Raw genomic sequence first — 144,179 nt, 5'->3', positions numbered from 1 at the left:
CAGGCCCCAGCGCCATGCCCCATTATACAGAAGAATAGCGCGATCTCCATAGTTCTTACACAGGACACAGAGATCAGACAAGGTCTCATATTCAGGCCCCAGCACCATGCCCCATTATACAGAAGAATAGCGCGATCTCCATAGTTCTTACACAGGACACAGAGATCAGACAAGGTCTCATATTCAGGCCCCAGCGCCATGCCCCATTATACAGAAGAATAGCGCGATCTCCATAGTTCTTACACAGGACACAGAGATCAGACAAGGTCTCATATTCAGGCCCCAGCGCCATGCCCCATTATACAGAAGAATAGCGCGATCTCCATAGTTCTTACACAGGACACAGAGATCAGACAAGGTCTCATATTCAGGCCCCAACGCCATGCCCCATTATACAGAAGAATAGCGCTATGTCCATAGTTCTTACACAGGACACAGAGATCAGACAAGGTCTCATATTCAGGCCCCAGCACCATGCCCCATTATACAGAAGAATAGCGCTATCTCCATAGTTCTTACACAGGACACAGAGATCAGACAAGGTCTCATATTCAGGCCCCAGCACCATGCCCAGTTATACAGAAGAATAGTGCGATCTCCATAGTTCTTACACAGGACACAGAGATCAGACAAGGTCTCATATTCAGGCCCCAGCGCCATGCCCCATTATACAGAAGAATAGCCCGATCTCCATAGTTCTTACACAGGACACAGAGATCAGACAAGGTCTCATATTCAGGCCCCAGCGCCATGCCCCATTATACAGAAGAATAGCCCGATCTCCATAGTTCTTACACAGGACACAGAGATCAGACAAGGTCTCATATTCAGGCCCCAGCGCCATGCCCCATTATACAGAAGAATAGCCCGATCTCCATAGTTCTTACACAGGACACAGAGATCAGACAAGGTCTCATATTCAGGCCCCAGCGCCATGCCCCATTATACAGAAGAATAGCGCGATCTCCATAGCTCTTACACAGCACACAGAGATCAGACAAGGTCTCATATTCAGCCCCAGCGCCATGCCCAGTTATACAGAAGAATAGTGCGATCTCCATAGTTCTTACACAGGACACAGAGATCAGACAAGGTCTCATATTCCGGCCCCAGCACCATGCCCAGTTATACAGAAGAATAGTGCGATCTCCATAGTTCTTACACAGGACACAGAGATCAGACAAGGTCTCATATTCAGGCCCCAGCACCATGCCCCATTATACAGAAGAATAGCGCGATCTCCATAGTTCTTACACAGGACACAGAGATCAGACAAGGTCTCATATTCAGGCCCCAGCGCCATGCCCCATTATACAGAAGAATAGCGCTATCTCCATAGTTCTTACACAGGACACAGAGATCAGACAAGGTCTCATATTCAGGCCCCAGCGCCATGCCCCATTATACAGAAGAATAGCCCGATCTCCATAGTTCTTACACAGGACACAGAGATCAGACAAGGTCTCATATTCAGGCCCCAGCGCCATGCCCCATTATACAGAAGAATAGCCCGATCTCCATAGTTCTTACACAGGACACAGAGATCAGACAAGGTCTCATATTCAGGCCCCAGCGCCATGCCCCATTATACAGAAGAATAGCCCGATCTCCATAGTTCTTACACAGGACACAGAGATCAGACAAGGTCTCATATTCAGGCCCCAGCGCCATGCCCCATTATACAGAAGAATAGCGCGATCTCCATAGCTCTTACACAGCACACAGAGATCAGACAAGGTCTCATATTCAGCCCCAGCGCCATGCCCCATTATACAGAAGAATAGCGCGATCTCCATAGTTCTTACACAGGACACAGAGATCAGACAAGGTCTCATATTCAGATCCCAGCGCCATGCCCCATTATACAGAAGAATAGCGCTATCTCCATAGTTCTTACACAGGACACAGAGATCAGACAAGGTCTCATATTCGGGCCCTAGCGCCATGCCCCATTATACAGAAGAATAGTGCGATCTCCATAGTTCTTACACAGGACACAGAGATCAGACAAGGTCTCATATTCAGGCCCCAGCGCCATGCCCCATTATACAGAAGAATAGCCCGATCTCCATAGTTCTTACACAGGACACAGAGATCAGACAAGGTCTCATATTCAGGCCGCAGCACCATGCCCCATTATACAGAAGAATAGCGCGATCTCCATAGTTCTTACACAGGACACAGAGATCAGACAAGGTCTCATATTCAGATCCCAGCACCATGCCCCATTATACAGAAGAATAGCGCTATCTCCATAGTTCTTACACAGGACACAGAGATCAGACAAGGTCTCATATTCAGGCCCCAGCGCCATGCCCCATTATACAGAAGAATAGCGCTATCTCCATAGTTCTTACACAGGACACAGATCAGACAAGGTCTCATATCCAGGCCCCAGCACCATGCCCCATTATACAGGAGAATAGCGCTATCTCCATAGTTCTTACACAGGACACAGAGATCAGACAAGGTCTCATATTCAGGCCCCAGCACCATGCCCCATTATACAGAAGAATAGCCCGATCTCCATAGTTCTTACACAGGACACAGAGATCAGACAAGGTCTCATATTCAGACCCCAGCGCCATGCCCCATTATACAGAAGAATAGCGCGATCTCCATAGTTCTTACACAGGACACAGAGATCAGACAAGGTCTCATATTCAGGCCCCAGCGCCATGCCCCATTATACAGAAGAATAGCGCGATCTCCATAGTTCTTACACAGGACACAGAGATCAGACAAGGTCTCATATTCAGGCCCCAGCGCCATGCCCCATTATACAGAAGAATAGCCCGATCTCCATAGTTCTTACACAGGACACAGAGATCAGACAAGGTCTCATATTCAGGCCCCAGCACCATGCCCCATTATACAGAAGAATAGCGCTATCTCCATAGTTCTTACACAGGACACAGAGATCAGACAAGGTCTCATATTCAGGCCCCAGTGCCATGCCCCATTATACAGGAGAATAGCGCGATCTCCATAGTTCTTACACAGGACACAGAGATCAGACAAGGTCTCATATTCAGGCCCCAGCGCCATGCCCCATTATACAGAAGAATAGCGCTATCTCCATAGTTCTTACACAGGACACAGAGATCAGACAAGGTCTCATATTCAGGCCCCAGCGCCATGCCCCATTATACAGAAGAATAGCCCGATCTCCATAGTTCTTACACAGGACACAGAGATCAGACAAGGTCTCATATTCAGGCCCCAGCGCCATGCCCCATTATACAGAAGAATAGCCCGAACTCCATAGTTCTTACACAGGACACAGAGATCAGACAAGGTCTCATATTCAGGCCCCAGCGCCATGCCCCATTATACAGAAGAATAGCGCGATCTCCATAGCTCTTACACAGGACACAGAGATCAGACAAGGTCTCATATTCAGCCCCAGCGCCATGCCCCATTATACAGAAGAATAGCGCGATCTCCATAGTTCTTACACAGGACACAGAGATCAGACAAGGTCTCATATTCAGATCCCAGCGCCATGCCCCATTATACAGAAGAATAGCGCTATCTCCATAGTTCTTACACAGGACACAGAGATCAGACAAGGTCTCATATTCGGGCCCTAGCGCCATGCCCCATTATACAGAAGAATAGCCCGATCTCCATAGTTCTTACACAGGACACAGAGATCAGACAAGGTCTCATATTCAGGCCGCAGCACCATGCCCCATTATACAGAAGAATAGCGCGATCTCCATAGTTCTTACACAGGACACAGAGATCAGACAAGGTCTCATATTCAGATCCCAGCACCATGCCCCATTATACAGAAGAATAGCGCTATCTCCATAGTTCTTACACAGGACACAGAGATCAGACAAGGTCTCATATTCAGATCCCAGCACCATGCCCCATTATACAGAAGAATAGCGCTATCTCCATAGTTCTTACACAGGACACAGATCAGACAAGGTCTCATATTCAGGCCCCAGCGCCATGCCCCATTATACAGAAGAATAGTGCTATCTCCATAGTTCTTACACAGGACACAGAGATCAGACAAGGTCTCATATTCAGGCCCCAGCGCCATGCCCCATTATACAGAAGAATAGCCCGATCTCCATAGTTCTTACACAGGACACAGAGATCAGACAAGGTCTCATATTCAGACCCCAGCGCCATGCCCCATTATACAGAAGAATAGCGCGATCTCCATAGTTCTTACACAGGACACAGAGATCAGACAAGGTCTCATATTCAGGCCCCAGCGCCATGCCCCATTATACAGAAGAATAGCGCGATCTCCATAGTTCTTACACAGGACACAGAGATCAGACAAGGTCTCATATTCAGGCCCCAGCGCCATGCCCCATTATACAGAAGAATAGCATGATCTCCATAGTTCTTACACAGGACACAGAGATCAGACAAGGTCTCATATTCAGGCCCCAGCGCCATGCCCCATTATACAGAAGAATAGCCCGATCTCCATAGTTCTTACACAGGACACAGAGATCAGACAAGGTCTCATATTCAGGCCCCAGCGCCATGCCCCATTATACAGAAGAATAGCGCGATCTCCATAGTTCTTACACAGGACACAGAGATCAGACAAGGTCTCATATTCAGGCCCCAGCGCCATGCCCCATTATACAGAAGAATAGCGCTATCTCCATAGTTCTTACACAGGACACAGAGATCAGACAAGGTCTCATATTCAGGCCCCAGCGCCATGCCCCATTATACAGAAGAATAGCCCGATCTCCATAGTTCTTACACAGGACACAGAGATCAGACAAGGTCTCATATTCAGGCCCCAGCGCCATACCCCATTATACAGAAGAATAGCCCGATCTCCATAGTTCTTACACAGGACACAGAGATCAGACAAGGTCTCATATTCAGGCCCCAGCACCATGCCCCATTATACAGAAGAATAGCACTATCTCCATAGTTCTTACACAGGACACAGAGATCAGAGAAGGTCTCATATTCAGGCCCCAGCACCATGCCCCATTATACAGAAGAATAGCGCGATCTCCATAGCTCTTACACAGGACACAGAGATCAGACAAGGTCTCATATTCAGCCCCAGCGCCATGCCCCATTATACAGAAGAATAGCGCGATCTCCATAGTTCTTACACAGGACACAGAGATCAGACAAGGTCTCATATTCAGATCCCAGCGCCATGCCCCATTATACAGAAGAATAGCGCTATCTCCATAGTTCTTACACAGGACACAGAGATCAGACAAGGTCTCATATTCGGGCCCTAGCGCCATGCCCCATTATACAGAAGAATAGCCCGATCTCCATAGTTCTTACACAGGACACAGAGATCAGACAAGGTCTCATATTCAGGCCCCAGCGCCATGCCCCATTATACAGAAGAATAGCGCTATCTCCATAGTTCTTACACAGGACACAGAGATCAGACAAGGTCTCATATTCAGGCCCCAGCGCCATGCCCCATTATACAGAAGAAGAGCGCGATCTCCATAGTTCTTACACAGGACACAGAGATCAGACAAGGTCTCATATTCAGGCCCCAGCGCCATGTCCCATTATACAGAAGAATAGCGCGATCTCCATAGTTCTTACACAGGACACAGAGATCAGACAAGGTCTCATATTCAGGCCCCAGCGCCATGCCCCATTATACAGAAGAATAGCCCGATCTCCATAGTTCTTACACAGGACACAGAGATCAGACAAGGTCTCATATTCAGGCCCCAGCACCATGCCCCATTATACAGAAGAATAGCGCTATCTCCATAGTTCTTACACAGGACACAGAGATCAGACAAGGTCTCATATTCAGATCCCAGCGCCATGCCCCATTATACAGAAGAATAGCGCTATCTCCATAGTTCTTACACAGGACACAGAGATCAGACAAGGTCTCATATTCGGGCCCTAGCGCCATGCCCCATTATACAGAAGAATAGCCCGATCTCCATAGTTCTTACACAGGACACAGAGATCAGACAAGGTCTCATATTCAGGCCGCAGCACCATGCCCCATTATAAAGAAGAATAGCGCGATCTCCATAGTTCTTACACAGGACACAGAGATCAGACAAGGTCTCATATTCAGATCCCAGCACCATGCCCCATTATACAGAAGAATAGCGCTATCTCCATAGTTCTTACACAGGACACAGAGATCAGACAAGGTCTCATATTCAGATCCCAGCACCATGCCCCATTATACAGAAGAATAGCGCTATCTCCATAGTTCTTACACAGGACACAGATCAGACAAGGTCTCATATTCAGGCCCCAGCGCCATGCCCCATTATACAGAAGAATAGTGCTATCTCCATAGTTCTTACACAGGACACAGAGATCAGACAAGGTCTCATATTCAGGCCCCAGCGCCATGCCCCATTATACAGAAGAATAGCCCGATCTCCATAGTTCTTACACAGGACACAGAGATCAGACAAGGTCTCATATTCAGACCCCAGCGCCATGCCCCATTATACAGAAGAATAGCGCGATCTCCATAGTTCTTACACAGGACACAGAGATCAGACAAGGTCTCATATTCAGGCCCCAGCGCCATGCCCCATTATACAGAAGAATAGCGCGATCTCCATAGTTCTTACACAGGACACAGAGATCAGACAAGGTCTCATATTCAGGCCCCAGCGCCATGCCCCATTATACAGAAGAATAGCATGATCTCCATAGTTCTTACACAGGACACAGAGATCAGACAAGGTCTCATATTCAGGCCCCAGCGCCATGCCCCATTATACAGAAGAATAGCCCGATCTCCATAGTTCTTACACAGGACACAGAGATCAGACAAGGTCTCATATTCAGGCCCCAGCGCCATACCCCATTATACAGAAGAATAGCGCGATCTCCATAGCTCTTACACAGGACACAGAGATCAGACAAGGTCTCATATTCAGCCCCAGCGCCATGCCCCATTATACAGCAGAATAGCGCGATCTCCATAGTTCTTACACAGGACACAGAGATCAGACAAGGTCTCATATTCAGATCCCAGCGCCATGCCCCATTATACAGAAGAATAGCGCTATCTCCATAGTTCTTACACAGGACACAGAGATCAGACAAGGTCTCATATTCGGGCCCTAGCGCCATGCCCCATTATACAGAAGAATAGCCCGATCTCCATAGTTCTTACACAGGACACAGAGATCAGACAAGGTCTCATATTCAGGCCCCAGCGCCATGCCCCATTATACAGAAGAATAGCGCTATCTCCATAGTTCTTACACAGGACACAGAGATCAGACAAGGTCTCATATTCAGGCCCCAGCGCCATGCCCCATTATACAGAAGAAGAGCGCGATCTCCATAGTTCTTACACAGGACACAGAGATCAGACAAGGTCTCATATTCAGGCCCCAGCGCCATGCCCCATTATACAGAAGAATAGCCCGATCTCCATAGTTCTTACACAGGACACAGAGATCAGACAAGGTCTTATATTCAGGCCCCAGCGCCATGCCCCATTATACAGAAGAATAGCCCGATCTCCATAGTTCTTACACAGGACACAGAGATCAGACAAGGTCTCATATTCAGGCCCCAGCACCATGCCCCATTATACAGAAGAATAGCGCGATCTCCATAGTTCTTACACAGGACACAGAGATCAGACAAGGTCTCATATTCAGGCCCAAGCACCATGCCCCATTATACAGAAGAATAGCGCGATCTCCATAGTTCTTACACAGGACACACAGATCAGACAAGATCTCATATTCAGGCCCCAGCACCATGCCCCATTATACAGAAGAATAGCGCTATCTCCATAGTTCTTACACAGGACACAGAGATCAGACAAGGTCTCATATTCGGGCCCTAGCGCCATGCCCCATTATACAGAAGAATAGCCCGATCTCCATAGTTCTTACACAGGACACAGAGATCAGACAAGGTCTCATATTCAGGCCCCAGCGCCATGCCCCATTATACAGAAGAATAGCGCTATCTCCATAGTTCTTACACAGGACACAGAGATCAGACAAGGTCTCATATTCAGGCCCCAGCGCCATGCCCCATTATACAGAAGAAGAGCGCGATCTCCATAGTTCTTACACAGGACACAGAGATCAGACAAGGTCTCATATTCAGGCCCCAGCGCCATGCCCCATTATACAGAAGAATAGCCCGATCTCCATAGTTCTTACACAGGACACAGAGATCAGACAAGGTCTCATATTCAGGCCCCAGCGCCATGCCCCATTATACAGAAGAATAGCCCGATCTCCATAGTTCTTACACAGGACACAGAGATCAGACAAGGTCTCATATTCAGGCCCCAGCACCATGCCCCATTATACAGAAGAATAGCCCGATCTCCATAGTTCTTACACAGGACACAGAGATCAGACAAGGTCTCATATTCAGGCCCCAGCGCCATGCCCCATTATACAGAAGAATAGCGCTATCTCCATAGTTCTTACACAGGACACAGAGATCAGACAAGGTCTCATATTCAGGCCCCAGCGCCATGCCCCATTATACAGAAGAATAGCGTTATCTCCATAGTTCTTACACAGGACACAGAGATCAGACAAGGTCTCATATTCAGGACCCAGCACCATGCCCCATTATACAGAAGAATAGCGCTATCTCCATAGTTCTTACACAGGACACAGAGATCAGACAAGGTCTCATATTCAGGCCCCAGCGCCATGCCCCATTATACAGAAGAATAGCGCGATCTCCATAGTTCTTACACAGGACACAGAGATCAGACAAGGTCTCATATTCCGTCCCCAGCGCCATGCCCCATTATACAGAAGAATAGCGCGATCTCCATAGTTCTTACACAGGACACAGAGATCAGACAAGGTCTCATATTCAGGCCCCAGCGCCATGCCCCATTATACAGAATAATAGTGCGATCTCCATAGTTCTTACACAGGACACACAGATCAGACAAGGTCTCATATTCAGGCCCCAGCGCCATGCCCCATTATACAGAAGAATAGCGCGATCTCCATAGTTCTTACACAGGACACAGAGATCAGACAAGGTCTCATATTCAGGCCCCAGCGCCATGCCCCATTATACAGAAGAATAGCCCGATCTCCATAGTTCTTACACAGGACACAGAGATCAGACAAGGTCTCATATTCGGGCTCCAGCGCCATGCCCCATTATACAGAAGAATAGCCCGATCTCCATAGTTCTTACACAGGACACAGAGATCAGACAAGGTCTCATATTCAGGCCCCAGCGCCATGCCCCATTATACAGAAGAATAGCCCGATCTCCATAGTTCTTACACAGGACACAGAGATCAGACAAGGTCTCATATTCAGGCCCCAGCGCCATGCCCCATTATACAGAAGAATAGCGCTATCTCCATAGTTCTTACACAGGACACAGAGATCAGACAAGGTCTCATATTCAGGCCCCAGCGCCATGCCCCATTATACAGAAGAATAGCGCTACCTCCATAGTTCTTACACAGGACACAGAGATCAGACAAGGTCTCATATTCAGATCCCAGCGCCATGCCCCATTATACAGAAGAATAGCGCTATCTCCATAGTTCTTACACAGGACACAGAGATCAGACAAGGTCTCATATTCGGGCCCTAGCGCCATGCCCCATTATACAGAAGAATAGCCCGATCTCCATAGTTCTTACACAGGACACAGAGATCAGACAAGGTCTCATATTCAGGCCCCAGCGCCATGCCCCATTATACAGAAGAATAGCGCTATCTCCATAGTTCTTACACAGGACACAGAGATCAGACAAGGTCTCATATTCAGGCCCCAGCGCCATGCCCCATTATACAGAAGAAGAGCGCGATCTCCATAGTTCTTACACAGGACACAGAGATCAGACAAGGTCTCATATTCAGACCCCAGCGCCATGCCCCATTATACAGAAGAATAGCACGATCTCCATAGTTCTTACACAGGACACAGAGATCAGACAAGGTCTCATATTCAGGCCCCAGCACCATGCCCCATTATACAGAAGAATAGCCCGATCTCCATAGTTCTTACACAGGACACAGAGATCAGACAAGGTCTCATATTCAGGCCCCAGCGCCATGCCCCATTATACAGAAGAATAGCGCTATCTCCATAGTTCTTACACAGGACACAGAGATCAGACAAGGTCTCATATTCAGGCCCCAGCACCATGCCCCATTATACAGAAGAATAGCGCTATCTCCATAGTTCTTACACAGGACACAGAGATCAGACAAGGTCTCATATTCAGATCCCAGCGCCATTCCCCATTATACAGAAGAATAGCGCTATCTCCATAGTTCTTACACAGGACACAGAGATCAGACAAGGTCTCATATTCAGGCCCCAGCGCCATGCCCCATTATACAGAAGATTAGCACGATCTCCATAGTTCTTACACAGGACACAGAGATCAGACAAGGTCTCATATTCAGGCCCCAGCACCATACCCCATTATACAGAAGAATAGCCCGATCTCCATAGTTCTTACACAGGACACAGAGATCAGACAAGGTCTCATATTCAGGCCCCAGCGCCATGCCCCATTATACAGAAGAATAGCGCTATCTCCATAGTTCTTACACAGGACACAGAGATCAGACAAGGTCTCATATTCAGGCCCCAGCGCCATGCTCCATTATACAGAAGAATAGCGCGATCTCCATGGTTCTTACACAGGACACAGAGATCAGACAAGGTCTCATATTCCATCCCCAGCACCATGCCCCATTATACAGGAGAATAGCGCTATCTCCATAGTTCTTACACAGGACACAGAGATCAGACAAGGTCTCATATTCAGGCCCCAGCGCCATGCCCCATTATACAGAAGAAGAGCTCGATCTCCATAGTTCTTACACAGGACACAGAGATCAGACAAGGTCTCATATTCAGGCCCCAGCGCCATTCCCCATTATACAGAAGAATAGCGCGATCTCCATAGTTCTTACACAGGACACAGAGATCAGACAAGGTCTCATATTCAGATCCCAGCACCATGCCCCATTATACTGTAGAATAGCGCGATCTCCATAGTTCTTACACAGGACACAGAGATCAGACAAGGTCTCATATTCAGACCCCAGCACCATGTCCCATTATACAGAAGAATAGCGCAATCTCCATAGTTCTTACACAGGACACAGAGATCAGACAAGGTCTCATATTCAGACCCCAGCACCATGTCCCATTATACAGAAGAATAGCGCAATCTCCATAGTTCTTACACAGGACACAGAGATCAGACAAGGTCTCATATTCAGACCCCAGCACCATGTCCCATTATACAGAAGAATAGCGCAATCTCCATAGTTCTTACACAGGACACAGAGATCAGACAAGGTCTCATATTCAGGCCCCAGCACCATGCCCCATTATACAGAAGAATAGCGCGATCTCCATAGTTCTTACACAGGACACAGAGATAAGACAAGGTCTCATATTCAGGCCCCAGCACCATGCCCCATTATACAGGAGAATAGTGTGATCTCCATAGTTCTTACACAGGACACAGAGATCAGACAAGGTCTCATATTCAGACCCCAGCGCCATGCCCCATTATACAGAAGAATAGCGCGATCTCCATAGTTCTTACACAGGACACAGAGATCAGACAAGGTCTCATATTCAGACCCCAGCACCATGTCCCATTATACAGAAGAATAGCGCAATCTCCATAGTTCTTACACAGGACACAGAGATCAGACAAGGTCTCATATTCAGGCCCCAGCACCATGCCCCATTATACAGAAGAATAGCGCGATCTCCATAGTTCTTACACAGGACACAGAGATCAGACAAGGTCTCATATTCAGACCCCAGCACCATGTCCCATTATACAGAAGAATAGCGCGATCTCCATAGTTCTTACACAGGACACAGAGATCAGACAAGGTCTCATATTCAGGCCCCAGCACCATGCCCCATTATACAGAAGAATAGCGCTGTCTCCATAGTTCTTACACAGGACACAGAGATCAGACAAGGTCTCATATTCAGGCCCCAGCGCCATGCCCCATTATACAGGAGAATAGCGCGATCTCCATAGTTCTTACACAGGACACAGAGATCAGACAAGGTCTCATATTCAGCCCCAGCACCATGCCCCATTATACAGAAGAATAGTGCGATCTCCATAGTTCTTACACAGGACACAGATCAGTCATGGTCTCATATTCAGGCCCCAGCACCATGCCCCATTATACAGAAGAATAGTGCGATCTCCATAGTTCTTACACAGGACACAGATCAGTCATGGTCTCATATTCAGGCCCCAGCGCCATGCCCCATTATACAGAAGAATAGCGCGATCTCCATAGTTCTTACACAGGACACAGAGATCAGACAAGGTCTCATATTCAGGCCCCAGCGCCATGCCCCATTATACAGAAGAAGAGCGCGATCTCCATAGTTCTTACACAGGACACAGAGATCAGACAAGGTCTCATATTCAGGCCCCAGCGCCATGCCCCATTATACAGAAGAATAGCCCGATCTCCATAGTTCTTACACAGGACACAGAGATCAGACAAGGTCTCATATTCAGGCCCCAGCACCATGCCCCATTATACAGAAGAATAGCCCGATCTCCATAGTTCTTACACAGGACACAGAGATCAGACAAGGTCTCATATTCAGGCCCCAGCGCCATGCCCCATTATACAGAAGAATAGCGCTATCTCCATAGTTCTTACACAGGACACAGAGATCAGACAAGGTCTCATATTCAGGCCCCAGCGCCATGCCCCATTATACAGAAGAATAGCGTTATCTCCATAGTTCTTACACAGGACACAGAGATCAGACAAGGTCTCATATTCAGGACCCAGCACCATGCCCCATTATACAGAAGAATAGCGCTATCTCCATAGTTCTTACACAGGACACAGAGATCAGACAAGGTCTCATATTCAGGCCCCAGCGCCATGCCCCATTATACAGAAGAATAGCGCGATCTCCATAGTTCTTACACAGGACACAGAGATCAGACAAGGTCTCATATTCCGTCCCCAGCGCCATGCCCCATTATACAGAAGAATAGCGCGATCTCCATAGTTCTTACACAGGACACAGAGATCAGACAAGGTCTCATATTCAGGCCCCAGCGCCATGCCCCATTATACAGAATAATAGTGCGATCTCCATAGTTCTTACACAGGACACACAGATCAGACAAGGTCTCATATTCAGGCCCCAGCGCCATGCCCCATTATACAGAAGAATAGCGCAATCTCCATAGTTCTTACACAGGACACAGAGATCAGACAAGGTCTCATATTCAGGCCCCAGCGCCATGCCCCATTATACAGAAGAATAGCGCGATCTCCATAGTTCTTACACAGGACACAGAGATCAGACAAGGTCTCATATTCAGGCTCCAGCGCCATGCCCCATTATACAGAAGAATAGCCCGATCTCCATAGTTCTTACACAGGACACAGAGATCAGACAAGGTCTCATATTCAGGCCCCAGCGCCATGCCCCATTATACAGAAGAATAGCCCGATCTCCATAGTTCTTACACAGGACACAGAGATCAGACAAGGTCTCATATTCAGGCCCCAGCGCCATGCCCCATTATACAGAAGAATAGCGCTATCTCCATAGTTCTTACACAGGACACAGAGATCAGACAAGGTCTCATATTCAGGCCCCAGCGCCATGCCCCATTATACAGAAGAATAGCGCTATCTCCATAGTTCTTACACAGGACACAGAGATCAGACAAGGTCTCATATTCAGATCCCAGCGCCATGCCCCATTATACAGAAGAATAGCCCGATCTCCATAGTTCTTACACAGGACACAGAGATCAGACAAGGTCTCATATTCGGGCCCTAGCGCCATGCCCCATTATACAGAAGAATAGCCCAATCTCCATAGTTCTTACACAGGACACAGAGATCAGACAAGGTCTCATATTCAGGCCCCAGCGCCATGCCCCATTATACAGAAGAATAGCGCTATCTCCATAGTTCTTACACAGGACACAGAGATCAGACAAGGTCTCATATTCAGGCCCCAGCGCCATGCCCCATTATACAGAAGAAGAGCGCGATCTCCATAGTTCTTACACAGGACACAGAGATCAGACAAGGTCTCATATTCAGACCCCAGCGCCATGCCCCATTATACAGAAGAATAGCACGATCTCCATAGTTCTTACACAGGACACAGAGATCAGACAAGGTCTCATATTCAGGCCCCAGCACCATGCCCCATTATACAGAAGAATAGCGCTATCTCCATAGTTCTTACACAGGACACAGAGATCAGACAAGGTCTCATATTCAGATCCCAGCGCCATTCCCCATTATACAGAAGAATAGCGCTATCTCCATAGTTCTTACACAGGACACAGAGATCAGACAAGGTCTCATATTCAGGCCCCAGCGCCATGCCCCATTATACAGAAGATTAGCACGATCTCCATAGTTCTTACACAGGACACAGAGATCAGACAAGGTCTCATATTCAGGCCCCAGCGCCATGCCCCATTATACAGAAGAATAGCGCTATCTCCATAGTTCTTACACAGGACACAGAGATCAGACAAGGTCTCATATTCAGGCCCCAGCGCCATGCCCCATTATACAGAAGAAGAGCTCGATCTCCATAGTTCTTACACAGGACACAGAGATCAGACAAGGTCTCATATTCAGGCCCCAGCGCCATTCCCCATTATACAGAAGAATAGCGCGATCTCCATAGTTTTTACACAGGACACAGAGATCAGACAAGGTCTCATATTCAGGCCCCAGCGCCATGCCCCATTATACAGAAGAAGAGCTCGATCTCCATAGTTCTTACACAGGACACAGAGATCAGACAAGGTCTCATATTCAGGCCCCAGCGCCATTCCCCATTATACAGAAGAATAGCGCGATCTCCATAGTTCTTACACAGGACACAGAGATCAGACAAGGTCTCATATTCAGGCCCCAGCGCAATGCCCCATTATACAGAAGAATAGCGCGATCTCCATAGTTCTTACACAGGACACAGAGATCAGACAAGGTCTCATATTCAGATCCCAGCACCATGCCCCATTATACTGTAGAATAGCGCGATCTCCATAGTTCTTACACAGGACACAGAGATAAGACAAGGTCTCATATTCAGGCCCCAGCACCATGCCCCATTATACAGGAGAATAGTGTGATCTCCATAGTTCTTACACAGGACACAGAGATCAGACAAGGTCTCATTTTCAGACCCCAGCACCATGTCCCATTATACAGAAGAATAGCGCAATCTCCATAGTTCTTACACAGGACACAGAGATCAGACAAGGTCTCATATTCAGACCCCAGCACCATGTCCCATTATACAGAAGAATAGCGCAATCTCCATAGTTCTTACACAGGACACAGAGATCAGACAAGGTCTCATATTCAGGCCCCAGCACCATGCCCCATTATACAGAAGAATAGCGCGATCTCCATAGTTCTTACACAGGACACAGAGATAAGACAAGGTCTCATATTCAGGCCCCAGCACCATGCCCCATTATACAGGAGAATAGTGTGATCTCCATAGTTCTTACACAGGACACAGAGATCAGACAAGGTCTCATATTCAGACCCCAGCGCCATGCCCCATTATACAGAAGAATAGCGCGATCTCCATAGTTCTTACACAGGACACAGAGATCAGACAAGGTCTCATATTCAGGCCCCAGCACCATGCCCCATTATACAGGAGAATAGCGCGATCTCCATAGTTCTTACACAGGACACAGAGATCAGACAAGGTCTCATATTCAGGCCCCAGCGCCATGCCCCATTATACAGGAGAATAGCGCGATCTCCATAGTTCTTACACAGGACACAGAGATCAGACAAGGTCTCATATTCAGCCCCAGCGCCATGCCCCATGATACAGAAGAATAGTGTGATCTCCATAGTTCTTACACAGGACACAGAGATCAGACAAGGTCTCATATTCAGACCCCAGCGCCATGCCACATTATACAGAAGAATAGCGCGATCTCCATAGTTCTTACACAGGACACAGAGATCAGACAAGGTCTCATATTCAGGCCCCAGCACCATGCACCATTATACAGAAGAATAGCGCGATCTCCATAGTTCTTACACAGGACACAGAGATCAGACAAGGTCTCATATTCAGGCCCCAGCACCATGCACCATTATACAGAAGAATAGCGCGATCTCCATAGTTCTTACACAGGACACAGAGATCAGACAAGGTCTCATATTCAGGCCCCAGCGCCATGCCCCATTATACAGAAGAATAGCGCGATCTCCATAGTTCTTACACAGGACACAGAGATCAGACAAGGTCTCATATTCGGGCCCCAGCGCCATGCCCCATTATACAGAAGAATAGCGCTATCTCCATAGTTCTTACACAGGACACAGAGATCAGACAAGGTCTCATATTCAGGCCCCAGCGCCATGCCCCAATATAAAGAAGAATAGCCCAATCTCCATAGTTCTTACACAGGACACAGAGATCAGACAAGGTCTCATATTCAGGCCCCAGCGCCATGCCCCATTATACAGAAGAATAGCGCTATCTCCATGGTTCTTACACAGGACACAGATCAGACAAGGTCTCATATTCAGGCCCCAGCGCCATGCCCCATTATACAGAAGAATAGCGCTATCTTTATAGTTCTTACACAGGACACAGAGATCAGACAAGGTCTCATATTCAGGCCCCAGCGCCATGCCCCAATATAAAGAAGAATAGCCCAATCTCCATAGTTCTTACACAGGACACAGAGATCAGACAAGGTCTCATATTCAGGCCGCAGCACCATGCCCCATTATACAGAAGAATAGCGCGATCTCCATAGTTCTTACACAGGACACAGAGATCAGACAAGGTCTCATATTCAGATCCCAGCACCATGCCCCATTATACAGAAGAATAGCGCTATCTCCATAGTTCTTACACAGGACACAGAGATCAGACAAGGTCTCATATTCAGGCCCCAGCACCATGCCCCATTATACAGAAGAATAGCGCTATCTCCATAGTTCTTACACAGGACACAGAGATCAGACAAGGTCTCATATTCAGGCCCCAGCGCCATGCCCCATTATACAGAAGAAGAGCGCGATCTCCATAGTTCTTACACAGGACACAGAGATCAGACAAGGTCTCATATTCAGGCCCCAGCGCCATTCCCCATTATACAGAAGAATAGCGCGATCTCCATAGTTCTTACACAGGACACAGAGATCAGACAAGGTCTCATATTCAGGCCCCAGCGCCATTCCCCATTATACAGAAGAATAGCGCGATCTCCATAGTTCTTACACAGGACACAGAGATCAGACAAGGTCTCATATTCAGATCCCAGCGCCATGCCCCATTATACAGAAGAATAGCGCGATCTCCATAGTTCTTAAACAGGACACAGAGATCAGACAAGGTCTCATATTCAGGCCCCAGCGCCATGCCCCATTATACTGTAGAATAGCGCGATCTCCATAGTTCTTACACAGGACACAGATCAGACAAGGTCTCATATTCAGGCCCCAGCACCATGCCCCATTATACAGAAGAATAGCGCTATCTCCATAGTTCTTACACAGGACACAGAGATCAGACAAGGTCTCATATTCAGGCCCCAGCGCCATGCCCCATTATACAGAAGAATAGCGCTATCTCCATAGTTCTTACACAGGACACAGAGATCAGACAAGGTCTCATATTCAGGCCCCAGCACCATGCCCCATTATACAGAAGAATAGCGCGATCTCCATAGTTCTTACACAGGACACAGAGATCAGACAAGGTCTCATATTCAGGCCCCAGCGCCATGCCCCATTATACAGAAGAATAGCCCGATCTCCATAGTTCTTACACAGGACACAGAGATCAGACAAGGTCTCATATTCAGGCCGCAGCACCATGCCCCATTATACAGAAGAATAGCCCGATCTCCATAGTTCTTACACAGGACACAGAGATCAGACAAGGTCTCATATTCAGGCCCCAGCGCCATGCCCCATTATACAGAAGAATAGCCCGATCTCCATAGTTCTTACACAGGACACAGAGATCAGACAAGGTCTCATATTCAGACCCCAGCGCCATGCCCCATTATACAGAAGAATAGCGCGATCTCCATAGTTCTTACACAGGACACAGAGATCAGACAAGGTCTCATATTCAGGCCCCAGCGCCATGCCCCATTATACAGAAGAATAGCGCGATCTCCATAGTTCTTACACAGGACACAGAGATCAGACAAGGTCTCATATTCAGGCCCCAGCGCCATGCCCCATTATACAGAAGAATAGCCCGATCTCCATAGTTCTTACACAGGACACAGAGATCAGACAAGGTCTCATATTCAGGCCCCAGCGCCATGCCCCATTATACAGAAGAATAGCGCGATCTCCATAGTTCTTACACAGGACACAGAGATCAGACAAGGTCTCATATTCAGGCCCCAGCACCATGCCCCATTATACAGAAGAATAGCGCGATCTCCATAGTTCTTACACAGGACACAGAGATCAGACAAGGTCTCATATTCAGGCCCCAGCGCCATGCCCCATTATACAGAAGAATAGCGCGATCTCCATAGTTCTTACACAGGACACAGAGATCAGACAAGGTCTCATATTCAGGCCCCAGCGCCATGCCCCATTATACAGAAGAATAGCCCGATCTCCATAGTTCTTACACAGGACACAGAGATCAGACAAGGTCTCATATTCAGGCCCCAGCGCCATGCCCCATTATACAGAAGAATAGCCCGATCTCCATAGTTCTTACACAGGACACAGAGATCAGACAAGGTCTCATATTCAGGCCCCAGCGCCATGCCCCATTATACAGAAGAATAGCGCGATCTCCATAGTTCTTACACAGGACACAGAGATCAGACAAGGTCTCATATTCAGGCCCCAGCGCCATGCCCCATTATACAGAAGAATAGCGCGATCTCCATAGTTCTTACACAGGACACAGAGATCAGACAAGGTCTTATATTCAGATCCCAGCGCCATGCCCCATTATACAGAAGAATAGCGCTATCTCCATAGTTCTTACACAGGACACAGAGATCAGACAAGGTCTCATATTCGGGCCCTAGCGCCATGCCCCATTATACAGAAGAATAGCCCGATCTCCATAGTTCTTACACAGGACACAGAGATCAGACAAGGTCTCATATTCAGGCCGCAGCACCATGCCCCATTATACAGAAGAATAGCGCGATCTCCATAGTTCTTACACAGGACACAGAGATCAGACAAGGTCTCATATTCAGATCCCAGCACCATGCCCCATTATACAGAAGAATAGCGCTATCTCCATAGTTCTTACACAGGACACAGAGATCAGACAAGGTCTCATATTCAGGCCCCAGCGCCATGCCCCATTATACAGAAGAATAGCCCGATCTCCATAGTTCTTACACAGGACACAGAGATCAGACAAGGTCTCATATTCAGACCCCAGCGCCATGCCCCATTATACAGAAGAATAGCGCGATCTCCATAGTTCTTACACAGGACACAGAGATCAGACAAGGTCTCATATTCAGGCCCCAGCGCCACGCCCCATTATACAGAAGAATAGCGCGATCTCCATAGTTCTTACACAGGACACAGAGATCAGACAAGGTCTCATATTCAGGCCCCAGCGCCATGCCCCATTATACAGAAGAATAGCCCGATCTCCATAGTTCTTACACAGGACACAGAGATCAGACAAGGTCTCATATTCAGGCCCCAGCACCATGCCCCATTATACAGAAGAATAGCGCGATCTCCATAGTTCTTACACAGGACACAGAGATCAGACAAGGTCTCATATTCAGGCCCCAGCACCATGCCCCATTATACAGAAGAATAGCGCGATCTCCATAGTTCTTACACAGGACACAGAGATCAGACAAGGTCTCATATTCAGGCCCCAGCGCCATGCCCCATTATACAGAAGAATAGCGCGATCTCCATAGTTCTTACACAGGACACAGAGATCAGACAAGGTCTCATATTCAGGCCCCAGCGCCATGCCCCATTATACAGAAGAATAGCGTGATCTCCATAGTTCTTACACAGGACACAGAGATCAGACAAGGTCTCATATTCAGGCCCCAGCGCCATGCCCCATTATACAGAAGAATAGCCCGATCTCCATAGTTCTTACACAGGACACAGAGATCAGACAAGGTCTCATATTCAGGCCCCAGCGCCATGCCCCATTATACAGAAGAATAGCCCGATCTCCATAGTTCTTACACAGGACACAGAGATCAGACAAGGTCTCATATTCAGGCCCCAGCGCCATGCCCCATTATACAGAAGAATAGCCCGATCTCCATAGTTCTTACACAGGACACAGAGATCAGACAAGGTCTCATATTCAGGCCCCAGCGCCATGCCCCATTATACAGAAGAATAGCGCGATCTCCATAGTTCTTACACAGGACACAGAGATCAGACAAGGTCTCATATTCAGGCCCCAGCGCCATGCCCCATTATACAGAAGAATAGCGCGATCTCCATAGTTCTTACACAGGACACAGAGATCAGACAAGGTCTTATATTCAGATCCCAGCGCCATGCCCCATTATACAGAAGAATAGCGCTATCTCCATAGTTCTTACACAGGACACAGAGATCAGACAAGGTCTCATATTCGGGCCCTAGCGCCATGCCCCATTATACAGAAGAATAGCCCGATCTCCATAGTTCTTACACAGGACACAGAGATCAGACAAGGTCTCATATTCAGGCCGCAGCACCATGCCCCATTATACAGAAGAATAGCGCGATCTCCATAGTTCTTACACAGGACACAGAGATCAGACAAGGTCTCATATTCAGATCCCAGCACCATGCCCCATTATACAGAAGAATAGCGCTATCTCCATAGTTCTTACACAGGACACAGAGATCAGACAAGGTCTCATATTCAGGCCCCAGCGCCATGCCCCATTATACAGAAGAATAGCCCGATCTCCATAGTTCTTACACAGGACACAGAGATCAGACAAGGTCTCATATTCAGACCCCAGCGCCATGCCCCATTATACAGAAGAATAGCGCGATCTCCATAGTTCTTACACAGGACACAGAGATCAGACAAGGTCTCATATTCAGGCCCCAGCGCCATGCCCCATTATACAGAAGAATAGCGCGATCTCCATAGTTCTTACACAGGACACAGAGATCAGACAAGGTCTCATATTCAGGCCCCAGCGCCATGCCCCATTATACAGAAGAATAGCCCGATCTCCATAGTTCTTACACAGGACACAGAGATCAGACAAGGTCTCATATTCAGGCCCCAGCACCATGCCCCATTATACAGAAGAATAGCGCGATCTCCATAGTTCTTACACAGGACACAGAGATCAGACAAGGTCTCATATTCAGGCCCCAGCGCCATGCCCCATTATACAGAAGAATAGCGCGATCTCCATAGTTCTTACACAGGACACAGAGATCAGACAAGGTCTCATATTCAGGCCCCAGCGCCATGCCCCATTATACAGAAGAATAGCCCGATCTCCATAGTTCTTACACAGGACACAGAGATCAGACAAGGTCTCATATTCAGGCCCCAGCGCCATGCCCCATTATACAGAAGAATAGCCCGATCTCCATAGTTCTTACACAGGACACAGAGATCAGACAAGGTCTCATATTCAGGCCCCAGCGCCATGCCCCATTATACAGAAGAATAGCGCGATCTCCATAGCTCTTACACAGGACACAGAGATCAGACAAGGTCTCATATTCAGCCCCAGCGCCATGCCCCATTATACAGAAGAATAGCGCGATCTCCATAGTTCTTACACAGGACACAGAGATCAGACAAGGTCTCATATTCAGATCCCAGCGCCATGCCCCATTATACAGAAGAATAGCGCGATCTCCATAGTTCTTACACAGGACACAGAGATCAGACAAGGTCTCATATTCAGGCCCCAGCGCCATGCCCCATTATACAGAAGAATAGCGCGATCTCCATAGTTCTTACACAGGACACAGAGATCAGACAAGGTCTCATATTCAGGCCCCAGCGCCATGCCCCATTATACAGAAGAATAGCCCGATCTCCATAGTTCTTACACAGGACACAGAGATCAGACAAGGTCTCATATTCAGGCCCCAGCACCATGCCCCATTATACAGAAGAATAGCGCGATCTCCATAGTTCTTACACAGGACACAGAGATCAGACAAGGTCTCATATTCAGGCCCCAGCGCCATGCCCCATTATACAGAAGAATAGCGCGATCTCCATAGTTCTTACACAGGACACAGAGATCAGACAAGGTCTCATATTCAGGCCCCAGCGCCATGCCCCATTATACAGAAGAATAGCCCGATCTCCATAGTTCTTACACAGGACACAGAGATCAGACAAGGTCTCATATTCAGGCCCCAGCACCATGCCCCATTATACAGAAGAATAGCCCGATCTCCATAGTTCTTACACAGGACACAGAGATCAGACAAGGTCTCATATTCAGGCCCCAGCGCCATGCCCCATTATACAGAAGAATAGCCCGATCTCCATAGTTCTTACACAGGACACAGAGATCAGACAAGGTCTCATATTCAGGCCCCAGCACCATGCCCCATTATACAGAAGAATAGCGCTATCTCCATAGTTCTTACACAGGACACAGAGATCAGACAAGGTCTCATATTCAGGCCCCAGCACCATGCCCCATTATACAGAAGAATAGCGCGATCTCCATAGTTCTTACACAGGACACAGAGATCAGACAAGGTCTCATATTCAGGCCCCAGCGCCATGCCCCATTATACAGAAGAATAGCGCTATCTCCATAGTTCTTACAGAGGACACAGAGATCAGACAAGGTCTCATATTCAGGCCCCAGCACCATGCCCCATTATACAGAAGAATAGCGCTATCTCCATAGTTCTTACACAGGACACAGAGATCAGACAAGGTCTCATATTCAGGCCCCAGCACCATGCCCCATTATACAGAAGAATAGCGCGATCTCCATAGTTCTTACACAGGACACAGAGATCAGACAAGGTCTCATATTCAGGCCCCAGCGCCATGCCCCATTATACAGAAGAATAGCCCGATCTCCATAGTTCTTACACAGGACACAGAGATCAGACAAGGTCTCATATTCAGGCCCCAGCGCCATGCCCCATTATACAGAAGAATAGCCCGATCTCCATAGTTCTTACACAGGACACAGAGATCAGACAAGGTCTCATATTCAGGCCCCAGCACCATGCCCCATTATACAGAAGAATAGCGCGATCTCCATAGTTCTTACACAGGACACAGAGATCAGACAAGGTCTCATATTCAGGCCCCAGCGCCATGTCCCATTATACAGAAGAATAGCGCTATCTCCATAGTTCTTACACAGGACACAGAGATCAGACAAGGTCTCATATTCAGGCCCCAGCGCCATGCCCCATTATACAGAAGAAGAGCGCGATCTCCATAGTTCTTACACAGGACACAGAGATCAGACAAGGTCTCATATTCAGGCCCCAGCGCCATGCCCCATTATACAGAAGAATAGCCCGATCTCCATAGTTCTTACACAGGACACAGAGATCAGACAAGGTCTCATATTCAGGCCCCAGCGCCATGCCCCATTATACAGAAGAATAGCCCGATCTCCATAGTTCTTACACAGGACACAGAGATCAGACAAGGTCTCATATTCAGGCCCCAGCGCCATGCCCCATTATACAGAAGAAGAGCGCGATCTCCACAGTTCTTACACAGGACACAGAGATCAGACAAGGTCTCATATTCAGGCCCCAGCGCCATTCCCCATTATACAGAAGAATAGCGCTATCTCCATAGTTCTTACACAGGACACAGAGATCAGACAAGGTCTCATATTCAGGCCCCAGCGCCATGCCCCATTATACAGAAGAAGAGCGCGATCTCCATAGTTCTTACACAGGACACAGAGATCAGACAAGGTCTCATATTCAGGCCCCAGCGCCATTCCCCATTATACAGGAGAATAGCGCGATCTCCATAGTTCTTACACAGGACACAGAGATCAGACACGGTCTCATATTCAGGCCCCAGCACCATGCCCCATTATACAGAAGAATAGCGCTATCTCCATAGTTCTTACACAGGACACAGAGATCAGACAAGGTCTCATATTCAGATCCCAGCACCATGCCCCATTATACAGAAGAATAGCGCGATCTCCATAGTTCTTACACAGGACACAGAGATCAGACAAGGTCTCATGTTCAGGCTCCAGCGCCATGCCCCATTATACAGAAGAATAGCGCGATCTCCATAGTTCTTACACAGGACACAGAGATCAGACAAGGTCTCATATTCAGATCCCAGCACCATGCCCCATTATACTGTAGAATAGCGCGATCTCCATAGTTCTTACACAGGACACAGATCAGACAAGGTCTCATATTCAGGCCCCAGCACCATGCCCCATTATACAGAAGAATAGCGCTATCTCCATAGTTCTTACACAGGACACAGAGATCAGACAAGGTCTCATATTCAGATCCCAGCACCATGCCCCATTATACAGGAGAATAGCCCGATCTGCATAGTTCTTACACAGGACACAGAGATAAGACAAAGTCTCATATTCAGATCCCAGCGCCATGCCCCATTATACAGAAGAATAGCGCTATCTCCATAGTTCTTACACAGGACACAGAGATCAGACAAGGTCTCATATTCAGATCCCAGCACCATGCCCCATTATACAGGAGAATAGCCCGATCTGCATAGTTCTTACACAGGACACAGAGATCAGACAAGGTCTCATATTCAGGCCCCAGCACCATGCCCCATTATACAGAAGAATAGCCCGATCTCCATAGTTCTTACACAGGACACAGAGATCAGACAAGGTCTCATATTCAGGCCCCAGCGCCATGCCCCATTATACAGAAGAATAGCCCGATCTCCATAGTTCTTACACAGGACACAGAGATCAGACAAGGTCTCATATTCAGATCCCAGCGCCATGCCCCATTATACAGAAGAATAGCGCTATCTCCATAGTTCTTACACAGGACACAGAGATCAGACAAGGTCTCATATTCGGGCCCTAGCGCCATGCCCCATTATACAGAAGAATAGCCCGATCTCCATAGTTCTTACACAGGACACAGAGATCAGACAAGGTCTCATATTCAGGCCCCAGCGCCATGCCCCATTATACAGAAGAAGAGCGCGATCTCCATAGTTCTTACACAGGACACAGAGATCAGACAAGGTCTCATATTCAGGCTCCAGCGCCATGCCCCATTATACAGAAGAATAGTGCTATCTCCATAGTTCTTACACAGGACACAGAGATCAGACAAGGTCTCATATTCAGGCCCCAACGCCATGCCCCATTATACAGGAGAATAGTGTGATCTCCATAGTTCTTACACAGGACACAGAGATCAGACAAGGTCTCATATTCAGGCCCCAGCACCATGCCCCATTATACAGAAGAATAACCCGATCTCCATAGTTCTTACACAGGACACACAGATCAGACAAGGTCTCATATTCAGGCCCCAGCACCATGCCCCATTATACAGAAGAATAGCGCGATCTCCATAGTTCTTACACAGGACACAGAGATCAGACAAGGTCTCATATTCAGGCCCCAGCGCCATGCCCCATTATACAGAAGAATAGCGCGATCTCCATAGTTCTTACACAGGACACAGAGATCAGACAAGGTCTCATATTCAGGCCCCAGCGCCATGCCCCATTATACAGAAGAATAGCGCGATCTCCATAGTTCTTACACAGGACACAGAGATCAGACAAGGTCTCATATTCAGGCCCCAGCACCATGCCCCATTATACAGAAGAATAGCGCGGTCTCCATAGTTCTTACACAGGACACAGAGATCAGACAAGGTCTCATATTCAGGCCCCAGCACCATGCCCCATTATACAGAAGAATAGCGCGATCTCCATAGTTCTTACACAGGACACAGAGATCAGACAAGGTCTCATATTCAGGCCCCAACGCCATGCCCCATTATACAGGAGAATAGTGTGATCTCCATAGTTCTTACACAGGACACAGAGATCAGACAAGGTCTCATATCCAGGCCCCAGCACCATGCCCCATTATACAGAAGAATAGCGCGATCTCCATAGTTCTTACACAGGACACAGAGATCAGACAAGGTCTCATATTCAGGCCCCAGCACCATGCCCCATTATACAGAAGAATAGCCCGATCTCCATAGTTCTTACACAGGACACAGAGATCAGACAAGGTCTCATATTCAGACCCCAGCACCATGCCCCATTATATAGAAGAATAGCGCGATCTCCATAGTTCTTACACAGGACACAGAGATCAGACAAGGTCTCATATTCAGGCCCCAGCACCATGCCCCATTATACAGAAGAATAGCGCGACCTCCATAGTTCTTACACTGGACACAGAGATCAGACAAGGTCTCATATTCAGGCCCCAGCACCATGCCCCATTATACAGAAGAATAGCGCGATCTCCATAGTTCTTACACAGGACACAGAGATCAGACAAGGTCTCATATTCAGGCCCCAACGCCATGCCCCATTATACAGGAGAATAGCGCGATCTCCATAGTTCTTACACAGGACACAGAGATCAGACAAGGTCTCATATCCAGGCCCCAGCACCATGCCCCATTATACAGGAGAATAGCGCTATCTCCATAGTTCTTACACAGGACACAGAGATCAGACAAGGTCTCATATTCTGGCCCCAGCACCATGCCCCATTATACAGAAGAATAGCCCGATCTCCATAGTTCTTACACAGGACACAGAGATCAGACAAGGTCTCATATCCAGGCCCCAGCACCATGCCCCATTATACAGAAGAATAGCGCGATCTCCATAGTTCTTACACAGGACACAGAGATCAGACAAGGTCTCATATTCAGACCCCAGCACCATGTCCCATTATACAGAAGAATAGCGCTATCTCCATAGTTCTTACACAGGACACAGAGATCAGACAAGGTCTCATATTCAGACCCCAGCACCATGTCCCATTATACAGAAGAATAGCCCGATCTCCATAGTTCTTACACAGGACACAGAGATCAGACAAGGTCTCATATCCAGGCCCCAGCACCATGCCCCATTATACAGAAGAATAGCGCGATCTCCATAGTTCTTACACAGGACACAGAGATCAGACAAGGTCTCATATTCAGACCCCAGCACCATGTCCCATTATACAGAAGAATAGCGCTATCTCCATAGTTCTTACACAGGACACAGAGATCAGACAAGGTCTCATATTCAGACCCCAGCACCATGCCCCATTATACAGAAGAATAGCGCGATCTCCATAGTTCTTACACAGGACACAGAGATCAGACAAGGTCTCATATTCAGGCCCCAGCGCCATGCCCCATTATACAGAAGAATAGCGCGATCTCCATAGTTCTTACACAGGACACAGAGATCAGACAAGGTCTCATATTCAGACCCCAGCACCCTGCCCCATTATACAGAAGAATAGCGCGATCTCCATAGTTCTTACACAGGACACAGAGATCAGACAAGGTCTCATATTCAGACCCCAGCACCATGCCCCATTATATAGAAGAATAGCGCGATCTCCATAGTTCTTACACAGGACACAGAGATCAGACAAAGTCTCATATTCAGGCCCCAGCACCATGCCCCAATATACAGAAGAATAGCGCGATCTCCATAGTTCTTACACAGGACACAGAGATCAGACAAGGTCTCATATTCAGGCCCCAGCACCATGCCCCATTATACAGAAGAATAGCGCTATCTCCATAGTTCTTACACAGGACACAGAGATCAGACAAGGTCTCATATTCAGGCCCCAGCACCATGCCCCATTATACAGAAGAATAGCGCGATCTCCATAGTTCTTACACAGGACACAGAGATCAGACAAGGTCTCATATTCAGGCCCCAGCACCATGCTCCATTATACAGAAGAATAGCCCGATCTCCATAGTTCTTACACAGGACACAGAGATCAGACAAGGTCTCATATCCAGGCCCCAGCACCATGCCCCATTATACAGAAGAATAGCGCGATCTCCATAGTTCTTACACAGGACACAGAGATCAGACAAGGTCTCATATTAAGGCCCCAGCACCATGCCCCATTATACAGAAGAATAGCGCGATCTCCATAGTTCTTACACAGGACACAGAGATCAGACAAGGTCTCATATTCAGGCCCCAGCGCCATGCCCCATTATACAGAAGAATAGCGCGATCTCCATAGTTCTTACACAGGACACAGCGATCAGACAAGGTCTCATATTCAGGCCCCAGCGCCATGCCCCATTATATAGAAGAATAGCGCGATCTCCATAGTTCTTACACAGGACACAGAGATCAGACAAGGTCTCATATTCAGGCCCCAGCGCCATGCCCCATTATACAGAAGAATAGCGCGATCTCCATAGTTCTTACACAGGACACAGAGATCAGACAAGGTCTCATATTCAGGCCCCAGCACCATGCCCCATTATACAGAAGAATAGCGCGATCTCCATAGTTCTTACACAGGACACAGAGATCAGACAAGGTCTCATATTCGGGCCCCAGCGCCATGCCCCATTATACAGAAGAATAGCGCTATCTCCATAGTTCTTACACAGGACACAGAGATCAGACAAGGTCTCATATTCAGGCCCCAGCGCCATGCCCCATTATACAGAAGAATAGCGCGATCTCCATAGTTCTTACACAGGACACAGAGATCAGACAAGGTCTCATATTCAGACCCCAGCACCCTGCCCCATTATACAGAAGAATAGCGCGATCTCCATAGTTCTTACACAGGACACAGAGATCAGACAAGGTCTCATATTCAGACCCCAGCACCATGCCCCATTATATAGAAGAATAGCGCGATCTCCATAGTTCTTACACAGGACACAGAGATCAGACAAAGTCTCATATTCAGGCCCCAGCACCATGCCCCAATATACAGAAGAATAGCGCGATCTCCATAGTTCTTACACAGGACACAGAGATCAGACAAGGTCTCATATTCAGGCCCCAGCACCATGCCCCATTATACAGAAGAATAGCGCTATCTCCATAGTTCTTACACAGGACACAGAGATCAGACAAGGTCTCATATTCAGGCCCCAGCACCATGCCCCATTATACAGAAGAATAGCGCGATCTCCATAGTTCTTACACAGGACACAGAGATCAGACAAGGTCTCATATTCAGGCCCCAGCACCATGCTCCATTATACAGAAGAATAGCCCGATCTCCATAGTTCTTACACAGGACACAGAGATCAGACAAGGTCTCATATCCAGGCCCCAGCACCATGCCCCATTATACAGAAGAATAGCGCGATCTCCATAGTTCTTACACAGGACACAGAGATCAGACAAGGTCTCATATTAAGGCCCCAGCACCATGCCCCATTATACAGAAGAATAGCGCGATCTCCATAGTTCTTACACAGGACACAGAGATCAGACAAGGTCTCATATTCAGGCCCCAGCGCCATGCCCCATTATACAGAAGAATAGCGCGATCTCCATAGTTCTTACACAGGACACAGCGATCAGACAAGGTCTCATATTCAGGCCCCAGCGCCATGCCCCATTATATAGAAGAATAGCGCGATCTCCATAGTTCTTACACAGGACACAGAGATCAGACAAGGTCTCATATTCAGGCCCCAGCGCCATGCCCCATTATACAGAAGAATAGCGCGATCTCCATAGTTCTTACACAGGACACAGAGATCAGACAAGGTCTCATATTCAGGCCCCAGCACCATGCCCCATTATACAGAAGAATAGCGCGATCTCCATAGTTCTTACACAGGACACAGAGATCAGACAAGGTCTCATATTCGGGCCCCAGCGCCATGCCCCATTATACAGAAGAATAGCGCTATCTCCATAGTTCTTACACAGGACACAGAGATCAGACAAGGTCTCATATTCAGGCCCCAGCGCCATGCCCCAATATAAAGAAGAATAGCCCAATCTCCATAGTTCTTACACAGGACACAGAGATCAGACAAGGTCTCATATTCAGGCCCCAGCGCCATGCCCCATTATACAGAAGAATAGCGCTATCTCCATAGTTCTTACACAGGACACAGATCAGACAAGGTCTCATATTCAGGCCCCAGCGCCATGCCCCATTATACAGAAGAATAGCGCTATCTTTATAGTTCTTACACAGGACACAGAGATCAGACAAGGTCTCATATTCAGGCCCCAGCGCCATGCCCCAATATAAAGAAGAATAGCCCAATCTCCATAGTTCTTACACAGGACACAGAGATCAGACAAGGTCTCATATTCAGGCCCCAGCGCCATGCCCCATTATACAGAAGAATAGCGCTATCTCCATAGTTCTTACACAGGACACAGAGATCAGACAAGGTCTCATATTCAGGCCCAGCACCATGCCCCATTATACAGAAGAATAGCGCGATCTCCATAGTTCTTACACAGGACACAGAGATCAGACAAGGTCTCATATTCAGGCCCCAGCGCCATGTCCCATTATACAGAAGAATAGCGCGATCTCCATAGTTCTTACACAGGACACAGAGATCAGACAAGGTCTCATATTCAGGCCCCAGCGCCATGCCCCATTATACAGAAGAATAGCGCGATCTCCATAGCTCTTACACAGGACACAGATCAGACAAGGTCTCATATTCAGGCCCCAGCGCCATGCCCCATTATACAGAAGAATAGCGCTATCTTTATAGTTCTTACACAGGACACAGAGATCAGACAAGGTCTCATATTCAGGCCCCAGCACCATGCCCCATTATACTGAAGAATAGCCCGATCTCCATAGTTCTTACACAGGACACAGAGATCAGACAAGGTCTCATATTCAGGCCCCAGCGCCATGTCCCATTATACAGAAGAATAGCGCGATCTCCATAGTTCTTACACAGGACACAGAGATCAGACAAGGTCTCATATTCAGGCCCCAGCGCCATGCCCCATTATACAGAAGAATAGCGCGATCTCCATAGCTCTTACACAGGACACAGATCAGACAAGGTCTCATATTCAGGCCCCAGCGCCATGCCCCATTATACAGAAGAATAGCGCTATCTTTATAGTTCTTACACAGGACACAGAGATCAGACAAGGTCTCATATTCAGGCCCCAGCGCCATGCCCCATTATACAGAAGAATAGCCCGATCTCCATAGTTCTTACACAGGACACAGAGATCAGACAAGGTCTCATATTCAGGCCCCAGCGCCATGCCCCATTATACAGAAGAATAGCCCGATCTCCATAGTTCTTACACAGGACACAGAGATCAGACAAGGTCTCATATTCAGGCCCCAGCGCCATGCCCCATTATACAGAAGAATAGCCCGATCTCCATAGTTCTTACACAGGACACAGAGATCAGACAAGGTCTCATATTCAGGCCCCAGCGCCATGCCCCATTATACAGAAGAATAGCGCGATCTCCATAGTTCTTACACAGGACACAGAGATCAGACAAGGTCTCATATTCAGGCCCCAGCACCATGCCCCATTATACTGAAGAATAGCGCGATCTCCATAGTTCTTACACAGGACACAGAGATCAGACAAGGTCTCATATTCGGGCCCCAGCGCCATGCCCCATTATACAGAAGAATAGCCCGATCTCCATAGTTCTTACACAGGACACAGAGATCAGACAAGGTCTCATATTCAGGCCCCAGCGCCATGCCCCATTATACAGAAGAATAGCCCGATCTCCATAGTTCTTACACAGGACACAGAGATCAGACAAGGTCTCATATTCAGGCCCCAGCGCCATGCCCCATTATACAGAAGAATAGCCCGATCTCCATAGTTCTTACACAGGACACAGAGATCAGACAAGGTCTCATATTCAGGCCCCAGCGCCATGCCCCATTATACAGAAGAATAGCGCTATCTCCATAGTTCTTACACAGGACACAGAGATCAGACAAGGTCTCATATTCAGGCCCCAGCGCCATGCCCCATTATACAGAAGAATAGCGTGATCTCCATAGTTCTTTCACAGGACACAGAGATCAGACAAGGTCTCATATTCAGGCCCCAGCGCCATGCCCCATTATACAGAAGAATAGCCCGATCTCCATAGTTCTTACACAGGACACAGAGATCAGACAAGGTCTCATATTCAGGCCCCAGCGCCATGCCCCATTATACAGAAGAATAGCGTGATCTCCATAGTTCTTTCACAGGACACAGAGATCAGACAAGGTCTCATATTCAGGCCCCAGCACCATGCCCCATTATACAGAAGAATAGCCCGATCTCCATAGTTCTTACACAGGACACAGAGATCAGACAAGGTCTCATATTCAGGCCCCAGCGCCATGCCCCATTATACAGATGAATAGCGCTATCTCCATAGTTCTTACACAGGACACAGAGATCAGACAAGGTCTCATATTCAGGCCCCAGCACCATGCCCCATTATACAGAAGAATAGCGCGATCTCCATAGTTCTTACACAGGACACAGAGATCAGACAAGGTTTCATATTCAGGCCCCAGCGCCATGCCCCATTATACAGAAGAAGAGCGCGATCTCCATAGTTCTTACACAGGACACAGAGATCAGACAAGGTCTCATATTCAGGCCCCAGCGCCATTCCCCATTATACAGAAGAATAGCGCGATCTCCATAGTTCTTACACAGGACACAGAGATCAGACAAGGTCTCATATTCAGGCCCCAGCACCATGCCCCATTATACAGAAGAATAGCGCGATCTCCATAGTTCTTACACAGGACACAGAGATCAGACAAGGTCTCATATTCAGGCCCCAGCGCCATGCCCCATTATACAGAAGAATAATGCGATCTCCATAGTTCTTACACAGGACACAGAGATCAGACAAGGTCTCATATTCAGGCCGCAGCACCATGCCCCATTATACAGAAGAATAGCGCGATCTCCATAGTTCTTACACAGGACACAAAGATCAGACAAGGTCTCATATTCAGATCCCAGCACCATGCCCCATTATACAGAAGAATAGCGCTATCTCCATAGTTCTTACACAGGACACAGAGATCAGACAAGGTCTCATATTCAGGCCCCAGCGCCATGCCCCATTATACAGAAGAATAGCCCGATCTCCATAGTTCTTACACAGGACACAGAGATCAGACAAGGTCTCATATTCAGACCCCAGCGCCATGCCCCATTATACAGAAGAATAGCGCGATCTCCATAGTTCTTACACAGGACACAGAGATCAGACAAGGTCTCATATTCAGGCCCCAGCGCCATGCTCCATTATACAGAAGAATAGCGCTATCTCCATAGTTCTTACACAGGACACAGAGATCACACAAGGTCTCATATTCAGGCCCCTGCGCCATGCCCCATTATACAGAAGAATAGCGCGATCTCCATAGTTCTTACACAGGACACAGAGATCAGACAAGGTCTCATATTCAGGCCCCAGCGCCATGCCCCATTATACAGAAGAATAGCCCGATCTCCATAGTTCTTACACAGGACACAGAGATCAGACAAGGTCTCATATTCAGGCCCCAGCGCCATGCCCCATTATAGAGAAGAATAGTGCTGTCTCCATAGTTCTTACACAGGACACACAGATCAGACAAGGTCTCATATTCAGGCCCCAGCACCATGCCCCATTATACAGAAGAATAGCGCGATCTCCATAGTTCTTACACAGGACACAGAGATCAGACAAGGTCTCATATTCAGGCCCCAGCACCATGCCCCATTATACAGAAGAATAGCGCGATCTCCATAGTTCTTACACAGGACACAGAGATCAGACAAGGTCTCATATTCAGGCCCCAGCGCCATGCCCCATTATACAGAAGAATAGCGCGATCTCCATAGTTCTTACACAGGACACAGAGATCAGACAAGGTCTCATATTCAGGCCCCAGCGCCATGCCCCATTATACAGAAGAATAGCGCTATCTCCATAGTTCTTACACAGGACACAGAGATCAGACAAGGTCTCATATTCAGGCCCCAGCGCCATGCCCCATTATACAGAAGAATAGCCCGATCTCCATAGTTCTTACACAGGACACAGAGATCAGACAAGGTCTCATATTCAGGCCCCAGCGCCATGCCCCATTATACAGAAGAATAGCCCGATCTCCATAGTTCTTACACAGGACACAGAGATCAGACAAGGTCTCATATTCAGGCCCCAGCGCCATGCCCCATTATACAGAAGAATAGCCCGATCTCCATAGTTCTTACACAGGACACAGAGATCAGACAAGGTCTCATATTCAGGCCCCAGCGCCATGCCCCATTATACAGAAGAATAGCGCGATCTCCATAGTTCTTACACAGGACACAGAGATCAGACAAGGTCTTATATTCAGATCCCAGCGCCATGCCCCATTATACAGAAGAATAGCGCTATCTCCATAGTTCTTACACAGGACACAGAGATCAGACAAGGTCTCATATTCGGGCCCTAGCGCCATGCCCCATTATACAGAAGAATAGCCCGATCTCCATAGTTCTTACACAGGACACAGAGATCAGACAAGGTCTCATATTCAGGCCGCAGCACCATGCCCCATTATACAGAAGAATAGCGCGATCTCCATAGTTCTTACACAGGACACAGAGATCAGACAAGGTCTCATATTCAGATCCCAGCACCATGCCCCATTATACAGAAGAATAGCGCTATCTCCATAGTTCTTACACAGGACACAGCGATCAGACAAGGTCTCATATTCAGGCCCCAGCACCATGCCCCATTATACAGAAGAATAGCGCTATCTCCATAGTTCTTACACAGGACACAGAGATCAGACAAGGTCTCATATTCAGGCCCCAGCGCCATGCCCCATTATACAGAAGAAGAGCGCGATCTCCATAGTTCTTACACAGGACACAGAGATCAGACAAGGTCTCATATTCAGGCCCCAGCGCCATTCCCCATTATACAGAAGAATAGCGCGATCTCCATAGTTCTTACACAGGACACAGAGATCAGACAAGGTCTCATATTCAGGCCCCAGCGCCATTCCCCATTATACAGAAGAATAGCGCGATCTCCATAGTTCTTACACAGGACACAGAGATCAGACAAGGTCTCATATTCAGATCCCAGCGCCATGCCCCATTATACAGAAGAATAGCGCGATCTCCATAGTTCTTACACAGGACACAGAGATCAGACAAGGTCTCATATTCAGGCCCCAGCGCCATGCCCCATTATACTGTAGAATAGCGCGATCTCCATAGTTCTTACACAGGACACAGATCAGACAAGGTCTCATATTCAGGCCCCAGCACCATGCCCCATTATACAGAAGAATAGCGCTATCTCCATAGTTCTTACACAGGACACAGAGATCAGACAAGGTCTCATATTCAGGCCCCAGCGCCATGCCCCATTATACAGAAGAATAGCGCTATCTCCATAGTTCTTACACAGGACACAGAGATCAGACAAGGTCTCATATTCAGGCCCCAGCACCATGCCCCATTATACAGAAGAATAGCGCGATCTCCATAGTTCTTACACAGGACACAGAGATCAGACAAGGTCTCATATTCAGGCCCCAGCGCCATGCCCCATTATACAGAAGAATAATGCGATCTCCATAGTTCTTACACAGGACACAGAGATCAGACAAGGTCTCATATTCAGGCCGCAGCACCATGCCCCATTATACAGAAGAATAGCGCTATCTCCATAGTTCTTACACAGGACACAGAGATCAGACAAGGTCTCATATTCAGGCCCCAGCGCCATGCCCCATTATACAGAAGAATAGCCCGATCTCCATAGTTCTTACACAGGACACAGAGATCAGACAAGGTCTCATATTCAGACCCCAGCGCCATGCCCCATTATACAGAAGAATAGCGCGATCTCCATAGTTCTTACACAGGACACAGAGATCAGACAAGGTCTCATATTCAGGCCCCAGCGCCATGCCCCATTATACAGAAGAATAGCGCGATCTCCATAGTTCTTACACAGGACACAGAGATCAGACAAGGTCTCATATTCAGACCCCAGCGCCATGCCCCATTATACAGAAGAATAGCGCGATCTCCATAGTTCTTACACAGGACACAGAGATCAGACAAGGTCTCATATTCAGGCCCCAGCGCCATGCCCCATTATACAGAAGAATAGCGCGATCTCCATAGTTCTTACACAGGACACAGAGATCAGACAAGGTCTCATATTCAGGCCCCAGCGCCATGCCCCATTATACAGAAGAATAGCCCGATCTCCATAGTTCTTACACAGGACACAGAGATCAGACAAGGTCTCATATTCAGACCCCAGCGCCATGCCCCATTATACAGAAGAATAGCGCGATCTCCATAGTTCTTACACAGGACACAGAGATCAGACAAGGTCTCATATTCAGGCCCCAGCGCCATGCCCCATTATACAGAAGAATAGCGCGATCTCCATAGTTCTTACACAGGACACAGAGATCAGACAAGGTCTCATATTCAGGCCCCAGCGCCATGCCCCATTATACAGAAGAATAGCGCGATCTCCATAGTTCTTACACAGGACACAGAGATCAGACAAGGTCTCATATTCAGGCCGCAGCACCATGCCCCATTATACAGAAGAATAGCGCTATCTCCATAGTTCTTACACAGGACACAGAGATCAGACAAGGTCTCATATTCAGGCCCCAGCGCCATGCCCCATTATACAGAAGAATAGCCCGATCTCCATAGTTCTTACACAGGACACAGAGATCAGACAAGGTCTCATATTCAGACCCCAGCGCCATGCCCCATTATACAGAAGAATAGCGCGATCTCCATAGTTCTTACACAGGACACAGAGATCAGACAAGGTCTCATATTCAGGCCCCAGCGCCATGCCCCATTATACAGAAGAATAGCGCGATCTCCATAGTTCTTACACAGGACACAGAGATCAGACAAGGTCTCATATTCAGGCCCCAGCGCCATGCCCCATTATACAGAAGAATAGCCCGATCTCCATAGTTCTTACACAGGACACAGAGATCAGACAAGGTCTCATATTCAGGCCCCAGCGCCATGCCCCATTATACAGAAGAATAGCGCGATCTCCATAGTTCTTACACAGGACACAGAGATCAGACAAGGTCTCATATTCAGGCCCCAGCACCATGCCCCATTATACAGAAGAATAGCGCGATCTCCATAGTTCTTACACAGGACACAGAGATCAGACAAGGTCTCATATTCAGGCCCCAGCGCCATGCCCCATTATACAGAAGAATAGCGCGATCTCCATAGTTCTTACACAGGACACAGAGATCAGACAAGGTCTCATATTCAGGCCCCAGCGCCATGCCCCATTATACAGAAGAATAGCCCGATCTCCATAGTTCTTACACAGGACACAGAGATCAGACAAGGTCTCATATTCAGGCCCCAGCGCCATGCCCCATTATACAGAAGAATAGCGCGATCTCCATAGTTCTTACACAGGACACAGAGATCAGACAAGGTCTCATATTCAGGCCCCAGCGCCATGCCCCATTATACAGAAGAATAGCGCGATCTCCATAGTTCTTACACAGGACACAGAGATCAGACAAGGTCTCATATTCAGGCCCCAGCGCCATGCCCCATTATACAGAAGAATAGCGCGATCTCCATAGTTCTTACACAGGACACAGAGATCAGACAAGGTCTCATATTCAGGCCCCAGCGCCATGCCCCATTATACAGAAGAATAGCGCGATCTCCATAGTTCTTACACAGGACACAGAGATCAGACAAGGTCTTATATTCAGATCCCAGCGCCATGCCCCATTATACAGAGGAATAGCGCTATCTCCATAGTTCTTACACAGGACACAGAGATCAGACAAGGTCTCATATTCGGGCCCTAGCGCCATGCCCCATTATACAGAAGAATAGCCCGATCTCCATAGTTCTTACACAGGACACAGAGATCAGACAAGGTCTCATATTCAGGCCGCAGCACCATGCCCCATTATACAGAAGAATAGCGCGATCTCCATAGTTCTTACACAGGACACAGAGATCAGACAAGGTCTCATATTCAGATCCCAGCACCATGCCCCATTATACAGAAGAATAGCGCTATCTCCATAGTTCTTACACAGGACACAGAGATCAGACAAGGTCTCATATTCAGGCCCCAGCGCCATGCCCCATTATACAGAAGAATAGCCCGATCTCCATAGTTCTTACACAGGACACAGAGATCAGACAAGGTCTCATATTCAGACCCCAGCGCCATGCCCCATTATACAGAAGAATAGCGCGATCTCCATAGTTCTTACACAGGACACAGAGATCAGACAAGGTCTCATATTCAGGCCCCAGCGCCACGCCCCATTATACAGAAGAATAGCGCGATCTCCATAGTTCTTACACAGGACACAGAGATCAGACAAGGTCTCATATTCAGGCCCCAGCGCCATGCCCCATTATACAGAAGAATAGCCCGATCTCCATAGTTCTTACACAGGACACAGAGATCAGACAAGGTCTCATATTCAGGCCCCAGCACCATGCCCCATTATACAGAAGAATAGCGCGATCTCCATAGTTCTTACACAGGACACAGAGATCAGACAAGGTCTCATATTCAGGCCCCAGCGCCATGCCCCATTATACAGAAGAATAGCGCGATCTCCATAGTTCTTACACAGGACACAGAGATCAGACAAGGTCTCATATTCAGGCCCCAGCGCCATGCCCCATTATACAGAAGAATAGCCCGATCTCCATAGTTCTTACACAGGACACAGAGATCAGACAAGGTCTCATATTCAGGCCCCAGCGCCATGCCCCATTATACAGAAGAATAGCCCGATCTCCATAGTTCTTACACAGGACACAGAGATCAGACAAGGTCTCATATTCAGGCCCCAGCGCCATGCCCCATTATACAGAAGAATAGCCCGATCTCCATAGTTCTTACACAGGACACAGAGATCAGACAAGGTCTCATATTCAGGCCCCAGCACCATGCCCCATTATACAGAAGAATAGCGCGATCTCCATAGTTCTTACACAGAACACAGAGATCAGAGAAGGTCTCATATTCAGGCCCCAGCGCCATGCCCCATTATACAGAAGAATAGCCCGATCTCCATAGTTCTTACACAGGACACAGAGATCAGACAAGGTCTCATATTCAGGACCCAGCACCATGCCCAGTTATACAGAAGAATAGCGCGATCTCCATAGTTCTTACACAGGACACAGAGATCAGACAAGGTCTCATATTCAGGCCCCAGCGCCATGCCCCATTATACAGAAGAATAGCCCGATCTCCATAGTTCTTACACAGGACACAGAGATCAGACAAGGTCTCATATTCAGGCCCCAGCGCCATGCCCCATTATACAGAAGAATAGCGCGATCTCCATAGTTCTTACACAGGACACAGAGATCAGACAAGGTCTCATATTCAGGCCCCAGCGCCATGCCCCATTATACAGAAGAATAGCGCGATCTCCATAGTTCTTACACAGGACACAGAGATCAGACAAGGTCTTATATTCAGATCCCAGCGCCATGCCCCATTATACAGAAGAATAGCGCTATCTCCATAGTTCTTACACAGGACACAGAGATCAGACAAGGTCTCATATTCGGGCCCTAGCGCCATGCCCCATTATACAGAAGAATAGCCCGATCTCCATAGTTCTTACACAGGACACAGAGATCAGACAAGGTCTCATATTCAGGCCGCAGCACCATGCCCCATTATACAGAAGAATAGCGCGATCTCCATAGTTCTTACACAGGACACAGAGATCAGACAAGGTCTCATATTCAGATCCCAGCACCATGCCCCATTATACAGAAGAATAGCGCTATCTCCATAGTTCTTACACAGGACACAGAGATCAGACAAGGTCTCATATTCAGGCCCCAGCGCCATGCCCCATTATACAGAAGAATAGCCCGATCTCCATAGTTCTTACACAGGACACAGAGATCAGACAAGGTCTCATATTCAGACCCCAGCGCCATGCCCCATTATACAGAAGAATAGCGCGATCTCCATAGTTCTTACACAGGACACAGAGATCAGACAAGGTCTCATATTCAGGCCCCAGCGCCATGCCCCATTATACAGAAGAATAGCGCGATCTCCATAGTTCTTACACAGGACACAGAGATCAGACAAGGTCTCATATTCAGGCCCCAGCGCCATGCCCCATTATACAGAAGAATAGCCCGATCTCCATAGTTCTTACACAGGACACAGAGATCAGACAAGGTCTCATATTCAGGCCCCAGCACCATGCTCCATTATACAGAAGAATAGCCCGATCTCCATAGTTCTTACACAGGACACAGAGATCAGACAAGGTCTCATATTCAGGCCCCAGCACCATGCCCCATTATACAGAAGAATAGCGCGATCTCCATAGTTCTTACACAGGACACAGAGATCAGACAAGGTCTCATATTCAGGCCCCAGCGCCATGCCCCATTATACAGAAGAATAGCGCGATCTCCATAGTTCTTACACAGGACACAGAGATCAGACAAGGTCTCATATTCAGGCCCCAGCGCCATGCCCCATTATACAGAAGAATAGCCCGATCTCCATAGTTCTTACACAGGACACAGAGATCAGACAAGGTCTCATATTCAGGCCCCAGCGCCATGCCCCATTATACAGAAGAATAGCGCGATCTCCATAGCTCTTACACAGGACACAGAGATCAGACAAGGTCTCATATTCAGCCCCAGCGCCATGCCCCATTATACAGAAGAATAGCGCGATCTCCATAGTTCTTACACAGGACACAGAGATCAGACAAGGTCTCATATTCAGATCCCAGCGCCATGCCCCATTATACAGAAGAATAGCGCTATCTCCATAGTTCTTACACAGGACACAGAGATCAGACAAGGTCTCATATTCGGGCCCTAGCGCCATGCCCCATTATACAGAAGAATAGCGCGATCTCCATAGTTCTTACACAGGACACAGAGATCAGACAAGGTCTCATATTCAGGCCCCAGCGCCATGCCCCATTATACAGAAGAATAGCGCGATCTCCATAGTTCTTACACAGGACACAGAGATCAGACAAGGTCTCATATTCGGGCCCTAGCACCATGCCCCATTATACAGAAGAATAGCCCGATCTCCATAGTTCTTACACAGGACACAGAGATCAGACAAGGTCTCATATTCAGGCCCCAGCGCCATGCCCCATTATACAGAAGAATAGCGCGATCTCCATAGCTCTTACACAGGACACAGAGATCAGACAAGGTCTCATATTCAGCCCCAGCGCCATGCCCCATTATACAGAAGAATAGCGCGATCTCCATAGTTCTTACACAGGACACAGAGATCAGACAAGGTCTCATATTCAGATCCCAGCGCCATGCCCCATTATACAGAAGAATAGCGCTATCTCCATAGTTCTTACACAGGACACAGAGATCAGACAAGGTCTCATATTCGGGCCCTAGCGCCATGCCCCATTATACAGAAGAATAGCCCGATCTCCATAGTTCTTACACAGGACACAGAGATCAGACAAGGTCTCATATTCAGGCCCCAGCGCCATGCCCCATTATACAGAAGAATAGCGCTAACTCCATAGTTCTTACACAGGACACAGAGATCAGACAAGGTCTCATATTCAGGCCCCAGCGCCATGTCCCATTATACAGAAGAATAGCGCTATCTCCATAGTTCTTACACAGGACACAGAGATCAGACAAGGTCTCATATTCAGGCCCCAGCGCCATGCCCCATTATACAGAAGAAGAGCGCGGTCTCCATAGTTCTTACACAGGACACAGAGATCAGACAAGGTCTCATATTCAGGCCCCAGCGCCATGCCCCATTATACAGAAGAATAGCCCGATCTCCATAGTTCTTACACAGGACACAGAGATCAGACAAGGTCTCATATTCAGGCCCCAGCGCCATGCCCCATTATACAGAAGAATAGCCCGATCTCCATAGTTCTTACACAGGACACAGAGATCAGACAAGGTCTCATATTCAGGCCCCAGCGCCATGCCCCATTATACAGAAGAATAGCCCGATCTCCATAGTTCTTACACAGGACACAGAGATCAGACAAGGTCTCATATTCAGGCCCCAGCACCATGCCCCATTATACAGAAGAATAGCGCGATCTCCATAGTTCTTACACAGGACACAGAGATCAGACAAGGTCTCATATTCAGGCCCCAGCGCCATGTCCCATTATACAGAAGAATAGCGCTATCTCCATAGTTCTTACACAGGACACAGAGATCAGACAAGGTCTCATATTCAGGCCCCAGCGCCATGCCCCATTATACAGAAGAAGAGCGCGATCTCCATAGTTCTTACACAGGACACAGAGATCAGACAAGGTCTCATATTCAGGCCCCAGCGCCATGCCCCATTATACAGAAGAATAGCCCGATCTCCATAGTTCTTACACAGGACACAGAGATCAGACAAGGTCTCATATTCAGGCCCCAGCGCCATGCCCCATTATACAGAAGAAGAGCGCGATCTCCATAGTTCTTACACAGGACACAGAGATCAGACAAGGTCTCATATTCAGGCCCCAGCGCCATGCCCCATTATACAGAAGAATAGCGCGATCTCCACAGTTCTTACACAGGACACAGAGATCAGACAAGGTCTCATATTCAGGCCCCAGCGCCATTCCCCATTATACAGAAGAATAGCGCTATCTCCATAGTTCTTACACAGGACACAGAGATCAGACAAGGTCTCATATTCAGGCCCCAGCGCCATGCCCCATTATACAGAAGAAGAGCGCGATCTCCATAGTTCTTACACAGGACACAGAGATCAGACAAGGTCTCATATTCAGGCCCCAGCGCCATTCCCCATTATACAGGAGAATAGCGCGATCTCCATAGTTCTTACACAGGACACAGAGATCAGACACGGTCTCATATTCAGGCCCCAGCACCATGCCCCATTATACAGAAGAATAGCGCTATCTCCATAGTTCTTACACAGGACACAGAGATCAGACAAGGTCTCATATTCAGATCCCAGCACCATGCCCCATTATACAGAAGAATAGCGCGATCTCCATAGTTCTTACACAGGACACAGAGATCAGACAAGGTCTCATATTCAGATCCCAGCACCATGCCCCATTATACTGTAGAATAGCGCGATCTCCATAGTTCTTACACAGGACACAGATCAGACAAGGTCTCATATTCAGGCCCCAGCACCATGCCCCATTATACAGAAGAATAGCGCTATCTCCATAGTTCTTACACAGGACACAGAGATCAGACAAGGTCTCATATTCAGATCCCAGCACCATGCCCCATTATACAGAAGAATAGCGCGATCTCCATAGTTCTTACACAGGACACAGAGATCAGACAAGGTCTCATATTCAGATCCCAGCACCATGCCCCATTATACAGGAGAATAGCCCGATCTGCATAGTTCTTACACAGGACACAGAGATCAGACAAGGTCTCATATTCAGGCCCCAGCACCATGCCCCATTATACAGAAGAATAGCCCGATCTCCATAGTTCTTACACAGGACACAGAGATCAGACAAGGTCTCATATTCAGGCCCCAGCGCCATGCCCCATTATACAGAAGAATAGCCCGATCTCCATAGTTCTTACACAGGACACAGAGATCAGACAAGGTCTCATATTCAGATCCCAGCGCCATGCCCCATTATACAGAAGAATAGCGCTATCTCCATAGTTCTTACACAGGACACAGAGATCAGACAAGGTCTCATATTCGGGCCCTAGCGCCATGCCCCATTATACAGAAGAATAGCCCGATCTCCATAGTTCTTACACAGGACACAGAGATCAGACAAGGTCTCATATTCAGGCCCCAGCGCCATGCCCCATTATACAGAAGAAGAGCGCGATCTCCATAGTTCTTACACAGGACACAGAGATCAGACAAGGTCTCATATTCAGGCTCCAGCGCCATGCCCCATTATACAGAAGAATAGTGCTATCTCCATAGTTCTTACACAGGACACAGAGATCAGACAAGGTCTCATATTCAGGCCCCAACGCCATGCCCCATTATACAGGAGAATAGTGTGATCTCCATAGTTCTTACACAGGACACAGAGATCAGACAAGGTCTCATATTCAGGCCCCAGCACCATGCCCCATTATACAGAAGAATAGCGCGATCTCCATAGTTCTTACACAGGACACAGAGATCAGACAAGGTCTCATATTCAGGCCCCAGCGCCATGCCCCATTATACAGAAGAATAACCCGATCTCCATAGTTCTTACACAGGACACACAGATCAGACAAGGTCTCATATTCAGGCCCCAGCACCATGCCCCATTATACAGAAGAATAGCGCGATCTCCATAGTTCTTACACAGGACACAGAGATCAGACAAGGTCTCATATTCAGGCCCCAGCGCCATGCCCCATTATACAGAAGAATAGCGCGATCTCCATAGTTCTTACACAGGACACAGAGATCAGACAAGGTCTCATATTCAGGCCCCAGCGCCATGCCCCATTATACAGAAGAATAGCGCGATCTCCATAGTTCTTACACAGGACACAGAGATCAGACAAGGTCTCATATTCAGGCCCCAGCACCATGCCCCATTATACAGAAGAATAACCCGATCTCCATAGTTCTTACACAGGACACACAGATCAGACAAGGTCTCATATTCAGGCCCCAGCACCATGCCCCATTATACAGAAGAATAGCGCGATCTCCATAGTTCTTACACAGGACACAGAGATCAGACAAGGTCTCATATTCAGGCCCCAGCGCCATGCCCCATTATACAGAAGAATAGCGCGATCTCCATAGTTCTTACACAGGACATAGAGATCAGACATGGTCTCATATTCAGGCCCCAGCGCCATGCCCCATTATACAGAAGAATAGCGCTATCTCCATAGTTCTTACACAGGACACAGAGATCAGACAAGGTCTCATATTCAGGCCCCAGCGCCATGCCCCATTATACAGAAGAATAGCGCGATCTCCATAGTTCTTACACAGGACACAGAGATCAGACAAGGTCTCATATTCAGGCCCCAGCACCATGCCCCATTATACAGAAGAATAGTGCTATCTCCATAGTTCTTACACAGGACACAGAGATCAGACAAGGTCTCATATTCAGGCCCCAGCACCATGCCCCATTATACAGAAGAATAGCGCGATCTCCATAGTTCTTACACAGGACACAGAGATCAGACAAGGTCTCATATCCAGGCCCCAGCACCATGCCCCATTATACAGGAGAATAGCGCTATCTCCATAGTTCTTACACAGGACACAGAGATCAGACAAGGTCTCATATTCAGGCCCCAGCACCATGCCCCATTATACAGAAGAATAGCCCGATCTCCATAGTTCTTACACAGGACACAGAGATCAGACAAGGTCTCATATTCAGGCCCCAGCGCCATGCCCCATTATACAGAAGAATAGCGCGGTCTCCATAGTTCTTACACAGGACACAGAGATCAGACAAGGTCTCATATTCAGGCCCCAGCACCATGCCCCATTATACAGAAGAATAGCGCGATCTCCATAGTTCTTACACAGGACACAGAGATCAGACAAGGTCTCATATTCAGGCCCCAACGCCATGCCCCATTATACAGGAGAATAGTGTGATCTCCATAGTTCTTACACAGGACACAGAGATCAGACAAGGTCTCATATCCAGGCCCCAGCACCATGCCCCATTATACAGAAGAATAGCGCGATCTCCATAGTTCTTACACAGGACACAGAGATCAGACAAGGTCTCATATTCAGGCCCCAGCACCATGCCCCATTATACAGAAGAATAGCCCGATCTCCATAGTTCTTACACAGGACACAGAGATCAGACAAGGTCTCATATTCAGACCCCAGCACCATGCCCCATTATATAGAAGAATAGCGCGATCTCCATAGTTCTTACACAGGACACAGAGATCAGACAAGGTCTCATATTCAGGCCCCAACACCATGCCCCATTATACAGAAGAATAGCGCGACCTCCATAGTTCTTACACTGGACACAGAGATCAGACAAGGTCTCATATTCAGGCCCCAGCACCATGCCCCATTATACAGAAGAATAGCGCGATCTCCATAGTTCTTACACAGGACACAGAGATCAGACAAGGTCTCATATTCAGGCCCCAGCACCATGCCCCATTATACAGAAGAATAGCGCGACCTCCATAGTTCTTACACTGGACACAGAGATCAGACAAGGTCTCATATTCAGGCCCCAGCACCATGCCCCATTATACAGGAGAATAGCGCGATCTCCATAGTTCTTACACAGGACACAGAGATCAGACAAGGTCTCATATCCAGGCCCCAGCACCATGCCCCATTATACAGGAGAATAGCGCTATCTCCATAGTTCTTACACAGGACACAGAGATCAGACAAGGTCTCATATTCAGGCCCCAGCACCATGCCCCATTATACAGAAGAATAGCCCGATCTCCATAGTTCTTACACAGGACACAGAGATCAGACAAGGTCTCATATCCAGGCCCCAGCACCATGCCCCATTATACAGAAGAATAGCGCGATCTCCATAGTTCTTACACAGGACACAGAGATCAGACAAGGTCTCATATTCAGACCCCAGCACCATGCCCCATTATACAGAAGAATAGCCCGATCTCCATAGTTCTTACACAGGACACAGAGATCAGACAAGGTCTCATATCCAGGCCCCAGCACCATGCCCCATTATACAGAAGAATAGCGCGATCTCCATAGTTCTTACACAGGACACAGAGATCAGACAAGGTCTCATATTCAGACCCCAGCACCATGTCCCATTATACAGAAGAATAGCGCTATCTCCATAGTTCTTACACAGGACACAGAGATCAGACAAGGTCTCATATTCAGACCCCAGCACCATGCCCCATTATACAGAAGAATAGCCCGATCTCCATAGTTCTTACACAGGACACAGAGATCAGACAAGGTCTCATATCCAGGCCCCAGCACCATGCCCCATTATACAGAAGAATAGCCCGATCTCCATAGTTCTTACACAGGACACAGAGATCAGACAAGGTCTCATATCCAGGCCCCAGCACCATGTCCCATTATACAGGAGAATAGCGCGATCTCCATAGTTCTTACACAGGACACAGAGATCAGACAAGGTCTCATATTCAGACCCCAGCACCATGTCCCATTATACAGAAGAATAGCACAATCTCCATAGTTCTTACACAGGACACAGAGATCAGACAAGGTCTCATATTCAGGCCCCAGCGCCATGCCCCATTATACAGAAGAATAGCGCTATCTCCATAGTTCTTACACAGGACACAGAGATCAGACAAGGTCTCATATTCAGACCCCAGCACCATGCCCCATTATACAGAAGAATAGCGCGATCTCCATAGTTCTTACACAGGACACAGAGATCAGACAAGGTCTCATATTCAGGCCCCAGCGCCATGCCCCATTATACAGAAGAATAGCGCGATCTCCATAGTTCTTACACAGGACACAGAGATCAGACAAGGTCTCATATTCAGACCCCAGCACCATGCTCCATTATACAGAAGAATAGCGCGATCTCCATAGTTCTTACACAGGACACAGAGATCAGACAAGGTCTCATATTCAGGCCCCAGCGCCATGCCCCATTATACAGAAGAATAGCGCGATCTCCATAGTTCTTACACAGGACACAGAGATCAGACAAGGTCTCATATTCAGACCCCAGCACCATGCCCCATTATATAGAAGAATAGCGCGATCTCCATAGTTCTTACACAGGACACAGAGATCAGACAAGGTCTCATATTCAGACCCCAGCACCATGTCCCATTATACAGAAGAATAGCGCTATCTCCATAGTTCTTACACAGGACACAGAGATCAGACAAGGTCTCATATTCAGACCCCAGCACCATGCCCCATTATACAGAAGAATAGCGCGATCTCCATAGTTCTTACACAGGACACAGAGATCAGACAAGGTCTCATATTCAGGCCCCAGCGCCATGCCCCATTATACAGAAGAATAGCGCGATCTCCATAGTTCTTACACAGGACACAGAGATCAGACAAGGTCTCATATTCAGACCCCAGCACCATGCTCCATTATACAGAAGAATAGCGCGATCTCCATAGTTCTTACACAGGACACAGAGATCAGACAAGGTCTCATATTCAGGCCCCAGCGCCATGCCCCATTATACAGAAGAATAGCGCGATCTCCATAGTTCTTACACAGGACACAGAGATCAGACAAGGTCTCATATTCAGACCCCAGCACCATGCCCCATTATATAGAAGAATAGCGCGATCTCCATAGTTCTTACACAGGACACAGAGATCAGACAAAGTCTCATATTCAGGCCCCAGCACCATGCCCCAATATACAGAAGAATAGCGCGATCTCCATAGTTCTTACACAGGACACAGAGATCAGACAAGGTCTCATATTCAGGCCCCAGCACCATGCCCCATTATACAGAAGAATAGCGCTATCTCCATAGTTCTTACACAGGACACAGAGATCAGACAAGGTCTCATATTCAGGCCCCAGCACCATGCCCCATTATACAGAAGAATAGCGCGATCTCCATAGTTCTTACACAGGACACAGATCAGACAAGGTCTCATATTCAGGCCCCAGCACCATGCCCCATTATACAGAAGAATAGCGCGATCTCCATAGTTCTTACACAGGACACAGAGATCAGACAAGGTCTCATATTCAGGCCCCAGCGCCATGCCCCATTATACAGAATAATATTGCGATCTCCATAGTTCTTACACAGGACACAGAGATCAGACAAGGTCTCATATTCAGGCCCCAGCACCATGCCCCATTATACAGAAGAATAGCGCGATCTCCATAGTTCTTACACAGGACACAGAGATCAGACAAGGTCTCATATTCAGGCCCCAGCACCATGCTCCATTATACAGAAGAATAGCGCGATCTCCATAGTTCTTACACAGGACACAGAGATCAGACAAGGTCTCATATCCAGGCCCCAGCACCATGCCCCATTATACAGAAGAATAGCGCGATCTCCATAGTTCTTACACAGGACACAGAGATCAGACAAGGTCTCATATCCAGGCCCCAGCACCATGCCCCATTATACAGAAGAATAGCGCGATCTCCATAGTTCTTACACAGGACACAGCGATCAGACAAGGTCTCATATTCAGGCCCCAGCGCCATGCCCCATTATATAGAAGAATAGCGCGATCTCCATAGTTCTTACACAGGACACAGAGATCAGACAAGGTCTCATATTCAGGCCCCAGCGCCATGCCCCATTATACAGAAGAATAGCGCGATCTCCATAGTTCTTACACAGGACACAGCGATCAGACAAGGTCTCATATTCAGGCCCCAGCGCCATGCCCCATTATATAGAAGAATAGCGCGATCTCCATAGTTCTTACACAGGACACAGAGATCAGACAAGGTCTCATATTCAGGCCCCAGCGCCATGCCCCATTATACAGAAGAATAGCGCGATCTCCATAGTTCTTACACAGGACACAGAGATCAGACAAGGTCTCATATTCAGGCCCCAGCACCATGCCCCATTATACAGAAGAATAGCGCTATCTCCATAGTTCTTACACAGGACACAGAGATCAGACAAGGTCTCATATTCAGGCCCCAGCGCCATGCCCCATTATATAGAAGAATAGCGCGATCTCCATAGTTCTTACACAGGACACAGAGATCAGACAAGGTCTCATATTCAGGCCCCAGCGCCATGCCCCATTATACAGAAGAATAGCGCGATCTCCATAGTTCTTACACAGGACACAGAGATCAGACAAGGTCTCATATTCAGGCCCCAGCACCATGCCCCATTATACAGAAGAATAGCGCGATCTCCATAGTTCTTACACAGGACACAGAGATCAGACAAGGTCTCATATTCAGGCCCCAGCGCCATGCCCCATTATATAGAAGAATAGCGCGATCTCCATAGTTCTTACACAGGACACAGAGATCAGACAAGGTCTCATATTCAGGCCCCAGCGCCATGCCCCATTATACAGAAGAATAGCGCGATCTCCATAGTTCTTACACAGGACACAGAGATCAGACAAGGTCTCATATTCAGGCCCCAGCACCATGCCCCATTATACAGAAGAATAGCGCGATCTCCATAGTTCTTACACAGGACACAGAGATCAGACAAGGTCTCATATTCAGGCCCCAGCACCATGCCCCATTATACAGAAGAATAGCGCGATCTCCATAGTTCTTACACAGGACACAGAGATCAGACAAGGTCTCATATTCAGGCCCCAGCACCATGCCCCATTATACAGAAGAATAGCGCTATCTCCATAGTTCTTACACAGGACACAGAGATCAGACAAGGTCTCATATTCAGGCCCCAGCGCCATGCCCCATTATATAGAAGAATAGCGCGATCTCCATAGTTCTTACACAGGACACAGAGATCAGACAAGGTCTCATATTCAGGCCCCAGTGCCATGCCCCATTATACAGAAGAATAGCGCGATCTCCATAGTTCTTACACAGGACACAGAGATCAGACAAGGTCTCATATTCAGGCCCCAGCGCCATGCCCCATTATACAGAAGAATAGCGCGATCTCCATAGTTCTTACACAGGACACAGAGATCAGACAAGGTCTCATATTCAGGCCCCAGTGCCATGCCCCATTATACAGAAGAATAGCGCGATCTCCATAGTTCTTACACAGGACACAGATCAGACAAGGTCTCATATTCAGGCCCCAGCGCCATGTCCCATTATACAGAAGAATAGCGCGATCTCCATAGTTCTTACACAGGACACAGAGATCAGACAAGGTCTCATATTCAGGCCCCAGCGCCATGCCCCATTATACAGAAGAATAGCGCGATCTCCATAGTTCTTACACAGGACACAGAGATCAGACAAGGTCTCATATTCAGGCCCCAGCACCATGCCCCATTATACAGAAGAATAGCGCTATCTCCATAGTTCTTACACAGGACACAGAGATCAGACAAGGTCTCATATTCCGCCAATTTCTATTTTACTCCAACCCTCTTTATATGACCGAGATCAGAGTCTCATTATATCGAGGAGAGAAGCTCCAGGGACAAAGACCCCCGTCTGGTCCTAACATGCTGGGGGCTCGGAGTATCCAGCCACGGGGCCCGGAATCTCTCATTTGTGGCCCCAGCGTTTCTTGTAGAATAAATCCTTTTCTCATACAGTTCTGTAGTAATGACTTTGTTCTCACATTTTGTAGGAGGGTTCGTCTGACTCCATGTTATGTTATGAGTGTATGTGCGAGAGACGAGAGGCCAACGGCTGCAGTGTTACCATGTGTGTCCGGGGTCAGTTCTACAGGGGGATAGAGTCGGGGGTGTGTGAGCAAAGCTGGGGGTATGCGGGGGTATACAGTGTACACTGAGGGGTCTGTAACCGAAGCTGGGGGTATACGGGTGTATACAGCGTACACATTGGGGGTCTGTGACCGAAGCTGGGGGTATACGGGTGTATACAGCGTACACAGAGGGGTCTGCGATTGAAGCTGTGGGTATATCGGTGCATAAAGCGTACATGGTGGTCCGTACACAGGGCTCTGCTCAGTGCACACCCGGCACTGCTCCGTACATACATGGCTTCTCCTCTCCATAGACCTCGTACACACACGGCTCGGCTACATCCACCTCGTACACACACAGCTCTGCTCCATACACCTCATACACACGCAGCTCTGCTACATCCACACTGTAAACCCCTCCTGACCCCACACATAATCTTCCCCTCATCCAGCACCATGACAACCAGCACAGCAGAGTTCTGCATGCACTGAGGCCCCTGATCATGTGACCCCTGACTCCTCCCCTCCTGTGACCTCATCACAGGTCCTGTGCGCACAGAGCAGCCATAGAAATCTCAGGCCTCGGTGGTCTCACCCGACTTCTGCTCTTTCTCCTTCTTTTCTTGCAGGGGCCGCAGTGGATTTCATCCTAGATCTGAATAGAGGAGCGATGTTCCTTCAGTCCGATGGTAATTGATGGTGACGTTTGTCTAATGTCCACTTTACCGAGTAAATCCCACCAGGACTGTAGCAGGTAAAGACCCCAATATCCACAGGTGTCCCTTCTAATGGGGGGAAAGTACCAAAGAAAACCATCATATCCCGAGGAAAATAAACCCTGTACATGGAGACATTGGCCTCATATATCTCCTGTCTTGGTTCTTACCAACAATCTCCTATAAAAGCCTCAAACTTCTGTGTGTGAATCAGACCTGAGATCTAACGTGATAGAAGATTCCAGTGCGGGGAAGACGGGAAACCTTCATATAGACGGCCGGTGGTGATGGAGTCAGTGACGGACTCTGGAGAAATATGTTTCTAGAGCCGTAGTAGAAGATGAAGATGTCGTTCTCATCATGAAGTAGTTATTTCTCCTGTCACGTGTAATGAATATCTCCTGCAGTATTGCTAATGCCGATTCCAGTGTCGGTAAATGAGACGAGAATTAGCGTTATGGAAGATGAGTCTATGAGAAACGTATTCAGCTGCCGACTCCGAGGGAGAAACTGCTTGTTGTCTGTGGCCTAAATATATAGGTTTTATTAGTGGATGTAAAGAAGAAAACTAAATACTGTAAAATAATAAATCTCCTCATATGTTTCCCTTATTATCTCCAGTAATTGTATTATTACACAGGATTTTTATGATGTTACATCGGCTCATCATCTTCTCATTCAGGTCTCTACAATATCGGATCCTCTCAGTGAAGATCTTCTATAGAAGAGAATTTTTCTTAATTACCCATCACAGATGGATATGGACAGAGACAAGATGGCGGAGAGGATATTACACCTCACCCTAGAGATCCTCTTCCGGCTTACTGGAGAGGTGAGAGATTCTGATGACGTCACATTACATCATTCTTATCTATGGGAATAACAGATGGACAGAACTGGAGAGGTGAGGAGTCTGGAAATGTCTGTAGTGAAATTTATTAATGTGTCTCTCCATAACCAGGATTACACAGTAGTGAAGAAGACCTCTAGTGAACGCTGTCAGGACCCTGTGTCTGAGGGATGGGGAAGACCCCTGAGCCCAATCACGGGGTCTGCACCTCACCCCCTGATACATGAGGAAATCAATGACCAGAAGTTACTAGAACTCGCCTACAGGATGATTGAGCTGCTGACTGGAGAGGTGACACTGCTGGGACATTATACAGTAATGCTATGAAGGGATCAGGTGATGATGGTATCATTGTATGTGTCAGGTTCCTATAAGATGTCAGGATGTCGCCGTCTATTTCTCCATGGAGGAGTGGGAGTATTTAGAAGGACACAAAGATCTGTACAAGGACATCATGATGGAGATTCCCCAGCCCCTCACATCACCAGGTAATAGACAGGACTAAATACACACTGAATATAATTATCTGTATATAAAGAATGAATTCAGTCCCTGTATGTGTTTCCTCCAGATCTATCCAGTAGGAGGACAACACCAGAGAGATGTCCCCGTCCTCTTCTACCACAGGACTGTAAACAAGAAGATCCCAATGTTCCTCAGGATCATCAGGTAGATGGGGAGAAGGTGTCAGGAGATCTCCCCTATGATATGTAGATGGCGATGAAGGTCGGGTTCTGGGTTATTCCAAGTCAAATGAACCAATGAATATTACCACTAGATTTTTAATTCTTTTGAGAATTTCTTCTTTGGTAATACTGTGTAAGGCTTGGTTCCCATTGCGTTAATGGGAACGCGCTAACGGACAGCGTTGCACAGCGAAATTAACGCCGTGCAACGCGTCCGTTAGCGCGCCCATTCACGGCAATGGGAACGCGCAGCACTAGCGCGTGCCATGTTCGGCACGCGCTAGCGACGCGCCGGTGTTTCCTGGCGTGCCGCGGACACTGCTTGCAGCGTCCGAGGCGCTCCCACGGTCCGTTCCCCGCTCTCGCAGATCGGGGATCTGCGAGAGCGGGGACCTTACCGCGACCCCGGGACGCGGCCACATTAAAAACATTGCGTTAGTGCAACCCGCTAGCGCTAAACGGGTTGCACTAACACAATGTGACCCTAGCCTTAGAGGATGCAAAATGTGAAGAAGAAAAATTCTATAAATGTTATTTATTTTTTAATTAATTTTTAAAGTTGTGAAAAAAAATTTGAATTTCTGGGAAAAACACCTTTCAACTTTGAGCAGTAGAGGATTCCAACAGATATGTCACGAGTATCTTTGTTAATATTTTACCCATGCAGAATCAAATGCAAAATTTCAAAACGCAGTTTAGAAAAATCAATATGAAATAAAATGGGCAGAAAGTCCACATGTGCCTCCTATGCTCCTGGCCACATCTGTACCAAAATTTAAATTGGGCTCTCATTGGGACCATACTTAAATAAAGACAAAGAATACCCCTATATGAACAGCGTCACTTCAAACATCTTGAATTCAGGTCTGTTCGGCCTGTGGTCTAATAGTGTAGGGTCTAGGATTCCAAATAAAAAATTCATGTTGTTTAGATATTGGAAGGGATAATTCGACTGATTCTTCACACGATGAACAGCTGACTGCACCGTGAGATGAGCTTTATAAACACTCAAATTTTCCCGCTCAAACTGCTCCCCACCCATCCAGTCACATCTCCCCAATCCCCAGTAACGGGGAGGCTTGCGAGCCACATCCAGCTCTCTCCACACTCACAGTAGTGACACCCAGAGCCCCCATTTCTGGTATAATGACGGCCAAAGCTTGCCCACACAAATCACACTTAGGCAGTATAACAAGATCCAGGGGATCCTACCTTACCCCCCCTCCGATCTGCACCACTATGAGGGGCTACTCACAAAAGTCTCTATCTGGAGACCTACTCTTCATAGCTGATTACTAGACCTGGTGCTAATGCACCAAGCTAGAAGACCGTTGCGGGCCACACATCTTTTTTTTTCTTCCAAAATTGCGCATCAAAATTTTGAATTTGGCTAATCTTATGATATATCAAATTAAACCCTGTACCGTTCTAAACAAAATCTCCTCTCCAATATCTATCTTATTTCTAATACAAGATATGATAAAAAATGTAACATCATAAAAGTCCAAAATTCAGACTTTCTTGAAAATATAGAAATCTATAAAATTTAATGGAGATAAAAATGTAAAACTTTTTTTGTTGTAATTCGCTAAAATAGCACTTAATAAAATACATTAAATAAAAATCTAAAGACATGAGGTAAAAAAAATATATTCAGATGGGGGTCACTTGATCTGGAATTACCCTGCTCAGTCTTATTTTATCCCCCAGTATTATATGTTTTATACTTGTGTAATGAGAACGGTGGAGATGGCAGGATTAGAGCTGATCATAGATGTGACTTCTCCATCTGTCTGTGACTTTTACAATATTTGTTTCAGGGTGAAGATCTGACCCATATTAATACCACAGAGATATATATGAGGGGTGATGAGCGGTGTAAAGAGGAGATTCCTACATATGACTACCCAGGTGAGTAGTGACCACTAAATGCAGAGAAGTCACAGATTCTTCTCAGTCACCGGCTGTGGCTGCTTTATCGGTGGTGTGGTCCGGCCATATTACAATTGTGTGATCATCATTTTACCTCTAGACCACAACATTCTCCTCCACCCAACACAGTTCAAATGGCTTTGAACATTGAAAGCCCTTTTCTATAGAACTTACAACCTGGACGATCCACCTACCCCTGAGATTAGATGACACTAACCCTTTCCTGTCCATATCGGTAATAATAATTTTATAATAATACTAGATGGCAGCCCGATTCTAAAGAATCGGGAGTCTAGAATCCATATATACTTTATTTATTCAAATGTAAGAATAATACAATTAATAAATAATAGTAAGAAAGAACAAAAATAATAGGCAGTATATGCAGAAAACACCAAACAAAAGTTCAAAATTGGTGTGAAAATGTCACTGAACCACTTCACAACTAAATATATATAGTTTTGGTAAATGGTATTATCATTTTTTTGACGAAATTCGGCAGGAGCTTGAAGAGCAACGTCACTGGGCCCGCCTCCACGCAGTAGAAACTTGCTGTGAGGTAAAAATTCAAAAATCACACCAAAATGGCGGGTGGAGTGTGTCACAGTACGGCACGTTTCTGATTGGTCGCTCGCAGCAGGCGGCAACCAATCAGACACTGGACACTGTTGACGTCACTTATCTCCGGACATTAGCTCCGGACATTAGCTCCGGACATTATCTCCGCACATTAGCTCCGGACATTAGCTCCGGACATTAGCTCCGGACAAAGCCACGGAAGTTGGCACAAATTGCAGGAAGTAGTATTCTAGGCAATTAATCTCCGGACATTAGCTCCGGACATTAGCTCCGGACATTAGCTCCGGACAAAGCCTCGGAAGTTGGCAGAAATTGCAGGAAGTAGTATTCTAGGCAATTATATATTAGATTTTTTTATTTATATAGCGCCAACATATTCCGCAGCACTTTACAATTAAGCGGGGACATGTACAGACAATAAATTCAGTACAAGTTAAGACAATTTAAACAGTGACATTAGCGGTGAGGTCCCTGCTCGCAAGCTTACAATCTACAAGGAAATGGGGGGACACAATAGGTGAAAAGTGCTTGTTATTTCAGGTCTGGCAATTATAATAAATAGAGATTTTCATATAAAGCTGCATGATCCGGTCATCAGCCCGTGTGTATAAGTTCAGTAGTCAAGTATCAAGCGCAGTTATCGTGTGCATAGAGGGTGTGGAGACAGATGGATAGTAGGGTGCAGATTCAGAATAATATTTGGAAGGAGGGAACAGGGCAAAGTTAGTTTACTGAGTAGTTGATGTGGTAGGCTTGTTTGAAGAGATGGGTTTTTAAAGCGCGCTTGAATAGGTCGGGGCTAGGTATCAGTCTGATCGTCTGGGGAAGTGCATTACAGAGAGCTGGTGCAGCACGAGAGAAGTCTTGAAGACGGAGGTGCGAGGTTCGGATTACGGGGGATGTTAGTTTTAGGTCATTTGTAGAACGGAGGGCACGTGTAGGGCGATAGACAGAGATGAGAGAGGAGATATAAGGCGGTGCAGAACTGTGGAGAGCTTTGTGGGTGAGAGAGATGAGTTTATACTGGACCCTGTAGCGAATGGGTAGCCAGTATAATGACAGGCACAAGATAGAGGCATCGGTGAAGCGGCTAGACAGAAATATGACTCTGCTGCATTCAAGATGGATTGGAGAGGGCAAACTTTGGTAAGAGGGAGACCAATCAGAAGAGAGTTGCAGTAGTCCAGATGAGAATGAATGAGCGCAACAGTAAGAGTCTTAGCAGTTTCAAAGGTGAGAAAATGTCGGATTCTGGAGATGTTTTTAAAGATGCAGGTGACAAGAGCGAGTGAGGGATCGGATATAGGGAGTAAAGGAAAGTTTGGTGTCGAATATGACCCCAAGACAGCGGGCATGCTGCTTGGGTGTTATGGTTGAACCTTTCAGGGTAATTTCGATGTTGGCTAGAGTGAGGTTAGTAGAATGGAGAAACACAAGAAGTTCCGTTTTGGAGAGATTTAGTTTCAGATAGAGGGAGGACAGACAGCAGACAGACAATCCTTGGTATTTTGAATTAGGGTAGGGGTGATGTCAGGGGAAGAAGTGTATAATTGGGTGTCATCAGCATAGAGATGATACTGGAACCCAATCTGCTGATTGTTTGTCCAATAGGGGCCGTGTATAGAGAGAAGAGGAGGGAGCCTAGGACTGAGCCCTGCGGAACCCCGATAGTAAGGGGACGAGGAGAGGAAGAGGAGGCGGCAAAACATACATTGAAGGAGCGGTCAGAGAGGTAGGAGGAGAACCAGGAGAGGGCTGTGTCCTTGAGGCCAATGGAGCGGAGCATATTGAGAAGGAGCTGGTGTTCCACAGTGTCAAATGCGGCAGAGAAATCCAGGAGAATCAGCAGAGAGCAATGACCTTTGGATTTAGCTGTTATTAGATCACTAGAGACTTTAGTGAGGGCAGTTTCAGTGGAGTGTAAAGAGCGGAAACCAGATTGTAAGGGGTCAAGAAGAGAGTTATCCGAGAGATAGCGGATTAGACGGCCCAAGCGTTCCAGGAGTTTAGAGATGAAGGAAAGGTTAGAGACAGGTCTGTAGTTAGCAGTGCAGTTCTGGTCCAGGGATGGCTTTTTAAGTAAAGGGGTTATGATGGCATGTTTAAATGAGGAGGGAAAGATACCTGAAGAAAGAGAGAGGTTAAATATTTTAGTCAGGTGAGTGGTGACCACTGGTGAGAATGACTGTAGGAGATGTGAAGGAATGGGGTCACTGTTGCAGGTTGTATGCCGAGCAGAAGCAAGTAGATTGGAAACTTGGCGCTTGAGGTGCGGCAGGGAAGCGGATCCAGGCACTGAGGAGATTGTGCTGAGATATCCTGATGGATGTGGTTGATTTTTCTAGGAAATAAGTGGCCAGATCCTCACCACTGAGATTGGTGTTGGCAGCCTGTACTTTAGGTTTCAGGATGGAGTTTAAGGTTTCAAAAAGTCGTTTTGGGTTGTTGGATAGTAAGGTGATGATAGTGAGGCGATGAGGGTGGTGAAGTAGGGTTGTTTGGCCAGATAAAGGGCAGAGGTATATGTTTTGAGCATGAACTTGTAGTGGATGAAGTCATCTGCTAAGAGAGGTTTTCTCCATAGTGTGCCAGGGATGCCGTTGTCTGTGTCGGGTCTTTCTGCATGTAGAAGGTGCTGCTTCATCTAGGGCATTCTTCAGTGTATTATTGAAGTGTGAAAATGCTAAGTCAGGACAGGAGAAGGAGGAGATGGGGCTAAATATATGTGGAGATTGTCCATAAGCTGCTGGGTATTAATGGTACGTGTATTCCGATAAGTGTGGTAAGTGGGGGTGTCCTGGGTGAGGAGACAATTCTTAACAGAGAAGGAAAGAAGGTTGTGGTCCAAGAACGGGAGAGGGGAGTTAGTAAAGTCGTGCAGCAATCCGGTACAGGAGAAGAGTAGGTCCAGAGTATTCCCGTCCTCATGCGTAGGAGAGTTAGTAAACTGTGCGAGGCCGAATGAAGAAGTTAGAGAAAGAAGATGAGAGTCAGATTGGGAGAGGTGATCATTGATGGGGATGTTGAAGTCTCCCATGATGAGGGTGGGTGTTGTGAATTCTGTTATCGAACTCCCTCCTGTGGTCATGAATGGTACTTTGGCGAGTTCTGTCCATGGACTCCCTCTGGTGGCTGTGAGTGGAGTTGCTGGTTCTGAGGTTCCTTCCACAGGTGACCTAGTTTATTCTTAGGCTGGCTGCTCTATTTAACTCCACTCTGATCGTTACTCCTTGCCAGCTGTCAATGTTCTTGTACTGGTTCAGTTCGTTCTTGGATCTTTCTGGTGACCTGTCTACTCCAGCAGAAGCTAAGTTCCTGCTAGTTAATTATCTGTTCAGTGTTTTCTTGTCCAGCTTGCTATCATGATTTTGCCTTGCTAGCTGGAAGCTCTGGGATGCAGAGTGGCACCTCCGCACCGTGAGTCGGTGCGGGGGTCTTTTTGCACACTCTGCGTGGTCTTTTGTAGTTTTTTGTGCTGACCGCAAAGTTACCTTTCCTATCCTCAGTCTGTTTAGTAAGTCTGGCCTCCTTTGCTGAAACCTGTTTCATTTCTGTGTTTGTGACTTTCATCTTAACTCACAGTCAATATTTGTGGGGGGCTGCCTTTTCCTTTGGGGAATTTCTCTGAGGCAAGGTAGGCTTTATTTTCTATCTATAGGGCTAGTTAGCTCTTAGGCTGTGAAGAGGCGTCTAGGCAAAGTTAGGTACGCTCCACGGCTATTTCTATTGTGTGTGATAGGATTAGGGGTTGCGGTCAGCAGAGTTCCCACTTCCCAGAGCTTGTCCTGTATCAGTTTAACCATCAGGTCATTTCGGGTGCTCCTAACCACCAGGGCCATAACAGTACAGCTGGCCCAAAAGTGTTAATGCATCTCAATAGAGGGATAAGAGAAGTTCTGAGACCATTTTTTTTTCTCTGCAGTGTGTTTTGTCTTTCTTTTCCCCTTAACCTCTGGGTGGTTCAGGACACAGGTGTAGATATGGACATTCAAGGTCTGTCCTCTTGTGTGGATCATCTCACTGCAAGGGTACAAAGCATTCAAGATTTTGTAGTTCAGAATCCGATGTTAGAGCCTAGAATTCCTATTCCTGATTTATTTTCTGGGGATATATCTAAGTTCCAGAATTTCAAAAATAATTGTAAACTGTTTCTTGCTTTGAAACCCCGCTCCTCTGGTGATCCCGTTCAACAAGTAAAAATCATTATTTCTTTATTGCGTGGCGACCCTCAAGACTGGGCATTTTCCCTTGCGCCAGGAGATCCTACATTGCGTGATGTAGATGCGTTTTTTCTGGCGCTTGGATTGCTTTATGATGAACCAAATTCAGTGGATCAGGCAGAGAAAATCTTGCTGGCTTCGTGTCAGGGTCAGGATGAAGCGGAGGTGTATTGTCAGAAGTTTAGAAAGTGGTCTGTGCTTACTCAGTGGAATGAGTGTGCCCTAGCGGCAATTTTCAGGAAGGGTCTTTCTGAAGCCCTTAAGGATGCTATGGTGGGATTTCCCACGCCTGCTGGTCTGAATGAGTCTATGTCCTTGGCCATTCAGATCGATCGGCGCTTGCGTGAGCGCAAAGCTGTGCACCATTTGGCGGTATTCTCTGAGCATAGGCCTGAGCCTATGCAATGTGATAGGAGTTTGACCAGAGCTGAACGGCAAGAACACAGACGTCAGAATGGGCTGTGTTTTTACTGTGGTGACTCCACTCATGCTATCTCCAATTGTCCTAAGCGCACTAAGCGGTTCGCTAGGTCTGCCACCATTGGTACAGTACAGCCTAAATTTCTTTTGTCCGTTACTCTGATTTGCTCTTTGTCGTCCTATTCTGTTATGGCATTTGTGGATTCAGGCGCTGCCCTGAATTTGATGGACTTAGAGTTTGCCAGGCGCTGTGGTTTTTTCTTGGAGCCCTTGCAGTATCCTATTCTATTGAGAGGAATCGATGCTACGCCTTTGGCCAAGAATAAGCCTCAGTACTGGACTCAATTGACCATGTGCATGGCTCCTGCACATCAGGAGGATATTTGATTTTTGGTGTTGCATAATCTGCATGATGTGGTCGTTTTGGGGTTGCCATGGCTACAGGTCCATAATCCAGTATTGGATTGGAAATCAATGTCTGTGTCCAGCTGGGGTTGTCAAGGGGTACATGGTGATGTTCCATTGCTGTCAATTTCGTCTTCCACTCCTTCTGAAGTCCCTGAGTTTTTGTCAAGATTACTGGGATGTATTTGATGAGCCCAAATCCAGTGCCCTACCTCCTCATAGGGATTGTGATTGTGCTATTAATTTGATTCCTGGTAGTAAGTTTCCTAAGGGTCGACTGTTCAATTTATCTGTGCCGGAACACGCCGCTATGCGGAGTTATATAAAGGAGTCATTGGAGAAAGGGCATATTCGCCCGTCGTCATCACCGTTGGGAGCAGGCCAAGAAGGATGGTTCTTTGAGACCTTGTATTGATTACCGCCTTCTTAATAAGATCACGGTCAAGTTTCAGTACCCTTTGCCGCTAATGTCTGATTTGTTTGCTCGGATTAAGGGGGCGAGTTGGTTCACCAAGATAGATCTACGTGGTGCGTATAATCTTGTGCGTATTAAACAGGGCGGTGAATGGAAAACAGCATTTAATACGCCCGAGGGCCATTTTGAGTACCTGGTGATGCCATTCGGGCTTTCTAATGCTCCATCTGTGTTTCAGTCCTTTATGCATGACATCTTCCGAGAGTACCTGGATAGATTCATGATTGTTTATTTGGATGATATTTTGGTCTTTTCAAATGATTGGGAGTCTCATGTGAAGCAGGTCAGAATGGTGTTCCAGGTCCTTCGTGCTAATTCCTTGTTTGTGATGGGGTCTAAATGTCTCTTTGGAGTTCAGAAGGTTTCATTTTTGGGTTTCATTTTTTCCCCTTCTACTATCAAGATGGACCCTGTTAAAGTTCAGGCCATTTATGATTGGACTCAGCCTACATCTGTGAAGAGCCTGCAGAAGTTCCTGGGCTTTGCTAATTTTTACCATCGCTTCATCGCTAATTTTTCTAGTGTTGTTAGGCCATTGACTGATTTGACCAAGAAAGGTGCTGATGTGGTCAATTGGTCCTCTGCGGCCGTTGAGGCTTTTCAGGAGTTGAAGCGTCGTTTTTCTACTGCCCCTGTGTTGTGTCAGCCAGATGTTTCGCTCCCGTTTCAGGTCGAGGTTGATGCTTCTGAGATTGGAGCAGGGGCTGTTTTATCTCAAAGAAGTTCTGATGGCTTGGTGATGAAACCATGTGCTTTCTTTTCTAGAAAGTTCTCGCCTGCTGAGCGCAATTATGATGTTGGCAATCGTGAGTTGTTGGCTATGAAGTGGGCATTCGAGGAGTGGCGACATTGGCTTGAAGGAGCCAAGCATCGCGTGGTGGTCTTGACGGATCACAAGAATTTGACTTATCTCGAGTCTGCCAAACGGTTGAATCCTAGACAGGCTCGATGGTCGCTGTTTTTCTCCCGTTTCGATTTTGTGGTTTCATACCTTCCGGGCTCTAAGAATGTGAAGGCTGATGCCCTTTCAAGGAGTTTTGTGCCTGACCCTCCGGGTGTTCCTGAGCCGGCTGGTATTCTCAATGAGGGGGTAATTTTGTCTGCCATCTCCCCTGATTTGCGGCGGGTGCTGCAGAAGTTTCAGGCTGATAGACCTGACCGTTGTCCAGCGGAGAAATTGTTTGTCCCTGATAGATGGACTAGTAGAGTTATCTCTGAGGTTCATTGTTCGGTGTTAGCTGGTCATCCTGGAATCTTTGGTACCAGAGATTTGGTGGCTAGGTCTTTTTGGTGGCCTTCCTTGTCACGGGATGTGCGTTCTTTTGTGCAGTCCTGTGGGATTTGTGCTCGGGCTAAGCCCTGCTGTTCTCGTGCCAGTGGGTTGCTTTTGCCCTTGCCGGTCCCGAAGAGGCCCTGGACGCATATCTCCATGGATTTTATTTCAGATCTCCCTGTCTCTCAAAGGATGTCGGTCATCTGGGTGGTTTGTGATCGCTTCTCTAAGATGGTCCATTTGGTGCCCTTGTCTAAATTGCCTTCCTCCTCTGATTTGGTGCCATTATTTTTCCATCATGTGGTTTGTTTGCATGGCATTCCGGAGAACATCGTCTCTGACAGAGGTTCCCAGTTTGTTTCAAGGTTTTGGCGGTCCTTTTGTGCTAAGATGGGCATTGATTTGTCTTTTTCTTCGGCTTTCCATCCTCAGACAAATGGCCAGACCGAACGAACCAATCAGACTTTGGAAGCATATCTGAGATGCTTTGTTTCTGCTGATCAGGATGATTGGGTGTCCTTCTTGCCTTTGGCTGAATTCACCATTAATAATCGGGCCAGCTCGGCTACTTTGGTTTCGCCTTTTTTCTGTAATTCTGGTTTCCATCCTCGTTTTTCTTCAGGGCAGGTTGAGCCTTCGGACTGTCCTGGTGTAGATTCTGTGGTGGACAGGTTGCAGCAAATTTGGATTCACGTAGTTGACAATTTGACATTGTCCCAGGAGAAGGCTCAACGTTTTGCTAACCGCCGTCGTTGTGTTGGTCCCCGACTTCGTGTTGGGGATTTGGTTTGGTTGTCGTCTCGTTATGTTCCTATGAAGGTTTCCTCTCCTAAGTTTAAGCCTCGTTTCATTGGTCCTTATAAGATTTCTGAAGTTCTCAATCCTGTGTCATTTCGTTTGGCCCTTCCAGCTTCTTTTGCCATCCATAATGTGTTCCATAGGTCGTTGTTGCGGAGATACGTGGCGCCTATGGTTCCCTCCGTTGACCCTCCTGCCCCGGTGTTGGTCGAAGGGGAGTTGGAGTATGTGGTGGAGAAGATTTTGGATTCTCGTATTTCGAGACGGAAACTCCAGTACCTGGTCAAGTGGAAGGGTTATGGTCAGGAAGATAATTCCTGGGTTGTTGCCTCTGATGTTCATGCTGCCGATCTGGTTCGTGCCTTTCATTTGGCTCGTCCTGATCGGCCTGGGGGTTCTGGTGAGGGTTCGGTGACCCCTCCTCAAGGGGGGGGTACTGTTGTGAATTCTGTTATCGAACTCCCTCCTGTGGTCATGAATGGTACTTCGGCGAGTTCTGTCCATGGACTCCCTCTGGTGGCTGTGAGTAGAGTTGCTGGTTCTGAGGTTCCTTCCACAGGTGACCTAGTTTATTCTTAGGCTGGCTGCTCTATTTAACTCCACTCTGATCGTTACTCCTTGCCAGCTGTCAATGTTCTTGTACTTGTTCAGTTCGTTCTTGGATCTTTCTGGTGACCTGTCTACTCCAGCAGAAGCTAAGTTCCTGCTAGTTAATTATCTGTTCAGTGTTTTCTTGTCCAGCTTGCTATCATGATTTTGCCTTGCTAGCTGGAAGCTCTGGGATGCAGAGTGGCACCTCCGCACCGTGAGTCGGTGCGGGGGTCTTTTTGCACACTCTGCGTGGTCTTTTGTAGTTTTTTGTGCTGACCGCAAAGTTACCTTTCCTATCCTCAGTGTGTTTAGTAAGTCTGGCCTCCTTTGCTGAAACCTGTTTCATTTCTGTGTTTGTGACTTTCATCTTAACTCACAGTCAATATTTGTGGGGGGCTGCCTTTTCCTTTGGGGAATTTCTCTGAGGCAAGGTAGGCTTTATTTTCTATCTATAGGGCTAGTTAGCTCTTAGGCTGTGAAGAGGCGTCAAGGCAGAGTTAGCTACGCTCCACGGCTATTTCTAGTGTGTGTGATAGGATTAGGGGTTGCGGTCAGCAGAGTTCCCACTTCCCAGAGCTTGTCCTGTATCAGTTTAACCATCAGGTCATTTCGGGTGCTCCTAACCACCAGGTCCATAACAGGTGGGGATGTCATAGGATAGAAAGTGAGTAAGCCAGGTGGCAAAGTGGTCTAGAAACAGGCGGGAGGAGCCTGGAAGGCAATAAACAACCGCCACTTGCAAGGAGAAGGGCTTAAAGAGTCTGACGGCGTGGACTTCAAAGGAAGGAAATGTAAGTGAGGGAACCGGTGGATGACCTGGAAAGCACATTGTGATGAAAGGAGCAAACCAACACCTCCACCCTGTCTGTTCTCAGATCTGGTGGTATGTGAAAATTTCAGCCCACCAAATGAGAGAGCGGCAGCGGCGGTGGTGTATGAGTGCTGGATCCAGGTTTCTGTAATAGCCAGAAGGTTAAGGGAATTAGAGAGGAAAAGATCGTGAATGTAAGTTAGTTTGTTACACACAGACCGTGCATTCCAGATAGCACAGTGGAAAGCGATAGGAGAAGGCATGCATTGAATGTTAATAAGATTAGCAGGGTTTCTATATGTAGCTGGAGGAAAGTAATGTATGCTGGTGGAGGGAGGAGAAAAGGAGAAAAAACAGAGCAGGTGGTGGGATGATTTGTATGAACGTTTTGAGTGCTGCATGGAGGTAGTGGATGGTTTGGAGTGAGTAAGAAATGTCAGTAGAGCCTCAGAGTTATACATGGGAAAGGGGAGAAGGGAGGGGTGGATATAGAGAGAGTGCCCAGAATTTGCTAAAGGGCGGGCGAGTTGTGAGAAAGCAGAAGTAAAAACAAATAAGAAGCAGATTGATATGATCAATGCATAATGTAGTATGACTGACCAAGAAACATGATTGTTTGAAAAACTTATGCACCTTACCTGTCTCTTGCCCTGTCCAAATGCCATTGTCTAACTGCCAAACACTTGATCCTGTTGCACTTAATATCTGTTGCAGACGCGACCCCGCTCGCGTGCTATCCCAGCCAGACTAAATACATATGAAATGACTGCTAGCATCAGGAACCAAATGGCCACAATCAGCAATTAACCAATTAGCATAAGGCCAGAGCAGGCATTACTATGCAGGGTAAACAACCAATGCTGAGCAAGGCCATAAAACAGTGGGAAAAAAGGAAGAAAAAAAAAAGATAACTTTGAACACTTTAAATCAGAAACCAAAAACAGAAAAAAAAAGCAACACTGGAGTGATGGATAAAAGCTTGCTAGATATGGTTCTGTTCACACTTGCAGTCAGCACACAAATGGATTGTCAGGCTGCTGCAGTGCAGTACAGTTCAACCTCCACCGGGGGGAGCTTGAGAGGAAAGTAAGACTGCACACACAGGACAGCAGAACAGACGCCACCAAGTGACAAGAGAGTGGTCAGGCAAGCCGAGTCAAAAAATACGAGCTAGCACGACAGTACTATAGGATAAGACAGGTGGATAGTCAGAACGTAGCCCGAGATCAGTAAACCAGAACGGGCAATATACGGTACAAAAGGGACAATCGGCAACAACGTGCAAAACCAAGCCAGGGGATCCGGACCGGAGAATCAAGCAGATAGACAGAGAAACGCTGGGAAAAAGGGCAGACAGAGGGAATTAACAGACACAGGACAAGTCAGGGTTCACAGCAGAGCAAATCAAGAGGTACCAGCAGGGTCAGGTTAACACGCCGAAGACAGAACTATAGCTGACACTGCCAGTAAGATTCATGGGAGCTAAATAGCAAACCTGAACCCAGAATGAAGCAGAGCACAGTTAACCCTTGACATGATCCATCCAGAAAGAAGGGCAGACACTAAAAAACCCTGGAACGGATCATGACATGGATGATGGATAAATTACCATGAGCAAAGCTTGCTAGATATGGTTCTGTTCACACTTGCAGTCAGCACACAAATGGATGATGGATAAATTACCATGACCAAACTTGCTAGATGTGGTTCTATTCACACTTGCAGTCAGCACACAAATGGATGATGGATAAATTACATGTGTGAAGAAGAGAAGAGAGGAACATCAGCTTCAATGCCATTGTCTAACTGCCAGGCACTTGATCCTGTTGCACTTAATATCTGTTGCACACACGACCCCGCGCGCGTGCTATCCCAGCCAGACTAAATATACATATATATTGGTAAACTACAAAGCCAAATGACAGCGTACATAGAATGTGCTGACAAGTTAGAAAATCACTTAAAGAAAAATATTATGATAGTCCTCTAAGAGAAAGCGGAGGGTAATGATGCTGTTGGCTTCCTAGAACCCTGATATCTTAATGGATGAATCTACCTTCCTTCCTTCAAGTCTGAATTTCTGTACAATAACAGCAGAGATTCTCTTATCCTGACTTTTCAATTTCTTTTAAAACTGTCTACGCACTTTTTTCCTCCAAAAATGTGGATGAAAAGGGGGGGGGGGGGGAGCGTCTTATAGTCCGGATGTACAAGCTCTGTCTGTGATAGGGAGATGGGGGTGTGGCATTGGCAGAGCAGCAGGTCACAGAGACAGCATTCGACTACTGTGGTTAACTCCTGTGCTCGCTGCTAAAGAGATATGAAGATTCACTGCATTCCACGCCCATGGGACTGGACAACGGCGGACAGGGAGTATTTGTTGGTTTATTATTTTTGATTGTTTGCAGGAGACGCGGGTGTCGGGATTAGGGGTTTGGTGTATGTATTTTGGATGTTAATATCTAAATGTTTTGATCTACAATTTGATCCACAGGCGTCGGATGATGAGACTATTCTTCCATCATCGGCTCATGCTGCCTCTGTTATATGTGACAAAAGATGTAGCCGTATGAGAGTAGTAGTCCCATCAGATGACGCCTGGGTTCACATGTCACATGAGTACACACACACAGACAGACAGACACACACACATATTCTCCACCCACACACAGAGACACGCACACAAGCTCCGTCCACACACTCTTCCTCCTTCTGACATAGTAACATAGTTAGCAAGGCCGAAAAAAGACATTTGTCCATCCAGTTCAGCCTATATTCCGTCAGAATAAATCTCCAGATCTACGTCCTTCTAAAGAACCTAATAACTGTAAGATACAATATTGTTACGCTCCAGGAAGACATCCAGGCCTCTCTTGAACCCCTAGACTGAGTTCGCCATCACCACCTCCTCAGGCAAGGAATTCCAGATTCTCACTGCCCTAACAGTAAAGAATCCTCTTCTATGTTGGTGGAAAAACCTTCTCTACTCCAGAGGCAGAGAATACCCCCGTGTGACCATCACCATCCTTGGTATAAACAGATCCTCCCCTTACAGTGGGTATGGAAAGTATTCAGACCCCTTTAAATTTTTCCCTCTTTTGTTTCATCGAAGCTATTTGGTAAATTTAAAAAAAAAACGTTTTTTTTCTCATTAACCCCTTTACCCCCAAGGGTGGTTTGCACGTTAATGACCAGGCCAATTTTTACAATTCTGACCACTGTCCCTTTATGAGGTTATAACTCTGGAACGCTTCAATGGATCACAGTGATTCTGACATTGTTTTCTCGGGACATATTGTACTTCATGATAGTGGTAAAAATTCTTTGATAGTACCTGCGTTTGTGAAAAAAACGGAAATTTGGCGAAAATTATGAAAATTTCGCAATTTTCCAACTTTGAATTTTTATGCAATTAAATCACAGAGAGATGTCACACAAAATACTTAATAAGTAACATTTCCCACATGTTTACTTTACATCAGCACAATTTTGGAACCAAAATTTTTTTTTTGTTAGGGAGTTATAAGGGTTAAAAGTTGACCAGCAATTTCTCATTTTTACAACACCATTTTTTTTTAGGGACCACATCTCATTTGAAGTCATTTTGAGGGGTCTATATGATAGAAAATACCCAAGTGTGACACCATTCTAAAAACTGCACCCCTCAAGGTGCTCTACACCATATTCAAGAAGTTTATTAACCCTTCTGGTGCTTCACAGGAATTTTTGGAATGTTTAAATAAAAATGAACATTTAACTTTTTTTCACAAAAAATTTACTTCAGCTCCAAATTGTTTTATTTTACCAAGGGTAACAGGAGAAAATGGACCCCAAAAGTTGTTGTACAATTTGTCCTGAGTACACCGATACCCCATATGTGGGGGTAAACCACTGTTTGGGCGCATGACAGAGCTCAGAAGCGAAGGAGAGCCATTTGACTTTTCAATGCAAAATTGACTGGAATCGAGATGGGACACCATGTTGCGTTTGGAGAGCCCCTGATGTGCCTAAACATTGAAACCCCCCACAACTGACACCATTTTGGAAAGTAGACCCCATAAGGAACTTATCTAGAGGTGTGGTGAGCAATTTGACCCACCAAGTGCTTCACAGACGTTTATAATGCAGAACCGTAAAAATAAAAAATCATATTTTTCACAAAAATTATCTTTTCGCCCCCAATTTTTTATTTTCCCAAGGGTAAGAGAAGAAATTGGACCCCAAAAGTTGTTGTACAATTTGTCCTGGTACGCTGATACCCCATATGTGGGGGTAAACCACTGTTTGGGCGCATGGGAGAGCTCGGAAGGGAAGGAGCGCCGTTTGACTTTTCAATGCAAAATTGACAGGAATTGAGATGGGACGCCATGTTGCGTTTGGAGAGCCACTGATGTGCCTAAACATTGAAACCCCCCACAAGTGACACCATTTTGGAAAGTAGACCCCCTACGGAATTTATCTAGATGTGTTTTGAGCGCTTTGACCCACCAAGGGCTTCACAGAAGTTTATAATGCAGAGCCGTAAAAATAAAACAAAAATTTTTTCCCACAAAAATTATTTTTTAGCCCCCAGTTTTGTATTTTCCCGAGGGTAACAGGAGAAATTAAACCCCAAAATTTGTTGTATAATTTGTCCTGAGTGTGCTGATACCCCATATGTGGGGGGAACCACTGTTTGGCCGCATGGGAGGGCTCGGAAGGGAAGGAGCGCCATTTGGAATGCAGACTTAGATGGAATGGTCTGCAGGTGTCACATTGCGTTTGCAGAGCCCCTAATGTACCTAAACAGTAGAAACCCCGCACAAGTGACACCATTTTGGAAACAAGACCCCCTAAGGAACTCCTCTAGATGTGTTGTGAGAGCTTTGAACCCCCAAGTGTTTCACTACAGTTTATAACGCAGAGCCGTGAAAATAAAAAATCCTTTTTTTCCCCACAAAAATTAATTTTTAGCCCCCAGTTTTGTATTTTTCCAAGGGTAGCAGGAGAAATTGGACCCCAACAGTTGTTGTCCTATTTGTCCTGAGTACGCTGATACCCCATATGTTGGGGTAAACGCCTGTTTGGGCACACGGGAGAGCTCGGAAGGGAAGGAGCACTGTTTTACTTTTTGAATGTAGAATTGGCTGGAATTGAGATCGGACGCCATGTCGCGTTTGGAGAGCCCCTGATGTGCCTAAGCAGTGGAAACCCCTCAATTATAACTGAAATCCTAATCCAAACACACCCCTAACCCTAATCCCAACAGTAACCCTAACCACACCTCTAACCCTGACACACCCCTAACCCTAATCCCAACCCTATTCCCAACTGTAAATGTAATCTAAACCCTAACCGTAACTTTAGCCCCAACCGTAACTGTAGCCCCAACCCTAGCCCTAGCCCTAACCTTAACCCTAGCCCTAACCCTAGCCCTAACCCTAGCCCTAATGGAAAAATGGAAATAAATACATTTTTTTAAATTTTTCCCTAACTAAGGGGGTGATGAAGGGGGGTTTGATTTACTTTTATAGCGAGTTTTTGAGCGGATTTTTATGATTGGCAGCCGTCACACACCGAAAGACGCTTTTTTATTGCAAAAAATATTTTTTGCGTTACCACATTTTGAGAGCTGTAATTTTTCCATATTTTGGTCCACAGAGTCATGTGAGGTCTTGTTTTTTTCGGGACGAGTTGACGTTTTTATTGGTAACATTTTCGGGCACGTGACATTTTTTGATCGCTTTTTATTACGATTTTTGTGAGGCAGAATGACCAAAAACCAGCTATTCATGAATTTCTTTTGGGGGAGGCGTTTATACCGTTCCGCGTTTGGTAAAATTGATAAAGCAGTTTTATTCTTCGGGTCAGTACGATTACAGCGATACCTCATTTATATCATTTTTTTATGTTTTGGCGCTTTTATACAATAAAAACTATTTTATAGAAAAAATAATTATTTTTGCATCGCTTCATTCTCAGGACTATAACTTTTTTATTTTTTCGCTGATGATGCTGTATGGCGGCTCGTTTTTTGCGGGACAAGATGACGTTTTCAGCGGTATCAAGGTTATATATATGTGTCTTTTTGATCGCGTGTTATTCCACTTTTTGTTCGGTGGTATGATAATAAAACGTTGTTTTTTGCCTCGTTTTTTTTTTTTTCTTACGGTGTTTAATGAAGGGGTTAACTAGTGTGCCAGTTTTATAGGTCGGGTCGTTACGGACGCGGCGATACTAAATATGTGTACTTTTATTGTTTTTTTTTATTATTTAGATAAAGAAATGTATTTATGGGAATAATATATACAGTGGGGCAAAAAAGTATTTGGTCAGTCAGCAATAGTGCAAGTTCCACCACTTAAAAAGATGAGAGGCGTCTGTAATTTACATCATAGGTAGACCTCAACTATGGGAGACAAACTGAGAAAAAAAAATCCAGAAAATCACATTGTCTGTTTTTTTAACATTTTATTTGCATATTATGGTGGAAAATAAGTATTTGGTCGGAAACAAAATTTCATCTCAATACTTTGTAATATATCCTTTGTTGGCAATGACAGAGGTCAAACGTTCTCTGTAAGTCTTCACAAGGTTGCCACACACTGTTGTTGGTATGTTGGCCCATTCCTCCATGCAGATCTCCTCTAGAGCAGTGATGATTTTGGCTTTTCGCTTGGCAACACGGACTTTCAACTCCCTCCAAAGGTTTTCTATAGGGTTGAGATCTGGAGACTGGCTAGGCCACTCCAGGACCTTGAAATGCTTCTTACGAAGCCACTCCTTTGTTGCCCTGGCGGTGTGCTTTGGATCATTGTCATGTTGAAAGACCCAGCCACGTTTCATCTTCAATGCCCTTGCTGATGGAAGGAGGTTTGCACTCAAAATCTCACGATACATGGCCCCATTCATTCTTTCATGTACCCGGATCAGTCGTCCTGGCTCCTTTGCAGAGAAACAGCCCCAAAGCATGATGTTTCCACCACCATGCTTTACAGTAGGTATGGTGTTTGATGGATGCAACTCAGTATTCTTTTTCCTCCAAACACGACAAGTTGTGTTTCTACCAAACAGTTCCAGTTTGGTTTCATCAGACCATAGGACATTCTCCCAAAACTCCTCTGGATCATCCAAATGCTCTCTAGCAAACTTCAGACGGGCCCGTTCATGTACTGACTTAAGCAGTGGGACACGTCTGTCACTGCATGATCTGAGTCCATGGTGGCGTAGTGTGTTACTTATGGTAGGCCTTGTTACATTGGTCCCAGCTCTCTGCAGTTCATTCACTAGGTCCCCCCGAGTAGTTCTGGGATTTTTGCTCACCGTTCTTGTGATCATTCTGACCCCACGGGGTGGGATTTTGCGTGGAGCCCCAGATCGAGGGAGATTATCAGTGGTCTTGTATGTCTTCCATTTTCTAATTATTGCTCCCACTGTTGATTTCTTCAGTCCAAGCTGGTTGGCTATTGCAGATTCAGTCTTCCCAGCCTGGTGCAGGGCTACAATTTTGTTTCTGGTGTCCTTTGACAGCTCTTTGGTCTTCACCATAGTGGAGTTTGGAGTCAGACTGTTTGAGGGTGTGCACATGTGTCTTTTTATACTGATAACAAGTTTAAACAGGTGCCATTACTACAGGTAATGAGTGGAGGAAAGAGGAGACTCTTAAAGAAGAAGTTACAGGTCTGTGAGAGCCAGAAATCTTGATTGTTTGTTTCTGACCAAATACTTATTTTCCACCATAATATGCAAAAAAAATGATAAAAAAACAGACAGTGTGATTTTCTGAATTTTTTTTTCTCAGTTTGTCTCCCATAGTTGAGGTCTACCTATGATGTAAATTACAGACGCCTCTCATCTTTTTAAGTGGTGGAACTTGCACTATTGCTGACTGACTAAATACTTTTTTGCCCCACTGTATATATATTTTTCATTATTTAGGAATTTTTTTTTTTTTTTTTTTTACACATTTGGAAATTTTTTTTAAAACTTTTTTACTTAGTCCCAGGGGGGGGACATCACAGATCGATGATCTGACAGTTTGCACAGCACTCTGTCAGATCACCGATCTGACATGCAGCACTGCAGGCTTCACAGTGCCTGCTCTGAGCAGGCTCTGTGAAGCCACCTCCCTCCCTGCAGGACCCGGATGCCGCGGCCATCTTGGATCCGGGGCCTGCAGGGAGAAGGAGGTAGGAAGACCCTCGCAGCAACGCGATCACATCGCGTTGCTGCGGGGGGCTCAGGGAAGCCCGCAGGGAGCCCCCTCCCTGCGCGATGCTTCCCTATACCGCCGGCACATCGCGATCATGTTTGATCGCAGTGTGTCGGGGGTTAATGTGCCGGGGGCGGTCCGTGACCGCTCCTGGCACATAGTGCCGGATGTCAGCTGCGATAGGCAGCTGACACTCGGCCGCGCTCCCCCCGTGAGCGCTGCCGATCGCATATGACGTACTATCCCATTGGTGGTCATAGGGGCCCACCCCACCTCGACGGGATAGTACGTCTAATGTCAGAAAGGGGTTAATGTACACTCTGCACCCCATCTTTACTGGAAAAAAACAGAAATGTGGAAATTTTTGCATATTTATTAAAAGAGAAAAACTGAAATATCACATGGTCATAAACATTCAGACCCTTTGCTCAGACACTCATATTTAAGTCAGATGCTGTCCATTTCCTTGTGATCCTCCTTGAGATGGTTCTACTCCTTCATTGGAGTCCAGCTGTGTTTAGTTAAACTGATAGGACTTGATTTGCATAGGCACACACCTGTCTATACACGACCTCATAGCTCACAGAGCATGTCAGACCAAATGAGAGTCATGAGGTCAAAGGAACTTGCCAAGGAGCTCAGAGACAGAATTGTGGCAAGGTACAGATCTGGCCAACGTTACAAAAGAGTTTCTGCAGTACTCAAAGTTCCTAAGAGCACTGTGGCTTCCATAGTCCTTAAATGGAAGACGTTTGGGACCACCAGAAGTCTTTCCCGACCTAGCCGTCCAGCCAAACAGAGCAATCGTGGGAGAAGAGCCTTTGTGAGAGAGGTAAAGAAGAACCCCAAGATCACTGTGGCTGAGCTCCAGAGATGGAGTATGGAGATGGGAGAAAGTTACACAAAGTCAGTTATCACTGCAGCCCTCCACCAATCGGGCCTTTATGGCAGAGTGGCCCGACGGAAGACTCTCCTCAGTTCAAAACATGAAAGCCCGCATACAGTTTGCTAAAAAACACATGAAGGACTCCAAGACTATGAGAAATAAGATTCTCTGGTCTGATGAGATGAAGATAGACCTGTTTGGTGATAATTGTAAACAGTATGTGTGGAGAAAAACAGGCACTGCTCATCATCTGCCCAATACAATCCCAACAATGGAGCATCATGCTATGGGGGTGTTTTTCAGTTGCAGGGACAGGATGACTGCCATTGAAGGAAACATGAATGCGGCAAAGTATAGAGATATCTTGGATGAAAACCTCTTCCAGAGTTCTCTGGAACTCAGACGTGGCTGAAAGTCCAGCTTCCAACAAGACAATGACCCTAAGAACACAGCTAAAATAACAAAGGAGTGGCTTCAGAACAACTCTGTGACCATTCTTGACTGGCCCAGCAAGAGCCCTGACATAAACCCAATTGAGCATCTCTAGAGAGACCAGAAAATGGCGTCCACCAACGTTCACCATCCAACCTGACGGAACTGGAAGGATCTGCAAGGAAGAATGGCAGAGGATCCCCAAATTCAGGTTTGAAAAACTTGTTGCATCATTCCCAAGAAGACTCATGCACTAGCTCAAAAAAGTGCTTCTACTCAATACTGAGCAAAGGTTCTGAATACTTATGACCATGTGATATTTCAGTTTTTCTTTTTTAATACATTTTCAAAAGTTTCAACATTTATGTTTGTTTTCAGTCAACATGGGGTGCAGAGTGCACATTAATGAGAAAAAAATTAACTTTTTTTTAATTTATCAGATGGCTGCAATGAAACAAAGAGTGAAAAATTTAAAGGAGTCTGAATACTTTCCGTACCCACTGTATATCCTTATACATGGCTATTAGATCGCCCCTCAGTCTTCTTTTTTCTAGACTAAATAATCCTAATTTTGATAATCTCTCTGGGTATTGTAGTTCCCCCATCCCCTCTATTAAAGGGACTCTGTCACCTGAATTTGGCGGGACTGGTTTTGGGTCATATGGGCGGAGTTTTCGGGTGTTTGATTCACCCTTTCCTTACCCGCTGGCTGCATGCTGGCTGCAATATTGGATTGAAGTTCATTCTCTGTCCTCCATAGTACACGCCTGCGCAAAGCAATCTTGCCTTGTGCAGGCGTGTACTATGGAGGACAGAGAATGAACTTCAATCCAATATTGCAGCCAGCATGCAGCCAGCGGGTAAGGAAAGGGTGAATCAAACACCCGAAAACTCCGCCCATATGACCCAAAACCAGTCCCGCCAAATTCAGGTGACAGGTTCCCTTTAATTTTGTTGCCCTCCTTTGTACTCGCTCTATTTCCATTATATCCTTCCTGAGCAACGGTGCCCAAAACTGTACACAGTACTCATGTGCGGTCTAACCAGGGATTTGTACAGAGGCAGTATAATGCTCTCATCATGTGTATCCAGATGTCTTTTATTACACTCCATGATCCTGTTTGCCTTGGCAGCCGCTGCCTGGCACTGGCTGTTCCAGGTAAGTTTATTATTAACTAGGATTCCCAAGTTCCTCTCCATGTCAGATTTACCCAGTGGTTTCCCGTTCAGTGTGTAATGGTGATATTGATTCCTTCTTCCCATGTGTATAACCTTACATTTATCATTGTTAAACCGCATCTGCCACCTCTCGGCACAAGTTTCCAACTTATCCAGATCCATCTGTGGCAGAATACTATCTTCTCTTGTATTGACTGCTTTACATAGTTTTGTATCATCTGCAAATAATGATATTTTACTGTATAAACCTTCTACCAGATCGTTAATAAATATGTTGAAGAGAATAGGTCCCAACATCGACCCATGCGGTACCCCACTGGTCACAGCGACCCAGTTAGAGAATATACCATTTATAACCACTCTCTGCTTTCTATAACTAAGACTATCTATCACTTTCTATCATTTCCCAGTGACAATTCGCAGCATTTTTCACAGAAAATCCGCAGCAAATCCGCAAACCTTTTAACACCTGTGTTTTTGCTGCCGATTTGACTGACTTAATGGAAGCAAATGGATGCAGAAAAGCTGCAGATCCGCAAAAAGAATGTACATGCTGCGGAAAATAAAAGGCTGCAAATAAGGATGGAAATTTCTGGATCATGTGCACAACACTTCAGGAATGTAATTGATTAACATTGCTTAAGTAATCCATTGCGTGTTTGGAGCATTTCAGCGCGGAAAAAAACGCTGCGGAAGCACTACAAATCCGCATCGTGTGCACATAACCTAATAAATAGTTATTATGTGATATAAAATATTGTCCCTTACGATAGTTTAGATTGCCAAGAGCCACAGAGCCTCAGACTCAAATTACCTCAGAGAGGTTTCACCATTAGTTACTCAATTTTTTTTATACCTAAGAAGGCTATTCAGCTTGATTATTTCAGTAGATGTGTTTATTGTCTATAGTCAAAGTTTTGCCCATCACTCTTTAACTTCTTTAACCCCTCTACATCTGGACTTGCACAGAGACCTCTAGGTTGGACCACGCTGTTACTTGCTTTTCTGTAGTGTAAGATAGTAAGAAGAATAGTATGGTAGTCAGGTCACGACCATGAAGTCAGAGAAAATACAAAATCAAAAGACACAAGAATAGTCAGTAAACGGGCCGGGGTCATAACAGGAAACAAATACACCGTGTACCAAATTATTACGCAAATTATATTTTTCTCGGATTTTCCTAAATGGTCGGTGCAAATGACAGTCCGTCTAAGAAAAGTCATCACTCTTTAGATTATACATCGAATTTTATTGAAGAAACCTCCCAATGATAACAGTATAATCTCCAAAATGAATAGAAACTCAAAATGCACTGTTCCAAATTATTTGGCACAGTAGAATTTCTAAATATTTCATATGTTTTAAAGAACTGAAAATTCTCATTTGTGGAATTTGCAGCATTAGGAGGTCACATTCACTGAACAAAAAAGCTATTTAACTCTGAAACATCCTAACAGGCCAAGTTACTTGTTAACATAGGAACCCTAATAGCCTCCCAGAGCTGCTGTTTTGATGTGAACTGCCTCCCACCTTCATATATCTTTTGCTTGATGATACTCCAAAGGTTCTCTATAGGGTTGAGGTCAGGGGAAGATGTTGGCCACACCATGAGTTTATCTCCTTTTATGCCCGTAGCAGCCAATGACTCAGAGGTATTCTTTGCAGCATGAGATGGTGCATTGTCATACATGAAGATGATTTTGCTCCTGAAGGCACGTTTCTGCTTCTTATACCATGGAAGAAAGTTGTCAGTCAGAAACTCTATGTACTTTGCAGAGGTCATTTTCACACCTTCAGGAACCGTAAAGGGCCCTACCATCTGTTTTCCCATGATTCCGGCCCAAAACATGACTCCTCCACCTCCTTTCAGACGTCACAGCCTTGTTGGGACATGGTGGCCATCCACTACTCCATCCATGTGGACCATCCAGGGTTGCTCGACACACATCAGTAAAAAAGACTGTTTGAAAAATTGTCTTCATGTATATCTGGGCCCACTGCAACCATTTCTGCTTGTGAACACACTTTAGGGGTGGCCGAATTGTAGGTTTATGCACCACAGCAAGCCTTTGAAGGATCCTACACCTTGAGGTTTGAGGGACTCCAGAGGCGCCAGCAGCTTCAAATATCTGTTTGCTGCTTTGTAATGGTATTTTGGCAGCTGCACTCTTAATCCAATGAATTTGTCTGGCAGAAACCTTCCTCATTATGCCTTTATCTGCTTGAACTCTGTGCTCTGTTTCAGTCACAAATCTCTTCACAGTATGATGATCACTCTTAAGTTTTTGTGAACTATCTAATGTTTTCATACCTTGTCCAAGGCATTGCACTATTTGATGCTTTTCGGCAGCAGAGAGATCCTTTTTCTTTCCCATGTTACTTGAAAACTGTGGCCTGCTTAATAACGTGGAACATCATTTTTAAGTAGTTTTCCTTTAATTAGAGTCACCTGGAAAACTAATCCCATGTGTTTAAGATTGATTTCAGTGATTCATTGAGCCCTGAGACACAATACCATCCATGAATTTATTTGAAAAACAAAACAATTACATCTTTATGACACTTAAATCCAATTTGCATAATAATTTGAAACATGGTGTAAACAAGTCAGGAGCTGAACACAGAGGACTGAACGAGAGGAGAACAAGGCTGTACCTGGCAGTTTCCAGCAATATGTTTCGGGCGTTAGTAGGGATTGGTACTTTCCAATTGGGTGAAGCAGGGAAGAGATTACTTCAGCTGAATAACACACACACTCATAGTGCCAGACTGGAAGGTACTACATGTCCCAGGTACCCTAACCTTAGTGGCTGGACAGAACCGGTGCCACTCATAGCTTCTGGTTCTGATATCTCCTCCATTACCAGCGCCGCCTGCAGAATGTATTAAGGCAGCGCCTCTTGACAGAAACAGACATCTCAATAGCAGGTTCCAGAGGAGATAGGACACACCATTTGCTCTAAAATGACAAAATGTCAGAAAGCCAGAGCAGTAAAAATCCCCCAAAAGTGACTACATTTTGGACAGTGTAACCCTTAATGAATTGGTCTATAGGAGTAGTAACTATTTTGAGTCCACAGGCACTTCCAGGTGATTAGCACTCAATGGATGTTGGAGAGTAAAAATTGCAAATATACAATTTTATTACTCAGCACGTGCCCAGATTGTGCTTCAGGACACACACCGTAAATTAAGTGGGTTCTTGTCACTGCAGCAATACCAAATACATAGATGCTAAATGTGGTTTGTGTACACTGCAAGGCTCAGAAGTGAGGGGGATATTTGATTTTGGGAGAGCGGATATTGCTGGATTGGTTTATGGAAGCAATTTTGCTTTTCATGAGCCTTTGAGCCACTAAATAATGTGGAAACCTCTTTTTTTTCCATTGACAAATGATGGACCTAAGTGGGGACTTGCTTTTTGTAAGATGAGTGGAACTTATTTTAATTCTTTTTGCACCTACATTACATTTTGGTGGCTAAGTGTTTGGCTCCACTGCGTCGCCTTTACCTCAAAGAGATGAAATGAGGTTACCCACACTAAATCATGAACACCAGATAGCCTCCACAAACACCGCTCTAGGTGCTCAATCCATATGGAAAAAAAACCATGCAGGGAATCCACAATAAACAAAGAAAATAATGGATGGCACTCACCAATGCGGTTATTTCTTGCTTTATTAGACGCTGGGCGGCTGAGGCACGGGAGACTGTGCAAGGTATGGACTACAGATGTTTTGCGTTCTAGTCCGTACCTTGCACATGTCTCCCATGCCTGAGCTGCACAACGTCTAATAAAGCAAGAAATAACCGCATTGGTGCATGCCATCCATTATTTTCTTTGTTTAATGTGTTCCATATTTGTGAGTCAGAATGAACAAATAGTTGAACACCATGCTCCTTTTGTTCATGCTGTTTTCTATTGGACTGTGAACTGTCATTGTCTTGGTGAATAATTAAATTTTTTTTTTACATAACTTGTCATTTTTCCTGACCGTTTAAGTAGAAATGTTAAAAAATATAAAATTTGAGGATATTTTATTCTAAAATAATAATTGTTTTTTTTCTTAGTAGATGGCTGTACCAAGAAATCAGAGGGACAACTGACATCTCCAATTTTTAAATCAGATGATCTTGAGATCCTACAGGATACAATTAGAGTGAATGCCATTACTCCAGATATACCATCATCCCTTCACAGCAAAGATAATTTGAAACAGGTCTTGTCTTCTGATTTATTACCAACTACTAAAGAAAATCATAGTCGCAAAATGAACATTAAAAAACAAATTACTTATAAATCAAAGAATCCATTATCATGTTCAGAATATGGAAATAGTTTTCTCCTCGAAAAGTCTTTTCTTAAAAGTAAAAAGATTCACACAGCAGGGAATAGATTTTCTTGTTCCAAGTGTGGAAAATGTTTTAACTGGATATCAGTTTTTGTTAAGCACCAGAGAACTCACACAGGGGAGAAGCCTTTTTCCTGTTCAGAATGTGGGAAATATTTTACACAGAAATCAAAACTTGTTTGTCACCAGAGAACGCACACAGGGGAGAAGCCATTTTCCTGTTCCGAATGTGGGAAATGTTTTAACCAAAAAGAGAATCTTGTTACACACCAAAGAACTCACACAGGAGAGAAGCCGTTTTCCTGTTCAGAATGTGGAAAATGTTTTATCCAGAAATCAGATTTGGTTAGGCACCAGAGAACCCACACAGGGGAGAAACCTTTTTCCTGTTTAGAATGTGGGAAATATTATATCAAGAAATCATATTTGGTTAAGCACCAGAGAACTCACACAGGGGAGAAGCCTTTTTCATGTTCAGAATGTGGGAAATGTTTTAAAGGGAACCTGTCACCCCGAAAATCGCGGGTGAGGTAAGCCCACCGGCATCAGGGGCTTATCTGCAGCATTCTGTAATGCTGTAGATAAGCCCCCGATGTTACCTGAAAAAAGGAGAAAAAGACGTTATATTATACTCACCCAGGGGCGGTCCTGCTGCTGGTCAGGTCGGATGGGTGTCTCTGGTCCGCTGCGGCGCCTCCCATCTTCATTCCAAGACGTCCTCTTCTGATCTTCAGCCACGGCTCCGGCACAGGCGTACTTTGCTCTGCCCTGTTGAGGGCAAAGTACTGCAGTGCGCAGGCGCCGGGCCTCTGACCTTTTCGGCGCCTGCGCACATCGGTACTATCCTCTGCCCTCAACAGGGCAGAGCAAAGTACGCCTGCGCCGGAGCCGTGGCTGACGATCAGAAGAGGACGTCTTGTAATGAAGATGGGAGGCGCCGCAGCGGACCGGAGACACCCATCCGACCTGACTGACCAGCAGCGGGACCGCCCCTGGGTGAGTATAATATAACGTCTTTTTCTCCTTTTTCAGGTAACATCGGGGGCTTATCTACAGCATTACAGAATGCTGCAGATAAGCCCCTGATGCCGGTGGGCTTACCTCACCCGCGATTTTCGGGGTGACAGGTTCCCTTTAACCAGAAATCCGATTTGGTTAAGCACCAGAGAAGTCACACAGGAGAGAAGCCTTTTTCCTGTTCAGAATATGTGAAATGTTTTACAAATAAATCAAATCTCATCACACATCAAAGAACTCACACAGGGGACAAGCCTTTTTCATGTTCAGTATGTGGGAAATATTTTAAACAAATCAGATTTGGTTAAGCACCAGAGAACTCACACAGGGAAGAAGTCTTTTTCGTGTTCAGAATGTGGGAAATGTTTTACCCGAAAAGCGCATCTTGATCACCACCAGAGAACTCACCCAGAGAAGGCTTTTTCAGGTCCTTAATGTGGGAAATGTTTTAAACGGAATTCAACTCTTAAAAAACATCAGAGAAGTCGAGCAGGGGAGAAGCTTTTTTCATGTTCAGAATGTTGGAAATGTTTTAACTGAAGATTGTATTTTCTTAAAGGGGTTGTGCACTACTATGGCAATCCTTTGCCATTCATCATGTATGGCTTTGTTAAAATAAAAAAAATTCATACTTGCCTTCAGTGCCGATGCTGTTCCAGCGGTGTCAGCACTCGAGTTCCCGGGTCTCATATGAGGTTGTTACATTACACAAGCCCTGCACCCAATCAGCTCCGGCTTTACTTTCTCCTCCTTCGGACGTGTTGGAATATCAGCAGGAAGCCTGTGCTGCGACTTCTCTTTGATTAAGTCTTATTGTTCAATTTGTCCAAAGGTGAGAACAGTGACGCCTGTGCTCATTGGACGCAGGGTTCATATGACATAACTACCGTATTTTTCAGATTATAAGACACACTTTTTTGCCCAAAATTTCTGGGGGAAATGGACGTGCGTCTTATAATGCGGATGTACCTTACCAGCCGCGGTGGAGCAGGGTCCCTGGGTCGCTGCTGGAGGAGGCAAAAGTGGAGCGTTGTTGCCGGCTGGGATGAAGGGGTGTTCAGATGTGCGGTGCATCGCTGCGGGTGTTCGGCACTGCGGGGGGGCTCTGCTGACATTTTGTGAAAGCCTGGAGCCCCCGCAATTACATGCTTTCCTATGCGGTGGAGATCCCGAGAGCTCCAATTGTTATATTAGTTTGCATGTGTACTGGCCCTACTTATATCATTTAACCTGTAATGATCATACCACAAGTGTTCATGAAGCCAGAAATTGCCATATGTTATCTCTCGGGAGTACTCTAGATGAGTTTGCGAGCTTGATACAATGTTTGCAAAAGAGCTACAGTCATCGGGGATGGATTTGAGATCTATGGATTCTCCTAATTATCCCAATATGCATATTTTGGAGTTTGCTTGGATTTGCATGCCAAATAACCTTTTTACCAAAGCTAATGTGTTTTTACTCGGACTCCCATGACAGCACGACGAGAGAGGGGATCCGCCCATCAGGAACAGGAAGCCTACAGATACAAAAGGGCGGCACCTCTCCCTTGCCTCAGTTGGTTTCCTGTTCCTGAGGGGACGGGTGCCTACAGAAGGAGCCCAGGCCGGCCGAATACGGTAGCGGGGGGGTCTCCTACCTCGGCCGGTGCGGAGATCCCTGGAGACGCCACGGTGGTCCTTGCTGGATTGCATGCGGTGGCGTTCGCAGCAGGGAGCGGAGTCCGGAGGATTTCCTGCCTCCATCAGCGTTGGCGCAGGTAAGTATTTCCCATTGGTGGTGCAGCGGATGGCATGGTTGCGGGTGCCAGGGTCAGGACTGTGTGGGCGAGCTCCCGGAGCGCTGCGCTCCATCCCCGGCGTCCTGCACCGCTCTCAGCGCGTGCTGGAGCGTTTCCGGGTGCAGTGACTTGGGGGGGCGGAGTTAGTAGCCGCTTCCGGGTCGCCGGACATCTGCGCATGCGCAGTCGATCCAAGATGGCGGCGCCCATCGCATCTTGAACGCCGGTTTGTCCACAAGACCTCCTGCCCTCCCTGCTGTGTCCTGGGCCAATAGGGACAGCGCTAGCCCATCTGCTGACCGGATCCAAGGGGGATTTAAGCAGGTGAAGTTGTTAGATCCCTGCTTTTGGTCGTAATTCGTCATGGAGAGTGGTGGTGAGCAGCAGCAGCTGCCAGACGAGGTGCGTCAGAAGCCCAAGCAGAAAGACAGAGGCGACCAGTCCAGTCGAAAAAGCTCATCCGAGCAGGGATCCAGAGCTTCGACTAGGAAAGAACCCCCTCGTATTCCGGTACTTTACTTTGGCGCATGGGTAAGTGATCTACGTGAAAGTTCACTCTGTGACGCGGGCCCCTTATACTTTATCTTTCCAGGGGAAGAAGAGTACGGACAAATCAAAACATAAGGAGTGTGCCCTCTGTGGAGTCCCCTTACCTGATTCTTGTCCTAAAAAGTTATGTGCCCCCTGTATACAACAGACGGTAGCGGAAGAGTCTGTGAGTACGGCAAACCTAAAAGAAATGATCCGGCTGGAAGTAAGGGAATCACTTCGGTCCCTATCCCAAGCGGAAGGCTCGAAACATAGGACCCCCCTGGACTCTTATTCTTCAGAGGAAGAAAGAGAGGAAAGTGCCTATCTCTCTAGTCCTTTCTCCTCTTCATCAGATGAGGAGTCTGGACGATTCTGTCTACCCTTGGATAGGATAGACAAAGTAGTCAAGTCAGTTAGAGGCACGATGGGTATAGAGGAACCCAAATCACGGCCATCAAAACAGGAGTTGATGTTTAGCGGATTGGATCGTAAAAGACATAGATCTTTTCCGGTAAACGAAAAGATCCAGGACTTGATCCTCCGAGAATGGAAAAAAACGGAAAAAAGGGTGCCTTACCGCCAGCATTAAAACGCCGGTATCCCTTTGATGATCCGGTTGTGGATACGTGGGATAAAGCCCCTAAGTTGGATGCGGCAGTAGCAAAAGCGTCAAAGAAAGCCTCATTACCATTTGAGGACATGGGGACCCTCAGAGATCCTCTGGACAGGAAGGCAGATATCTTCCTTAAAGGTACCTGGGAGATGGCGGCTGGATCTCTCAGACCAGCTGTGGCCGCAACATGTACAGCCAGGTCATTAATGGTCTGGCTAGATCAGTTAGAGTCCCAGCTTAAGGACGGTGCATCCAGAGATACTATTCTGAAGGCTCTACCAACAATTCAGAATCCTGCGGCTTTCCTATCGGACGCATCTGTGGACTCAGTCAGAATGGCGGCTAGAGCGGCAGGACTCTCTAACGCGGCTCGCAGGGCTTTATGGTTAAAATGCTGGTCAGGCGACATTCAGTCCAGAACTAAACTCTGCTCCATCCCGTGTAAAGGAGAATATCTCTTTGGTCCAACTCTGGATGAGTTACTGGAGAAGGCGGGGGATGACAAAAAGAAATTTCCCAATCCGTCTTCAGCATCCTACCGCCGGCCCTTCAATAGAAGGAGGTTTGGTCGCGGGAAGAAACGCGGGTCCTCTCCCTCTAGAGAGAGTTTTAGATGGGAAGATAGATGCGGAAGAGGTACGGGCTACATGTTTCGCCATTCCTCAAAAGATCAGAAAAAACCGGACCAATGACTAGCGATCCCTGTGGGGGTAGACTGTCAGCTTTCTCCTCAGCATGGTTTGACATTACGAACAGTAAATGGGTTAGAGGCATTATAACAAAAGGTCTAAAGCTGGACTTCGATCATTGGCCTCGAGAAAAATTTAAGTTAACCCCTTTACGTTCCTCCCCCCTTGAACAAGCAGCTCTAGAGGCAGAGGTCATGAACTTATGCTCCAAAAATGTTTTGTTCGAAATCCCAGAATCAGAAAGAGGGAGGGGATTTTACTCTCCTCTTTTTCTGATCAAGAAGCCAGACAGATCGTTTAGAACGATCATAAATCTCAAATGTCTTAATCAGTTTCTGGTCAATGAATCGTTCAAAATGGAATCAAATAATTCAGCAATAAAAATGTTGTTTAATCATTGCTTCATGGTAGTTGTAGATCTAAAGGATGCATACTATCATGTTGCGATACATGAAGACTTCCAGAGGTTGCTGAGAGTAGCTGTGTCAATGGGGGGACAGATTCGTCATTTCCAGTTCAGAGCTCTTCCCTTTGGCTTGTCAGCGGCTCCTAGAGTGTTTACAAAGTTAGTGGCCGAAGTCATGGCGCACTTACGAGAGTCTGACATCCTGATTATTCCCTACTTGGATGATTTCCTTATAGTAGGGAGTTCAGCAGACCATTGCCTTTCTCAACTAAAAACAGCCACATCCAAACTTGAGCATCTGGGGTGGGTCGTAAATTATGAAAAATCTCGTTTACAGCCCCAAAAAATACAAAGATTCTTAGGACTGTTGTTAAATTCAGAATCCCAACAGTGTTGTCTTCCTCCCGACAAATTGTTACATATCCAGCAACAGGTGTCTAAGGCAATTGATAAACCATCCATGACCCTTAGGCAGGCTATGTCACTATTAGGATCTCTAACCTCTTGCATTCCCGCTGTCCGTTGGGCCCAATTTCACACCAGACCTTTACAATCCGAGGTGCTGGTTAATGATAGAGTTTTACAGGGGTCCTTGCAGAGCCAGTTTACTTTGGGACCAAAAGCTCTTACATCTCTTAGGTGGTGGCTAAACGATGAAAATTTATCGGCGGGAGTTCCCTGGGTGACACAGGCGACACGTATTGTAACAGACGCTAGCCCTTCGGGTTGTCATGGATGACATGGTAGTTCAGGGTCTATGGAACCCCCTAACATCAGCCTCCTCCAACCAAAAAGAGTAAATGGCAATTGAACTTTCAGTTAAAAAATATCTGCAGGGTCATCATGTCAAGATCCTCTCGGACAACCAGGTGGCGGTCGCATACATAAATCCAGGGTGGAACTCATTTCGAATCACTGATGAGAGTGGCGGATCGTCTGTTCCAGACAGCAGAAAAACATTTCTTATCTTTAACCGCTCTACATATAAGAGGAAAAGAAAATGTCAAAGCGGACTTTCTAAGCCGCAACACCTTAAGACAAGGGGAGTGGTCTTTAAACAGTCTCGTGTTCGACCAGATTGTCCACAGATGGGGACATCCAGAGGTAGATTTATTTGCCACCAGGGACAACCGGAAGACAATAAAATTCTGTTCCCTAAATCCCAGGGAGAATCCTCTGGCGGTAGATGCCTTTCTGATCAATTGGGATTTTCGACTGGCTTATGCGTTTCCTCCGCTAGGCCTGATACCCCTGGTAATCAGGAAGATGAGAGAAGATCGAGCAAGAGTTATATTGATTTGCCTTATTCTGGCCCAGAAGGGCCTGGTTCACTTGGCTCAGGATCATGTCAGTGGAGGACCCCTGGGTACTTCCGGACATTCCAGATTTGCTCTACCAGGGTCCGATCAGCCATCCACAAGTAAAGAATCTCCATTTAACGGCATGGAGTTTGAGAGGGCGTTACTGAAAAACAAAGGGTTCTCCCCGAATTTAATTGACACCCTTATGAAAAGTAGGAAACAGATAACCACAACAATCTATGCTAGAACCTGGCGGACGTTTCTGACCTCTTCTGATTTTAATTTAGAAGAGGGAGTTCCTATAAAACAGATCTTAGAATTCCTGCAAAGAGGTTTAGAGCTAGATCTATCCACTAGTACTCTAAGGGTACAGGTCTCGGCCCTAGGGGCCCTATTTTCCTGTAACATCGCCAATAATTATTGGATCTCAAGGTTCATTAAAGCATCTGGTAGAACTAGACCCATACATAAAGATAGATCTATGCCTTGGGATCTCAACCTAGTCCTATCAGCATTGACTAGAGAGCCATTTGAACCATTACAATCAGCTTCAATTTAGGCCTTATCCCTTAAAACAGCATTTCTGGTAGCAATTACATCTGCCCGTAGAGTGGGCGACATACAAGCGCTCTCCAGGCTTTCCCCTTATACAGAGTTTCTGCCGGATAGGGTAGTCTTCAGACCGGACCCGGCCTATTTACCAAAAGTGTCATCACGGTTTCACAGGTCACAGGAGATAGTTTTACCATCCTTCCTTCCCAATCCCCCCAACCCTAAAGAAGAGCTACTCCATAGATTAGACGTTAGGAGATGCCTGCTAGAATACATCTCTGTTAGGCTACGTTCAGACTAGCGTTGTGCGCCGCTGCGTCGGCGATGCAACGCACAACGCACGCAAAAACGCGGCAAAACGCACGCAAAAACGCTGCGTTTTGCGACGCGTGCATCGTTTTTTGCCGAAAATCGGACGCAAGAAATATGCAACTTGTTGCGTTTTCTTGGTCCGACGCTTGCGGCAAAAAAGACGCATGCGTCGCAAAACGCAACAAACAAAAACGCATGCGTCCCCCATGTTAAACATAGGGGCGAATGACGCGTGCGTCGCCGCTGCGTCGCCCGACGCAAACCCGACGCACACTAGCACAACGCTAGTCTGAACGTAGCCTTACCGATACATGGAAGAAAGATAATGCGTTATTTTTATCTTTCCAAAGTCCTAGAAAGGGACTCAGGGTATCAAAGTACACACTAGCAAAGTGGATTAGGGAGGCTATCTCTTTGGCTTATACTGCAGGTGGGGGTCCGGCTCCGCAGAATCTGAGGGCGCATTCCACCAGGGCCATGGCTACATCCTGGGCGGAAAAATCTGGAGTATCAATCGACCAGATATGTAAGGCGGCCACATGGTCATCCCCGTCCACCTTCTTTAAACACTATAGGTTGGATTTGGGGGCTTCCTCTGATCTCACATTCGGGTTAAGGGTGCTACAGGCCATAGTCCCTCCCTAAGGTACCTTACATCTCTGTAATTCTCTCGTCTTGCTGTCATGGGAGTCCGAGTAAAGCATTAAGCTACTTACTGGTAGCGGCATTTCTCGGAGGCCCATGACAGCACCCTTAGTTCCCTCCCTATTCACGTGGGGGTTGCACTTCCTATAAATGTATATATTTCACATATGATACCCAGTTCCAATATATGGCTAAAATTTTGTATATAATCTGTATATAGTGTATATTTTTGTGTGCCACTAACCGCGGTAGTCCTCTCAAGACTCTGAAATACAACTGAGGCAAGGGAGAGGTGCCGCCCTTTTGTATCTGTAGGTTTCCTGTTCCTGATGGGCGGATCCCTTCTCTCGTCGTGCTGTCATGGGCCTCCGAGAAATGCCGCTACCAGTAAGTAGCTTAATGCTTTCCTGTGGGAGCCTAATCTCCTGCACTCCAGAACATGTGTAACAAGTGCGCATCTCCAGTTCCACCTCTTGGACAATCTACATTTGAACATACTCCAATTCTAAAAAGAAAACTCAGTGTTCTATATACTGTATGAACAAGGTGTATCTGCGAAAGACTAGTAAATATTTATTCCGTATAACCGATGCCGCAGAGCAAAACTGAGTCAGATATACATGCCTAAGTTGTAGGTATCTAAAGAAGAGGCCATCAGGCAATCCAAACTCTTATAGTTTGTTAAAGCTTTTAAGTGTTCGATTTCCAACTAACTCAGGGGTGGGGAACCTCAGGCCCCAGGGCCATTTACGGCCCTCGATGACCTTTTATCAAGCCCCGAGCAGATTCTCAGGGACTGCATTCTTGGGCAGAGAGATGTATTTTGATTACAACTAGCTCATTAATTTCTTCTTGCTGTTAGCACATACATGCAGTATTCACTACTGAACATTGAAGGGCATGCAATGAAAGATTACGTCCTGAAACCAGTCAGAATGTAATTTGTGGGATGAGTTTGTATAGCCCCTGAAGGATGGTATAAATATTCACATGGCTCTTGGCAGAAAAAAGATTCACCACCCCTGTACTAACTGATCTAAATTCTGAAGTCCCCATTGATTCCCAACCTCTGAAACCAGCCAACTTGTCAAACTCCACCAGTCGCTGATTTTGCCATAATGGGGTAAAATTATAGTATTCCCTTATCTCCAACAGTTTCTCCCCTGTCCCACATGTTGTACATCATTGCTAAGGTCGGTCTCTCTATCTGTACTTAGTGCCCACCTCCAGCACATATATGGGTGACACACATTTTATGTCTTGAAGGATAAGACTACCATTCTTGCCCACATTCTCTCTTTTTCCCACCTTTTTCCCTTTTGAAGTGTCCCTAGTTTTATCCTTGCATTTTGCTTGCATCATATCTGTTCTCTGAACAATGGATATACTGTATATGGTAGTATGTAATATTAGACCTAACCACCACACCGAGATATTTAATCTGTTCTACCACTTGTGTCCGAGCTGGTGCAATTGTTTCCATATGTGGGAGAGGGTCAGAGGGAATATACAGTGCCTTGCAAAAGTATTCGGCTCCCTGGAACTTTTCAACCTTTTCCCACATATCATGCTTCAAACATAAAGATACCAAATGTAAATTTTTGGTGAAGAATCAACAAGTGGAACACAATTGTGAAGTTGAACTAAATTTATTGGTTATTTTAAATTTTTGTGGAAAATAAAAAACTGAAAAGTGGGACGTGCAATATTATTTGGCCCCTTTAACTTAATACTTTGTTGCGCCACCTTTTGCTGCGATTACAGCTGCAAGTCACTTGGGGTAAGTCTCTATCAGTTTTGTACATCGAGAGACTGAAATTGCCCATTCTTCGTTGGCAAACAACTCGTGCTTAGCGATGTTTGATGGAGATCATTTGTGAACAGCAGTTTTCAGCTCTTTCCACAGATTCTCGATTGGATTGAGGTCTGGACTTAGACTTGGCCATTCTAACAACTGAATATGTTTATTTGTGAACCATTCCATTGTAGATTTTGCTTTATGTTTGGAATCATTGCCTTGTTGGAAGACAAATCTCCGTCCCAGTCTCAGGTCTTTTGCAGACTCCAACAGGTTTTTTTTCAAGAATGGTCCTATATTTGGCTCCATCCATCTTCCCATCAATTTTAACCATCTTCCCTGTCCCGGCTGAACAAAAGCAGGCCCAAACCATGATGCTGCCACCACCATGTTTGACAGTGGGGATGGTGTGTTCAGGGTGATGAGCTATGTTGCCTTTATGCCAAACATATTGTTTGACATTGTTGCCAAAAAGTTTGATTTTGGTTTCATCTGACCAGATCACCTTCTTCTACATGTTTGGTGTGTCTCCCAGGTGGCTTGTTGCAAACTTTAAACAACACTTTTTATGGATATCTTTGAGAAATGGCTTTCTTCTTGCCGCTCTTCCATAAAGGCCAGATTTGTACAGTCATACAAAAAATCATGAAGCACATCGCTCCATTGTGGCCGAGAGCAGAAGAGTGAAGCTCTTCCAAAATTAGTGCCCAGACTCACTGGGTCAACAGGACAACTCTAATAACCATAGAGCAAGACAACAAAACGGAGTATAAAAATCCCCAAAAACATAGTAATCATGAAAAAAGAGACTTTATTAATACAGATATACATATAAATTAATAGATAACAAACATTGTAACCCAAACCGTGAGGAAATATGGAGGAGACATGAAGGTATGCTGGATTTCGGTAGGAAAAGCAAAGTACATCCTGAGCAAGCTACACATTAGTGGCCATCATAGCACAAATATTTAGAATTGAGAGTCCTCAGTGGTTGATACCTTTTAATGGCTAACTTTCTATTTACTGGCTAACACGGTACCAAGATATATTTCTTTCCTGCATCATAGCACAGTAGTACCTGCATGGTAAAAGGAGTTCAGTGAAACAAATGGGTGCCAAACCCGCAGTACCATGCAAATCACTCCCAATAGACTGGTCGTTCATGCATGCTTACCCATAGGTAAAAGGATGGCAATCCCACTTGGACCCAAATGCCCCTTGACACGCGTTTCGCGGTCCAGCTTTAGCAAAAGGGGTTGTTACTTTGCTTTTCATTACCTAAATCCAGCATACCTTCATGTCTCCTCCATATTTCCTCACTGTTTGGGTTACAATGTTTGTTATCTATTAATTTATATGTATATCTGTATTAATAAAGTCTCTTTTTTTCATGATTACTATATTTTTTGGGATTTTTATACTCAGATTTGTGCAGTTACATAGTTACATAGTTATTAAGGTTGAAGGAAGACTAAGTCCATCTAGTTCAACCCATAGCCTAACCTAACATGCCCTAACATGTTGATCCAGAGGAAGGCAAAAAAAAACGTGGCAAATAGTAAGCTCCACTTTGGGTAAAAAAAATTCCTTCCCGACTCCACATACGGCAATCAGACTAGTTCCCTGGATCAACGCCCTATCAAGGAATCTAGTGTATATACCCTGTAACATTATACTTTTCAAGAAAGGTATCCAGTCCCCTCTTAAATTTAAGTAATGAATCACTCATTACAACATCATACGGCAGAGAGTTTCATAGTCTCACTGCTCTTACAGTAAAGAATCCGTGTCTGTTATTATGCCTAAACTTTTTTCCTCCAAACGTAGAGGATGCCCCCTTGTCCCTGTTTCAGGTCTATGATTAAAATGATCATCAGAAAGGTCTTTGTACTGTCCCCTCATATATTTATACATTAACATAAGATCACCCCTTAGTCTTCGTTTTTCCAAACTAAATAGCCCCAAGTGTAATAACCTATCTTGGTATTGCAGACCCCCCAGTCCTCTAATAACCTTGGTCGCTCTTCTCTGCACCCGCTCTAGTTCAGCTATGTCTTTCTTATACACCGGAGACCAGAAATGTACACAGTATTCTAAGTGTGGTCGAACTATTGAATTGTATAGAGGTAAGATTATGTTCTCATGTTCATCTATCCCTCATTTAATGCATCCCATTATTTTATTTGCCTTTGTAGCAGCTGCCTGACACTGGCCACTGAATATGAGTTTGTCATCCACCCATACTCCCAGGTCTTTTTCATTGACGGTTTTGCCCAGAGTTTTAGAATTAAGCTCATAGTTATACATTTTATTACTTCTACCCAAGTGCATGACCTTACATTTATCCCCATTAAAGCTCATTTGCCATTTATCAGCCCAAGCTTCTAGTTTACATAAATCATCCTGTAATATAAAATTGTCCTCCTCTGTATTGATTACCCTGCAGAGTTTAGTGTCATCTGCAAATATTGAAATTCTGCTCTGAATGCCCCCTACAAGGTCATTAATATGTTAAAAAGAAGAGGGCCCAATACTGACCCCTGTGGTACCCCACTGCTAACCGCGACTTAGTCCGAGTGTGCTCCATTAATAACCACCCTTTGTTTCCTATCCCTGAGCCAGCTCTTAAGTCACTTACACATATTTTCCCCTATCCCCATTATTCTCATTTTATGTATCAACCTTTTGTGTGGCACTAGGATCGATGGACAGTTCAGGGAGCGAAGAGCAAGCTAGGATCGATGGAAAGTTCAGGGAGAGAAGAGCAAGCTAGGATCTACAAACAGTTCAGGGAGCGAAGAGGAAACTAGGATCTACAAACAGTTCAGGGAGCGAAGAGGAAACTAGGATCTATGAACAGTTCAGAGAGCGAAGGGCAAACTAGGATCTACGGACAGTTCAGGGAGCAAAGAGCAAACTGGGATCTACGGACAGTTCAGGAAGTGAAGAGGTCGGTGCTGGAGGCTCCATTATTCTCTCTGCGGAGTGTGGCTCTGCAGGTGGAGGTCGGTGATGGAGGCTCCATTATTCTCTATGAGGAGTGTGGCTCTGCGGGTGGAGGTCGATGCTGGAGGCTCCATTATTCTCTATGTGGAGTGCTGCTCTGCGGGTGGAGGTCGGTGCTGGAGGCTCCATTATTCTCTATGTGGAGTGCTGCTCTGCGGGTGGAGGTCGGTGCTGGAGGCTCCATTATTCTCTATGTGGAGTGCAGCTCTGCGGGTGGAAGTCGGTGCTGGAGGCTCCATTATTCTCTATGTGGAGTGCTGCTCTGCGGGTGGAGGTCGGTGCTGGAGGCTCCATTATTCTCTATGTGCAGTGCGGCTCTGCGGGTGGAGGTCGGTGCTGGAGGCTCCATTATTCTCTATGTGGAGTGCGGCTCTGCGGGTGGAGGTTGGTGCTGGAGGCCCCATTATTCTCTATGTGGAGTGCGGCTCTGTGGGTGGAGGTAGGTGCTGGAGGCTCCATTATTCTCTATGTGGAGTGTGGCTCTGCAGGTGGAGGTCGGTGCTGGAGGCTCCATTATTCTCTATGTGGAGTGCGGCTCTGCGGGTGGAGGTCAGTGCTGGAGGCTCCATTATTCTCTATGTGGAGTGCGGCTCTGTGGGTGGAGGTCGGTGCTGGAGGCTCCATTATTCTCTATGTGCAGTGCGGCTCTGCGGGTGGAGGTCGGTGCTGGAGGCTCCATTATTCTCTATGTGGAGTGCGGCTCTGCGGGTGGAGGTCGGTGCTGGAGGCTCCATTATTCTCTATGTGGAGTGCGGCTCTGCGGGTGGAGGTCGGTGCTGGAGGCCCCATTATTCTCTATGTGGAGTGCGGCTCTGCGGGTGGAGGTCGGTGCTGGAGGCCCCATTATTCTCTATGTGGAGTGCGGGTGGAGGCCTGTGCTGGAGGCTCCATTATTCTCTATGTGCAGTGCGGCTCTGCGGGTGGAGGTCGGTGCTGGAGGCTCCATTATTCTCTATGTGGAGTGCGGCTCTGCGGGTGGAGGTTGGTGCTGGAGGCCCCATTATTCTCTATGTGGAGTGCGGCTCTGTGGGTGGAGGTAGGTGCTGGAGGCTCCATTATTCTCTATGTGGAGTGTGGCTCTGCAGGTGGAGGTCGGTGCTGGAGGCTCCATTATTCTCTATGTGGAGTGCGGCTCTGCGGGTGGAGGTCAGTGCTGGAGGCTCCATTATTCTCTATGTGGAGTGCGGCTCTGCGGCTGGAGGTCGGTGCTGGAGGCCCCATTATTCTCTATGTGGAGTGCGGCTCTGCGGGTGGAGGTCGGTGCTGGAGGCCCCATTATTCTCTATGTGGAGTGCGGCTCTGCGGGTGGAGGTCGGTGCTGGAGGCTCCATTATTCTCTATGTGGAGTGCGGCTCTGCGGCTGGAGGTCGGTGCTGGAGGCTCCATTATTCTCTGTGTAGTGCGGCTCTGCGGGTGGAGGTTGGTGCTGGAGGCTCCATTATTCTCTATGTGGAGTGTGGCTCTGTGGGTGGAGGTCGGTGCTGGAGGCTCCATTATTCTCTATGTGGAGTGTGGCTCTGTGGGTGGAGGTCGGTGCTGGAGGTTCCATTATTCTCTATGTGGAGTGCGGCTCTGCGGGTGGAGGTCGGTGCTGGAGGCCCCATTATTCTCTATGTGGAGTGCGGCTCTGCGGGTGGAGGTCGGTGCTGGAGGCTCCATTATTCTCTATGTGGAGTGCGGCTCTGCGGCTGGAGGTCGGTGCTGGAGGCTCCATTATTCTCTATGTGGAGTGTGGCTCTGTGGGTGGAGGTCGGTGCTGGAGGCTCCATTATTCTCTATGTGGAGTGTGGCTCTGTGGGTGGAGGTCGGTGCTGGAGGTTCCATTATTCTCTATGTGGAGTGCGGCTCTGCGGGTGGAGGTTGGTGCTGGAGGCCCCATTATTCTCTATGTGGAGTGCGGCTCTGCGGGTGGAGGTCGGTGCTGGAGGCCCCATTATTCTCTATGTGGAGTGCGGCTCTGTGGGTGGAGGTAGGTGCTGGAGGCCCCATTATTCTCTATGTGGAGTGTGGCTCTGCGGGTGGAGGTCGGTGCTGGAGGCTCCATTATTCTCTATGTGGAGTGCGGCTCTGCGGGTGGAGGTCAGTGCTGGAGGCTCCATTATTCTCTATGTGGAGTGCGGCTCTGTGGGTGGAGGTCGGTGCTGGAGGCTCCATTATTCTCTATGTGCAGTGCGGCTCTGCGCGTGGAGGTCGGTGCTGGAGGCTCCATTATTCTCTATGTGGAGTGCGGCTCTGCGGCTGGAGGTCGGTGCTGGAGGCCCCATTATTCTCTATGTGGAGTGCGGCTCTGTGGGTGGAGGTAGGTGCTGGAGGCTCCATTATTCTCTATGTGGAGTGTGGCTCTGCAGGTGGAGGTCGGTGCTGGAGGCTCCATTATTCTCTATGTGGAGTGCGGCTCTGCGGGTGGAGGTCAGTGCTGGAGGCTCCATTATTCTCTATGTGGAGTGCGGCTCTGTGGGTGGAGGTCGGTGCTGGAGGCTCCATTATTCTCTATGTGCAGTGCGGCTCTGCGCGTGGAGGTCGGTGCTGGAGGCTCCATTATTCTCTATGTGGAGTGCGGCTCTGCGGGTGGAGGTAGGTGCTGGAGGCTCCATTATTCTCTATGTGGAGTGCGGCTCTGCGGCTGGAGGTCGGTGCTGGAGGCCCCATTATTCTCTATGTGGAGTGCGGCTCTGCGGGTGGAGGTCGGTGCTGGAGGCCCCATTATTCTCTATGTGGAGTGCGGCTCTGCGGGTGGAGGTCGGTGCTGGAGGCTCCATTATTCTCTATGTGGAGTGCGGCTCTGCGGCTGGAGGTCGGTGCTGGAGGCTCCATTATTCTCTGTGTAGTGCGGCTCTGCGGGTGGAGGTTGGTGCTGGAGGCTCCATTATTCTCTATGTGGAGTGTGGCTCTGTGGGTGGAGGTCGGTGCTGGAGGCTCCATTATTCTCTATGTGGAGTGTGGCTCTGTGGGTGGAGGTCGGTGCTGGAGGTTCCATTATTCTCTATGTGGAGTGCGGCTCTGCGGGTGGAGGTCGGTGCTGGAGGCCCCATTATTCTCTATGTGGAGTGCGGCTCTGCGGGTGGAGGTCGGTGCTGGAGGCTCCATTATTCTCTATGTGGAGTGCGGCTCTGCGGCTGGAGGTCGGTGCTGGAGGCTCCATTATTCTCTATGTGGAGTGCGGCTCTGCGGGTGGAGGTCGGTGCTGGAGGCTTCATTATTCTCTATGTGGAGTGCGGCTCTGCGGGTGGAGGTCGGTGCTGGAGGCTCCATTATTCTCTATGTGGAGTGCGGCTCTGTGGGTGGAGGTCGGTGCTGGAGGCTCCATTATTCTCTATGTGGAGTGTGGCTCTGTGGGTGGAGGTCGGTGCTGGAGGTTCCATTATTCTCTATGTGGAGTGCGGCTCTGGGGGTGGAGGTCGGTGCTGGAGGCTCCATTATTCTCTATGTGGAGTGCGGCTCTGCGGGTGGCGGTCGGTGCTGGAGGCTCCATTATTCTCTATGTGGAGTGCGGCTCTGTGGGTGGAGGTCGGTGCTGGAGGCTCCATTATTCTCTATGTGGAGTGCAGCTCTGCGGGTGGAGGTCGGTGCTGGAGGTTCCATTATTCTCTATGTGGAGTGCGGCTCTGCGGGTGGAGGTCGGTGCTGGAGGCCCCATTATTCTCTATGTGGAGTGCGGCTCTGCGGGTGGAGGTCGGTGCTGGAGGCTCCATTATTCTCTATGTGGAGTGCGGCTCTGCGGCTGGAGGTCGGTGCTGGAGGCTCCATTATTCTCTATGTGGAGTGTGGCTCTGTGGGTGGAGGTCGGTGCTGGAGGCTCCATTATTCTCTATGTGGAGTGTGGCTCTGTGGGTGGAGGTCGGTGCTGGAGGTTCCATTATTCTCTATGTGGAGTGCGGCTCTGCGGGTGGAGGTTGGTGCTGGAGGCCCCATTATTCTCTATGTGGAGTGCGGCTCTGCGGGTGGAGGTCGGTGCTGGAGGCCCCATTATTCTCTATGTGGAGTGCGGCTCTGTGGGTGGAGGTAGGTGCTGGAGGCCCCATTATTCTCTATGTGGAGTGTGGCTCTGCGGGTGGAGGTCGGTGCTGGAGGCTCCATTATTCTCTATGTGGAGTGCGGCTCTGCGGGTGGAGGTCAGTGCTGGAGGCTCCATTATTCTCTATGTGGAGTGCGGCTCTGTGGGTGGAGGTCGGTGCTGGAGGCTCCATTATTCTCTATGTGCAGTGCGGCTCTGCGCGTGGAGGTCGGTGCTGGAGGCTCCATTATTCTCTATGTGGAGTGCGGCTCTGCGGCTGGAGGTCGGTGCTGGAGGCCCCATTATTCTCTATGTGGAGTGCGGCTCTGTGGGTGGAGGTAGGTGCTGGAGGCTCCATTATTCTCTATGTGGAGTGTGGCTCTGCAGGTGGAGGTCGGTGCTGGAGGCTCCATTATTCTCTATGTGGAGTGCGGCTCTGCGGGTGGAGGTCAGTGCTGGAGGCTCCATTATTCTCTATGTGGAGTGCGGCTCTGTGGGTGGAGGTCGGTGCTGGAGGCTCCATTATTCTCTATGTGCAGTGCGGCTCTGCGCGTGGAGGTCGGTGCTGGAGGCTCCATTATTCTCTATGTGGAGTGCGGCTCTGCGGGTGGAGGTAGGTGCTGGAGGCTCCATTATTCTCTATGTGGAGTGCGGCTCTGCGGCTGGAGGTCGGTGCTGGAGGCCCCATTATTCTCTATGTGGAGTGCGGCTCTGCGGGTGGAGGTCGGTGCTGGAGGCCCCATTATTCTCTATGTGGAGTGCGGCTCTGCGGGTGGAGGTCGGTGCTGGAGGCTCCATTATTCTCTATGTGGAGTGCGGCTCTGCGGCTGGAGGTCGGTGCTGGAGGCTCCATTATTCTCTGTGTAGTGCGGCTCTGCGGGTGGAGGTTGGTGCTGGAGGCTCCATTATTCTCTATGTGGAGTGTGGCTCTGTGGGTGGAGGTCGGTGCTGGAGGCTCCATTATTCTCTATGTGGAGTGTGGCTCTGTGGGTGGAGGTCGGTGCTGGAGGTTCCATTATTCTCTATGTGGAGTGCGGCTCTGCGGGTGGAGGTCGGTGCTGGAGGCCCCATTATTCTCTATGTGGAGTGCGGCTCTGCGGGTGGAGGTCGGTGCTGGAGGCTCCATTATTCTCTATGTGGAGTGCGGCTCTGCGGCTGGAGGTCGGTGCTGGAGGCTCCATTATTCTCTATGTGGAGTGCGGCTCTGCGGGTGGAGGTCGGTGCTGGAGGCTTCATTATTCTCTATGTGGAGTGCGGCTCTGCGGGTGGAGGTCGGTGCTGGAGGCTCCATTATTCTCTATGTGGAGTGCGGCTCTGTGGGTGGAGGTCGGTGCTGGAGGCTCCATTATTCTCTATGTGGAGTGTGGCTCTGTGGGTGGAGGTCGGTGCTGGAGGTTCCATTATTCTCTATGTGGAGTGCGGCTCTGCGGGTGGTGATCGGTGCTGGAGGCTCCATTATTCTCTATGCGGAGTGCGGCTCTGCGGGTGGAGGTCGGTGCTGGAGGCCCCATTATTCTCTATGTGGAGTGCGGCTCTGCGGGTGGAGGTCGGTGCTGGAGGCTCCATTATTCTCTATGTGGAGTGCGACTCTGCGGGTGGAGGTCGGTGCTGGAGGCCCCATTATTCTCTATGTGGAGTGCGGCTCTGTGGGTGAAGGTCGGTGCTGGAGGCTCCATTATTCTCTATGTGGAGTGCGGCTCTGCGGGTGGAGGTAGGTGCTGGAGGCTCCATTATTCTCTATGTGGAGTGCGGCTCTGCGGGTGGAGGTCGGTGCTGGAGGCCCCATTATTCTCTATGTGGAGTGCGGCTCTGTGGGTGGAGGTCAGTGTTGGAAGCTCCATTATTCTCTATGTGGAGTGCGGCTCTGCGGGTGGAGGTTGATGCTGGAGGCTCCATTATTCTCTATGTGGAGTGCGGCTCTGCGGGTGGAGGTCGGTGCTGGAGGCTCCATTATTCTCTATGTGGAGTGCGGCTCTGTGGGTGGAGGTCGGTGCTGGAGGCCCCATTATTCTCTATGTGGAGTGCGGCTCTGCGGGTGGAGGTCGGTGCTGGAGGCTCCATTATTCTCTATGTGGAGTGTGGCTCTGCGGGTGGAGGTTGGGTGCTGGAGGCTCCATTCTCACATTCACCTTAATGTGATCACTTTGACTGCCACGGTGCCGCATTAAAGCGATGACATATCCATATGTCCACGGTTGGTAAGTATTTACCAAACTAGACATATGGATACGTGTATTATGAAGCAGGGTGTAACTAATATTAAAAGATAACCTTTAATCTATATGCATTAAAAACTGGTATAATTCACCATAAGACAAAAAAAAACATAAAGGACTCACAGAAAAAGATTCCTCCTCGAAAGGAATCTATCTAGAACTCGTCAAACCCCCGAGGTAACCTAGATAAACCTATCAGTATCAACCTCCAAAGGGGAGATAATATCTCCAAAACAGGAGTATATGACATGTATATGTGGTAAGCTACGTGCAATATATGAGGCAGGAAAAATCTCCCAAAAAGGGGGGGTGCACACATGAATTGTTAGCAGACCACAATTAATGTAAATCCTGTTTCTCAGCTCTCTCAGAGACACAGGATATAAAAACAGGAACGATCTCACCTCTGAGCTTCTTAACACGCCAGGGTAGGATCACTCACGTATACAGCATCTCGGAGGGGGGAGCCTGTAAATCCGGTCACACCTGTACCCATCCACGCTGTCTGGAAGATAGTTTTAACCCCAATATTCACGGACACATATTCCCTACGCGTTTCGTAATCTGAATACTCATCAGGGGAAACTCGTGCAGAGTCCCTCCACCGCAGTGGGGGACCTTAAATCCGGGGGTATACCAATAAACGCTCATATGGATACGTCCAAGGTCGTGAAGGGGTTAAACTTTTCTTAAACCCCTCTGATCAATGCGATCATACAACATACAAGCCTCTGATGGCTCCGATGACACACTGGACTACTGTAGTGCCGTGTATCATCACTGCCCATCAGTGTAATACTAACAGCCTCATACACATGAGATAAGTGTTGGGTGAACGGTCATTTGGCAGACGGCCATCTCTCCCGACTCCCCCATACACACAAATATTCCAGCTTTCCTGTGGTCTGTATGAGAGTCACCTCCAGACTCCTCTAGCGGAGGATTATCTACAGGAAGAACGGATTAGCCTCTGAAATTCAGGATGCCAGGTCCTTCTCTGCCCTGGCATGATCTGTCGGGAGGCCCCCAAATACATTATATACTGTAGTTGCCCAACCCCCCAAAATCAGTGCTTCCATGGAACTTTAGTCTAATGTGTATGGGGGCGTTAAAAGGTAACTTATTGGACGCTGCGTCTGGCCTGACCTAATAGACCTTCATACATTGCAGGCCCAGACACTATTATTAGGCATGTACCGTATGCATTGTGCCCCGTCCCTGTCCTGCTGTGCATGGCTCCCCGGTCCCTGTCCTGCTGTGCATGGTTCCCCTGGTCTGTTGTATGCATGGCTCTCCCTCCCCCCATCCTACTCGCCCTCCTCGCGCCATTGCTGCATCTCCTGTGCTGAACGGTCACATGGTACTGTTCATTAAGGAAATGAATATGCGCTCCACGCCTATGGGAGTGGAGACTTGTGCATATTCATTACCTTAATGAGCGGTACCACGTGACCGCTGAGCACAGGAAGAGCTGCCGGCGCCAGGACAACGGAGACGCAGGAACGGAGCTTCAGAGACGGCGCAAGGAGAGTGAGTATGATGTCTTCTGTTAGCCTGCAGCTGTCACTGTGCCACAACCGCCAGCTCCTGTCGCTTCCTCTTCCTCGCTGGCAATGACTCGTGTATAAGCTGAGGGCGACGTTTTCAGCACAAAAAAATGTGCTGAAAATCTCAGCTTATACATGAATATATATGGTAAGTACAGTAGTAACTAGGCCGCCCCATACTATCGATTACTTGGGGGTGTAGGGGCATTCAGCTGAACTCTGTCACACCTTAGATGCCATGTTTGCTTTTGACAGCAACAAGTGCCAGGGTTTTTGTTGCAGCCGTGATGATTGTGGAAATAAAAAATCTTTTCTAAAAGCCTCAAACTTCTGTGTGTGAATCAGAGCTGAGATCTAACGAGATAGAAGATTACAGTGCGGGGAAGACGGGAAACCTTCATATAGACGGCCGGTGGTGATGGAGTCAGTGACCGACTCTGGACAAATATGTTTCTAGAGCCGTAGTAGAAGATGAAGATGTCGTCCTCATCATGAAGTAGTTATTTCTCCTGGCACGTGTAATGAATATCTCCTGCAGTATTGCTAATGCCGATTCCAGTGTCGGTAAATGAGACGAGAATTAGCGTTATGGAAGATGAGTCTATGAGGAACGTATTCAGCTGCCGACTCCGAGGAAGAAACTGCTTGTTGTCTGTGGCCTAAATATATAGCTTTTATTAGTAGATGTAAAGAATAAAAATGCTGTAAAATAATAAATCTCCTCATATGTTTCCCTTATTATCTCCAGTAATTGTATTATTACACAGGATTTTTATGATGTTACATCGGCTCATCTTCTTCTCATTCAGGTCTCTGCAATATCGGATCCTCTCAGGGAAGATCTTCTATATAAGAGAATTTTCCTGATTTACCCATCAAGGAAGGATCTGGACAGAGACAAGATGGCGGAGAGGATATTACACCTCACCCTAGAGATCCTCTTCCGGCTTACTGGAGAGGTGAGAGATTCTGGTGACGTCACATTACATCATTCTTATCTGTGGAAATAACAGATGGACAGAACTGGAGAGGTGAGGACTCTGGAAATGTCTGTAGTGAGATTTATTAATGTGTCTCTCCATAACCAGAATTACACAGTAGTGAAGCAGACCCCTAGTGACTTCTGTCAGGACCCTGTGTCTGAGGGATGGGGAAGACCCCTGAGCCCAATCATGGGGCCTCCACCTCACCCCCTGATACATGAGGACATCAATGACCAGAAGTTACTAGAACTCACCTACAAGATGATTGAGCTGCTGACTGGAGAGGTGACACTGCTGGGAATGCTGGGACATTATACAGTAACACTATGAAGGGATTGGGGGATGATGGTATCATTGTATGTGTCAGGTTCCTATAAGGTGTCAGGATGTCGCCGTCTATTTCTTCATGGAGGAGTGGGAGTATTTAGAAGGACACAAAGATCTGTACAAGGATGTCATGATGGAGGTTCCCCAGCCCCTCACATCACCAGGTAATAGACAGGACTAAATACACACGGCCTATAATTATTCGTATGTAAATAATGAATTCAGTCCCTGTATGCGTTTCCTCTAGATCTATCCAGTAAGAGGACAACACCAGACAGATGTTCCCATCCTCTTCTTCCACAGGACTGTAAACAAGAAGATCCCAATGTTCCTCAGGACCATCAGGTAGATGGAGAGAAGGTGTCATGAGATCTCCCCTATGATGTGTAGACGGCTGTAAAGGTCTTGTGCTCAGTCTTGTTTTATCCTCCAGTATTATATGTTTTATACTTGTGTAATGAGAACAGTGGAGATGGCAGGATTAGAGCTTATCATAGATGTGACTTCTCCATCTATCTGTGACTTTTACAACATTTGTTTCAGGGTGAAGATCTGACCCATATTAATACTACAGAGACATATGTGAGGGGTGATGAGCGATGTAAAGAGGAGATTCCTACACATGACTACCCAAGTGAGTAGTAATGACTAAATGCAGAGAAGTCACACATTCTCCTCCATCACCAGCTGTGGCTGCTTTATCTGTGGTAGTGTGGTCCGGCCATATCACAATCGTGTGATCATCATTTTACCTCCTGACCACAATATTCTCCTCCACCCAAAACTGTTTAAATGACTTTGGGCATTGAAAGCCCTTTTCCCAGGATGTCTCTCCTGACAGCACCACCAGGAGGTTGTCCTTCATATCCTTGATAGGTACAGGAACACAGAAGAGGTTAAATAGCCCCTCCCCACCTCCACCCTTCAGTATTTTTCCTGTCCCTGTCAGGGACAGACGCAGCGAGGGAAGCACAGGCGTGCGAAGATACAGTTTACCTGGGCTCCAGCTCCTGCAGCGGGGTTGGGGCAGAGGGTGAGATGGTATGCCCTCAATACTGCTGATACCGCGAGAGGTCCCTCAGCGGTTGATAGAGCGAGTGCTCCCGAATTCAGCCACATTCCCTCCGAGGACACTGGGCTGCTGCGTGGCACCCTATCCTATGGGTGGACGTCCGCGATGCTTGTCCCGGCGATGCGGCGCCACTGCAGGTGACTGGGAAGTTGCCGCTCGCCAGGTCGGCATCTCTTTCCAGTGCGGCGCCATGACACCGGAAGTCGCGTAGTGACGACTTCCGAGGCGGCACTGAATGGGCCGGCGGGCGCTCCAGGAGGGGGCGTGATTTTCTAAGCGTAGATCCAATATCCAGGGTGCGTTCCACAGGGCGCATGCGCTGTCAGAAGTGACAGCAGTATCCAAACGAGCAGCAGCTTTGATCGGAAGGATTACGATTCAGATGTCTTGAAGCCGGGTAAGACACACTATTTAAGACCGACAGCTGAAAGCACACACTGACCCAGTAAGATGGAGAGTGCTATCCGTCCTGACGTCCAGTCCGAATCTCCCTTGGACCACGTGAGTGAGCTACGATAGCATCTTCCAAGCAGTCTATATACAGTTAGCTATAGGACCTTCCTTTTCCGTATTTTCTAGGATAAGGAAACGACTAAGCGCTCCACAACAGCAGTCAAGAGAAGATCTAATAAGTGCCCATTATGCATACGAAAAAAAGCTGCTCAAACAAGAGCAATCATCCTTATTGGATAATATACGCACCATGATCAGAGAAGAGGTTCAGGCCACTATAGCTACTACTGAACCGCCCCAGGTTCCCTCGCCTAAGAGACCCAGATGGAACATGGATCCAAGCTCCGAGGAAGGAGAAGTATCGGGCTACTCTGATCTAGACTCAGCGGAAGGCGAATCTTCCTCTGTACTTCTTTCCGGTGATCGGAAGAGATATTTATTTTCTTCCGAAGACACTGACACCCTGTTACAGGCAGTCCAAAACACCTTGAAAGTGGAAGAAACCACGGAGCCAATGACAGTCCAGGACGAAATGTTCGGACGACTAAGGGCTCGAAGAGATAGGGTCTTCCCCATGAATTATCACATATCAGCCATGATATTAGAGGAATGGGAAGATGTGGGGAAAAAACTTACAGTGCCAAAAGGCTTTAAATTCCGACTTCCCTTTAATCCTGAGGATACTAAGACGTGGGAAACGGTTCCGAAAATTGACATACCAGTATCCAGAGTGTCAAAGAAGACAGCCCTCCCATTCAAAGATTCCTCAGGCCTTAACTACCCGATGGACAGAAGAGCGGAGGATCTCCTTAAAAAATCATGGGAAGCTTCAGCGGCAATTATGAATGCTAATGTAGCGGCGACCTCAGCAAGGTCAATGCGTACATGGGTTGAAGAGTTAGAAACCCAAATAAAAAATAAAACTCCCCGAGAGGAAATTTTAAGATCCTTACCACTGCTGAAGATGGCAACTGATTTCATGGCAGATGAGTCCGCTTTGTAGCCAGGGGCAATGCATTGTCTAATGCCGCAAGGCGTGCGGTATGGTTAAGGTCATGGTCAGGAGACACTCAATCCAAAAATAAACTTTGCTCTATCCCATTTTCTGGTCTCCATGTATTTGGCCCAGTATTGGATGACTTACTGGACAAAGCATCTGATAAGAAGGGCTTCCCAGAACAGAAACAAAACAAAAAGCCAGTGTTCCGTAGGTCCCGATTCAATCCAAGGCAGGATTATAGTGGCAACGGTAAAAATGGAAGGTGGAGCTACCCTAAAGGAGGCAGAGGTAGAGGCTCCTTTCGTGACCAAGGTACCGGGTCAGGTAAACAATGACGGCAGGCGTATTGGAGGAAGGCTTCAACGGTTCATGGAAGGATGGCAGGGTATTGCTCCAAACAGTTTCTCAAGGTTATAAAATAAAATTTACTCAAATACCCCCCCCCCCCCAGAAGATATTGTCTGACCCGCAGACAATCTCCAGAGGTCCATCAAAGACTTTTAGAAGACATACAAGAGCTCATACGAATAGAAGCCATAGTTCCGGTACCCCTGTCATAACAACTCCATGGCCACTATTCCAGTCTCTTTTCCTTAAAAAAGCCAGGAGGCGAGTACCGGACCATAATAAACTTAAAACCACTGAATCAGTGGGTCCTTTACAAACGCTTCAAAATGGAGACCATCAGATCCATAGTAACATAGTAACATAGTAACATAGTTAGTAAGGCCGAAAAAAGACATTTGTCCATCCAGTTCAGCCTATAACCATCATAATAAATACCCAGATCCGTCATACCATTAATAAAGAAAAATTCAGTAATGTGTACAATGGATCTCAAAAGCGCATATTATCATGTGCCCATTCATGCCCTTCACAAGAAATACCTCAGGTTCGCTATAAAAGTCCGAGGCAAAATTCTTCATTTCCTATTTCAGTGTCTGCCATTCGGACTCCCATCAGCTCCAAGAATCTTTACAAAATTCATGGCAGAGGCAATGGCCTTCCTACGGACAAAAAATATCCTTATAGTGCCGTACTTGGACAACCTTGTTGGTGGCAGACTCATGACAGCAGATGGAAGAGAAAACGACGCACATGTCGAAAAACGCAAACAAAAAAACGCACGCGTTAAACATAGAAGCGCGTCGCCGACGCAACAGCGACGCACATTAGCGTAACGCTAATGTGAACGTAGCCTAAAAGACACTATGTCGCTTCTGGAAACCCTGGGATAGGTAATCTAAAAAAGTTGAGTCTAGAAGCAGAAAAGAGGAAAACCTTCTTGGGGGTCATTCTGGACTCAGAGAAAGAGTATTCATTTCTTCCAGCTCACAAACAGCTAGCCGTCTCATGAGAAGCTCAGATGTTGGGAAAAAGACAGTACACCACTATCAGAAAGGCCATGAGACTACTGGGCCTGATGACCTCATGCATTCTGTGCGTCCAGTGGAGCCGGTTCCACTCAAGGGGATTACAGGGAGACATACTTGCCAGATGGGATGGAAAACAGACGTCATTGGACGACAAAATATCCTTAACCATAGAAGGAAGACGCTCCCTGTCCTGGTGGATCAACATCTCAAATCTGCAGCAGGGCAAACCCTGGCGAGTGTCTCCATGCATAAATATAACTACGGACGCAAGTCTCAGTGGCTGGGGAGCTCATATAGAAGGTCGTTATCTTCAGGGAACATGGCCCTTATGGATCAGCGACAGCTCCTCAAACTTCAGAGAACTCAATCACAGAGATATGTCACACAAAATACTTAATAAGTAACATGATGTCTAGTTTACATCAGCACAATTTTGGAAAGAAATTTTTTTTTTGTTAGGGAGTTATAAGGGTTAAAAGTTGACCAGCAATTTCTAATTTTTACAACACCATTTTTTTTTTTAGGGATCACATCACATTTGAAGTCATTTTCAGGGGTCTATATGATAGAAAATAACCAAGTGTGACACCATTCTAAAAACTGCACCCCTCAAGGTGCTCAAAACCACATTCAAGAAGTTTATTAACCCTTCAGGTGTTTCACAAGAATTTTTGGAATGTTTAAATAAAAATGAACATTTACTTCAGCTCCAATTTGATTTATTTTACCAAGGGTAACAGGAGAAAATGGACCCCAAAAGTTGTTGTACAATTTGTCCTGAGTATGCTGATACCCCTTATGTGGTTGTAAACCACTGTTTGGACACATGGCAGAGCTCGGAAGGGAAGGAGCACTATTTGACTTTTCAATGCAAAATTGACTGGAATTGAGATGGGACTCCATGTTGCATTTGGAGAGCCCCTGAGGTGCCTAAACATTGAAGCCCCCCACAAGTGACACCATTTTCGAAAGTAGACCCCCCAAGGAACTTACCTAGATGTGTTGTGAGAACTTTGAACCCCCAAGTATTTCACTATAGTTTATAACGCAGAGCCGTGAAAATTTTTATTTTCCCAAGGGTAACAAGAGAAATTGTACCCCAGAAGTTGTTGTCCAATTTGTCCTGAGTACGCTGATACTCCATATGTTGGGGTAAACCCCTGTTTGTGCGCACGGGAGAGCTCGGAAGGGAAGGAGCACTGTTTTACTTTTTCAACGCAGAATTGGCTGGAATTGAGATTGGACGCCATGTCGCATTTGGAGAGCCCTGATGTGCCTAATCAGTGGAAATCCCCAATTCTAACTGAAACCCTAACCCAAACACATCCTTAATCCCAAGCACACCCCTAACCACACCTCTAATTTCAACACACCCCTAACCCTAATCCCAACCATAACCCTAATCCCAACCGTAAATGTAATCCTAACCCTAGCCCCAACCCTAACCATAACCCTAGCCCTAACCCTAATGGGAAAATGGAAATAAATACATGTTTTTTAATTTTTTTTTATTTTTCCCTAACTAAGGGGGTGATGAAGGGGGGTTTGATTTACTTTTATAGCGGGTTTTTTAGCAGATTTTTATGATTGGCAGCTGTCACACACTAAAAGACGCTTTTTATTGCAAAAAATATTTTTTTGCGTTACCACATTTTGAGAGCTATAATTTTTCCATATTTTGGTCCACAGAGTCATGTGAGGTCTTGTTTTTTGCAGGACAAGTTGACGTTTTTATTGGTAACATTTTCGGGCACGTGACTTTTTTGATCGCTTTTTATTCTGATTATTGTGAGGCAGAATGACCAAAAACCAGCTATTCATGAATTTTTTTTTTTTTGGGGGGGGGGGGGGGAGGGCGCTTATACCGTTCCGCCTTTGGTAAAATGGATAAAGCCGTTTTATTCTTCGGGTCAGTACGATTACAGTGATACTATATATCATATTTTTTTAATGTTTTGGCGCTTTTATACGGTAAAAATTATTTTATAGAAAAAATAATTATTTTTTTCATTGCTTTATTCTGATGACTATAACTTTTTTATTTTTTCGCTGATGACGCTGTATGGAGGCTCATTTTTTGCGGGATAAGGTGTCGTTTTCATCGGTACCATGGTTATTTATATCTGTGTTTTTGATCGCATGCTATTCCACTTTTTGTTCGGCGGTATGGTAATAAAGCGTTGTTTTTTGCCTCGGTGTTTTGTTTGTTTTTTTTCACTGAAGGGGTTAACTAGTGGGACAGTTTTATAGGTTGGGTTGTTACGGACGCGGGGATACTAAATATGTGTACTATTATTGTTTTTATTTATTTAGATAAAGGAATGTATTTATGGGAACAATATTTTTTTTTTTTTAATTAGGATTTTTATTTTTATTTTACACATCTAAATATATATTTTTTTACTTTATAACATTGCCCCAGGGGGAGGCATCATGTTATAAGGTCAGATCGCTGATCTGACACTTTGCAATGCACTATGTCAGATCAGCGATCTGACGTGCACTGCTCCTGGCTTACCAGTGCCTGCTCTGAGCAGGTGCTTGGTAAGCCACCTCCCTGCAGGACCCGGATGCAGCCCCATGGCCATTTTGGATCCGGGGCCTGCAGGGAGAAAACGCTCGGTACAAGGTGAGCACATCGCCTTGTACCGAGGGTCTCAGGGAAGCACGCAGGGAGCCCCCTCCCTGCGCGATGCTTCCCTATGCCCCCGGAATGCTGCGATCATGTTTGATCGCAGTGTGCCGAGGGCTAATGTGCCGGGGGCGGTCCGTGACCGCTCCTGGCACATAGTGCCGAATGTCAGCTGCGATAGTCAGTTGACACCCGGCCGCGATCGGCCGCGCTCCCCCCGTGAGCGTGGCCGATCACTATGACGTACTATCCCGTCCCTGGGAATTAAGTCCCAGGTCACCTTGACGGGATAGTACCTCATTTGGGATTAAGGGGTTAAAGTCTGGAAAAAATTCTGCTCATATTGTACAAGCCCAATTTCCCTTAAACAGGAACCTGATATTCCTCAAATCTTAGATTTTCTTCAGGCTGGCTTTGACAAGGGTCTAAAGCCCGGGACCCTAAAAGTACAAATCTCGGCTCTGAGCTCCTTCTTTGATTGCCCGCTGGCAGAATACCCTTGGGTAGTAAGGTTTATTAGAGCCACAATACGTAGGTCCAACCCTCCTTGGGACCTAAATTTAGTCCTGAATAATTTACGGGAAAATCCTTACAAACCCCCAGATCAAGCAGATCTCAGATCGGTAAACACTTAAAACAGTGTTTCTGGTGGCAATAACCTCAGGCAGACATATAGGGGAAATTCAAGCCCTTTCCATAAAAGACCCATATCTAAGGATATAGGATGACTGTATCATTCTTAAGCTAGATCCGGCCTTCCTTCCAAAGGTAGTAACTGACTGACATAGGAGCCAGGAAATAATACTGCCCACCATCTGTCAGGACTATAAAAACGAGAAAGAACGTGCACTCCATTCTCTGGATGTTAAAAGAACAGTCCTACAATACCTGAAACTCACAGATGGCTGGAGACTAGACTCAAATCTCTTTGTCCAGATGGCAGGGAAAAATAGAGGAAGGAAGGCATTAAAAGCCACCTTAACTAGGTGGATAAAACTAGCCATTTCCACAGCATACTCCTCGGCAGGAAAAATTCCGCCGGAAGGCCTTAAGGCCCACACGCTGAGAGCAGTCTCGGCTTCTTGGGCAGAGAGTGCAGGGGCTTCCATGGATCAAATTTGCAGGGCCGCGACTTAGTCCAAAATAGATACTTTCTGTAGACATTACAAACTGGACGTTCTGGCAAACCAACAGACGGCCTTTGAGAGGAAAGTCCTCCAAGCAGTAATCCCGCCCTAATAGTACTTATTTGGTACTTCTCCTGGTGGTGCTGTCAGGAGGGACGTCCTGGGAAAGTAGGAATTGGTCCTACCGGTAATGTAATTTCCAGGAGTCCATCCTGACACCACTGTTATGAACAGGTGATTCAAAACCACAATGGACCTAGTGGTTAAGAGCACACTAGTGACCTGTTTAGACATAAACATAGGACGAGCTCTGAGACGTGAGAACTCTGCTGACCGCAATCCCTAATCCTATCATATCACACTAAAGGTAGCCGTGGAGCGCTCCTGACCCGAACCTATGCGCCTCGTCAAAGCCTGAGAAACTAGCTAGCCCTGAAGATAGAAAAATAAGCCTACCTTGCCTCAGAGAAATTCCCCAAAGGAAAAGGCAGCCCCCCACATATAATGACTGTGAGTAAGATGAAAATACAAACACAGAGATGAAATAGATTTTAGCAAAGTGAGGCCCGACTTGCTGAATAGAACGAGGATAGGAAAGATAACTTTGCGGTCAGCACAAAAACCTACAAACAACCACGCAGAGGGGACAAAAAGACCCTCCGCACCGACTAACGGTACGGAGGTGGTCCCTCTGCGTCTCAGAGCTTCCAGCAGGCAAGAAAAACCAATATAGCAAGCTGGACAGAAATATAGCAACAAAATAACATAAGCAAAACTTAGCTCATGCAAAGTAGACAGGCCACAGGAACGATCCAGGAGAAAGCAAGGCCAATACTGGAACATTGACTGGAGGCCAGGAACAAAGGACTAGGTGGAGTTAAATAGAGCAGCACCTAATGACTTAACCCCGTCACCTGAGGAAGGAAACTCAGAAGCCGCAGCCCCACTCACATCCACCAGAGGAAGCTCACAGACAGAACCAGCCGAAGTACCACTCATGACCACAGGAGGGAGCTTGACCACAGAAATCACAACAGTACCCTCCCTTGAGGAGGGGTCACCGAACCCTCACCAGAGCCCCCAGGCCGACCAGGATGAGCCAAATGAAAGGCACGAACCAGATCGGCAGCATGAACATCAGAGGCAAAGTCCCAGGAATTATCTTCCTGACCATAACCCTTCCACTTAACCAGGTACTGGAGTTTCCGTCTCGAAATACGAGAATCGAAAATCTTCTCCACTATATACTCCAACTCCCCCTCAACCAAAACCCGGGGCAGGAGGATCAACGGATGGAACCACAGGTTCCACGTATCTCCGCAACAACGACCTATGGAACACGTTATGGATGGAAAAAGACGCTGGAAGGGTCAAACGAAAAGACACAGGATTAAGAACCTCAGAAATCCTATACGGACCAATGAAATGAGGCTTAAACTTAGGAGAAGAAACTTTCATAGGGATATAACGAGATGACAACCAAACCAAATCCCCAACACGAAGTCGGGGACCCACACAGCGCCTGCGATTAGCGAAACGCTGAGCCTTCTCCTGAGACAATGTCAAATTGTCCACCACATGAGTCCAAATCTGCTGCAACCTATCCACCACAGTATCCACGCCAGGACAGTCAGAAGACTCAACCTGCCCTGAAGAGAAACGAGGATGGAAGCCGGAATTGCAGAAAAATGGCGAAACCAAAGTAGCCGAGCTGGCCCGATTATTAAGGGCGAACTCAGCCAAAGGCAAAAAGGACACCCAATCATCCTGATCGGCAGAAACAAAACATCTCAGATATGTTTCCAAGGTCTGATTGGTTCGTTCAGTCTGGCCATCTGTCTGAGGATGGAAAGCCGAGGAAAAAGACAAATCAATGCCCATCCTAGCACAAAAAGCTCGCCAAAACCTCGACACAAACTGGGAACCTCTGTCAGAAACGATGTTCTCCGGAATGCCATGTAATTGAACCACATGCTGGAAGAACAATGGCACCAAATCAGAGGAGGAGGGCAATTTAGACAAGGGTACCAAATGGACCATTTTAGAAAAGCGATCACAAACAACCCAAATGACCGACATCTTTTGAGAGACGGGGAGATCCGAAATAAAATCCATAGAGATATGTGTCCAGGGCCTCTTCGGGACTGGCAAGGGCAAAAGCAACCCACTGGCACGAGAACAGCAGGGCTTAGCCCGAGCACAAATCCCACAGGACTGCACAAATGAACGCACATCCCGCGACAGAGACGGCCACCAAAAGGATCTAGCCACCAAATCTCTGGTACCAAAGATTCCAGGATGACCAGCCAACACCGAACAATGAACCTCAGAGATAACTCTACTCGTCCATTTATCAGGGACAAACAGTTTCTCCGCTGGGCAACGGTCAGGTCTATTAGCCTGAAATGTTTGTAGCACCCGCCGCAAATCAGGGGAGATGGCAGACAAAATTACCCCCTCCTTGAGAACACTCGCCGGCTCAGACAAACCTGGAGAGTCGGGCACAAAACTCCTAGATAGGGCATCCGCCTTCACATTTTTAGAGCCCGGAAGGTACGAAACCACAAAGTCAAAACGGGAGAAAAACAGTGACCAACGAGCCTGTCTAGGATTCAACCGCTTGGCTGATTCGGCATAAATCAAGTTCTTGTGATCATTCAAGACCACCACGCGATGCTTAGCTCCTTCAAGCCAATGACGCCACTCCTCGAATGCCCACTTCATGGCCAGCAACTCACGATTGCCAACATCATAATTACGCTCAGCAGACGAAAACTTCCTGGAAAAGAAGGCGCATGACTTCATCACCGAGCCATCAGAACTTCTTTGCGACAAAACAGCCCCTGCTCGAATCTCAGAAGCATCAACCTCGACCTGGAACGGAAGCGAAACATCCGGTTGGCACAACACAGGGGCAGAGGAAAAACGACGCTTCAACTCTTGAAAAGCTTCCACAGCAGCAGAAGACCAATTGACCACATCAGCACCCTTCTTGGTTAAATCAGTCAACGGTTTAGCAATACTAGAAAAATTATTGATGAAGCGACGATAAAAATTAGCAAAGCCCAGGAACTTTTGCAGACTCTTCAGAGATGTCGGCTGAGTCCAATCGTGAATGGCTCGAACTTTAACAGGGTCCATCTCAATAGTAGAAGGGGAAAAAATGAAACCCAAAACTGAAACCTTCTGAACACCAAAGAGACACTTAGACCCCTTCACAAACAAAGAATTCGCACGCAGGATCTGGAACACCATTCTGACCTGCTTCACGTGAGACTCCCAATCATCCGAGAAGACCAAAATATCATCCAAGTATACAATCAGAAATTTATCCAGGTACTCTCGGAAGATGTCATGCATAAAGGACTGAAACACCGATGGAGCATTAGCAAGTCCGAATGGCATAACTAGGTACTCAAAATGGCCCTCGGGCATATTAAATGCTGTTTTCCATTCATCGCCCCTTTTAATACGCACAAGATTATACGCACCACGAAGATCTATCTTGGTGAACCAACTAGCCCCCTTAATCCGAGCGAACAAATCAGACAGCAAGGGCAAGGGGTACTGAAATTTGACCGTGATTTTATTTAGAAGGCGGTAATCAATACAAGGTCTCAGCGAACCATCCTTCTTGGCCACAAAAAAGAACCCTGCTCCCAATGGTGATGACGATGGGCGAATATGACCCTTCTCCAAGGATTCCTTTACGTAACTCCGCATAGCGGCGTGCTCAGGTACAGACAAATTAAACAGTCGACCTTTAGGAAACTTACTTCCAGGAATCAAATCGATAGCACAATCACAATCCCTATGCGGAGGTAGGGCACTGGACTTGGGCTCATCAAATACATCCTGGTAATCTAACAAGAACTCTGGGACCTCAGAAGGGGTGGATGATGAAATAGACAGAAATGGAACATCACCATGTACCCCCTGACAACCCCAGCTGGACACAGACATGGATTTCCAATCTAATACTGGGTTATGGACTTGTAGCCATGGCAACCCCAAAACGACCACATCATGCAAATTATGCAACACCAAAAAGCGAATATCCTCCTGATGCGCAGGAGCCATGCACATGGTCAGCTGGGTCCAGTACTGAGGTTTATTCTTGGCCAAAGGCGTGGCATCAATTCCTCTCAATGGAATAGGATGCTGCAAGGGCTCCAAGAAAAACCCACAGCGCTTAGCATACTCCAAGTCCATCAAATTCAGGGCAGCGCCTGAATCCACAAATGCCATGACGGAATAGGATGACAAAGAGCAGATCAAAGTAACTGACAAAAGAAATTTCGACTGTACAGTACCAATAGTGGCAGACCTAGTGAACCGCTTAGTGCGCTTAGGACAATCAGAGATAGCATGAGTGGAATCACCACAATAAAAACACAGCCCATTCTGACGTCTGTGTTCTTGCCGTTCAGCTCTGGTCAAAGTCCTATCGCACTGCATAGGCTCAGGTACATGCTCAGATAATACCGCCAAATGGTGCACAGTTTTACGCTCACGCAAGCGTCGACCGATCTGAATAGCCAAATACATAGACTCATTCAGACCAGCAGGCATAGGAAATCCCACCATGACATCCTTAAGGGCTTCAGAGAGACCCTTTCTGAAAATTGCTGCCAGCGCGCATTCATTCCATTGAGTGAGCACAGACCACTTCCTAAACTTCTGACAATATATCTCTACCTCATCCTGACCCTGACATAGAGCCAGCAAATTTTTCTCTGCCTGATCCACTGAATTAGGTTCATCATACAGCAATCCGAGCGCCAGAAAAAACGCATCAATATTACATAATGCAGGATCTCCTGGCGCAAGAGAAAATGCCCAGTCTTGAGGGTCGCCGCGTAATAAAGAAATAATGATCTTTACTTGTTGAACTGGGTCACCAGAGGAGCGGGGTTTCAAAGCCAGAAATAGTTTACAATTATTTTTGAAATTCAAAAACTTCGCTCTATCTCCAAAAAATAACTCAGGCATAGAAATTTTAGGTTCTAACATAGATTTCTGAACCATAATGTCTTGAATCTTTTGTACTCTTGCAGAGAGATTATCCACACAAGAAGACAGACCTTTAATGTCCATCACTACACCTGTGTTCTGAACCACACAAATGTCTAGGGGAAAAGAGAGACAAAACACAGTGCAAAGAAAAAAAAATGGTCTCATAACTTCTCTTTTCCCTCTATTGAGAAGCATTAGTACTTTGGGCCTCCAATACTGTTATGAACAGGTGATTCAGAACCACAATGGACCTAGTGGTTAAGAGCACACTAGTGACCTGTTTAGACATAAACGTAGGACGAGCTCTGAGACGTGGGAACTCTGCTGACCGCAATCCCTAATCCTATCATATCACACTAAAGGTAGCCGTGGAGCGCTCCTGACCCGAACCTATGCGCCTCGTCAAAGCCTGAGAAACTAGCTAGCCCTGAAGATAGAAAAATAAGCCTACCTTGCCTCAGAGAAATTCCCCAAAGGAAAAGGCAGCCCCCCACATATAATGACTGTGAGTAAGATGAAAATACAAACACAGAGATGAAATAGATTTTAGCAAAGTGAGGCCCGACTTGCTGAATAGAACGAGGATAGGAAAGATAACTTTGCGGTCAGCACAAAAACCTACAAACAACCACGCAGAGGGGACAAAAAGACCCTCCGCACCGACTAACGGTACGGAGGTGGTCCCTCTGCGTCTCAGAGCTTCCAGCAGGCAAGAAAAACCAATATAGCAAGCTGGACAGAAATATAGCAACAAAATAACATAAGCAAAACTTAGCTCATGCAAAGTAGACAGGCCACAGGAACGATCCAGGAGAAAGCAAGGCCAATACTGGAACATTGACTGGAGGCCAGGAACAAAGGACTAGGTGGAGTTAAATAGAGCAGCACCTAATGACTTAACCCCGTCACCTGAGGAAGGAAACTCAGAAGCCGCAGCCCCACTCACATCCACCAGAGGAAGCTCACAGACAGAACCAGCCGAAGTACCACTCATGACCACAGGAGGGAGCTTGACCACAGAAATCACAACACACCACCCCTTATATTCCTTCCCTTATATTTCCTATCTGATGTGGTGTAAAACATTTGTAATGGAAATTTAATAAAATGGCGTTGCATCCATCCTGGTGTGGTACTTGGAAAAGACACTGAAGGGTTGAGGTGGGGAGGGGCTATTTAACCTCTTCTGTGTTCCTGTCCCTATCAAGGATATGAAGGACAACCTCCTGGTGGTGCTGTCAGGATGGACTCCTGGAAATTACATTACCGGTAGGACTAATTCCTACTTTCTATAGATCTTAACACCTGGAGGATCCACCTACCCCTTGGGGTTAGAAGATGCTGACCCTTACCTGCCCAGATCTGTAAACAACAAAGTCAAGACGGCATACGTAGAATGTGCTGACAAGTTAGAAAATCTCTTGAAGAAATATATTATGATGGGTCTGTAAGAGAAACCCTCTCTCCCTTCTGTTCTGCTGAATATGCTCATATGGTCCCTACAAGACCAGGTCCAGTCTTTCTGGCCAAACTTTGCTTTTAGGATCGACAACATTGAATGTGCAGTGAGGCCAAGTGTGAATTTCTGTACAATAACAGAATTTCCCTTTATCCTGACTTTTAAATTTCTTTCAAAACCAACTAACTTCAAACAGGATTGTGATAAACTACATACAAAATACATTACACCTGTAGCATGATAGATCTCTAAGCTGTGCGTCTGTGCGTGGCTGATGGCTGTAATATACATTTATTCACCCCTGCAGGAGATGTGTTGTCAAGGCTCGAGCCCTGGTTTCATGGATTCACTCCACGTCATAAATTACATTGTTTGTATTCTATCCTTTTTTTCCTGTTCATTCTGTATGATAGTTTTATTGTGGTGGTATCGGCCTGTCTCACTTATGTGAGTCTGTAACTGATAGTCTTAAAAAATCTCTCCATCGCCTCTTCCAAATGCCTAAGGTGTAAATTTAAAGTGAACCTGTCACCAGGATTGTGCACAGTAACCTACAGACAATGAGAGGTCGGCGCCATTATACTGATTACAATGATACCTGGTGATGAAATCTGTCTTGTGGTTGTTGTTTAATATTTATTTGTAGTTTTCAGTTAATGAGATTCTCGTGGTTCGTGGCAGGGCTGTGGATGTGGATTTATGTTGTACTCTGATTACATATGCATCGGTATTGGCTTATGACATGTTACTGATCCCTCAGTGACCTGACCCCTATTTTACATGATTCATATATTAGTGTTGATATTATTGTTGATAATGCCTATAATATTGTGGCTATTGTGAGGCTTAGAAAAAAAAAAAAACCTCCAGCAAAATGACACCGTCGGCGCCTGTCCAGTAGCATCTATCACTTACTTATAGATGCTACTACGCAGGTGCTGCCATCGCCGGTGACATTTTGCTGGATTGGTTTATAGAAATCCTGTTGATTTTCAACAGCTTTTGAGCCAATTAGGGGTATGTGCACACGTTGCAGATTTGATCTATCTACCTATAGATTTATCTATCTATAGATCGATCGATAGATAGATAAATACCAAGCCCGATATTTAGTAATAAACATAATAAAACGGTACATAAAAAGTGAAATAAAGACACACACAATCTGCTTTAGGCTGGGGTCACACTTGTGAGGCACCTCAATACCCAGCACTGCCACCGGCACTGGAGCGGTCAGCTGCATAGAAATACATGGAGCCGCATGCTCCGGTCCCGAGTATTGATGCGAGTGACTCGTGCGAGTTTCTCGCAAGTGTGACCCCGGCTTTAAACGCAATCTGTTTAATTTATTTTTAAAAATATTTAAAAAAAATGGGGTGGGCTCCAGAGCAATTTTCTGCACCAGAGTGGAGAAGTTAGCGACTAGGGGCTGATGTTTATAGCCTGGAAAGGGATAGCCTGGGAAGGGGTTAATACCCATGGATCTTCTTATGAATATCAGCCTGCTATATCAGCTATGCAAACAGCTGCGGGCTGATATTCATAGCCTAGGAAGGGGCCATGGGTATTGCCCCCCCGGCTACAAACACTAGCTCACAGCCGCCCCAGAAATGGTGCATCTATAAGATGCAGTAATTCCGGCACTTAGCCTCTCTTCCCACTGCCCTGTAGTGGTGGCATATGGGGTAGTGTTTGGGTGTTGATACCACCTTTGAATTGTAAGGTGACATCAAGCTGGCTTAGTAATGGAGAGGCGTCAATAAGATACCTATCCATTACTAATGCAATAGTTGTTAATGGGTTAAATAAACAAAAACACAGCCAGAAAAAGTATTTTAATGAAATAAAACACTACATCGTATTGCCATCTTTATTGTTCTGCCAATCCATACGACGTCCTCGATCTCCTGCAAAAAAAGAAAAAATAATAAACCAACACAATACTCCCTGGTCCAATGCAGTCCATTTAACAATGACTGTCCCACGACAATCTCCCCTATAGAGCTGTCACATCAGGAGATGTGACAGCACTATAGGCCTTCAGTGACACACTAACAGGAGACAATGGTTCCTGCAGTGCATCACTGAAGAGGGTAACTGAGTTCAGGCTTACACGTTACGGCAATGCTGCATGAGAATTTTCCCACGCAGCGGTGCTGCAAGTGACAGTATGATCTATACTGAACTCACAGCGGAGCGCATCTGCCGATGTGACAGCTCTCCACGGGAGATCATCGTCGGACGTTCATTAATACATGGATTACAGCGGATCAGGGAGTATACTGTTGGTTTTTTATTTTAATTTTTTTTTACAGGTGATCGAAGGCTTCGGGGACTAGGTGTATCGTGAGTATGTGCTGTATATGTGTTTTTGTTTTTTTTTAATACACTTGAACACAGTAGACGGATGATGGGACTACTACTGTCCCATCATCCGGCTTCCTGTCACTGTAGGAGGCATAGCCGGATAGGACTAGTAGTCCGATCGGATGATGCCTGCCTACACGCGCACACACACAGCCCGCAGAGCCACACACACATAGCCCCTCAGAGCCACACACACACACACACATAGCCCCACAGAGCCACACACACATAGCCCCGCAGAGCCACACACACAGATGCACACAGACATGCACATCTTCTCCGTACACAGTCTCCGCCCACACACTCCTCCCCCTCCCGATCTGCAGCGTTTCTCGCAGGCACATCCGCAGATCTTTTTTAGGCTATATGCACACGTTATAAACACCACAAATATGGTAACAATGGACCACAAACGAGTATAATCCTTAAATAATCATTTATTACAAAAAGTTCACAAAGGAATTAAATCACAATGACAACAATAAAATGAGAACCAATGGATACCTGTATTGCAGGACACAATGTGACCAGCACACTAGCCAAAATTCAAATTATAAGTCTGAAATGGTAATTAATCAGTATCTCACAAATCACATAAGTATGCATATTGGACATAAGCGTCCATATAAAAAAATGTGAATAAAGCTACGATTTTCATACAAATAAAGTGCATAGTGCATAATGCATCAGGGTCTGAATAGACCAAAAAGTCAAAACCACGCTAATGTAGGAGAGACATGATATACTTACTCTAAGTAAGCCGGCTGTGTGTAGGAAACGATTGGTCCCCGCCGCCCCAACGCACGTTTCGTTGAGACTTCCTCAGGAGGCGTGTGGTGGGGAAGGGGTTCCGGCTATTTATATTTAGTCTAGCCAATGAGAATGCGATTACGGGCTCTAATGAGTTCGTCACATCCGCTCCTGCACAACCACAAACACCTCATCTATGTCCAGTGTTGACGACGCATGCGCAGCCGCCATGGCAACCACTGGACCTTCGCAAGAGCGGCTATGGAGCGCAAACACACAGAGCCGTCATGGTGACGCGATCTGCGTGCCGCGCGCCGGTCACCGGCAACATAAAGATCTGGAGCCAGAGAAGCCACGCATGCGCACCATGGACTAGGAGACCTGTGAATACCCGCAATAAGAAAAGTGAGAATGTGGTAAGGTGACAGTACATAATAACAACTGTACAAAGATAATAAGTGAATGGGCGATACAAAGGGGTTAACCCCTTGCTAATAAAACAGCGCATTTAAGGTGACAATATGGAGATGATGGATGAATGGGCAGTAAGCAAACCCTTGCTAACAAAACCTCACGTAACAGTGACAAAATATTAAGGTACTGGCGTAATGAAAAGCAAAAGATGATGACAATATGTAAATAGACTTGAAATATAAAAAATTATATATTACATACAACCAACAAATTGATATAAGGGAAACAATATAGTAAAAAAAAAGCGCAGATATATACACAAAAACATATGGAGCTCAAAATTTCAGTAGTATAATAAACGTAAGAGCAATTCAACAGGACACAATAAGTTTTCTGAAATGTGCCACACATTGGACTGTGTAACTCCAAGAAATTCAGGAAATGAATAGCTTCTTTTTAGCGTCCATTGAAAGGTCCCCATAGGATGACTGCTGTAGTCTCAATTCAGTATGTAAGATAAGGTGCACATCATTCGTACGCATATGCTCATAAGGGCAGAACTAAAATATTAAAAGAACAATGATTATAAACACAATATCACAAACAGAAAATAACCATATAAAAATGATAAAAACAACCAGAAAAAATGACCAAAAACCCCAACCCCTTTAAAAAACCGTGTAAGATGTCATGGTAAGAAAGACCCGAAACCAAAATCCTCATTGAGGCCATTCGGGGTGACTGAATTGAGTCGGTAAATCCAACGACTCTCAACCCTGGCTAGGGCTTTGAACAAATCACCACCCCGTGGACCCAAAGATACTTGGTCAATAGCCTTGCTTTTAAGTTGGCTTGCATTACATTCATGGTGCAGAAAAAAGTGTCGAGGAAGAGTTTTTAATGACTCCACATCCTTAGCCGTCTTAGCCTTCTCTATGTCGCGAACGTGTTCTCTCGTTCTTATCTTGAGTTCACGAGTTGTCATCCCAATATATACTTTGTTACATGGGCATTGGCCATGATAAATTACCCCCTTTGAGGCACATGTCAATCTATGGTGAATTTTAAAAATACTGCCTCCTTGGGGGTTGGAAAAATCTTTGCTCTTAATATGGTTCTGACAGCCTCTACAAAAGGTGCATGGAAAGAAATCATGTAAGGCGTCACTTGATCCTTTCATTTTATTATCATTTGGAGAATAGTGACTTCGGACAAGTAAGTCACGAAGATTATCAGATCTCTTGTTCGTAATCAATGGTCTATCAGAAAGGATGTTTTTAAAATGGAATCAGAGCGTAAAATATCACAATGCTTAGGGACAATTTCAACAAAGGCCTTCCATTGACAGTTATAGGGGGTGATCAATCTCACCTGTGTGTCATCATCTTTAGAAGAGGTCTGATAGACGAGATCATTGCGGGATGTTGAACATGCTCTTTTGTAGCCCTGACGAATTTGTCGATGGCTGTATCCTCATTCTCTGAAGCGACAATATAAGTCCCAAGCCTGAGTTTGAAATCTTTCCTCACTAGAACAAATACGTTTGATCCGCAGATGTTGTCCGATTGGAATTCCATTAATAGTAGATTGGCGATGTGATGAGCTCGCATGCAACAATGTGTTAGTGGCAGTGGGTTTCCGATAGACATTAGTTTCAATTAATTTTTGGGGGCCTGGGAGAGGGACATTTTTCTCAGTAATCCGGTGAGGCACATTGACAGGGTGCACCACTGGATCTGATACATCGATGATGTTTTTTTCATATGGGAGGGGACAGTTGAACAACTTAATTGCTTCATGGCTGAGCTCAATGCTAACAATTTGAATATTAAGCTCACCTTCTCCTATGGTCGACAGGTCAATTTCTTGGACTTGGATGTCTGTCTCCCCCTCAGGGACTAATTGAAACTAATGTCTATCGGAAACCCACAGATTGTTGTGCGGATTTCTTCCTTTTTTCACCCCTGCAGATTTCTATTATGGAATGGGTGCAGAAACGCAGAAGATCTGCAAAAAGAATTGACATGGTCCTTTTTTGAATCTGCTGCGTTTTCCGTCCAGATTTTTCTGCATTTTTTTTTTTGCCATTGATTTACATTGTACTGTAATTCACTTGTGAATCTGCAGCGTTTCTGCAGGAACTTATCTAGATGCATACTGAGCACGTTGAACCCCCAAGTGCTTCACAGAAGTTTATAACGCAGAGCCGTGAAAATAAAAAATAATTTTTCTTTCCTCAAAAATTATTTTTTAGCCCACAATTTTTTATTTTTACAAGAGTAACAGGAGAAATTGGACCCCAACAGTTGTTGCCCAGTTTGTCCTCAGTATGCTGGTACCCCATATGTGGGGGTAAACCACTGTTTGGGCACACGTCAGGGCTCGGAAGGGAAGTAGCGACGTTTTGAAATGCAGACTTTGATGAAATGGTCTGCGGGCGTCACGTTGCGTTTGCAGAGCCCCTGATGTGTCTAAACAGTAGAAACCCCCCACAAGTGACCCCATTTTAGAAACTAGACCCCCAAGGAACTTATCTAGATATGTGGTGAGCACTTTGAACCCCCAAGTGCTTAACAGAAGTTTACAACGCAGAGCCGTGAAAATAAAAATATCATTTTTCTTTCCTCAAAAATTATGTTTTAGCAAGCAATTTTTTATTTTCACAAGGGTTTGTCTTGAGTACGCTGATACCCCATATGTGGGGCTAAACCACTGTTTGGGCACACGTCGGGGCTCGGAAGGGAAGTAGTGACGTTTTGAAATGCAGACTTTGATGCGGGCGTCACGTTGCGTTTGCAGAGCCCCTGATGTGCCTAAACAGTAGAAACCCCCCACCAGTGAACCCATTTTGGAAACTCGACCCCCCAAGGAATTTATCCAGATGTGTGGTGAGCACTTTGAACCCCTAAGTGCTTCACAGAAGTTTATAACGCAGAGCCGTGAAAATAAAAAATAATTTTTCATTCCTCAAAAATTATGTTTTAGCAAGCAATTTTTTATTTTCGCAAGAGTAACAGGAGAAATTGGACTCCAATAGTTGTTGCCCAGTTAGTCCTGAGTATGCTGGTACCCCATATGTGGGGGTAAACCATTGTTTAGGTGCACGTCGGGGCTCGGAAGGGAGGGAGCACCATTTGACTTTTTGAACGCAAGATTGGCTGGAATCAATGGTGGCACCATGTTGCATTTAGAATCCCCTGATGTGCCTAAACAGTGGAAACCCCTCAATTCTAACTCCAACACTAACCCCAACACACCCCTAGCCCTAATCCCAACTCTAGCCATAACCCTAATCACAACCCTAACCCAACGCACCCCCTAACAACAACCCTAACCCCAACACACCCCTAATCCTAACCCTAATCCCAACCCAAACCACAACCCTAACCCCAACACACCCTTAACCCTAACCACAAGCCTAATCTTAACCCTATTTCCAACCCTAGCCCTAATTCCAACCCTAACTCTAATTCCAACTCTAACCTTAAGGCTATGTGCCCACGTTGCGGATTCGTGTGAGATTTTTCCGCACCATTTTTTAAAAATCCGCAGGTAAAAGGCACTGCGTTTTACCTGCGGATTTACCGCGGATTTCCAGTGATTTTTATGCGGATTTCACCTGCGGATTCCTATTGAGGAACAGGTGTAAAACGCTGCGGAATCCGCACAAAGAATTGACATGCTGCGGAAAATACAACACAGCGTTTCCGTGCGGTATTTTCCGCACCATAGGCACAGCGGATTTGGTTTTCCATAGGTTTACATGGTACTGTAAACCTGATGGAACACTACTATGAATCTGCGGCAGCCAATTCGCTGCCGATCCGCAGCCAAATACGCTCCGTGTACACATAGCCTAATTCTAACCTAACCCTAATTCTAGCCCCAACCCTAACCCTAGTTCTAACCCTAACCCTAGTGGAAAAATAAAAGTAAATATATTTTGTTTATTTTATTATTGTCCCTACCTATGGGGGTGATAATTGGGGGTTCATTTACTATTTTTTTTATTTTGATCACTGTGATAGGTTTTATCACAGTGATCAAAATGTACCTGGAACGAATGTGCCGGCCGGCAGATTCGGCGGGCGCACTGTGCATGCGCCCGCCATTTTGGAAGATGGCGGCGCCCATGGAGAAGACGGATGGACACTGGGAGGCTCGGTAAGTATGAGGGGGTGGGATCAGAACACGGGGGTGGATCGGAGCACGGGGGGAGCGGACAGGAGGATGGTGGAGCGGACCACAGTACGGGACAAAACGGAGGACTGGGGAGGAGAGCGGTGGCGGGGAGCAGATCAGGGTTTCAAGCCATGGCCGATGATATTGCAGCATTGGCCATGTCTGAATTGTAATATTTCACCACTCTTCATAGGTGAAATATTACAAATTGCTCTGATTGGCTGTTTCACTTTCAACAGCAAATCAGAGAGATCGTAGCCACATGGTGGCAAAGCCACCCCCCCTGGGCTGAAGTACCACCTTCCCTGGTGAAATTGGAGTTAACCCTTTCACCCGATCTGCAGGGACACGATCCCTCCATGACACCACATAGGCGTCACAGGTTGGATTGGCACCGACTTTAATGACGCCTACGTGGCGTCACAGGTCGGGAAGGGGTTAAACCTGCGGCTTTGCTGCGGATTGGCCTGACACAATGGAAGTCAATGGGTGCAGAAATGCTGCAAATCTGCAAAAAGAATTGACATGCTGCGGAAAAAAAAACTGTAATTCCGCACATTTTTTTCCGCAGCATGTGCACAACAAATGTCAATTTCACATTGACTAATATTGCTTGTGCACCACACTGCGGATTTGATGCAATTCCGCGGGTCCAAAAACTGCGGATCCGCATCAAAATCCGCAACGTGTGCACATAGCCTAATGCTTTTCCATTCACAGATGATGGACCTGTTTGGACTTGTTTTTGTGAGATGAGAATTGGTATTATTTTCTCCTACATAACATTGATTGATTTCTTTTTATTCTATATTTGGGAGGCAGAATGAACAAACAGTTGAACACCACACACAACTGGTTCATCTAATAAGGTTTTCTGTTAGACTGTGAACTGTCATTGTCTTGGTAAATAATTAAAGTTTTTTACATAGCTTGCCATTTTTATGGACAGTTTAATTGGAAATGTTCAAAAATATAAAACTCAAGGATATTTTATTAAAAAATAATTGTTTTTTATCTTAGCAGATGACTGTACCAGGAGATCAGAAGGACAGCTGACATCTTCAATTTTTAAATCTGATGATCTTGAGATTCTACAAGATACAAATCAAGTGAATACTATTACTCCAGATATAACATCATCCATTCACAGCAAAGATCTGTTAGCTGATCCTTTGAAACAGGTCCCTTCTTCTGATTCATTACTGACTACTAAGGGTAATCAAAGTCACAAAAGAGGCATTAAAAAAGAAACTGCTCCTAAAGCAAAGAAGTCATTTTCATGTTCAGAATGTGGGAAATATTTTACATGCAAATCACATATTGTTACTCACCTGAGAACTCACACAGGGGACAGACCTTTTTCATGTTCAGAATGTGGGAAATGTTTTAACCTGAAATCGATTCTTGTTACACATCAGAGAACTCACACAGAGGAGAAGCCTTTTTCCTGTTCAGAATGTGAGAAATGTTTTAAACGGAAACCAGATTTGGTTAAGCACCAGAGAACTCACACAGGGGAGAAGCCATTTTCATGTTCAGAATGTGGGAAATGTTTTAACCAGAAATCGATTCTTGTAGGACATTGGAGAACTCACACAGAGGAGAAGCCTTTTTCCTGTTCAGAATGTGGGAAATGTTTTAAATTTAATGCGAATCGTGTTACGCACCAGAGAACTCACACAAGGGAGAAGCCTTTTTACTGTTCAGAATGTGGGAAATGCTTTAATTATAAACAGCATCTTATTAGACATCAGAGCAGTCACACAGAGGAGAAGCCTTTTCCCTGTTCAGAATGTGGGAAATGTTTTAATCGGAAAGAGCATCTTATTAAACATCAGAGCAGACACACGGAGAAGCCTTTTTCCTGTTCAGAATGTGGGAAATGTTTTAGCCAGAAATCGATTCTTGTTATACATCGGAGAACTCACACAGAGGAGAAGCCTTTTTCCTGTTCAGAATGTGAGAAATGTTTTAAACGGAAACGATATTTGGTTAAGCACCAGAGAACTCACACAGGGGAGAAGCCGTTTTCATGTTCAGAATGTGGGAAATGTTTTAACCGGAAATCGATTCTTGTTACACATCGGAAAATTCACACAGAGGAGAAGCCTTTTTCCTGTTCAGAATGTGAGAAATGTTTTAAACGGAAACCAGATTTGGTTAGGCACCAGAGAACTCACACAAGGGAGAAGCCTTTTTCCTGTTCAGAATGTGGGAAATGTTTTAAGCTGAAAGAGCATCTTGTTAGACATCAGAGCAGTCACACAGAGAAGCCTTTTTGATTTTCTTAATGTGGGAAATATTTTTCTTCGAAATCAACTGTTAATAAACCTCAGAGATGTCACATGGGGAGAAGCCATTTTTATGTTCATAATGTTGGAATAGGTTTAACCAAAATTGGATTTTCTTAAAGGGGTTGTCTCATGTCATTCCTCATGTTTGCTGACAAAAGGATGAAACTAAACTTTATTAATACCAAATGTAAAACTATACCCATAATTCACCCCCTGATGGTTAGTCAGAAGGTGACTAATAGAAAAAAACATATACCCCACATTTTAGTATATAGGGTGAGGTGAGGTATACACAGTCACTCTCAAAGCCTCTCATTTCTATGGGTTTCATCGTCCTCACCAAAGACGACTCATCGGGAGACTTTATTTAATATTGACCTATATTCAAGCCAGACTAGATGGGAAAAAAAGCTAAAATCGTGTATCATGTTATCCAAAACAGTCAGAAAACTAGACATATATTGGCAAATCCCAGATGTCAAACTATTAACTTCGTAAGTTTATAAGCCACTCCAGTGGTGGTCAGTCAGGAATGGAAAGTATGTGAAAATACAATATAATTATTGTTTTTTCTCCTATAGGGACTGCCCTAGTTTGGTATTGTAACAGCTGTTAATTAGTAGTGCAGACAAATTGTCCTAGACTGAACTCCGTTTTCAGACGGCCCAATATGTACCACTCAGGGAAACTTACCTGCTCCAAAGATCATTAGCAGCTTCTGACTAATGCCCATGCTGCGGTCTGTCAAGCAATGAGTGCAATATCATTATAAAGACTAGGGATATGTGCAATCATAATGTCTGGAAGATCTGTGCAATTATTTAGTATGAATATGGAAATGATCTCTGGAAGTTGTATTCCCTGAGCGGTATAAACGGCATTTTCACATACTTTCTATTCCTGACACTGGAGTGGCTAATAAACTTACAAAGTATAGAGTTTGAAGTCTGTGATCTGCCTATATGTGGCTAGTTTTCTGACTATTTCGGATAACATGATACATGATTTTAATTTTTTTTTCGTCTTGTCTTGCTTGAATATAGGTCAATATTAAATAGTCTCTTGATGAGTCGTGTTTGGGGAGGATGATGAAACGCGTAGAGACGGAAAGCTTGGAGAGTGAGTGTGTATACGTCACCTCACCTTACATACTGAGATGTGGGGTAAATGTTTTTTCTATTAGTCACCTTCTGACTAATCTTCAGGGGGTATTATGGGTATAGTTTTACATTTGGAATTAATAAAGTTTAGTTTTATGCTTTTGTCAGTGAATCTTCTAATCAAGGGATAATTATATACATATATATATATATACATATATATATATATATATTTATTTTTTTTTTTCTCAGTGAACTTATTCTTCATGTTTGGCTTCATTAAAATAAAAACACTCATACTCTGCTGGCATGCCAGCTCCACTTCAGCGGTGTCGAGACTCACTGTCCCGGGGCTTATGTGAGTTTGTCACATCACACGAGCTCTGTGTCCAGTCAGCGTCAGCTTCACTGTTCTTTCGGACGTATTGAACAACAGCAGGAAGCTAGGGCCACGGCTGGTCTCTGACTGCCTCATGATGCTCGATTTGTCTGAACGTGGAGACAGTGATGCCAGCGCTGATTGGGCACAGGGCTCACATGAGGTAAAAACCTCAAGAGACCCAAGAATGCAAGTCCTGACACCGTTGAAATGGTGCCGGTGTGGGAGGTTTGTATAAGTGTTTATATTTTAATAGGACCAATGTGAGGAATGAAAAGGGGTTTTCCAAATAGTGGACAACCTTTTTAAACATCAAAAATCCCACACAGAGAGAAGTCATTATCATACCTAGAGTATGAGAAATGAATTACAAGAAAATCATATTTTGTTGACCATCAAAAATAACTCAGACAGGGAGAACCTGTATATGTTATTGACAAATTGTATAAAAACATGATGCGTGCGTTCAAGGATGGAATATTATATGCGAGTTTCATAGAATAAATTCAAGGTGAGAATATTATATGGGAGTTTTATAGGATAAACCAAATACCAACAGAAAATAAACAATGCAAAACAAACATTTATCAGTAAAAATAACTCCTCTTTATTAGGTAAATTATAAAAGAATTGCACCATTTTTCGATACCTGTCGCGTCCATTTTTCATGATCTGGGGTTGGGTGAGGCACTTTATGTGTGCCGATCTGACATTTTTAATGAATACAATTTTGATGCAGATACGATCTTTTAATCGCCCATTATTGCATTTTAATGCAATGTTGTGGTGACCTAAAAAACGTAATTCTGGCGTTTTTAATTTTTTTTTCTCATTACGCCGTTTAGCAATCAGGTTAATTCTTTTTTTTATACTGATAGAACGAGTGATTCTGAACGCAGGGATACCAAATACATATATGTTTGATTTTTTTGTTTGTTTTGTTTTATTTTGAATGGGGCAAAAGGTTGTAATTTGAACTCTTATATTTTTAGATTTTTTATGTTTTTAAAACATTTTTTTTGTACTTTTGGCATTGTGAAGACATACATCATTGTATCTTAATTAACCAGACAACTATATTTAGCAAACGAAGAATAATAAAATATTATCTGTGTGTTGGCTTTCAAATTTAAGTGTTGATTTCTGGTTGGTTAAGAAAACAGACTGTAATATTGACTTTTGTTGTGCGCTTATCCTTAATCACTACTGATGTTTGCTGATATGCTAATTATGCATTGTATTATGGAGCCAGTTTGTTGACTTCTAAAGCAGACAGGGAGAAACTATGCAAATAGTTTACATAATAAAGTAATGCTACTTGATCTTGTCTCCATTCTTACCCTTTATGTAAATACTGAATGAGGGACACTTATTAAGCCTAAAAATAGATTACATGCCTCTGTATAAAGAAACTGAGAGAGAGAAACGGCAAGAGAGATTCTGCTAAGACATCCATACATCCAAAAAAAAACAGAGACAGGACAGCAGCCATTTTACATCATGGCTCCATTACAAGGGACACAGATCTATCATTCTATAGGAAACAAGCTAGAAGTTTTTGAGACTCGGATGGAAGAATACAGATCTGCTCCATTGACCATCACTGAACCATGGATACGATTGGAGAAGTGTTGTGAATTCTGTGGCTGAGTTCACTTCTGTGGTCACAAGTGGTATTGCAGTCTCTGGGCTTCCTCCCTCAGGTGTTTTGGTGAGCTCGTTGGCTGCCTTGCTATTTAGCTCCACCTGAGTCTGTCTTCCTTGCTCCTTGTCAATGTTCCAGTGTTGGATCTGAGCTACTGCATCTTTCCTTGGGCCTGCTGCTCTGCTAGATAAGTGCTTCTAGTTTGTTTTCTGTTTTTTCTGTCCAGCTTGCTATTAACTTTTGCTGGAAGCTCTGAGAAGCAAAGGGGTGCACCGCCGTGCTGTTAGTTCGGCACGGTGGGTCTTTTTGCCCCTTTGCGTGGTTTTCGTTTTAGGGTTTTTTGTAGACTGCATAGTTCTCTTTGCTATCCTCGCTCTGTCTAGAATATCGAGCCTCACTTTGCTGAATCTATTTCATTCCTACGTTTGTCTTTTCATCTTGCTAACAGTCATTATATGTGGGGGGCTGCCTATTCCTTTGGGGTATTTCTCTGAGGTAAGTCAGGCTTGTATTTCTATCTTCAGGCTAGTCAGCTCCTCAGGCAGTGCCGAGTTGCATAGGTAGTTGATAGGCGCAATCCACTGCTGCTTATAGTTGTGTGAGGATAGATCAGGTACTGCAGTCTACAGAGATTCCACGTCTCAGAGCTCGTCCTATTGTTTTTGGTTATTGCCAGATCTCTGTATGTGCGCTGATTACTGCACGCTGTGTTGCCTGATTGCCAGCCATAACAGTACAAGGAGCCCTTCAATGATTTCCAATAGAGGGAAAAAAGAAATCCTGACATCATTTTTTTTTCTTAGCTCTGTCTTCAGTCTTTTTTTTCCCCTAGACATTAGAGTGCTTCAGGACACAGCTGTGGACATGGATATTCAGGCTCTGTGCTCCTCAATGGATAATCTCGTTGTAAATGTACAAAAGATTCAAGATACTATTGATCAGAAATCGATGCTAGAACCAAGAATTCCGATTCCTGATTTGTTTTTTGGTGACAGAACTAAGTTCCTGAGCTTCAGAAATAATTGTAAGCTATTTTTGGCCTTGAAACCTCATTCTTCTGGTAATCCTATTCAACAGGTTTTGATTATTATTTCTTTTTTGCGCGGCGACCCACAGGACTGGGCGTTTTCTCTTGCACCAGGAGATTCTGCATTGAGTAATGTTGATGCATTTTTCCAGGCGCTGGGATTGCTTTACGATGAGCCTAATTCAGTGGATCAAGCTGAGAAAAATCTGCTGGCTTTATGCCAGGGTCAGGATGATGTAGAAGTATATTGTCAGAAATTTAGGAAATGGTCAGTACTCACTCTGTGGAATGAATCTGCACTAGCGGCTTTGTTCAGAAAGGGTCTCTCTGAAGCTCTTAAGGATGTAATGGTGGGATTTCCTATGCCTGCTGGTTTGAATGAGTCTATGTCCTTGGCCATTCAGATCGGTCGTCGCTTGCGCGAGCGTAAATCTGTGCACCATCTGGCGGTATTGTCTGAGAGTAAGCCTGAGCCTATGCAGTGCGACAGGACTATGACTAAAGTAGAACGGCACGAACACAGACGTCTGAACAGACTGTGTTTCTATTGTGGTGATTCTACTCATGCTATTTCTAATTGTCCTAAACGCACTAGGCGGTTCGATAGCTCTGCCGTTATTGGTACTGTACAGTCCAAATTCCTTTTGTCCATTACCTTAATGTGCTCTTTGTCATCATATTCTGTCATGGCGTTTGTGGATTCAGGCGCTGCCCTGAATCTGATGGATTTGGATTATGCTAAACGTTGTGGATTTTTCTTGGAGCCTTTGCGGTGTCCTATTCCGTTGAGAGGAATTGATGCTACACCTTTGGCCAAGAATAAGCCTCAGTACTGGGCCCAGCTGACCATGTGCATGGCTCCTGCACATCAGGAAGTTATTCGCTTTTTGGTACTGCATAATTTGCATGATGTGGTCGTGTTGGGGTTGCCATGGCTACAAACCCATAATCCAGTATTGGATTGGAACTCTATGTCGGTAACCAGCTGGGGTTGTCAGGGAGTACATGGTGATGTTCCATTTTTGTCTATTTCGTCATCCATTCCTTCTGACATCCCAGAGTTCTTGTCGGACTTTCAGGATGTATTTGAAGAGTCCAAGTCTGATGCCCTACCTCCGCATAGGAATTGTGATTGTGCTATCGATTTGATTCCTGGTAGTAAATTCCCTAAGGGTCGTTTATTTAATTTGTCCGTACCTGAACACACCGCTATGCGCAGTTATGTGAAGGAGTCCCTGGAGAAGGGACATATTCGCCCATCGTCGTCACCATTGGGAGCAGGGTTCTTTTTTGTAGCCAAGAAGGATGGTTCGCTAAGACCGTGTATTGATTACCGCCTTCTTAATAAGATCACTGTTAAGTTTCAGTATCCCTTGCCATTGATTTCTGACTTGTTTGCTCGGATTAAGGGGGCTAGTTGGTTTACTAAGATTGATCTTCGTGGTGCGTATAATCTGGTGAGAATCAGGCAGGGAGATGAATGGAAAACGGCATTTAATATGCCCGAGGGTCATTTTGAGTATCTGGTGATGCCGTTCGGACTTGCCAATGCTCCATCTGTTTTTCAGTCTTTTATGCATGACATTTTCCGTGAGTATCTGGATAAATTCTTGATTGTTTACTTGGATGACATTTTGATCTTCTCAGATGATTGGGAGTCTCATGTGAAGCAAGTCAGAATGGTTTTCCAGGTACTGCGTGCTAATTCCTTGTTCGTGAAGGGATCAAAGTGTCTCTTCGGTGTGCAGAAAGTTTCATTTTTGGGGTTCATCTTTTCCCCTTCTACTATCGAGATGGATCCGGTTAAGGTTCAGGCCATCCAGGATTGGACTCAGCCGACATCTCTAAAAAGTCTGCAGAAATTCCTGGGCTTTGCTAATTTTTATCGTCGCTTCATCTGTAATTTTTCTAGCATTGCCAGACCATTGACCGATTTGACCAAGAAGGGTGCTGATTTGGTTAATTGGTCTTCTGCTGCCGTGGAAGCTTTTCAGGAGTTGAAGCGTCGTTTTTGCTGTGCCCCTGTGTTGTGTCAACCTGATGTTTCTCTTCCGTTCCAGGTCGAGGTTGATGCTTCTGAGATTGGTGCAGGGGCGGTTTTGTCACAGAGAGGTTCTGGTTGCTCAGTGTTCAAACCATGTGCTTTCTTTTCCAGGAAATTTTCTGCTGCTGAGCGTAATTATGATGTGGGCAACCGAGAGTTGCTGGCCATGAAGTGGGCATTCGAGGAGTGGCGTCATTGGCTTGAGGGTGCTAAGCATCGCGTGGTGGCTTTGACTGATCATAAGAACCTTACTTATCTTGAGTCTGCCAAGCGCTTGAATCCTAGACAGGCCCGTTGGTCGTTATTTTTTGCTCGTTTTGATTTTGTGATTTCATACCTTCCGGGCTCTAAAAATGTGAAGGCGGATGCTCTGTCTAGGAGTTTTGTGCCCGACTCTCCGGGGTTATCTGAGCCGGCGAGTATCCTCAAGGAAGGAGTCATTGTGTCTGCCATCTCCCCTGATTTGCGGAGAGTGTTGCAGAAATTTCAGGCTAATAAACCTGATCGTTGTCCGGCCGAGAAACTGTTCGTCCCTGATAGGTGGACTAGTAAAGTTATCTCTGAACTTCATTGTTCGGTGCTGGCCGGTCATCCAGGAATCTTTGGTACCAGGGAGTTGGTTGCTAGATCCTTCTGGTGGCCATCTCTGTCACGGGATGTGCGTGCTTTTGTGCAGTCCTGTGGAATTTGTGCTAGGGCTAAGCCCTGCTGTTCACGTGCCAGTGGGTTGCTTTTGCCCTTGCCGGTCCCGAAGAGGCCTTGGACACATATTTCGATGGATTTCATTTCTGACCTTCCCGTTTCTCAAAAAATGTCGGTCATTTGGGTGGTCTGTGATCGCTTTTCTAAAATGGTCCATCTGGTGCCCTTGGTTAAATTGCCTTCCTCCTCTGATTTGGTGCCTTTGTTCTTCCAGCATGTGGTTCGTTTACATGGCATTCCTGAGAATATTGTTTCTGACAGAGGTTCCCAGTTTGTCTCGAGGTTCTGGCGAGCCTTTTGTGGTAGGATGGGCATTGACCTATCTTTTTTCCTCGGCCTTCCATCCTCAGACTAATGGCCAGACCGAACGAACCAATCAGACCTTGGAAACATATCTGAGATGTTTTGTTTCCGCTGACCAGGATGATTGGGTGTCATTTTTGCCGTTGGCTGAGTTCGCCCTTAATAATCGGGCCAGCTCGGCTACCTTGGTCTCTCCATTTTTCTGCAATTCTGGGTTCCATCCTCGTTTCTCTTCAGGACAGGTTGAGTCTTCGGACTGTCCTGGTGTGGATTATGTGGTGGACAGGTTGCAGCAGATCTGGACTCAGGTAGTGGACAATTTGACCTTGTCCCAGGAGAAGGCTCAGCTTTTCGCTAATCGCAGACGCCGTGTGGGACCCCGACTTCGTGTTGGGGATCTGGTTTGGTTATCTTCTCGTCATATACCTATGAAGGTTTCCTCTCCTAAATTTAAACCTCGTTTTATTGGTCCGTATAGGATTTCTGAGATTCTCAATCCGGTGTCTTTTCGTCTGACCCTCCCAGACTCCTTTTCCATACATAATGTATTCCATAGGTCGTTGTTGAGGAGATACGTGGCACCTATGGTTCCATCTGTGGAGCCTCCTGCCCCTGTTTTGGTGGAGGGGGAATTGGAGTATATTGTGGAGAAGATTTTGGATTCTCGTGTCTCTAGACGGAAACTCCAGTATCTGGTCAAATGGAAGGGTTATGCTCAGGAAGATAATTCCTGGGTTTTTGCCTCTGATGTCCATGCCCCAGATCTTGTTCGTGCCTTTCATGTGGCTCATCCTGGTCGGCCTGGGGGTTCTGGTGAGGGTTCGGTGACCCCTCCTCAAGGGGGGGGGTACTGTTGTGAATTCTGTGGCTGAGTTCACTTCTGTGGTCACAAGTGGTATTGCAGTCTCTGGGCTTCCTCCCTCAGGTGTTTTGGTGAGCTCGTTGGCTGCCTTGCTATTTAGCTCCACCTGAGTCTGTCTTCCTTGCTCCTTGTCAATGTTCCAGTGTTGGATCTGAGCTACTGCATCTTTCCTTGGGCCTGCTGCTCTGCTAGATAAGTGCTTCTAGTTTGTTTTCTGTTTTTTCTGTCCAGCTTGCTATTAACTTTTGCTGGAAGCTCTGAGAAGCAAAGGGGTGCACCGCCGTGCTGTTAGTTCGGCACGGTGGGTCTTTTTGCCCCTTTGCGTGGTTTTCGTTTTAGGGTTTTTTGTAGACTGCATAGTTCTCTTTGCTATCCTCGCTCTGTCTAGAATATCGGGCCTCACTTTGCTGAATCTATTTCATTCCTACGTTTGTCTTTTCATCTTGCTAACAGTCATTATATGTGGGGGGCTGCCTATTCCTTTGGGGTATTTCTCTGAGGTAAGTCAGGCTTGTATTTCTATCTTCAGGCTAGTCAGCTCCTCAGGCAGTGCCTGAGTTGCATAGGTAGTTGATAGGCGCAATCCACTGCTGCTTATAGTTGTGTGAGGATAGATCAGGTACTGCAGTCTACAGAGATTCCACGTCTCAGAGCTCGTCCTATTGTTTTTGGTTATTGCCAGATCTCTGTATGTGCGCTGATTACTGCACGCTGTGTTGCCTGATTGCCAGCCATAACAGAGAAGCCAGGTTGTGATCCTCAGATCAAATGGCCTTGTACCTTGTATGGACTCAATGGGCTGTCATCTTCCTACACTTGTTGTTACCGCCCCTCTGTGTGCGTGCCACAGGTGGGAGTAGTCAACCCTGGAAGATAAATCCAGGTTGTGATCCATGGATCAACTGGCCTTGTACCTTGTATGGACTCAATGGACTGTCATCTTCCTACACTTGTTACCCCTTCTCTCTGTGCGTGCCACAGATGGAGGTACCGACCCTGGAATGTGGAGCCAGGTTGTGCTTCTCAGATCAACCTGCCTTGTATAGACTGAATGGACTGTCATCTTCCTACGCTTGTCGTTACCTCCTCTCTGTGTGTATGCCACAGGTAGGGTACGACCCTGAAAGATCTGAAGTCATGGCTGTTATTATCCTGGCGAGTCAGCAGAAGGGTGAGACTCTGTAATGTGCACCATTTTGGGTATTTTGCTAGGACTGTTCTATGTGTTACCTGCATGTTTTGCAGTTCAATAAAGCATTGTTTTACCCTCACCCTGTGTTGTCTGAGTAGCGTTTTTCCCATGTTAAAAGGAGAGCGAGAGTTTGGTAGGACGATCTCTGGTCCATTCTGGCTAGCGGGCGGCGCTCATTGCAATCCGGCAGTGACCACTAAAGAGGTCTGCTGGAGACTTCTGGTTGTCATGCCAACCCATCGGTGACTTGCGATCACGTGACAGGGTCACCAATGGGCGGTATTTCCAGCACGCTTGCCAGAAGTTTGTGCTTAATGCCGCTGTCAAAGGCTGTTAGGAGCACATGTCAGCTGTTGAAAACGGCTGACAAGTACAGGAAAGGATGTGGGCTCAGGGTCGGAGCCCACATCAAAGGGAGGGAGTCTGACATCGGCATACATTTACGCCTAATGTCGGAAAGGGGTTAAAGGGGATTGTTTTTACAGAGAAAGAAGTGATAATTAATCATGTATACATGCAAATAATTACAAAAATACACAACTTATAATGTTAAATAGTATATAGTTATGACAAGAAAATATAATTTGTGTAAACCATATGTAGATATAAATATTCAGGCAAATGTCAAAAGTTGTAGCTTGACAAATAATTAAGTGTGGTGTAAGGTATGTAAGTGTGCTATACTTGATTATTTGTACCAAATGTCTAACTGGGGGTCTGTATGTGGGGGAGACAGGGCAAAAGCTTAGAACAAGGATGAATTCTAACTGCCACACAATGAAAAAAAAAAAAGAATGGCTCTACCTGTGGCAAAACATTTTTGTAGTCCTGACCACAGCACCATGGACATGAAATTACTTGTATTAAAAAGGTAACTTCAAATCTCAGAGAGACTGAAGGATCTGGGAGCATAAACTCATAACAACCTTAGACACACTCAATGACGGAATGAATATGTCGCATGGATTCATGTCTTTTTACATCAATTAAGAAATTTGCTCCTCAGACCTTGTGGGGGCATCACAACACAGAACCAGACCCCCATCAGAGAACAATAAAACTTTCACACTCCTAATCTATGAAGTGTTCCAATATTTATGGCCACCACCGTTTATCGCTCTCCCATAATAATAGTTATGCTTCACGTCACTTGTCTTACGTGTTGTATTATTTCTGTGCTGTGTTGTGTATAAATATGTGATTCATCAGAATTTCTATTAGTCTACGCCTGATGAAGAGACCTGAGTAGTCTTGAAAGCTTGCAATTTGTTACCATCTTTTCAGTTAGCCATTAAAAGGTATCAACCACTGAGGACTCTCAATCTACTATATAAAGCTGAATGTGTGTGTATGTGTATATGTCCGGGATTGGCATCTGCACCGTCGCAGCTACAGCCACAAAATTTTGCACAGTCACACATCTGGACCCCAAGAGCGTCATAGGCTATATTGTGAGGCGAAATTTTAACCCCGCGCGTTCCAATTCACCAAACAATTTTGCCCCTATCTACATAATGGGGAAAAAAGTGAAAGGAAAAGTGTTGGAAGCGTCGCAGCTACAGCAACAAAATTTTGCACAGTCACACGTCTGGACCCTGAGAGCGTCATAGGCTACGTTGTGAGGTGAAATATTAACCCCGCGCTTTCCAATTCACCAAACAATTTTGCCCCTATCTACATAATGGGGAAAAAAGTGAAAGGAAAAGTGTTGGAGGCGTCGCAGCTACAGAAACAAAATTTTGCACAGTCACACGTCTGGACCCTGAGAGCGTCATAGGCTATGTTGTGAGGTGAAATTTTAACCCCGCGCGTTCCAATTCACCAAACAATTTTGCCCCTATCTACATAATGGGGAAAAAGTGAAAGGAAAAGTGTTGGAGGCGTCGCAGCTACAGCCACAAAATTTTGCACAGTCACATGTCTGGACCCCGAGAGCGTCATAGGCTATATTGTGAGGCGAAATTTTAACCCCGCACGTTCCAATTCAAACAATTTTGCCCCTATCTACATAATGGGGAAAAAAGTGAAAGGAAAAGTGTTGGAGGCGTCGCAGCTACAGAAACAAAGTTTTGCACAGTCACACGTCGGGACCCTGAGAGCGTCATAGGCTTCGTTGTGAGGTGAAATTTTAACCCCGCGCGTTCCAATTCACCAAACAATTTTGCCCCTATCTACATAATGGGGAAAAAGTGAAAGGAAAAGTGTTGGAAGCGTCTCAGCTACATACAGCAACAAAATTTTGCACAGTCACACGTCTGGACCCCGAGAGCGTCATAGGCTATGTTGTGAGGTGAAATTTTAACCCCGCGCTTTCCAATTCACCAAACAATTTTGCCCCTATCTACATAATGAGAGCGATGGCGCCAAAGAGTATATACCGTACAGTTGCTAAGGTGGGGCCTCGACATGGGATACTCACCACACACGGGGATATGAACACACACAAAATGCGCCGCACACTACCACGTGCTTGAACACATATTACCCTCAGCACACATTTCACCACAAATACACCAACCTCGCCACATAAAAGTCAAAACACAAAAGTCGCCACTCAAAACTCGCCACTCGCAGAACTCGCCACATGCAAAAACTAGGCTCTTGCAAAACTCGCCACAAGTGCAAAATTCTCCTCATGAAAAACTCGCCACACGCAAAACTTGCACTCGCGGAAAAATTGCCACATGCACAAAGTTGCAACACATGCAAAAGTTGCCTCACACAAAACTTGCACATACTCAAAAGGCACCACACATAATACTCGCAATGCGCAAAACTCGCCATGCGCAAAACTTGCTGCACACAACTTGCTACACTAACCTGTCACATGCAACTCGACACACAAAAAGTTGCTACACGCATGTTGCTACACAAAACTCATCTCACAAAAGTCGCTACATGCATGTCGCCACACACAACTCAACACACACAACTTGACAAACGAAACTCGCCCTAAAACACACACAAGTCTGGTATTATCCTTCAAAAATAAAAATCTGATTAATAAGCAGACAAACTACAACAATTGTACCATATAGGAAATACAGCAGCTGTCAGTCACATGACCTGTCTATTATGTGTATGTGTGAGCTAATATATACTGCCAGGGGGAGGGCTTCCTGTTGGCTGGGGATTTTTATCAGGCTGCCAATTTAGCTTACAAATACTGAGGTAAAAATACTGAGCAAATAACGTGTGAACGAGGTCTAATACAGGAGGAGATGACACACAGGTATATACTATATACAGGGGAGATGACACACAGATATATACTATATACAGGAGAGATGACACACAGGTATATACTATATAGAGGAGGAGATGACATATAGGTACATATATATACAGGAGGAGATGACATACAGGTATATACTATATACAGCAGGAGATGACATACAGGTATATGCTATATATAGAAGATGACATGCAGGTATATACTATATGCAGGAGGAGATGACACTCAGATATATACTATATACAGGGGAGATGACACACAGGTATATACTATATACAGGAGGAGATGACATACAGGTATATGGTATGTATAGAAGATGACATGCAGGTATATACTATATGCAGGAGGAAATGACACTCAGATATATACTATATACAGGGGAGATGACACACAGGTATATACTATATACAGGAGGAGATGACATACAGGTATATACTATATATAGAAGGAGATGACATTCAGGTATATACTATATATAGGGGAGATGACACAGCAGGTATATACTATATACAGGGGAGATGACATACAGGTATATACTATATACAGGAGATGACATACAGATGTATACTATATATAAGGGAGATGACAAACATGTATATACTGAGGTGATGAGGTGAAAATGAGAGGTGTGAGGTGAAAATGAAAAGGTGTGAGTGCAAAATGAGAGGAGTGAGGAAAAATAGTGGAGTGATCAGAAAATGACAGATGTGAGGTTGAAATGACAAGTGTTAGGGGGGAATGAGAGGAGTGAGGGAGAAAATGAGAGGTGTGAGGGAGAAAATGAGAGATGTGAGGGGGAAAATGAAAGATGTGATTGGGAAAATGAGAGGCGTGATGGGAAAATAAGAGAAGTGAGGTGCTGTAACTAACCACAGATATTTACTATGCCCAGGCAACGCCGGGTTCTTCAGCTAGTTCTAAATATTTTCCTAAGAGAGTGTCACTATCAAGGTTGAAATGAGATTAAGTGCACTGTATGTATTAAGTATAAAATAAATACATGCATATATATGTATATAAACGAATTGTAGATAAATCAACGAGGCTGAAGTTGATTTCTTATTCATTCAGTTTCTTATTCGGAGAAGTTGGCTTCTTATTTGTCAGTTTCTTATTCAGCAATTTTTCCTTTTCTGTTTTTTTTTATACGTTTAACAACAAAAAATAATCATCACAATAATAACCCCTTCATGACCCAGCCTATTTTGACCTTAATGACCTGGCCGTTTTTTGCAATTCTGACCAGTGTCCCTTTATGAGGTAATAACTCAGGAACGCTTCAACGGATCCTAGCGGTTCTGAGATTGTTTTTTCGTGACATATTGGGCTTCATGTTAGTGGTAAATTTAGGTCAATAAATTCTGCGTTTATTTGTGATAAAAACGGAAATTTGGCGAAAATTTTGAAAATTTCGCAATTTTCACATTTTGAATTTTTATTCTGTTAAACCAGAGAGTTATGTGACACAAAATAGTTAATAAATAACATTTCCCACATGTCTACTTTACACCAGCACAATTTTGGAAACAAAATTTTTTTTTGCTAGGAAGTTATAAGAGTTAAAATTTGACCAGCGATTTCTCATTTTTACAACGAAATTTACAAAACCATTTTTTTTAGGGACCACCTCACATTTGAAGTCAGTTTGAGGGGTCTATATGGCTGAAAATACCCAAAAGTGACACCATTCTAAAAAATGCACCCCTCAAGGTGCTCAAAACCACATTCAAGAAGTTTTTTAACCCTTCAGGTGCTTCACAGCAGCAGAAGCAACATGGAAGGAAAAAATGAACATTTAACTTTTTAGTCACAAAAATTATCTTTTAGCAACATTTTTTTTATTTTCCCAATGGTACAAGGAGAAACTGAACCACAAAAGTTGTTGTCCAATTTGTCCTGAGTACGCTGATACCTCATATGTGGGGGTAAACCACTGTTTGGGCGCACGGCAGGGCTTGGAAGGGAAGGAGCGCCATTTGACTTTTTGAATGAAAAATTGGCTCCACTCTTTAGCGGACACCATGTCACGTTTGGAGAGCCCCCGTGTGCCTAAAAATTGGAGCTCCCCCACACGTGACCCCATTTTGGAAACTAGACGCCCCAAGGAACTTATCTAGATGCATAGTGAGAACTTTGAACCCCCGGGGGCTTCACAAATTGATCCGTAAAAATGAAAAAGTACTTTTTTTTCACAAAAAAATTCTTTTAGCCTCAATTTTTTTCATTTTCACATGGGCAACAGGATAAAATGGATCCTAAAATTTGTTGGGCAATTTCTCATGAGTACACCGATACCTCACATGTGGGGGTAAACCACTGTTTGGGCACATGGTAAGGTTCGGAAGGGAAGGAGCGCCATTTGACTTTTTGAATGAAAAATTATCTCCATCGTTAGCGGACACCATGTCGTGTTTGGAGAGCCCCCGTGTGCCTAAACATTGGAGCTCCCCCACAAATGACCCCATTTTGGAAACTAGACCCCCCAAGGAACTTATCTAGATGCATATTGAGCACTTTAAACCCTCAGGTGCTTCACAAATTGATCTGTAAAAATGAAAAAGTACTTTTTTTTTTCACAAAAAAATTATTTTCGCCTCAGTTTTTCATTTTCACATGGGCAATAGGATAAAATGAATCCTAAAATTTGTTGGGCAATTTCTCCCGAGTACGCCGATACCTCATATGTGGGGGTAAACCACTGTTTGGGCACACGGCAGGGCTCGGAAGGGAAGGCGCGCCATTTGACTTTTTGAATGGAAAATTAGCTCCAATTGTTAGCGGACACCATGTCGCGTTTGGAGAGCCCCTGTGTGCCTATGCATTGGAGCTCCCCCACAAGTGACCCCATTTTGGAAACTAGACCCCCCAAGGAACTTATCTAGATGCATATTGAGCACTTTAAACCCCCAGGTGCTTCACAGAAGTTTATAATGCAGAGCCATGAAAATAAAAAATAATTTTTCTTTCCTCAAAAATGATTTTTAGCCTGGAATTTCCTATTTTGCCAAGGGTAATAGGAGAAATTGGACCGCAAATGTTGTTGTCCAGTTTGTCCTGAGTACGCTGATACCCCATATGTGGGGGTAAACCACTGTTTGGGCGCACAGCAGGGCTCGGAAGGGAAGGCACGCCAATTGGCTTTTTAAATGGAAAATTAGCTCCAATCATTAGCGGACACCATGTCACGTTTGGAGAGCCCCTGTGTGCCTAAACATTGGAGATCCCCCACATATGACCCCATTTTGGAAACTAGACCCCCAAAGGAACTAATCTAGATGTGTGGTGAGGACTTTGAACTTCCAAGTGCTTCACAGAAGTTTATAACGCAGAGCCATGAAAATAAAATAAAAATTTTATTTTCTCTAAAATGATTTTTTAGCCTGCAATTTATTATTTTCCCAAGGGTAACAGGAGAAATTTGACCCCAAAAGTTGTTGTACAGTTTCTCCTGAGTACGCTGATACCCCATATGTGGGGGTAAACCACAGTTTGGGCACATGTCGGGGCTCAGAAGGGAAGTAGTGACTTTTGAAATGCAGACTTTGATGGAATGGTCTGCGGGCGTCACGTTGCGTTTGCAGAGCCCCTGGTGTGCCTAAACAGTAGAAACCCCCCACAAGTGACCCCATTTTGGAAACTAGACCCCGAAAGGAACTTATCTAGATGTGAGGTGAGCACTTTGAACCCCCAAGTGCTTCACAGAAGTTTATAACACAGAGCAGTGAAAATAATAAATACGTTTTCTTTCCTCAAAAATAATTTTTTAGCCCAGAATTTTTTATTTTCCCAAGGGTTACAGGAGAAATTGGACCCCAAAAGTTGTTGTCCAGTTTCTCCTGAGTACGCTGATACCCCATATGTGGGGGTAAACCACTGTTTGGGCACACGTCGGGGCTCAGAAGGGAAGTAGTGACTTTTGAAATGCAGACTTTGATGGAATGGTCTGCGGGCGTCACGTTGCGTTTGCAGATCCCCTGGTGTGCCTAAACAGTAGAAACCCCCCACAAGTGACCCCATTTTGGAAACTAGACCCCCCCAAGGAACTTATCTAGATATGTGGTGAGCACTTTGAACCCCCAAGTGCTTCACAGACGTTTACAACGCAGAGCCGTGAAAATAAAAAATCATTTTTCTTTCCTCAAAAATGATGTTTTAGCAAGCAATTTTTTATTTTCTCAAGGGTAACAGGAGAAATTGGACCCCAGTAATTGTTGCCCAGTTTGTCCTGAGTACGCTGATACCCCATATGTGGGGGTAAACCACTGTTTGGGCACATGTCGGGGCTCGGAAGTCAAGTAGTGACGTTTTGAAATGCAGACTTTGATGGAATGGTCTGCGGGCGTCACGTTGCGTTTGCAGAGCCCCTGGTGTGCCTAAACAGTAGAAACCCCCCACAAGTGACCCCATTTTGGAAACTAGACCCCGAAAGGAACTTATCTAGATGTGAGGTGAGCACTTTGAACCCCCAAGTGCTTCACAGAAGTTTATAACACAGAGCAGTGAAAATAATAAATACGTTTTCTTTCCTCAAAAATAATTTTTTAGCCCAGAATTTTTTATTTTCTCAAGGGTAACAGGAGAAATTGGACCCCAGTAATTGTTGCCCAGTTTGTCCTGAGTACACTGATACCCCATATGTGGGGGTAAACCACTGTTTGGGCACACGTCGGGGCTCGGAAGGGAAGGAGCACCATTTGACTTTTTGAATAAAAGATTGGCTGGAATCAATGGTGGCGCCATGTTGCGTTTGGAGACCCCCTGATGTGCCTAAACAGTGGAAACCCCTCAATTCTAACGCCAACACACCCCTAACCCTTATCCCAACTGTAGCCGTAACCCTAACCACAACCCTAACCCCAACACACCCCTAACCCTAACCACAACCCTAATTCCAACCCAACCCTAACCCTAAGGCTATGTACCCACGTTGCGGATTCGTGTGAGATTTTTCCGCACCATTTTTGAAAAATCCGCGGGTAAAAGGCACTGCGTTTTACCTGCGGATTTACTGCGGATTTCACCTGCGGATTCCTATTGAGGAATAGGTGTAAAACGCTGCGGAATCCGCACAAAGAATTGACATGCTGCGGAAAATACAACGCAGCGTTTTCGTGCGGTATTTTCCGCACCATGGGCACAGCGGATTTGGTTTTCCATAGGTTTACATGGTACTGTAAACCTGATGGAACACTGCTGCGGATCCGCAGCGGCCAATCCGCTGGGGATCCGCAGCCAAATCCGCACCGTGTGCACATAGCCTAATTCTAAAGGTATGTGCACACGCTGCGGAAAACGCTGTGGATCCGCAGCAGTTTCCCATGAGTTTACATTTCAATGTAAACCTATGGGAAACAAAAATCGCTGTACACATGCTGCGGAAAAACTGCACGGAAACGCAGCGGTTTACATTCCGCAGCATGTCACTTCTTTCTGCGGATTCCACAGCGGTTTTACAACTGCTCCAATAGAAAATCGCAGTTGTAAAACCGCAGTGAAATGCGCAGAAAAACCGCGGTAAATCTGCCATAAATCCGCAGCGGTTTAGCACTGCGGATTTATCAAATCCGCTGCGGAAAAATCCGCAGAGGACCAGAATACGTGTGCACATATCGAAACCCTAACCCTAACCCTACCCCTACCCCTAACCCTACCCCTAACCCTAACCCTAACCCTACCCCTACCCCTACCCCTAACCCTAACCCTACCCCTAACCCTACCCCTAACCCTACCCCTACCCCTAACCCTACCCCTACCCCTAACCCTACCCCTAACCCTACCTCTACCCCTAACCCT

The 144,179-nt window shown here is 46.0% G+C and overlaps 1 protein-coding gene and 1 long non-coding RNA gene across 4 annotated transcripts; both read left to right on the top strand.

Moving 5' to 3' along the window:
• The first annotated feature begins 51,809 nt into the window (after positions 1-51,809).
• LOC138663492 (uncharacterized) lies at positions 51,810-53,018 on the top strand. Its single transcript, XR_011318196.1, has 3 exons — positions 51,810-51,928; positions 52,638-52,787; positions 52,917-53,018. It is a non-coding gene; the product is annotated as an uncharacterized lncRNA (long non-coding RNA).
• Positions 53,019-53,179: 161 nt separating this feature from the next.
• On the top strand, positions 53,180-126,093 carry LOC138663474 (oocyte zinc finger protein XlCOF22-like). 3 transcript variants are annotated; one of them, XM_069749700.1, is made up of 10 exons: positions 53,180-53,293; positions 53,377-53,474; positions 55,312-55,402; positions 79,758-79,903; positions 101,255-101,404; positions 101,534-101,713; positions 101,796-101,919; positions 102,003-102,100; positions 102,299-102,389; positions 124,624-126,093. In XM_069749700.1, the coding sequence occupies exons 1-10, from the start codon at positions 53,209-53,211 to the stop codon at positions 125,883-125,885; spliced, it is 2,325 nt and encodes a 774-aa protein (XP_069605801.1). In that variant the 5' UTR covers positions 53,180-53,208; the 3' UTR covers positions 125,886-126,093. The 3 variants fall into 3 exon arrangements, with proteins under 3 accessions (XP_069605801.1, XP_069605802.1, XP_069605800.1); XM_069749701.1 differs by having other exon boundaries at positions 79,755-79,903; positions 124,627-126,093; XM_069749699.1 differs by having other exon boundaries at positions 79,755-79,903.
• Positions 126,094-144,179: the final 18,086 nt, after the last annotated feature.

The sequence above is a fragment of the Ranitomeya imitator genome, chromosome 2 (genome assembly GCF_032444005.1).
Source record: "Ranitomeya imitator isolate aRanImi1 chromosome 2, aRanImi1.pri, whole genome shotgun sequence".
Classification (NCBI taxonomy): Eukaryota; Metazoa; Chordata; class Amphibia; order Anura; family Dendrobatidae; genus Ranitomeya; species Ranitomeya imitator.
Note: the sequence above shows the minus strand (reverse complement) of the source record. Positions and strands in the feature narration are given on the sequence as shown.

Bases quoted from the DNA above. Each gene is read 5' to 3' on its own strand.
- LOC138663474 (XM_069749699.1), top strand. From the start codon at position 53,209: ATGGAGGAGTGGGAGTATTTAGAAGGACACAAAGATCTGTACAAGGAC. The intron at 53,475-55,311 runs GTAGATGGGGAG...TATTTGTTTCAG, and splicing joins ATGTTCCTCAGGATCATCAG to GGTGAAGATCTGACCCATAT. The intron at 102,101-102,298 runs GTAGATGGAGAG...CATTTGTTTCAG, and splicing joins ATGTTCCTCAGGACCATCAG to GGTGAAGATCTGACCCATAT.